Here is a 144,179-nt window from a genome sequence, read left to right as displayed (position 1 = left end):
GGCTGAGGCGGGAGAATGGCGTGAACCCGGGAGGCGGAGCTTGTAGTGAGCAGAAATCGCGCCACTGCACTCCAGCCTGGGCGACAGAGCGAGACTCCGTCTTGCCACTCCCCTCCCCCAGACTCTAAAAGAAACGACCCCACCAACAGGAGGTTGGCACCACACTCCTTTCAGCTTAAGGAAAGGGAAAGCTACTGTCTTGGTAAGAGGCTCTGACTTCCTGGTTACTGTCAGCAAGAACTGAGTTTGGAATTCAAGATAAACTAAGCTTTTCAGTCTTTTTCCAATGGCAATTTCAATACATCTGTTTTCCCTAAATAGCTCATCTTTAATTCCTCTGTTTAGTTCTCATAACATCCAAGAAAATCTTCCCATTCATATATAAAGATTCCTATTTTAGGAAAAGAGCCTTAAGTTCTAAGTTGACGTGGTTCTCGTCACATAAATCATCGCAAGTCCAAGGAGCAAGAGATCAACCAGAGTGCCTAAGAAGCATGGTTTGGTTGCTCCTTTCTCTTATCGTTTGAGAGTATTTTCTGTAAATGTACTTCCAAGTAAGACTTGGGTTTTCCGCTGGCCGTGCTTCACATTAAACTACAGGAGTTGGGGAGTTCCAGCCCTGCCTGAGGGGAGCGGCATTCATAAACAGGTGTGTGCTTAATTCAAATTGGACAGGGTCAAAGATTCTTCTTTTTCCTTTAAACTTAAAAAAATTGTTATAGACTCATAAGAAGTTGTAAAAATAGTACAAAGAGTCCTGTGCGCCTCCATCCAGCTTTGTCAAATGGTGACCTGCAATGTAGTACAATATCAAAACCAGGAATTGGCACTGGTGTATTGGTGCTAGACTACAGACTTACTTAGTTTTCACTGTTCTATAAATGGAACCATACGGTTGTAATCTTTTCAGACTGGCTTTTTTTTTTTTTTTTTTTTTTTTTTTTTTTTTTTTTTTTTTTACTTAGCATAATACCCTTGAGACGCAGCCAGGTTGTTGCATGTATCAGTAATTGATTTCTTTTTATTGTGGAGCAGTATTCTATTGCATGGATGCACTACAGTTTATTCAACCACTCACCCATTGAAGGATATTTGGGTTGTTTCCAGTATTTTTCTAGCCTGAATAAAACTGCTATGAATATTCATCTATAGGCTTTTGTGTGAACATAATTTTTCATTTCTCTGGAATAAATACCCAAGAGTGTGATTGCTGAATCGTATGGTAAAGACTGCAAAAAATTATTCTCCAGGGCGGCTGTGCTGTTTTACATTCACACCAGCAATGTATGAGAGACTGTTTCTCCATGTGCCTGCCATTATTTGACATTACCATTATTGTTTACTTTAGCTGTTCTAATAAGTGGGTAGTGATATCGCATTGTGATTTTTAATTATGATATTGAATGTCTTTTCAGGTGCTTATTTTTTTTTGCGTGCTTTTTTGTTTTAAATTCCATGCATTTCCTTTAGTTCTTTCTTTCATTTATTTCCCTCCTCTTCCTCCTTGCCTCCTGTTTCTCTTCTTCCCTTTTCTTCTTTCTCTTCCTCATCTTCTTCTTCCTCTTCTTCTCAGTAAACTTACTGAAGTACAATATATAGAAAATCATAAGTGTACAGTTCGAGAAATTTCTCACAGAGTAAACATACCTATTAACTAGCAACCACATTAAAAAGCAGAACATTTCTGTCACCCAGAAGTCCCCCACCCAAGGTAACCACTATTTTGACTAGATTCTAGAGATTTGCTTTGCCTATTTTTGAACTTCATGTAAATGGAATCATTCAGTATATGTACACTCTTTTGTGTCTGGTTTCTTTTACTCATAAGATTCATCAAATATTTTTAAATAATCTCTAAGACTGACTGACTGCCAATTTTAGGCAGCAAACACCATGAGGATGCTCTCCCAGGTGTGTTGTAAAGTCAAAGATAAGAGTGTAATACCACTCTCAGCTCCTTGCTCACTTGAGCCTAATGTCAGCAATCAAGGCAACAATAGTTCTGAGGCTTGATAAACACCAAACACCAAATACTGTGTGGGATGATGATGATCATGGTGCTTATAAGTATATGCTGAAATGCAACAACTGAACCAATCCCCTACTCTGTATAGTTTCTCCTTGGTCCATCTTTTTTTTTTTTTGAGAAGGAGTTTTGCTTTTTGTCCCAGGCTGGAGTGTAGTGGCGCAATCTTGGCTCACTGCAATCTCTACCTTCCGGGTGCAAGCGATTCTCCTACCTTGACCTCCTGAGTAGCTGGGATTACAGGCAGATGCCACCACACCCAGCTAATTTTTGTTTTTAGTAGACATGGCATTTTGCCATGTTGGCCAGGCTGGTCTCAACTGCTGACCTCAGGTGATCAGCTTGCCTTGGCCTCCCAAAGTGCTGGGATTACAGGCGTGAACCACCACGCCCACCCTTGGTTCATCTTTTGAAGGGAGGAAGAGCTGTTTTTAGGGATCACTTTGGTGATGGGGAAGCAGACATGATCAAGAAGACTAATGAACTTGAACAGGGATGGTTACATGCTGTTTCCCCAAGGTGAATGAACCACCACCATCAGCTTTTCAGTATCTCAAGAAGTGACATTTCTGAAATCATTTGCGTGACGATAGAGGCCAGTTGTCCTGCCTGTTCCACCCTCTGCTTTTTCTCATTAGTAGCAGGGCTGCTGCAAGTTGCAGTCTGAAAACTTTTGTTTACAAGTGAGAGTGTATCAAGGGACACTTTGACGTGAGTTCTCACAGATGATAAAATTATTCTTTGTTCCAGAAAAGACAAAGTGGCACATCTGAGGTAGTCAAGATTAGTTCTCGAAGAGATAAAATTAGTATCTCTAACTTTAATCCTTTCCTGTCTGCAGTCGATTCCGTTCCTTCTGCAGTTATCTTGTCATAGTGATATTGGGATTCAGACGTCCCCACCCTGAGTATGATGCCATTAACATGAACAGTGTGCTGTGTGCTAATATAAGGCTGCTAGATGTTGTAGACAGCACCCTCTTACCATGAGATCTCTGGTATCATTCCGTTTTACAGAAGAGAAGCTGACACTGAGAAGATTACACATTTTCTCAACAACACAGCTGGTCAGTGGGCAGAGCAAGGGCTTGAACCCAGGACTGACACTGAGACCCCTGCTTTGCGCACAGCACCCTAGCACTCCCAGAAGGGTGGGTGGCTGAGGTGAATCTTCAGTATTCTCTTCTGGTTCCAGATGTTCAGCTGTAGAATGTTCTATGGTGGGTCAAAGAAAGCTGTCATCAAGAAATTATCTAACTCACCTTAGTCTTGTCTTTACCTATGTGTGACTTGCTTATGCAAATATCCAAGTTAGAATGCTGATATTTACTAGATGTAACAACTAGCTTGTTGCTGAAAGTCAGAAAATTGAGATCCTTACTATCATATCCACAGATCAGATGATTGTTAAACATAGGAAGGGGGAGCCACTTACTGGCTGTGATATTGTTCAGGTTTCTTATTTTCTCTGCCCCTCATTATTTTCATCTGTTAAGTAGAGATCATTGTAGTATTTGGTATTTGCATATAATCCACATGAAGCACTTATGTAAAGGAAAGTGCCTTGCATACAGCAAGTGCTCAATTACTGTTACCACCACCACCATCATTGTCATTGCCCGGAGGATGTGGATGGGGATGTGGAGGTAACGGAGTGGTGCTAGTGTAGGCTGAAGCCAGGTCTCTGGGCTGAGATACCTCTGTAGTTGGCAGCTGCCTTTCCTAAGGATATGCTAGTGGTTGAATTTTAGATTTGAAATGCACTTTAGCAATCATCCAGACTGTTTTAAAGAAGAACTCTGATGCAGAGGGAATTTATTTAGGAGACTTGCTTAATCCTTGCACCATTTTAAATGAGCAGTTTTTATGTGAAGAAGATTCAGATTTGGAGTGAAATGTTAATCTTCATTTTGAAAATATTCACCAATTATCATTTTTCATGTCTTTCTCTTTACTTTGGAATAGAATAACACATTATATAATAACACACAACAGAATAACCAAGGGGACCAGGGCTGTGCTAACAGTTTCATCCGACCAAAACCAAATTTCGTCTTAACATTCTACTGGCTGCCTTCAACAATGACCCTTCTCATTCCCTGATGTCTGGCTGAGATCATGTTCTTGGTGGATTCCAGCTCCAAGAAAGGTGATTGGTCGGTTCCTTCTGCGTCACCCTTGTCTCTGGCTGTAGCTTTGACATAAATTCCATGTACACAATATGTAAACCAGCCGTATGGGCACCATCTGACACGAGTCTTTCTCCCCTGTTAACTCTTTAGGACAAGCTGAAACTTATCTGCTTACCTCTGCCCCCTTTAGTCTCTATTATGGCTCCTCTGTTTAAATCTTGGAATTTCCAAGGTAATGACCAAGTGTGTGGGGGTAGCGGGGTGGGAGGGGAGAGGGATGATTGGCACTTGTTACATTACTCTGGATTCACATATTAATTCTGACATAATAATTCCTGAGTGGAAGGTGCTTTATACTAACGGATTAAATCAGTACTTTGCCAGAACATAGGACCTCTGCCCATATATGGGCGTTGGTCATCTGGCCTGCATTTTAGGGACTGTCCTGATTTCTAATGTTATATATTGTTGTTCTTCCGTATGCCTGGAGTTTAGTTAAAAATATATATGGTTGAATCCCTAGACTTGTAGGGCATTTGGGACTATAGTCATGTATGTTTGTGGTTGTTGACATTTACTATTCAGTATCTGTTCCTTGTTCTATTGTTAAAAACATCCTGGACTGGGCATGGTGGCTCATGCCTGTAATCCCAGCACTCTAGGAGGCCAAGGGAGCAGATCACCTGAGGTCAGGAGTTCGAGACCAGCCTGGCCAACATGGTGAAACCCTGCCTCTACTAAAAATACAAACAATTAGCTGTGCATGGTAGCTCATGCTTGTAGTCCCAGCTACTTGGGAGGCTGAGACACGAGAATCACTTGAACCCGGGAGGTGGAGGTTGCAGTGAGCCAAGATCTTGCCACTGCACTCCAGCTCGGGTGACAGAGTGAGACTCTGTCTCAGAAAACAAAACAAAACAAACTCATTCTGGTTTTTCTTTAGCGCTATCATCCTTCCCCAGCTCTCTATCCATGTGCTGATGTCACCTCTGGTAACAGTTGGGCACATGAGCTGGATCTGGCCAATCACAGCATTTCATCCCTTTCACCACAGGGATTGACTCAGGGGTGAATACATAATGCATCAGGATAGACTGTAGAGCACCTAGGACTTCTGCTTGAGATACAGGTAAGAAAACACTCTCTCTTCCCACTGGACTTGAAACTATGAGGTTAGGAACCTGGAGATTCTTGCAGTCAGTGTGCTCCCATGAAAAAAGAGCCAGCCTGAGAAAAAAGTGAATCTGGAAGGCAGAGCCAAGAGAGGGGCAGAAAGGGAGTCCTCTGAGCTGCGCTTTCAGCCATGTCTGTAGTCTGCCTTCCCCTGGGAGTCTTCAGGTTCAAGAGACAATACATTTTGCTTCTTTGTGTCACTTAAGCCTATTTGAGTAAAGTCTCTTTACTGATACAGGATGATTGCTAGGTTGATTTTGCATTCCCTGTGGAAAGTTCTTGTTTTTTTTTTTTTTTTTTTTTTGAGATGGAGTCTAGCTCTGTCCCCAGGAGGAGTGCAATGGTGCCATCTCGGCTCACTGCAACCTCCGTCTTCTGGGTTCAAGTGATTCTCCTGCCTCAGCCTACCAAGTAGCTGGGACTACAGGCACGTGCCACCATGACCAGTTAATTTTTTGTATTTTTAGTAGAGACAGGGTTTCCCCATTTTAGCCAGGATGGTCTCGATCTCCTGACCTCGTGGTCTGCCCGCCTCGGCCTCCCAAAGTGCTGGGATTACAGGCATGAGCCACTGAGCCTGGTCAGTTGCTCTTTTAGAGAAGAGAGAGGGAACCTAAGAAACCTCTAGTCTGTGAACACTTTGCCTAGACACAGACTAGAGAGCACCTGGCATGGGCAGTGGAGACAGACCAGCAGAACTCAGAATTAAAGTCTGTCCAGAAGTATCATGAGAATGTATGGATTCAAATCAAGATTTGTCACTTTTAAGCATTTGTGATCATTAATTTAAAGTATTTTGTAAGTCTGCAAAGTGTCCTCAGGTTAAGAAAACAAGCCGTGTATTAATAGCTGGAACTTGGGAAGGTTACTCATTTATTTGACCCTCAGTTTTTTCATCTGTAAAATGACATATCTCAAAGGATCATTAAAGGAGATGATTTATATAAACATTCAGAATAGGATGTCAAGTACATCCTCAATAAATAGAAACTATTGCTATTAATAATGCTTTAAATTTTTCCTTTTCGGATTGAGTGATAATGGATCATTTCACATCTTTGAGTCAGAATTAGAGTCAAATGTAAACTAGAAGCTCCAACTCTCTAGAAAGAGGATTCTGGATTTTTGAAACGTTCCTTAGATTCACAGATTTGTTTTCTAGCTCTTCTAAGTTGATAGGCAAAGGGAAACCTCAATACTGGTTGTTTCTTAGCCTCAGTGAGGGGCCAGGTTATCCAATGGTGTTTCCCTTGCTCAGTTAAGTTGTCAGTGACAGACCATCTCCTGATGGAAGGAAGGGGTCAGGCCACGTTTTGCCTTTTGGTCACAAATGAAAAAAAAAACCCCAACACAACGCAAATCAAAAAGCCTAATCCAGACTAACCCTCATTTAGTACCACGTGCCTGGCAGTATGCTAAACACTCTTGTGGACTGTCTTGTCTCTATCACAACTCCAGAAGGTGGGAACTCTTACCATCATTTTACAGAAGAGAAAACTTGGGTCAGAAAGAAAGAACTTGGTGAAGGACACCCGCTGGTAAATGGTGGCTGCTGGTTTGAATCCAGCGCCTGTTCTTGTAGCCACTGTGCACACTGCCGTCCCCCTCCCTGTGCACACTCAAATCTAGCAGGATTCAAGTCCTAAGCCCCTGCTCGAGGCCCCTGTGCTCACAGTAGTCCACTGAAAGTCTGAGCTCATCAGGAGACCTAGTTTCCAGGAGTCAGCACTCCCAGAATCACTCACAAGACTGACAGTGGGATTTTCCAGGGCCAAGCTACAGAGGATGGGACAGAACTGAATCACTCTGAGGAAAAGGGATGTTGTTCGTGGGAAGAATTGTTATATTTTCATTATTTCTGCTTGTTGCTCTGCAAATTTGGAGAAGATGTCTCATTAGGAAGGACAATTGCTTCTGTCTGATGAACCACTTAATAATTGATTTGATTACATGTAGTTAATATGAGAACCACACGGGAGCAAAAGGTAATTACTCTATTTTATGGTAATGCTCAAAGAGGAAACTCAGTATGTTTACCTGAAACAAATGACTTATTTTATGTAAATTTTGTATTGATAACATGCCTTGTACAACAGTGAATTAAAGACAGTGGTAATAAATATCTTCTATCACCCCAGGGATTCCTGAAACTTTCCTTATCACCTTGACAGTTATTATCTGAGATCTGTGTTGTTGTTGTCAAATGTTGTCACTGTCTTGGCTTGTCTCCTTGAGATTTGTGTGTGTGTGCGTGACTTGGTGACTATAGAAATTAATGAAAGATATGGGCAGAGACTGAAACAGTACTGAGCAAATGAATACTAATGATCCTCATCACAGATCAACCAGCACATGATTGCTGAGAGTCAGGGCCACCACACTGCACAACATCAAGAGCTCCATTTGCTCTGTATTCAAATACACAAGGTTCCATAGTCACCTGGGCTGTGCTAGACTATGGAGAGGGAAGGGCTGAAAAGTGATTGAGGTGAATTTGTCTTGCTTCTTGACTGCCCAGCATCCACTTACTCGATTTAAAATAGCCTCCAGGCCGGGCGCGGTGGCTCAAGCCTGTAATCCCAGCACTTTGGGAGGCCGAGACAGGCGGATCACGAGGTCACAAGATCAAGACCATCCTGGCTAACACGGTGAAACCCCGTCTCACTAAAAAAAAATACAAAAAACTAGTTGGGCAAGGTGGCGGTAGTCCCCGCTACTCGGGAGGCTGAGGCAGGAGAATGGCGTGAACCCAGGAGGCGGAGCTTGCAGTGAGCTGAGATCCGGCCACTGCACTCCAGCCTGGGCGACAGAGTGAGACTCCATCTCAAAATAAATAAATAAATAAAATAAAATAAAATAAAATAAAATAAAATAGCCTCCAGCCTTCTCAGGGAATCTATGCTTCTACTCCCGAGGCAGGGGGTTCCAGTGGAGCTGATTTCCAGCCCTAAGGGTGGCATGTGACCCACGTTTGAGCAATCAAAGCTTCACATTCCCTTGACTGCAGTGACTGGGTCAGAGACAGATAATGACAAGCCACCAGGACTTCATCCTCTTTTGCTGAGACTGCTGAGATGAGTCTACTTGACACAGCGACTTCTCAGCCAGAGTACAAGGCTGGCCTGCTTCTCAGAAGTCCCTGAGCTTTGGGATGCAGGTGTAAAATGATACTGATTCAATCAGGTCTCAAGCTGGGAAGGAACATATACCATGGCAGGAATACAAGTTTACGGTGAGCTGGAGGCACAGATTTCTCCATAATAAATAAGCATTGTGTAGGAGGGATCAGTGTTAAGAGCAGAAGGGTGTTAGGGAGGGGCAGCTGGGGGGTTTGAGGAGTCTGGATCTGAACTCTGCTGGAAGATTACAAGATGCGGGATGTGACGAGTCTCCAAAGTTGCGATACGCTCCTCTAAGCTTTCAATATCGCTGTAGTGAAGAGCCTTGGCTGCACCCTCCTTCCTTTAGCCAGCTGCATGTTGCACACTGAAGAATTTAGCCATTGCTCTTTCTCCAGTCCTCTCTGCTTTAAAGCATCTTGGTTATTGTTTTTTCCTTCTCCCATCTTTTCTCCCACCATCAAGGTGAGACTTCACTTCATCTCTGGCAGTGTTTAAAAGAAATTTCCATTCAGCACAACTCTTTGAATCCTTTGGAGGAGAGTTATCAAAGAAATGTAGTAGGAAAATTAACTCCGTGGCAGACATTTGGCAATTTATTTTTTTTTCCCTTGTAGTTTGGCAGCCTGTTCTGATGAGTCCATGTGTGTGAATAAGCGACAGCTAGGACTCAAGGAATTGTATTTCTATTGTCTCAGTCATAACTTATCTCCCATTGTGTTGACTCCTCCCTGTATTTTTTGCCTTACATACTGCCTGCAGCTTCTGAGTAACTCTGCTGAGGGACTAAATATCTTACTTAGCTCTATTCATCACTCCTTTGTTCAAGCTGAACTAACAGCAACAACAACAAACAAATCCCAAAACACCCGGATGGTTATTAGGTATAACATGCCACCATTTATGGGGCTGAGTTTTAGAACATCCCCCGTTGCGAAGGACTCAGGAATGATGGGGAGTGTAATTGAGGGATTTCCATTTATGTCATTCCGAGGAAGGTGCGTTTCCTCAGACTCAGTCTGGCTTTTCTCCTCTTACTGAGTGCTTACTGCAGCCTTTGCAAGTGATTCATTGGTCTGTATATCATCTAATTGCTTCAGTGCCATGATAAATCAATTTAAGAAGCGATTGAAGCGTTCAGCATAACAAGTCTTCCCATAAACCAGATATGTGGGCTCTGGTGGCAAATCGGAGAGCAGAGACAGGCACCGGAGGGTGCCCTCAGCACGGAGACAGGAGCCCACTGCTGGTAGTTTGGTATGGGAAAGTGTTCCTTGGGAAGCCCGTCAGGACAACAGCGGGAGAAGCTGCTGCTCCCGGCTAACTTTGCCTCATCGTAACAGCGAGATCTGTAGATACTAGCTCTGCCTTTGGTCAGAAGAAAGTCTCTGAATTCTTAGAAGGAAAAACAGAGAGGGGGAAATAGAAACAACAAAAGTTCTCTATTTCCTCGGGAATGGTAGAGCCTAGCCTTAAAGACGCTATTGTTTCTGTGGCTCTTTACTCCCTCTTGCGGCCCTATGGTGCCAGCGGTTTTTTTGTTTTGTTTTGTTTTGTTTAAATCACAGACCATGTTTGCATAAATCCGTTGTTTAACATGAGAATATAATCAGTTTGGATGTAATGATCTAAGGACACAAAGAAAAGAGGGTCTATGTGCATCTGGACACACTTCTCAGAGAGTTAAAGAATTCGGTTGTAAAAAGTCGTAAATTAGCACGTAGATCCATAGCTCCCGCCAATATGTAGGTTCACAAACACCTTTTTCACCAAATGTTGGGCTAGTATAGGGATTATACGACTTGGGAAGGAAAGAAAGCAAAAGAATTTTACTCTTTTACTTTAGCTGAGGGTAAATAATATAAAATTTCCCTACAAAAATTAAAACGTAGGATCTGAATTCATACATTCATACATACATTTCAGCGATGTAATGTATGTTTGTAATATTTTTGGAATTGTTTTACTTATTGCCTACTGTATTCTCTGTAACGTGCTCTCCTCTGCAGCACAGACAGGAGTGGGACAAATGACAATTTAGTTTTTGAAAACTTGAATAGGATGGGCAACTCCCCAAGAAAATGTACCAGAAATAGATTCTATTTTCCAAGGAAAATGAGCTGGCAGCAATTTTTAAAGTGCTATGCATTGCTTTAGGATTATTCTCAATAGGGCCAAGTACATCTGCAACGTGGCTTAAAGTTTTCAGTACTTTGGCAAATTATGCGACATTAAAACAAGAATACTATACTCTTTTCACAGGTACGGACTCTGTACAGGGCATTGTTTAACCGGCCTGGCTGCTTGGGCATGGCCAAGGTGCTGTAAACATTTGTCTCTCCTGGTGTGGTGGGCAGCCTCTACAATTGTCCCCACGATTTTTCCCTCTTGGTATCCATGCCCTTGTACAATCTCTCCCCTTTGACCATGGGGTGGACTTATCGACTTGCTTCAAATGAAGACAATATTGCAAAAGTCATGGGATATCACTTCCTTTGGTTACAAAATGACTATGGCTTGCCAAAAATGGAAGCAACCAAGATGTCCTTCTACTGATGTGGCACATCCACACAATGGATCATTATTCAACAATGAAAAAAAAAAGAGCTCCATCTTCACTGTTAAAATTGACAGTATGGTGGGTCATAAAGCCAGTTTCCCTATATTTAAAAGGCTTGAAATCAGAATATATTCTTTGATGATAATGCATTATGCTCAAAATCATTAACAAAAAGATTACTAGGAAATTTCCTTGTTTGATACTAAGAAGCAAACTTGTAAATAATTCACACATCAAGAAAGAAATGTTAGAAGCTGGAAACCATCATTCTCAGCTGTCACGGGAAGTCAGGGACCCCGAACAGAGGGACTGGCTGGAGCTGCGGCAGAAGAACATAAATTGTGAAAATTTCATGGACATTTATCAGTTCCCAAATAATACTTTTATAATTTCTTATGCTATCTTACTTTAATCTCTTAATCCTGTCATCTTCGTAAGCTGAGGATGTGTGTCACCTCAGGGCCACTGTGATAATTGTGTTAACTGTACAAACTTATTGTGAAATGTGTGTTTGAACAATATGAAATCAGTGCACCTTGAAAAAGAACAGAATAACAGGAATTTTTAGGGAACAAGGGAAGACAGTCATAAGGTCTGACTGCCTGCAGGGTCAGGCAAAAAGAGCCATGTTTTTCTTCTTGCAGAGAGCCTATAAATGGACTTGCAAGTAGGGAAGATATCACTAAATTCTTTTCCTAGCAAGGAATGTTAATATTAATACCCTGGGAAAGGAATGCTTTCCTGGGGGGAGATCTATAAATGGCCGCTCTGGGAATGTCTGTCTTATGTGGTTGAGATAAGGACTGAGATACACCCCGGTCTCTTGCAGTACCCTCAGACTTACTAGGGTGGGGAAAAACCCTTCACTGGTAAATTTATGGTCAGATCAGTTCTCTGCTCTCGAACCCTGTTTTCTATTAAGATGTTTATCAAGACAATACATGCACCACTGAATATAGACCCTTATCAGTAGTTCTGCTTTTGCTCTTTGCCTTGTGATCTTTGTTCTGCCTTTTGCCCTTTGAAGCATGTTGTTACACCCCCTTCCCTTTTGAAACCCTTACTGTTGTTACACCCCCTTCCCTTTTGTTGTTACACCCCCTTCCCTTTTGAAACCCTTAATAAAAATCTTGCTGGTTTGAGGCTCATATGGGCATCACAATCCTACCAATATGTGATGTCACCCCCGGTGGCCCAGCTGTAAAATTCCTCTCTTCATACTCTTTCTCTTTATTTCTCAGCCAGCCAACACTTATGGAAAATAGAACCTACACTGAAATATTGGGGGCGGGTTCCCCCAATACTCAGCAAACTATCACAAGGACAGAAAACCAAACACCGCATATGCTTACTCATAGGTGGGAATTAAACAATGAGATCATTTGGACATAGGAGGGGAACATCACACACTGGGGCCTGTTCAGGGGTAGGGAACTGGGGGAGGGATAGCATTAGGAGAAATACCTAATGTAAATGATGAGTTGATGGGTGCAGCAAACAAACATGGCACATGTATACCTATGCATCAAACCTGCATGTTGTGCATATGTACCCTAGAACTTAAAGTATAATAATAATTAAATAAAAACTACCGAAGGGGGAAAAAAAAGAAGTTAGAAAACATTTTAAACTGGAAAACTTCAAAGTTTTCTTTGAAAACCAGGAAGGCATGATAGAAGGAAAGGAGAAGCAAGGTTGTGGATTGTAATGGTGGATCACAGAGTCTAAGCAAGAGGAGAAAGTAAGACAGAAAAGGGTCTGGGTATTAGGAGAGCCAATGGAGTCAATGCACTTCCATGAAAAGGCATGGAAGAAACTGAAATTCATATTACTAAGTGAAGAAAGCCCATCTGAAAAAGGCAACATAGTGTAAGATTTTAACTATATGACATTCTGGAAAGGAAAACCTATGGATAAAATAAAAAGATCAATGGTTGTCAGATACTAGGGGAGAGTATGTCACCCCTAGGGAGAGGGAGGAATGAATAGGTAAAGAAGAATTTTAGGACAATGAAAAATTTTGTGTGATATTATAATGATGGATATATGTCATTACACATTTGTCCCTAATGTATACCACGGACTTTGAGTGATAATGACATGTCAGTGTAGGTTCACTGATTGTAACAAATGTACCCCTCTGGAAGGGATGTTGATAGTGGGAGAGTTTGTGTGTGTGGTGAGGGGGACAGAGTGTATATGGGAACTCTGCACTTTCTGCTCAATTTTGCTATGAACCTAAAACTGCTCTAAAACATAAAGTCTATTTTTTTTTTTAAGATAGTGGCTTCTTTTGGGGGCAGTCTTCTCTTGTTCTCTCATTTGTTCACTCTGAATTGCCAGTTGCATGCTGTGAGTGGCTTTATGGAGTGTCCAGGTGGCAAGGAACTGATGTCCCCAGCCAACAGCCAGAAAAGACCTGCGGTCTGCCTATTGCCACAGAAGTGAACTCAGAGTGGGTCCTCCCCCAGATGAGACTTGAAATGATTGCAGTTGAAGTGGACACCTTGATTGCCTTGTGAGACACATTTTGAGAGACTGCAAGCTTTAGGTATCTGGCTAAGCTATGCACAGATTTCCCACCCACATAAACTGAGATAATAAAGAAATGTTTGTGATTTCAGTGTCTAGGTTTTGAAGTAATTTGTTAAAGAGCAATAATAACTAATATACCTGTGAAGCCACCTCTCATATCCAAATGTTGAAGAGATTCTTTAAAACTGAGAATTAGATGAGAAGGACTAAACTCATAGTTTATACTATGAGCTCTATGCATAATTAGGCATAAATATATCCAATCATCTATGAATATAAAGTTATAATCACTGTGGTGTCCTAGAAGAAACTCTCCCTCCTTATGAAGGAAATTAACCTTTATTGAGCAGTTAGTATTTACTAGGCACTTAAATTATGTCTTTCAGAAGGGGATTAGAGTAGGTAAATAATTTATACATGTTTATATAGATAGGGAAGGTGTTGAAATTCAAACTGAGGTGTGACTTTTAAGTAAAAGTAACTTGTATCACTCATTCCAGAACTTTTTTTGCTTTTTCTGATTCTATATTCTCTGCTAATCTATGTTAAATACTTAGGCCCCTCCCATGGTCTACATTGGACTGGCTACTGCTTTGAATCCAAGTTGCTAACACTAACTTCAAAGAGTTGTCATGCTGTCTATTTACAATTGTAAAAAGCTAGTTGCAGTGAAAATGTATTGTCTGTGCAAAACAGTAGTCCATTTTTTTTTTTTTTGAGGAATTTCTCCATGTTTTTTGTGGGAGCTGACAGTCTTAGGTCTTGCCCTAAAGAATTAGCTTATGACTCAGCATTGGCTTGTCAAGACACTCCTTGGCCATAGTGATTGCATTCCAGTGAAACACCAAACAGACAATTTCTCCAGAATTTAAAAAAGTAAACCTGCTAAGGTCCTCATGTTCCTCGGGAGGGTGTAGATAGTTTCCTGGGGTCTGGTCTTCTATAGTATGAAGTGGATGACAGGACAATAGCAAACCTTCAAATGTATATAAAGCAAAAAAAGGAAAGAATGACAGGAGATTTAGAAAAACCCTGAATCATATGGGTTATTTTAAACATATTTCTGTTAGTAGCTGATAGTACAAGCAGATAAAATATCCGTAAGGATATAGAAGACTTGAACACTATGATCTGCAAACTTGACCTAATGACCACATATGGAACCCTGAGCCCCAAACTGAAAATACACATTCTTTTCAAGTATACATGGAATCCCAGTTAAAATTGACAGTTTGATGGATCATAAAGCCAGCTTCCCTATATTTAAAAGGCTTGAAATCAGGGAATGTTTTTTGATAATAATGCATTAAGTTCAAAATCATTGACAAAAAGATTACTAGGAAATTTCCTTGTTTGATATTAAGAAGATAATTTGTAAATAACTCATGCATCAAGAAAGAAAGGTTAGAAGTTAGAAAACATTTTAAACTGGAAAACTGCAAAGTTTTCTAGGAAAGCATGATAGAAGGAAAAGAGAAGCAAGGTTGTAGATTGTAATGGTGGATCATAGAGTCTAAGCAAGACAGGAAAGTAAGACAGAAAAGGGCCTGGGTATGCACTGGAGGTCATGGTGCTGGAGACTTCTGCAGTGGGAGCACTTGTGCTAGAAAGGCAGGACATTCGGACAGGAGATTTCAGAAGTGGTAAGGTTCTTGGTAATGAACACATTCGCGGTGTGAGTATGGGTGAGAGTTCTAGCCGTTGTTTAAATTTAAAAAGTCACTGGAGGCCGGGCGCGGTGGCTCAAGCCTGTAATCCCAACACTTTGGGAGGCCGAGACGGGCGGATCACGAGGTCAGGACATCGAGACCATCCTGGCTAACACAGTGAAACCCCGTCTCTACTAAAAATCCGGCCACTGCACTCCAGCCTGGGCGACAGCGCGACACTCCCTCTCAAAAAAAAAAAAAAAAAAAAAAAAAAAAAAAAAAAAGTAACTGGAAATGAGAGCATTAACTCGGATACAGGTATTGGATGGGTCCAATTCAGTGGATCCATTGCACATGGATTCTGAAGTCTCCAAGCAGAATAAAAGGAGTTGAGGTGGAGAACAAGACAGCAGGAAATAAACTAAGTGATAAAAGAAGGGTTATGAACAGGAAGTTGGAAGACTGAACATAATGAAATTGTGAAAGTGGGTGGTAAATCCCAAGTGGCTTCAGTGTCAAAGGAATAGGTGAATGAGGTCAGCCAGTTTTACTCCTAATGCACATTTCATCGGGTACATTCTATAAAGACATAAAATGCTGGCAGTAGCTCAACTTTACACTGAAAGTGTTTTTCATAGTTTATACAACGCACAGATCATCCATGACTTTCCAGTTAGAGAAACCAGCTAAGTTCTTATTCCTGAATTGCAATTTCTCGGCCTCAGCATGCAGCTTTACTTAGCATGCTTCTCCTCAGGACTCCCAACTTCTCTGCTTCCTAAGCTGATTGGCTCATTATGCAATACACATGGCTGCTTGTGGTTTCTCTAAGGGAGATACACATCATACAACTCAGGCTACGCAAGCTGCACAATATTGCATTTTCTTTAGCATGCTGCATCTGCTTGTAATTGAGTAGATTTTATGCTATGCAATACATGGTATTTTAAGGAGCATAACTTGTTGTTTTAAAAATTATTCATTTGTATAATTACACAAGTACATTTTCATGTGGAAAAAAAAAAGATAAAGTCGAAGTCTCTTTGAACACATCTCCAGAACTAACCACTGTTATCAGTTGGTATGCCTCTCCCTGGGCTTTTCTCTATGCACATACATTCTTACAAGTATATGTAATGAAATTTGTAGTTTTACATATCAGATTATTTTACTCCCTGGCTTTTCAAGGGCTTTCCATTATAATTAGAAGAAAATCCATACTCGTAACTGTTGCCTACAAGGCTCCACCAATCCGGTCCTTGTCCACTTCTTTGACCTCCTCATGGACCAGGAAGTCAAGGTGTTTTCCCCACAGAGCTTTTGTGTGTGCTGTTCATTCTGCCCAGAAGGCTCTGTCCTAATCCTTGCTTGACTGGTTCCTTGTTGGCATTCAGGTCTCAGCTCAAAATTCACTTCCTTGTAAGCCTTTCCAAGATACCTTCTGTAGATTTGTACCTCCCCTGCCTGCCTCTGCTTCCAGTCTCTTTTGAATCGAATTATCCTGTTTTAGGCAAAAATCACCGGGGTTTGAATTCTCACTTCACTATATGCTAGCGGTTATTTAACCTTTTTGTGCAAGGGTTTCTCATCTGAAAATGAGGATAATTATAACATCTACTTTTTAGGTTGTTATGAAACCAGATAAGTTAATATTTGTAAAATACTAAGAAAATGCCTAGAAAATGACATCTGTTAAATTAATAAACATTTTCCCTTAGCACTTGCAATCATCTGGAATTATTTATTTGTCAACTCTCTTTTCTGTCTAGAATGTAAGATCTATAAATGCAGGGACCTTGTCTATTTTGTTTGTAGCACTAACAACAGTGCCTGACCCATAGCAGCTTTGATATGGTTTGACTGTGTGCCCACCCAAATCTCATCTTGAATTGTAGCTCCCATAATTTCCACATGTCGTGGAAGCGACCTGGTGGGAGATAACTGAATCACAGGAGCAGTTTCCCGCATACTGTTCTCCTGGTAGTGAATAAGTCTTATGAGATCTGATGGTTTTATAAATGGAATTTTCCATGAACAAACTCTCTCTTGCCTGCCGATTTGTAAGACATGATTTTGCTTTTCATTCACCTTCTGCCATGATTGTGAGGCCTCCCCAGCCATGTGGAACTGTGAGTCAATTAAACCTCTTTCCTTTATAATTACCCCATCTTAGGTATGTCTTTATTTAGCAGCATGAGAACAGACTAATACGGTAATGGGTACCAGTAGAGTGGGGCACTGCTGTAAAGATACCCGAAGATGTGGAAGTGGCTTTGGAACTGGGTAACAGGCATAGATAGAAACAGTTTGGAGGGCTCAGAGGAAGACAGAAAAATGTAGGAAAGTTTGGAATTTCCTGGTGACTTGTTGAATGACTGACCAAAATGATGATAATGATGTAAACAATGAAATCCAGGCTGAGGTGGTCTTAGATGAAGATGAGGAACTTGTTGGGAGCTAGAGCAAAGGTCACTCTTGTTATGCTTTAGCAAAGAGACTGGTGGCATTTCTCAGCCCTAGAAATCTGTGGAACTTTGAACTTGAGAGAGATGATCTGAAATTGGAACTTATGATTAAAAAGAGAAGCAGAGCATATAAGTTTGGAAAATTTGCAGCCTGACAATGCGATAGAAAAGAAAAACCCATTTTCTGAGAAGAAATTCAAGCCAGCTGCAAAATTTGCATAAGAAATGAGGAACCAAATGTTCATCACCAAGAGAATGAGGAAAATGTCTCCAGAGCACGTCAGAGGTCTTCACAGCAACCTCTCTCACCAGAGACCTGGAGGTCTAGGAGGAAATACTGGTTTTGTGGGCCAGGCCCAGGCTCCCTCTGCTGTATGCAGTCTAGGGGCTTCATACCCTGCACCCCAGTCACTCTAGCCATGGCTAAAAGGGGCCAAAGAATAGCTTAGGCCATGGCTTCAGAAGGTGTAAGCACTAGGCCTTGGCAGCTTACACATGGTGTTGAGCCTGGGGGTGCACAGAAGTCAAGAATTGAGGTTTGGGAACCTCTGCCTAGATTTCAGAAGATGTATGGAAACTCCTGAATGTCCAGACAAAGTTTGCTGCAGGGGCCGGGCCTCCATGGATGGATAACCTCTGCTAGAGCAGTGCAGAAGAGAAATGTGGGGTTGAGGCCCCCACACAGAGCCCCGACCAGGGCACTGCCTAGTGGAGCTGTGAGAAGAGGGCCACCGTCTTCCAGACCTCAGAATGGTAAATCCACTGACACCTTGTACTGTGTGCCTGGAAAAGCCACAGACACTCAATGCCAGCCCCTGAAAGCAGCCAGGAGTGGGGCTTTATCCTGCAAAGCCGGGACAGAGCTGCCCAAGACCATAGGAACCCACCTCTTTCATCAGCATGACCTGAATGTGAGACATGGAGTCAAAGGAGATCATTTTGGAGCTTTCAGATTTGACTGCCCCTCTGGATTTTGGACTTGCAAGGGTTCTGTGGCTCCTTTGTTTCAGCTGATTTCTCCAATTTGGAACAGGTTTATTTTCCCAATCCCTGTACCCCAATTGTATCTGGGAAGTAACTAACTTGCTTTTGATTTTACAGGCTCACAGGCAAAAGGGACTTGCCTTGTCTCAGATGAGATTTTGGACTGTGGACTTTTTAGTTAATGCTGAAATGAGTTAAGACTTTGGGGGACTGTTGGGAAGGCAGGATTGTTTTTTGTTCTTCTGAGATGGAGTCTCACTCTGTCACCCAGGCTGGAGTGCAGTGACACAATCTCGGCTCACTGCAATCTCCTCCTCCCAGGTTCAAACAATTCTCCTGCCTCAGTCTGCTGAGTAGCGGGGACTACAGGCATGTGCCACCATGCCTGGCTAATTTTTGTATTTTTAATAGAGGCAGGGTTTCACCATCTTGGCCAGGCTGGTCTAAAACTCCTGTCCTCAGGTGATCCACCTGCCTTGGCCTCCCAAAGAGCAGGGATTACAGGTGTGAGCCACCACACCTGGCCAGCATGATTGGTTTTGAAATGTAAGGGTGTGAAATTTGGGAGGGGCCAGGGGTGAAATGATATGGTTTGGCTGTGTCCCCATCCAAATCTCATGTTGAACTGTAGCTTCCATGATTCCCATGTGTCATGGGAGGGACCCGGTGGGAGGTAACTGAATCATGGGGGCGGTTTCCCCCATACTGTTCTCGTGGTAGTGAATAAGTCTCACAAAATCCGATGGTTTTATAAATGGGAGTTCCCTTGCACAAGTTCTCTCTTGCCTGACGACATGTAAAATGTGACTTTGCTTCTCATTTGCCTTCTACCATGATCATAAGGCCTTCCCAGTCATGTGGAACCAAGAGTCAATTAAACCTCTGTCCTTTACAATTACCCAGTCTTGGGTATGTCTTTATTAGCAACATGAGAACAGACTACTACAAGCCCTTAATAAATAAAGGCTGAATGTATGCATGTTCAAACCTTACCTCCTGCATAAGGATCTGTGTGCCCAAGAAGTAAGCTTAAAATGGAAAACATGGCACTGCTTTTATTAAAAGCACCACTTTTTAAAAATGTGGAAATAGTTACTCATTTATTTTTATTTTACTTTAAGTTCTGGGATACATGTGCAGGACACGCAGGTTGGTTACATAGGTATACGTGTGCCATGGTGGTTTGCTGCACCTATCAACCTGTTATCTAGGTTTTAGGCCCCACATGCATTAGGTATTTGTCCTAATGCTTTCCCTCCCTTTGCCCCCCATGCCCTGACAGGCTCCGGTGTGTGATGTTCCCCTCTCTGTGTCCATGTGTTCTCATTGTTCAGCTCCCACTTATAAGTGAGAATATGCCGTGAAAGCATCCCTTTTATACACTGGTCACCACTGGATGCTATCACCGTATCTTGTGCTGTCACACTAGAGTGAATGCTAGCTCCTCTTGCACCTCCAAAGTAGGATGAACTCAACTGCAATTCTCTCACATGTCTTACTTTTCCAAAGAGCACAGGATGCATAAGACCAGTGTAGCAGCAGCCACACACCTACAATACTTAGAAAACATGAGCAGCAGTCATCACAAGCAAAAATGATATTTCCCAGATCCCAGCACAATTTAGATCTATATTGCAGTTGCCAGCCAAGTGACTTAGGATAATTTGCAGAATGGAGAAAAGAGAAAAACTTGTTTGAGCTTGTCAGGTTGCTTGCCAGGTTACTGGTGATACTGTGCCAGTTGACCAGGGTCTGTGAGCCTAAACTCAATTGGGAAATATCTTGTGTAATGAGACTAGTTGTGCTTCTATGTACTCCTTTTTTTTTTTTTTTTTGATGGAGTCTTGCTCTGTCACCCAGGCTGGAATGCAGTGGCGTGATCTCGGCTCACTGCAAGCTCCGCCTCCTGGTGAAGAAAAAAAAAAAAAAGAAAAAGAAAAAAAGAAAGAATGGATAACTAAATATCCCATATTAAATACATTATAATAACATTTCAAAGATAAAATTATAAAATGTTCCAGAGATAAAATTGCTCAGTAGAGATGAATAACTCTCAGATTATTATCAGATATTTCTATAGCAACACTATAAAGGTAAGGAAACAATAAAAAATGTTCAAAAATTTTTTAAAAAGAATGTGATATGGTAGATTCTTGTTCTAAAATAAATTAACTGGTTGTTTAAAGAAAGGGATGTTTGCAACACGTCAGAAAGTTGAGGCATGTCGAGGAATTGTCTGTGAAAGTCGTGAAAAAAATGTTATAAAAGAGAATTTATGCAAGAAATGTTGTATAATTTAAAGGTAATTAGGCCTCCTGAGTGTAAAACTGTTAAAGAAACACTTTATGTGCAAGGTGTATGAGAAAAGTAAAATATACTTTTGGTAAAAGGATTATAAAGTGGCATAAGAATGTGGATTTTTACCTACATTAAAAGGTTAAAAAATATTTCGTTTTAAAGGTTTAAGCAAGTTTTAAAACATTAATTGTAAAGGAAATTCTGTATATAAATATATTAGCTAAAGTTAAAGGGGTATCATGCAGTTTTTCTGTGAACTGGACATTAAAATAAAAGCACAATGGGTTTTTCTTAAAACACTAACTGATCTTTAACAAAATTATAAAAGGTTAAAAAGAGTCTATGGAAATCTTACTTTACGGTCAGACATTAAAATTTGATAAATATGTCTACAGGGTTTTATTAAAATCAAGTTTAACATTAATAACACACTAATATAAAGATAAATTTTAGCTTATCTGGTATAAAATCATACAGGAAGCATTGTCAAATGTAAAATGGTGTTTGGCTTTCTTTGGTCTAAAAACTAACAAAAATAGGTGCTAAAGGAAATTTCTCAGCAAGGAGGCACTAAGGAGTATAAAGTCCACTGCTGGTGTTCCCAAATTTAAAACAAAAGATCAGTTTCTCAGAAATTATATACTTGGTTTATCTTCCACTTTCCTTTCCCTCAAAACTAAATGTCTTTTAGCACAGGTACCGCCCCTAGAATTTCCAGTAAACCAGCACCAGCGTGGGGATCATGTTCTCATCAAAGGGTGGAAAGAAGGAAAACTCGAGTCAGCCTGGGAAGGACCCTACCTTGTGCTGCTAACCACCGAGACTGCTGTTCATACTGCAGAAGGGGGATGGACACATCACACCCGAGTCAAATAAGCGCCATTATCGTCAGAATCATGGGCCATTGTTCCTGGATCAAGCCCTACCAAATTAAAGCGAAGAAAAGCTTAATCTATCTATCTTTTCCTTTCCTTTCCGAACCCAGTGCCTATATCCATTACTACTCCTACCACTAGCAACTCTAACCCCACTTTAAAGCGTTTCTATGGTTTAGGAGCAGAGGTCACTGGAAAGGATCTTATCGGTTTCTTTAAGATGTGCTTTGTTCTCCCTCCTCCACCTCCTACAACTGCCCCTTTCCCAAACCTATGAAATCAAACTATGCCTCGCCTCATGCCAAATGACAAAAGCAAGGTCTCAGTAGTAGGAATAGGAGACCCAAGGCAAACCATAGCCATTGAAAGAGGGTATAAAGATGTCAATGACTGGTTAAAATGGATTAAATATTCCATTCGCACTTTAAACAAAAGCGACTGTTACGCTTGTGCGCACAACAGGCCAGAGGCCCAGGTTATTCCCTTTCCACTGGGATGGTCCTCAAATCAAGTGGACACGGAGTACATGGTAGCTCTTTTACAAGATTCTACCACCTGGAATAACAAATTGTGCCAAACTCTTTCTCTGCTATTTCCTGAAGTTCAACACCCTGTGGGTCAGCCCCTGAGGGGCATCCAGCCTCCATCTTCCAAAACCAATTTTACCTCATGTCTCCAATGACAAGGGGAAAAATTTGGCATTCCCTGGAGACTTAACAGGATGCAGTGAAGTCAGGTACTTCCAAGAGCTGACCCATCAGTCTGCCCTTATTCATCCCTGAGTGGTTGCATGGTGGTATTATGGAGGACCTTTACTGGATACTCTGCCAAATAATTAGAGCAGTACTTATGGTCTAGTTCAATTGGCCATCCCTTTTACTCTGGTATTTCATCAACCGGAGGAAGGAAAAATAAGACATTGTAAAGTGAGAGAGGTCCCTTATGGGTCTTTCAACTCTCACGCTTATTTAGACGCAATTGGAGTCCCACGGGGAATACCAGATCAATTTAAAGCCCCAAATCAAATAGCTGCAGGATTTGAGTCAATATTTTGGTGGGTGACAATTAATAAAAATGTAGGTTGGATAAACTACATTTATTACAATCAACAGTGACTTAATAACTACCCTAGAGTTGCTGTTAAAGGAATAGCTCAGCAATTAGGGGCTACTAATTGGGATGACTTGGGAAAATAGCATAGCCTGAAAGATATTAGCAGAAAGAGGAGGAGTTTGTGTCATGATTAAAACTCAATGTTGTACCTTCATCCCAAACAACACCGCCCCTAATGGAAGTATAACAAAGGCATTGCAAGGTCTGACGCTCTGTCCAATGAGTTAGCCAGCAACTAGAGGTAAATGACTCCTTTACAGGATGGCTAGAAAAGTGGTTCGGTAAATGGAAAGGAATAATAGCCTCAATTCTTACTTCCCTTGCAGCCATAATGGGTGTACTTATTCTTGTTGGGTCCTGTGTCATACCATGCATCTGTGAGTTGGTGCAGAGGTTCATAGAAATGGCACTTACTAAATCCTCCCTTAACTATCCTCCAGCTTATCCAGAGAAGCTTCTTCTTTTGGAAAGTCAACAGAACAACTAAGCCAAGACATGTTAAAGAAGTTTGAAGAGAAAGAGCCATAAGGAAATGCAAGAGGAGGGGTTGCTAGATATAAGTTCTAAATTTCTTTTAAAAGAATCGATATATCAATGTGTTCAATTCTTTGCCTTCTACTTTTAAACTTAACTTCCTCGTAAAGCAGCCTTTTCCGATTACCTGCTCCACCCTCTCTCATTCTGATTACCTGCTCATTCTCCACCCTGACTCATTCTGATTTCCTCCCTGCCATAACCATTTTTCCTGCCAAACCACTCACCCCATCACTCTTTTTAAATTAGCCAATCGGAATTAGTTTAGCCTGTGTAGACTAACCCTAGTCAATAGGGGAACAACACAGCAGCAGGGACCACGTGTGTCAGGGATAAGAACCCCTTCCCCTCCCCGTCCAGGTGTGCGCTCACCATTGCTCCATCTGTGAGAGTGCAACCTTCTATAGAAGTAAACTGCCTTGTTGAGAAGAAAAAAGAAAAATTTATATTCAAGTGCTATTTCTTTTGTGGCACCGAAATGTATTTGTAACAGAAACCAAGCTGTCAGAGCTCTAGAACCATAGCTGTCTGCTAGACATCTCTAACCATAGTTTCACTTCCCCTTCCCAGATGCAGTTCGTCTAAAATTGGAGCCATAACCCCTCCAAAGTTGCTCTTTCTCCACTTTTTATTTTGATGAACGGCCCATCATAATCTAGATTCTGAAATCAAAAATATGGGACTATTTCAGTTACTCTTTCCTCATATCTACATCTAATTAATCAAAAAGACTAGTTCTGAAGCAGGAAATTTTCCTGACCCCTTCACGGGTGGGGGCAGGAACTGGAGTGCACAGGATCTAGAACTAGCTGGCTGCTTTGGTTATGGCAGGGGTGGACTCCACTCATTGTGTTCCGCTGCATTCCACCCCTCACAGGAGGGGGAGCACAGGTGAGTGGGTTCAGGAGCTGGGGCCAGCGCATGCAGGACCAAAATTCTGTGTGGCCCTTGGCAGTGTCTAGAGGGGTACCTGAGGCCCCTGAAGCCCCAGAGGCTGTGTGTTACAGTGCTCTTTTAGCTTTGCCATCCACTGACAGCTTAAATGTTAAACAACTCAGTGGGCCCTTTGTTTTTTGGTGTGAGGCATTTGCTCTCTGCCAGTGAGGGCAGAGGGTCAGTGTGACAGCCTTTAGTGTCGTACCTGTGGCACTCGAGCTCTTGTTTGGCATCCAGGAAAAATCAGGTCACAGGAACAAATTGAAAAATGGTGAATGCAGAGGATTTTATTGCTGACGAGAGGGGCTCTCGGTGGGAAGGGGAGCTGAAAAGGGGATGGAGTGAGAAGGTGATCTTCCCCAGGAGCAATGCCATCAAGCCATACCTCTGAAGTCAAGCTGTTTCTTCTCTTCTCTCCTCTCTGCCAGTGGAACCTGGGGTTTTTATGGGCACAGGATGGGGGGCAGGCGGACCATAGGTGTTTTTGGAAAAGGCAACATTCAAGAGGGAAAACAGGGATGCATGTTCTCACTTTGGGCCATTGTTCCAGGCTTGAGGGTGGAGCCCTTGCTGGGGACCTGCCGTCTTCTGCCCAGAATTTCCCTGCCTTCTGTCCATGTCAGTTCCATTTTCATATATAGTATATCTCAATATTTCTTCTTCAACATTTCCTCTGCCTTACTCCTGGCCTCCATAATTTCCCCCAAATCTTTTCTATGTTCTCCTTGCCCACCTCCAATTATCAGGGGAACTTGCCCGCAATATTTCAACATAGTTCTTTCTATTTTCCATAAGTGTCGGCTGGCTGAGAAATAAAGAGAAAGAGTACAAAGAGAGGAATTTTACAGCTGGGCCGCTGGGGGTGACATCACATATCAGTAGGACCATGATGCCCACATGAGCCTCAAACCAGCAAGTTTTTTTTAAGGGTTTCAAAAGGGGAGGCGGTGTAAGAACAGAGACTAGGTACAAAGATCACATACTTCAAAAGGCAAAAAGCAGAACAAAGATCATATGCTTCTGAGGTAACAGGAGAAAGGGCAAAAGCAGAACTCCTGATAAGGGTCTATGTTCAGCAGTGCATGTATTGTCTTGATAAACATCTTAAACAACAGAAAACAGGGTTCAAGAGCAGAGAACTGGTCTGACCACAAATTTACCAGGGCAGAGCTTTTCCCCACCCTAGTAAGCCTGAGGGTACTGCAGGAGAACAGGGCATATCTGAGTCCTTATCTCAACTGCATAAGATAGACATTCCCAGAGCGGCAGTTTATAGACCTCCCCCCAGGAATGCATTCCTTTCCCAGGGTATTAATATTAATATTCCTTGCTGGGAAAAGAATTTAGTGATATCTTCCCTACTTGCACATCCATTTATAGGCTCTCTGCAAGAAGAAAAACATGGCTCTTTTTGCCTGACCCTGCAGGCAGTCAGACCTTATGGTTGTCTTCCCTTGTTCCCTAAGAATCACTGTTATTCTGTTCTTTTTCAAAGCGCACTGATTTCATATTGTTAAAACACACGTTTTACAATAAATTTTATAGTTAACACAACTATCACAGTGGTCCTGAGGTGACGTACATTTTCAGCTTATGAAGATAACAGGATTAAGAGATTAAAGACAGGCATAAGAAATTATAAAAGCATTATTTGGGAACTGATAAATGTCCATGAAATCTTCCCAATTTATGTTCCTCTGCTGCGGCTCAAAGCTGGTCCCTCAGTTCAGGGTCCCTGACTTCCCACAACATCCAATCAATCCTCCATAATGGGCAAAGTGATCTTTCCATAATGTAAATGTGTTCTGACCACTCTCTGGAGTAATCCTACTTAAAACCATTTTCAGTACAAAATTCAAATATCTGAACATGATCTTGCTGGCTTTGTTTACTTTTGCAGCTTCACCCTCTTTCTCCCCAAACCTAGCTGGTGTTTGTGCTGCCTGTAATGTCTTTCTTTCTTTGTAGGGGTCACCACTTTAGGTCTTGCTTCACCTCCTTCAGAAAGATTTTCCTCTTTCTCCCCCGCGGGGATAGGGCCTGTTTGACACCATTAGCGCACTTACACACATTTGTCACAAGTCTCAGGCTGCACCGTTATTCAAAGTTTACCATCTGACTCTGAGTAGCTTGAGGACCCTATCAAAACTTAGTAGATGCTGAATAAATGTTGCATGAACTATGACTGTTCTCAACATACAAATGCAAGATCATTTAGGAACACTTGTCAAACTGTTTTTGTCCCTTGAGATTCTATTTTGAGAGGTAAGCAGTAGGGGTCCAGGACTCTGCATTTTGACAGTTCCCTGATGTTTGCATGTAAGAAGTGCAGAGATTATTACACTGATAAATCTTTACCACCGCTCAGGGGGACTTTCCTTCCAGGGGATATTGTGTCTGGAATTGGTGGCTTCTTGGTCTCATGACTTCAAGAATGAAGTCACGGACCCTCGCGGTGTTACAGTTCTTAAAGATGGTGTGTCTGGAGTTTGTTCCTTCTGATGTTCAGACGTGTTTGGAGTTTCTTCCTTCTGGTGGCTTCGTGGTCTCGCTGGCTTCAGGAGTGAAGCAGCAGACCTTTGCTGTGAATGTTACAGCTCTTAAGGCAGCGCGTGTGGAGTTGTTCATTCCTCCCAGTGGGTTCCTGGTCTCGCTGGCCTCAGGAGTGAAGCTGCAGACCTTCGCAGTGCCTGTTACAGCTCATAAAAGCAATGTGGACCCAGGGTGAGCAGCATCAAGAATTATTGCAAAGAGGGAAAGAACAAAGCTTCCATTGCTAGAAGAGGAGGACCCTAGCAGGTTGCCACTGGCAGCTCTGGCAGCCTGCTTTTATTCCCTTAGCCGACCTCACCCACATCCTGCCGATTGGTCCATTTTACAGAGAGCTGATTGGTCTATTTTACAGAGAGCTGATTGGTCCATTTTGACACAGTGCTGATTGGTGTGTTTACAATCGGTGAGCCAGACACAGAGTGCTGATTGCTGCGTTTACAATCCTTTAGCTAGACACATCCTACTAGACAGAAAAGTTCTCCAAGTCCCCACTAGGTTAGCTAGATACAGAGTATGGATCGGTGTATTTACAAAACCTTGAGCTAGATACAGAGTACTGATTGGTTTGTTTATAAACCTTGAGCTAGACACAGAGTGCTGATTGGTGTATTTACAATCCCTTGGCTAGGCATAAAGGTTCTCCAAGTCCCCACTAGACCCAGGAGCCCAGCTGGCTTCACCTAGTGGATCCTGCACCACAGCCGCAGCAGGAGCTGCAGGCCAGTCCCAAGGCATGAGCCAGCACTCCTCAGCCCTTGGGCGGTTGATGGGACCTGGCGCCGGAGCAGAGGGCGGCGCTCATCGGGGAGGCTTGGGCTGCGCAGGAGCCCACGGTTGGGGCATGGCGGGCTGCCGCCCCCAGCCCTGCCCCGCGGGGAGGCAGTTGAGGCCGGGCAAGAATTCGAGGGCGGGCACTACTGGGGGACCTGGCGCACCGTCTGCATCTGCTGACCCAGGTGCTAAGCCCCTCACTGCTGGCGGGGCCCGCGGCGCCAGCTGGCCGCTCTGAGTGCGGGACCCCGCTGAGCCCACGCCCACCCGAAACTCGCGCTGGCCCGAGAGCTCTGCGGGCAGCTCCGGTTCCGCCCGCGCCTCTCCCTCCACACCTCCCACCAAGCAGAGGAAGCCGACTCCGGCCTCGGCCAGCCCAGAGAGGGACTGCCACAGTGCCGTGGGGGGCTGAAGTGCTCCCCATGCGCCGCTAGAGTGGACGCCGAGGCCGAGGGGGCGCCGAGAGCGAGGGCTGCTAGCATGTTGTCACCTCTCACTATCTCTGGAAGCCCCTCAAGGAGAGGGGCCGCAGGCTGTTTCTCTAGGTCAGCAGCTAAACTCAGAAAACGTTTACTGAGTGAATGATGAAACGATACGTGAATAGGTGAATGCAGGGTGTCGGAGTCAACTATTCTTTTACACAGGTCCTAGCAGCTCCCATTGCTTCCAACCGCAGAAATGGTCCTTTCAAGCCCAGACTCTTTGGCAGGTCCTTCCAGCTATTGGAGTCACTCTGAACTACATTTCCCAGGATTCCAAGGGAGCCGCGCGCACTGCGCCCGTCTTCCTCCCAGAAATTGGCAAGTCACTGACCCTCGTCCCGCCCCCACCATTCCCCGCCTCCTCCTGTCCCGCAGTCCGGCCCGGCCGCTCTGCTTGTGCTTGTGTGTTTGTGTCGCTGCAGGCCTTATTCATGGGCTCACCGCTGAGATTCGACGGGCGGGTAGTACTTGTCACCGGCGCGGGGGCAGGTGAGCTTGCGAAGGTTGGAGGTGGCACGCCTTGCTCTCGCGCTGCTGGCCGCCCTTTTCGGGCCGGTATATGCGCGCAGCCGCAGCTGAGGTCACGCAACTGAGGTGGTGGGGTGGGGGAATGGCTCTTCTTGAGGCACCGAATCTGTTGAGGAAAGAGCCAGAAACACCTGGTCTGTCAGGCAGTTACAGCCCGCTTCTCCCCAGCACCCCAGTGTGGGCTTCCCAAGGTCCTAACTGAGGGGAGAGGCCAGGCTGGGCTGCTGGTTGCAAAACTGGGTGAAAGTTCTCCCTGACGCTTATCTGTGGGCATCGATTGTTAGTCTTCCTGCAAATAACTCTCTTAGCTCTTTACCTAGTGTTTTAAAGGACTGAAAAGCCGCGAGGGGCGGGGGCTGGAATTCGCCCCCTGAAGCGCAGAGCTGTCAGCTCCTGAAAAGTCATTCAGTCGTTCACTGTTTGTTTCCCTCTGTCGTCCGCTTTTAAGTTCGTGAGAGGGCCTTCTTTAAGGAGGGCGTCTGATAAGAGCCCTCCCCGTTGGACTTTGTATGCTTAGCAAGTCACAAACTGTACTCGAAATCCACTGAAGTCTTGGCAGAGGTTGTAATCTCAAATGCGCACAGGGGTCAGGCGTATGATGGAGAAAGAAAATGGGAGTTGGATGGGCACATTGAGGAACTGGAGAGCGGAGACTTCCGAAGTGGCCCAGCCAGTGGGAAAGTTGCCTGTATTTCAGGAGCGGCAAAATGGAAAATTGTTATGTGAAATAACCCCATTTTTTAAAGTACAAAAAATTAAAACAAACCATACCAACATAGATGCTGTGCAGTGAGATTTTACCCTAGTTTCTCACTAGTGGGTGACCTCTGTAACCTCCAAGTGCAGGGATCTTGACATTATGCACCTTTGATTCTCCACTGGTAGTAGCGTATACCTGGAAAGGCCCTAATGCATGAATTATTTGAGTTATATATTAAACGTTACAAACTGTGGAATTCTGTCAGTTAATTCCTATGTACTTTCATGTCTGTATTGATAAAGTGGATTCTTATGCTGCCTTTCAGAAAATGCTTTTAGTATTGATTAGTAGCCAAGTATTTTATACCCATAGCTGTCTGGTTATATCTGCATGGGCATGTATTTGCGTGTACCCGTACCTTCTAAATGTTTTTAGGAAAACATTTTGTTTACACTTTGGTTTTGATGTAAATAATGTGCTTTACAACACTTGGTGTTTTAAATCTTTTTTGACAGTTCTTGGATAATTTTCATGCAGGAGGTCCAGAGATTACATTCTAAGTAAAGTTTTTACTGTTGCTAAGGAGACTTTCATTTTCAGGGGCTATATCTGAAAATTATTCAAGGATAGGGACCGCTTCCTTTGACACTGTTAGCATACTTACACATGGTATGCAGTACATTTTACACGAGGACTCAGGACACTTACACATGCACACACATCTGTATTTAAAACCAGTTCATGATACAGTGTGTAGTACAGGCAGTGCATCCTGAAATTTATTTTCTATTCTGTTTTATTTATAAATTTTAGTTGCAACCCACAAAATTGATTTTGTGAAACAATGAGTTGTGACTAGACAGTTATGAACTTTGCACCTTACCTGCTGTTCGTAAACTGGTTAAATTTTCTCTTATTCATTCAGAGTGGATTAATTTTTTTTTTTTTTTCCAGAGGAAAAAGTCTTACTCTGTACCCAGGCTGGAATGCAGTGACCTGTTCATGGTTCACTGTAACCTTGAACTCCTGGGCTCAAGTGATCTTTTTACGTTGGCTTCCAAAATAACTAGGACTATACGTGTGTGCCACCATGCCCAGCTAATTTTTAAATGTTTTCAAGAGATGGAGTCTCTCTTTGTTGCCCAGGCTGGTCTCTCAAACTCCTGGCCTCAAGCGATCCTTCTGCTTGTATTAAATTCTAAAATAAGTTATTTGGTGAAATTTTCTAGATTTGGAAAACTGTGTTTTCTTTTTGTTTTTGTTTGAGAGGGAGTCTTGCTCTGTTGCTGTGGCTGGAGTACAGTGTCATGATCTTGGCTGACTGCAGCCTCTGCCTTCTGGGTTCAAGCAATTCTCCTACCTCAGCCTCCCAAGTAGCTGGGGGTACAGGTCCATGCCACCACGCCTGGCTGATTTTTGTGATTTTAGTAGAGACGGAGTTTCACCATGTTGGCCAGACTGGTCTTGAACTCCAGACCTCAAATGATCCGCCCACCTCTGTCTCACAAAGTGTTGGGATTACAGGTGTGAGTCACCGCTCCTGGCCTTGGGTTGTTTTTGGAAGGGACTGATAATTTATGCATCTCAGTTTATTTGTATACTTATTGATTAATTTATGCTAAATGTAAATTGTTAATTACATTTGTTCATTTGTCAATGAAATTTATCAATTATCTTAAAATGTAAAAAATATACACATATTAAAAAATGTAAACAATACAGAAAAACAGTCCAGAAGTAAGCCTTCCACTCCTTGTTGCTAGCCACATAGTTCTGTTCTCCAGAGGTACCACTAACTGCCAGTTTCTAATGTAATTTTCCCGAGATGCTCTACGCCTATAAAACTTTTCTCTTGGCCAGGGGCAGTGGCTCACACCTGTAATCCCAGCACTTTGGGAGGCCGAGGTGGGCAGATCACGAGGTCAAGAGATCGAGACCATCCTGGCCAACATGGTGAAACCCTATCTCTACTAAAAATACAAACATTAGCTGGACATGGTGGCGTATGCCTGTAGTACCAGCTACTCGCGAGGCTGAGGCAGGAGAATCTCTTGAACTTGGGAGGCAGAGGTTGCAGTGAGCCGAGATCACGTCACTACACTCCAGCCTGGGCAACAGAATGAGACTGCATCTCAAAAAAAGAGCAAAAACAAAACTTTCTCTCTCTCGCTGTATATATGTATTATTTCTTTTTGGATATATAAATTTATACCTTATAGCTTTGAGTCAGAATTAAATATTTTTTGTGTTTGATGACTGTGTAGTCAAGGTTCATTGTAGGATGCAGAAACCACTAGATATTTTCAGCAGTGAAGGATTCAATACAGGTAATTAGGTTTTAGGCAGGTCTTCTTAGAATGACTTCTGAAACAATAGGAATTTGATCCATTAGAGGAGGCAATGCCTCTAAGGCTGTCATTGGAGCTGTGCCACAGCCCAAGTAGCACTGGCACTAGGGACCTGAAGTATGGAAGCTGCCATCCAGGGATTAGGGAGCTGAATGAAGAAGTTGCCGCTATAGTCAGTTTCTGAATACCTAGGAACTTTCAAGAAAATTAGCTTCTTAACAACAACAGCCGGAACTCCCAGTAAGGTGGCCTCTGTCTCACTTCCACCTTCTAAATTTTATGCAGTTGCATCAGATGGTGGAACCCAACTCACAGCATCCTAGCAGCTAAGTAGAATGCTAGGAAATGGTAGTAGAATAGGTGGAAAAATATAGTTTTAAGCTTTCTAACCTCTGCAAGCAGAAGAGAGTGGATAGGTTGAGAATGTCAGTGATAGGATAGCTTGAGAATATCATTAAAACTTAATTAATTGTTCTCCAATTTCTTTAAATGGGGATTGGGTTGAGTGGACCAAAAAAATTATGCTGACATTTCTTCAACTTTCTGATTATTTTGTTTTTGATTAGGATTGGGCCGAGCCTATGCCCTGGCTTTTGCAGAAAGAGGAGCATTAGTTGTTGGTAAGTTGGTGTGTCTTTCTTTTTAATCCATAGCTGATAACTGAAATACAATCTTCACAAGCTATCTTTGTCTTTCTATCAAATAATTTTTCAAGGTTGAATTTTATTATTTTTACTTTTGCCAGAAGGTTTTTACCCCAACTAAGGCTGTCTTTTTAACTTACTTTTAAAAGTGAACCAGTTTCACAGAATTCCCAACTTAACAGAATTGATAACGAAGGGCTGGGGGTGGGCATGGTGGCTTGTGGCTATAACTCCAGCGACTTGGGAGACTGAGGCGGGAGTATCGCTTGAGACCAGGAGTTCGAGGCTGCAGAGAACTATGATTATACCATTGCACTCCAATCTGGGTAATGACGCAAAGCCCTGTTTCTCACAGAAAAGGGTGGGGACAAGCATTTATTGTATAAAAGGAAATTCTTGACTTTAGTAAATTGCAGGCTGTAATTTTTTGAGACAGGAGGTTCATCTACTAGTGTGAGATCAAAAGAGAGCCCCTGTAAGTGTATTGATAAAAGTAAGAAATAACTGAGTTTTGAGAACTGAAAGTTTGGAGTCAAGGAATCTGAAATATGGGTTTCTTGTTTCTTTCATCAAAACTTTTCAACTGGAAGCTTTTTATAAAGATTTAATTGAGGGGGCGGTTACATGAGTTTTTGTTAAGTGGTGGAGGGGTCAGATGGAAGATACTGTATTGAAGTATCCCAAAGGTGGGAGGTTTTAGTAATCAACATGGTTTGTACTGACCTAATGTGCTTGACAGTTGGTGTGGACACAGAAATGAATTTGTCCACAACTGAGCCTTTGTGGGGAATAACTAAATGAGTGCTAAGTGCAAGGGTATATGTAGGACCCACTACTTATTAGCATATTTCCTGGGATAAAATTGTAGGCCCACAATGAGCTTCTAATTTCAGCTTTCTGACATCTTACGAGGCAATGCAGAGAGACGAATTTTCATCAGTTTGTTCAGGGAGACACATATAACAAAAGAGTAAGCAAGCAACCAGATTTTCTAAACAAGACCTAAGCAGAGCACTTAAGATACTTTTCTCCTTCCTTGTGGATGTGTAGCTTATCTTTATGGAAGGAACACTGACACTTTGGATGTTCCTTGTTGAAGATCATAGCCACTATCTGCTAATCTAATCTGCTTCTTATGGCAGGGATGGATTTTGACATTGTATTGTTTGGACAGCGGGTGTATATTTCAGGCCCACTTTGTCATATTTTCCCAAGAATAGCTCATGTTGAGGCCTAAAGACACATGCTGTTACTGTTTTTAATTTTCCTTCTCTTTTTATGTCGCTATTTAGTTCTTAATATTTTTACCTTGTACGTTTTTATTTATTTACATCTTTTCTGCTCAGTTCCATAACGGCAAGGAGCTTGCTTTATCTTTTGTATCTACTAAAGGACCTAGAATATTGCTTTGTGCAAGGAAGGTACTTTATTCATTGGTTCTTTTATTGTTGATATACTTTTTGGGGGAAGGGCTGGTGTGTTTGAGATTGGTTGAATACATTTCTTGCTTTTTTTTGTTCTTGACTAAAAAACTTAGTTTATAAACCTGTTTTATAAAAAATTGTATTGCAGTGTGTTCCTGTGCATCAGTTTTCCTTTATTTTCCTGTTCCCTCTGAATTTCTTAAATTGTTTAAGAGTGTTTGAATTCTAAGAAAAAATTAAACAGAGATGCTGTGTCTGTCTATTCTGTCATTGCATTATTATAGTAGAGATGATAATTGTGTCAAGTCCTGATAAAAGTCCAAGAATATAGAAGAAAAATTTTCCTAAACTTGAATGAAGAGCCAGATTTAGTTTAGTATTAAAGAGAATTCAGTCTATGTAGAAGTGCAGAAATTTTGACTGATGTTTTCTATTCCTTTTTAAAGTCTGTGTCTTACCTGTTAGCCTTTTTATGTGTATACCATAGACACCCTGTTTCCAAGTTGCATCACACTCATTTTTTTTCTTTTTTGTTTTTTGAGATGGAGTCTCACTCTGGTGCCCAGGCTGGAGTGCAGTGGCTTGATCTCGGCTCACTGCAACCCCTGCCTCCCAGGTTCAAGCAGTTCTCTGCCTCAGCCTCCCAAGTAGCTGGGATTACAGGTAGCTGCCACCATGCCTGGCTAATTTATTTATTTATTTATTTATTTTTAAGTAGAGATGTGGTTTCACCATCTTGACCAGGCTGGTCTTGAACTCCTGACCTCTTTTTAGAAATGGCGTGTCTTTTCTACTCACATTTCATCGGCCAAAGGAAATCACTTTTCTAAGCCGGAAGTTAGGGGCATCATTTAAGATAGTCTCCAATTTTGGGTTAATATGATTGCTATGTTTTATATTCTATTATATAAAGCTTATGGATTATTTAAATTTGGTGTAAGAACTGCTAAGCCTTAGGCTGATACTGTAAAAAGGGACATTTGCTTTTGTGTAAATTACATCTTTCAGGAAATGCTTGTGCATATCTTAAGCAGGATATTGGGAATTCAGTAGTTTTGAGGTTTCCTCAGTAGGTGAACTGTATCTTGTTCTCTGAATAGTAAGTTTTATTTTGAGGACATAAACACGAGAAAGACTGACAAAAAGGAGCAAAAAGAACTCCTTAGGAAAAGAAAGGGAGTTCTACTCTTGAACTGAAGTAACATCTTTGGGTAAATTAAATTACAGTCTTTTAAAGTAAGATTGACATGACTTTTCCGTGCTGCAGTTATGTAATAATGGTAAAGCTGAGTCTTAACTTCCTGTGGGCTGATGCTAGAGCCAGTGTTTTTAACCACTATGGGATCTTGACAACTGGAAGGTGAACTTTAGTGGGCAAGGTGCATTGCCTTTGAAGTCAGGACAAGCTTTAAATCCTGGCTCTGCTGCCTAATTATATGACCTCTCTGTTTGTAGCTGTCTTACCTAACTTCCAGGATTGTGGTGAGGGTAAATGACAAAAAATTAAAGGCTTTCGGAAAGGGAAGAGAAAGGAACCAATATCAGTCCCTGCTTACCATATATGGGTCACTCTGCTCAAGAACTGGATATATCAAAGTGAACCTGAGGTCTTGTTGACTCAAGGCACATCCCAGCCCCCTCATACATGTTTCTCCTAGATGCTTAAAGAAAAAGCTCTGTGTCTCAGTCTATTTTCTGTTGCTTATCACAGAACACTTAAAACTGGGTAATGTATTTTTAAAAAGGAATTTATTTCTTACAGTTATGTAGGCTGAGTAGTTCAGTGTTGAGGGGCTACATCTGCTGAGGAGGGCCTCCTTTCTGGTGGGGACTCTGTACAGAGTCCCGAGATGGCACAGGGCATCACATGGCAAGGGGCTGAGTGTGCTGGCTCTGGTCTCTTTTCCTCTTCTTATAAAGCTACTTGTTACTCCCATGATAACCTTTTAATTCATTAGCTGATTAATCCATTAGTCCATGAATGGATTAATGCATTTGTAAGTGCAGAGCCCTCACAATTCAATCATCTTTTAAAGGCCCCACATCTCAATACTGCCACATCAGGGATTAAATTTCAACATGAGTTTTGGAGGGGATAAATATTTAAACCATAGCAGGCTGCTTTGGGCACTGATGACTCTCTGCAAGGGTAAGTATAGTATTTAGTGATCAAGAATATATACCGATTGAATAAGTTAAACTGATATATCATACCGGGAGAAAGATCATAAGAAGGCACATGTGAATTCCAGCTTATAATAAATGAACCATACATAAAATACCCACATTTCCCTTAGATATCTGCATGACTATCACCAACCTGGATTATGGGGGAAAACCTTTGAATAAATTTAGAGTAGCTCTTAGCTATTTGTCATTTTAAGAACTAGAGTAGTTCTTAGCAATTTGTTATTTTGTCATTTGCCAGTTTTAAAAAAAGTAATAAAGTTAGTAGACTTAACATCAAATAGATTCATTTATTCATCTAACCAGTATTTATTAAGTGTCTATTATGTAGCAAACACTGTTCTAGATGCTGGAGGAATATAGTGGGAATAAAACAGGGTCCCTACTTTCATGGTGCATATATTCTAGTGGGGGGCAGTGGAGGGACAGAGAATCAGCAAATACATATGTAAAAATATAATAGATAAAGGTAGGTGCTATGGAGAAAAAAAAATGAGTTAAAGGAACAGAAAATGCTGAAGTGTTTTAAGGAGAGACTGCAGGAAGTGAAGGAGTGCGCTTTGAAGACATCTGCTGCCTAAGCATCCCTGGCAGTGGAAGCAGCTGAAGCCAGGTTACTGAGGCCAGAGTAGGCATGGTATATTTTAGGGTTAGGAAGGGGGCCAGTGTGGTTGTAGTGAGCAAGGTCATAAGGGAGACAAAAGTGAGAGATGAGGGCAGAGGGGTCCTAGAAGGCCAGATCACATAGGACCTTTAATTTAGAGTAAGGACTGACTTTTACCCTGAGATGGGGAGCCATTAGAGGTTATGAATAAAAGAGGAACGTGACCTGATTTAAGGGTGAAATAGATCATTCTCATTGCTGTTTGGAGACTAGATTGTAGGGGAACACGAGTGGAAGTGGAGAAGAAAGATGGGCACATTGGGATTTATTAACTATTAATTCATTTGTATATTCTTTGTTATTTTCCATAAAAAGAGAAGAAGCAGACCAGTTGGAGGCTTTTGCGTAATCCACATAAGAGACCGTGGTGGTTTAGACAATGTGATGGGGATGGAGGTGGTGCAAATGAGTTAAATTCTGGATATATTTTGAAGAAAGCTATGACAGAATTTTTTGATGGTTTGTATGTGGATTATAAGGGAAAGAGAAGTCAAGATGGTTCCAAGATTTTTGAGTCATACATCTGGAAGGATAGAGTGTGTGTTTACTGAGACAGGAAAGACTGAAGGAGGAAGAGATTGGCACAGTGGAGACAATCCTATTAGACCTTCAGATGGCGATATTAAGTAGGCAGTGGGATATAGGACACTGTAGTTGAGGGGACAGGTTGAGGCTAGACAGAGAAATCTGAATATTCTCTGTTTATAGATGTTATTTAAAGCTAGGAGATTGGATCAGATTATTTGGGTAGTGAGTACAAATAAACAGGAAAAGAGGTTGAAGGACCGAACTCTGAATGACCCAGTCTTTCATTTTCAGTTTTCTTCTCCCATTAAGGATACATTTGATGCCTTACTGTTGAGGCAAAGTCAATTAAAGGGAACTCAATTTAAGATACTGCTCTCTAAACTACCATCATATTTTGGAGTTTTTCAAATATTTGGATACAGTTATGGCCATTCTGGAAAAGGTTCCTGATGAACTAAGGTGATTGTATCTTTCTACCAAAAGTGAAAACAGTGTGACAGTCCTGTGTTTTCCCATTTTCTTGGCTGTCAGGAAACTGAAGAGTAAACCTGACATTGTCCTCAACTAGAGTAACTACCTTTAGCTTACGCTTTTAGTATGCTTGTCTTTCCCTGACATAACATGTTGTTTAATTTTTCCCATCTTTAATAGTCCTATTGCACATTCAGTTTTAATTAAATCAGTTCAAATAGTTTTGATAGCAGTCAGGACATAAGCATAGTACAGGAATGAAAACCTCGGACCCACAGTTCTAAAATCCATGAAATAATTCTTTTTTTTTTTTTCTCTGAGATAGAGTCTTGGTCTTGTCACCCAGGCTGGAGTGCAAAGGCGTGATCTCGGCTCACTGCAACCTCCGCCTCTTGGGTTCAAGTGATTCTTCTGCCTCAGCCTCCCAAGTAGCTGGGATTACAGGCACCCGCCACCACACCTGGCTAATTTTTTCTATTTTTAGTAGAGACAGGGTTTCACCATGTTCACCAGGCTGGTCTCGAACTCCTGACCTCAGGTGATCCACCCACCTCGGCCTCCCAAAGTGCTGGGATTACAGGTGTGAGCTACCACGTACTGTCTTGATGAAATAATTCTTGATGCTATTGTCTGCCATAGGAAACCTTATCAAAATGGGAGGAAATACATCAAGCATAGAAAATAGGAGGCTGGGTGTGGTAGCTCATGCCTGTATTCCCAGTGCTTTGTGAGGCTGATGCAGGAGGAATGCTTGAGGCCAAGAGTTTGAGGATAGTCTGGGCAACATTGTGAGTCCCCATCTCTCCAAAAAAAAAGAAAAAAAAAAAAAAAGAAAAAAGAGAGAAAGACAGAAAATGGGAATGTATGGAAGGGCATCCAAGAAATGGTTAATAGCAGGTAGCTAGGTATCTCTGGGAGAGAGTAGAGCAAGGGCAAGGGGTGAAAAAGGACTTCTTGAATATACATGGCTTGAATTTCTTTAAAAGTATATGTATAAGGTAAACCCTCCAAAAAGGAAATACGTTTCTAATATAATATTACCTTCTCATCCTTAAATATACTTCTTGGATTAATCAGTACAAAGGATGTCACAGTTAGTACATATAAAAACTATCCCAGTTTTGTAGAATTGGAAGCAACATTTTACTTTGGAAATAAAATAGTTTATATATATGTCATTGTTAATAGATTCAACTTTGTTGGTGACAGATCCTTGGATTGAGTGTCTCTCTATATGAACATGAATATGCGTAAATGTTATTATAAAGCACTCTTCAAATATAAAGCTTTGTAACATTGTTACTCTTGGTAATAATGGTAAGTGGTAAGTTAGAAATTGGTGTATAAACCATTTCCCACGTTGATCTACAGCAAAAAGAAGGAACTCTGTGGTAAATTAAAGCATTAAAATGAGGCAAGGCTATGAGATCTCTTTAAAGTTGTGCTGTGGATAATAGGAAAATCCACTGCGGATTATGAGCAAGGGGCTGACATAGTATAAAGGCCTCCCATAGTATAAATGGACAGCAACTGCAGTAATCTAGGAATGAGATTATAGAATAGGGAAGAAATGGAGATAGCTAATTTCTCAAAAGAACTGGCAAATTCTCACTGCATAAACTATCTAAGAGTCCAAAGCACCCAGCACAGTGCTGGATACAGAATGGGAACCCAGTAAATATTTGAAGAATCCTAATGAAATTGATGACAAGATCTGATGACTCAGTGGCATGTGCTTTTCAGAAATGGGAGAAGAGAAAGAGTGCCTGGGACAAGTCTCACCCAGCAGAGAAGTGACAGAAGTGGGTGGGGGGCAGTACGAGGAAGATGATGTTTGGTTTGGTTTGCTTTTGTGTGTGTGTGTGTCTGTGTGCAAAGTATAAGATATATTCCCTTGGCTAGTTTAGCAGCCCTGATATCAGGAGACTCAAAGCTTATTTCTTGCTATAGTCTTTGGAGCCAATAGTCAGAGAAAGCTAGGGTCAAGGACAGAGAGAAAGAACAAGAAAACCTGCTTCTAAGAATAAAGACCTGTGTAGCAAATACAATTATTATGGACAAATCTAGACTTCTTAATCTAGTTTCTACAAAACACTGAAAAGCAATGTGCATAATACTCATCAAGTAATATTAATGCTCAGATATGAACTTTATTTTTCTTTCAGCATTTCAGTAAAGGAATTTATGATTTGTATCATATGTAACAAAGAATGAACATCTTTTATAAATAAAGGACATTTACAAATCTATAAGAAAGACAAGTATCTCAAATAAAATGTGAACTAAACAGGCAAAACAATAATAAATACAAATATAAGCCCATGAAATAAAATATTACTTTACTAGTACTCAAAAAAATGTAAACTAAAATAATGAGCTACAAATTATAATCATTTAATTGTCAGACTGAAGGCAACGATAATAACCAATGTTGTGAGAATGTGGGATAACAGGCATTCTCACAAACACGTGGTTCTATTTTCAGGCTATCGAAGCCTGATAATTTGGTACCTTGTACTTAGTTATCTATTTACCTACTTATAGAATACTTTTTATCGGATCTAAGTGTGTTTTAGAATTCCTTGGATCCTGGCTGGGTGCAGTAATCCCAACACTTTGGGAGGCTGAGGCAGGAGGATTGCTTGAGGCCAAGAGTTCAAGACCAGCCTGGGCAACATAGCAAGACCCGCTGTCTTTGCCAAAAAAAAAATAAAAATAAAAATAAAAAAGCCAGGTGTAGTGGTGCATGCCTGTAGTCCTAGCTACTCAGGAGGCTGAGGCAGGAGGATGGTTTGAGCCTGGGAGTTTGAGACTTTAGTGAGCTATCATTGTGCCACTGCATTCAGCGTGGGTGACAGTGACACCCTGACTCAAGAAAAACAGAAAGGATTTCCCAATATACTTACATTCCCAATATAGCATGTATTTGATAAAATTTTGGGAATGCTTTTTAGGAAAAATCTTCTGTAGTTAATAGACTGTCTGAGTCACTGATTTATTTAAAATGACAGAAATGAGGAATGAGGAAAAGCTTTATGTTAAAAAAAGCTCTTCAGGGTTATGAACTGGATTTTATATGGAAAATGTGCAAATGTATCACACTTTGGAACATTTTGATCATTTCAGCTGAAAAGACTTGACCCTTGACTATCATAGTCTTACCATTTTTTGCTACCTATATGAAAGCTATTTGTTTGAGTCAGGTGGTTCGTTTATCTTTTCCTTCATATCCACAAAAAATGTGATTTTTTTTTAACTTAGTGGAAATAATGATCTTTTTAGGGTAAAAGAAACTTGCTTAAAGCATTAGAGGAGCAGAATGATATTATTGTAGGTCCAGTTTCTAGTGTAAATTTTGCCATTTCTTACAGACTTAGAGGGACCTGTGGTAAGAGAATCTTTTCCAAACTGTTTTCTTATCTGTGAAAGTAGGAACAGTTGTTACTGCCAGCCTCTTAAAAAGCTACCTGGAGATTAAATGCATCAATATACATAGTGGTTTTATTGAAACGTGAAGTACACACATATCGGTATAAGTTGTTATTATTACTACTAGAATTTTAGCCATACATTTAACTGGTAACAGTGTCACATGTTATGGATACAATTCTCTTTGTATATAATTGCAAAACGTATTTTTAATGTTCTTTCTATAGCTAAGCTTTTCAACATGTAACCAATGATTTTCTTTTCTTACTGTCTTTGACACATAATAATTATACATATTTATAGGGTACAGTGTGATATTTTGATACCTTTATACAGTGTGTAATGATCAAATCAGTAATTAGCATATCCATCACCTCAAACATTTGTCCTTTGTTTGCATTGGGAACATTCAGAATCCTTTCTTCTAGATATTTGAAAATATAGTATAAATTATTGTTGGCCATAATCACCCTAGAGTACTATACACTAGTAGAACTTATTCCTTCTATTTAGTTGTAATTTTGTATTAGTTAATCAATCTCTTCCTATTCCTCTCTTCCCTGCTACCCTTCCCAGCCTTCAGTAACCAGTATTATACTCTGTACTTCTGTGAGATCAACTTATTTAGCTTCCACATATGAGTGAAAACATGCTGTATTTATCTTCCTGTGCCTGGCTTATTTTACTTAACATAATGTCCTCCAGGCTCATCTATGTTGCTGAAAATGACAGGATTTCATTTTTTTTTAAATGGCCAAATAATATTCCATTATGTATTGTGTGCCACATTTTCTTTATCCATTCTTAATGAATGCTTAGGCAGGTTCCATATCTTGACTATTGTGAATAGTGCTGCAGTAAACCTGGGAATGCAGATATCTCTTTGACATACTGATTTCCTTTCCTTTGGTTTATATATAAACAGCAATGGGATTAATTCATATAGTAGTTCTGTTTTTAGTTTTTTTGAATAACCTCCATACTGTTTTCCATAATGGCTATACTAATTTACATTTCCACCAATAATATATGAGAGTTTCATTTTCTCCACGTTCTTGTCATCCTTTGTTGTTATTATTATTTTTTTGCCTTTTTGGTAGTAGCCATTCTAACTTGAAATGATCTCATTGTGGTTTTGATTTGCATTTTCCTGATGATTAGTCATGTTGAGCATTTTTTCATATACTTCTTGGCCATTTATACGTCTTTTCTTTTTTTTTAAAGACGGAGTCTCACTCTGTTGCCCAGGCTGGAGTGCAGTGATGTGATCTTGGCTCACTGCAACCTCTGCCTCCCGGGTTCAAGCGATTCTCCTGCTTCAGCCTCCTGAGTAGCTGGGACTATAGGCACCTGCCACCACACCCAGCTATTTTTTTTTTTTTTGTATTTTTAGTAGAGAGGGGGTTTCACCATGTTGGCCAGGCTGGTCTCAAACTCCTCACCTCAAATGATCCGCCTGCCTCGGCCTCCCAAAGTGCTGGGATTACAGGCATGAGCCACCATGCTTGGCCATTGAGAAGTGCCTATTCAGTTCATTTGCCATTTTAAAAATATACTGTTTATTTATTATTTATTTATTAGGATTATTTATTTTTTATTTTTGGTGTTGAGTTTTTATGTATTTTGGATATTAATCTCTTGTTGGATGAATAGTTTGCAAATATTTTCTCCCATTCTACAAGTTGGTTTTTTTTTGTTGTGCAGAAGCTTTTCAGTTTGATCTAGTCCCATTTGTTTATTTTTGCTTTCGTTGCCTATGCTTCTGAGGTCTCATTTACAAAATCTTTGCTGAAACCAACGTCCTGAAGTGTTTCCCTCATGTTTTCTTCTAGTAGTTTCATAGTTTCAAGTCTTATGTTTAGCTTTTTAATAACTTTTGTGTTGATTTTTATATATGATGAGAGATAGGGGTCTAGTTTCATTCTTCTGCATATGGATATCCAGTTTTCCCAGCACCATTTATTGAAGACTGTCCTTTCTCCCATGTATGTTCTTTGCACCTATGTAGAAAATCATTTGGGTTTAAATGTGTGGATTTATTTCTGTGTTATCTATTCTGTTCCATTGTTCTGTGTATCTATTTTTATGTCACTATCATTGCTGTTTTGGTAGCTATAGCTTTATAGTATATATTGAAGTCAAGTAATGTGATACTTTCAGGTTTTTTTCTTTTTGCTCAGTATTGCTTTGGTTATTTGGGATCTTTTGTGGTTTCATGTGAATTTTAGGATTTTTTTTTTTGATTTCTTTGAAGAATGTCACTGGTTCACTGGTTGTCTAGTGACTAGGAACAACAGCAAAAAGAGAATGCCACTGGCATTTTGATGGAGATTGCATTGAGCCTGTAGATCACTTTGGGTGGTATGGCCATCTTAACAGTACTAAATTCTTCCAATCCATGAATGTGGGATGTCTTTCCATTTTTTGTGTCCTCTTCCCATTTCTTTCATCAGTGTTTTATAGTTTTATTGTAGAGATCTTTTGCCTCAATGGTTGATTTATTTCGAGGTATTTTATTATTTTTTTTCTGGTGATTGTAAATGGGATTGCTTTCTGGTTTCTTTTTCAGCTAGTTTGTTATTGGTTGATATGGTATGGATGTTTTTCTCCTCCAAATCACGTTGAAATGTGATTGACTTAACACCAACCCGTTGGTGATAAGTGAGTTCTTACTCAGTTCATGTGAGATCTGGTTGTTTAAAACAGTCTGGGACCTCCTTCTCCCTCTTGCTCCCACTCTTGCCATGTGATGCACTTGCTCCTCCTTTGCCTTTTGCCATGACTGGAGGCTTCTTGAGGGCCTTACCAGGAGCAGATGCTGGAGCCCTGCCTGTACAGCCTGCAGAATTATGCTCCAATTAACCTCTTTTCTTTATAAATTACCCAGCCTCTGGTAATTCGTATATATAACAATGCAGAAGTGGCCTGACACATTGGTGTATAGAAATGCTACTGATTTTTGTATGTTGATTTTGTATTTTGCAACTTTACTGAAGTCATTTATCAGTTCTAAGAGTTTTTTGGTGGAGTCTTTAGATTTTTCTCTATATAGGATTGTGTCATCTGTAAACAGGAACAGTTTGATATCCTTCTTTTTAATTTGGATGCCCTTTCTTTCTTTCTCTTGCCTAATCACCCTGGCTAGTACTTTCAGCACTATGTTGAATAAGAGTGGTGAAAGTGGGCATTTTTATTTTGTTCCAGTTTTTAGAGGAAAAGCTTTCAGCTGTTCCCTATTGAGTACGATGTTAGCTGCAGGTTTGTCATATATTACTTATTGTATTGAGGTACATTCCTTCTGTACCTAATTTGTTGAGGGTTTTTATCGTGAAGGAATATTGAATGTTATCAAATGCTTTTTCTGTGTCTCTCGAGATGATCAGATGGTTTTTTCTCCTTTATTTTGTTGATGTGATATATCACATTTATTGATATGCATACATGTAACCATCATTACATCTCTGGCTAAATTTCACTTGATTATGATATATAATCTAATTAGATTCAGTTTGCTAGTATTTTGTTTAGGATTTTTGTGACTGTGTTCATCGGGGATATTGGACTTCAGTTTTCTTTTTTTTGCTGTTTTGTTCTTGTCTGGTTTGGGTATCAGCGTAATGCCCGCCTCATAGAATGAGTTTGGAAGAAATCTGTTCCACCCCCTTCAATTTTTTGAAATAGTTTGAGAGGAATTTGTATTAGGTATTCTTTAAGTGTTTGGTAAAATTCAGCAGTGAAGCTGTCTTGATACTGCTCTTTTCTTTCCTGGAAGAGTTTTTGTACCTGCTTCAATCTTGTTCCTTGTTATTGACCTGTTCAGATTTTCTAATTCTTCTGAGTTGAATCTTGGTTATAGGTCATATGTCTACGTCCAGTTTTCCTCTAGTTTGTTGGCATAGAGTTGTTCACAGTAGTCTTTAACGATCTTTTTTATTTCTGTGGTATCAGTTGTAAATGTATTTTTTTCATTTCTGATTTTATTTGTTTGTGTCTTCTCTTTTTTCTTAGTCTAGCTAATGAATTGTCAGTTTTGTTTATCTTTTCAAAAACCAACTTTTTGTTTCAGTGACCTTCTGTATTTTTTTTTAGGCCGAATTTTGTTTATTTCTTCTCTGATCTTTATTCCTTCTATCTACTGATTTTGGATTTGATTTGTTCTTGCTTTTGTACTTCTTTGAGATGCATTTTTAGATTATTTGAATTCTTTCTATTTTTCCAGTGTAGGTGTTTATTGCTATAGACTTTCCTCTTAGTACTGCTTTTGCTATATTTCATGGGCTTTGGTAGGTTGTGGTTTTATTTTCAGTTGTTTCAAGAAATGTTTAAATTTTCTTCTTAATTTCTTTGCTATCCATTGGTTATTCAGGAATATGTTGTTTAGTTTGCATGTATTTGTACTGTGTCCAAAGTTCTTGTTATTGATTTGTAGTTTTATTTCATTGTGGTTAGAAAACCAAAATCATATCAAATACAAAATTTATTAAGACTTATTTTGTAGCCTAACTTATGGTCTGACATGGAGAATGTTCCATGCGCTGATGTGTGTCTGCAGCTGTTGGATCCGATGTTCTATTAACTTCTGTTAGGATCATTTCATTTCTGGAGCAGTGGTCTTTTTGGTCCATTTTGTTTATAGAGCAGTTTATTAACTTCTGTTAGGGCAATTTCATTTCTAGAGCAGTGGTCTTTTTGGTCCATTTTGTTTATAGAGCAGTTTAAGTCCAAAGTTTATTTGTTAGTTTTCTTTCTTGATGAAATTCCCAGTGCCATGAGTGGGGTATTGAAGTCCCCAACTATTATATTGAAGTCTATCTTTCTCATTAGATCTGGTAGCATTTGCTTTATATATCTGGGTGTTCCAGTGTTGGGTGCATATATATTTACAACTGTTATGTCCTCTTGTTGAAATGATACCTTTATCTTTGTATAATGACCTTGTTTTTTCTCTTTGCACTGTTTTTGACTAAAAGTCTATTATATCTGATGTATATAGTTGACTCTTGAACAACATAGGTTTGAATTGTGCAGGTTCACTTATACATTTATATCTTAAAAACCACATATCACTAGAAAACACAATATTCATAGGATGTGAAATTTGCATGTATGGAGGGCCTACTTTTTGTATACATAGGTTTCACAGGGCCAACTTCAGGACTTGAGTATGCACAGATTTTGGTGCACATGGAGTGTCCTGAAACAAATGCCTTGTATATGCTGAGTTGTGAATGTAGTTATCCTGCTTATTTTTGGTTTCTATTCATGTAGAATATCTTTTTCTATCCTTTCGTTTTCAGTCTATGTGTGTCTTTACGGGTAAAGTGAGTTTCTTGTAGGTAGCATATAGTTGAGTATTTTAAAAAATCTATCCAGCCAATCTCTATCTTTTAACTGGGAAATTTAATTCATTTATATTCAAGATAAATAGGTAAGAACTTCTGTCATTTTGTTAATTGTTTTTTCTTTTTTTTTAAAATTGTTCTTTGTTCCTTTCTTTATCTTTTATTGTCTATCTCTTCAGTTTGGTGTTTTTTTTGTAGTGATAAAATTGGATTCTTTTCTCTTTCTCATTTGTGTATCTGCTCTGCCAGTGAGTTTTAAGCTTTCATATGTTTTCATGATGGTAGTTCATCCTTTCACTTCCAGATGTAGGACTCCCATAAGCATTTCTTGTAAGACTAGTCTAGTGGTGATAAATTCTCTCAGTTTTTTCTTGTCTGGGAAAGACTTTGTTTCTCCTTTATTTCAGAAGGATAGCTTGCTGGAGTTGTATTCTTGGCTGGCAGGTTTTTTTTTTTCTTTCAGCATTTTTGAATGTTATCATTCCATTCTCTCCTGGCTTATAATGTTTCTGCAGATAAATCTGCTTTTAGTCTAATAGGGATTCCCTTATAAATGACTTGATGCTTTTTTCTTGCTGTTTTTAATATTCTCTTTTTGTCTTTGACTTTTGACAGTTTTACGAGAATGTGCTTTGGAGAGGACATTTTTGGGTTGAATACATTTGAAGACCATTGAGTTTCCTGGATGTGGATGTCCATCTTTCTTTCAGGACTTGGGGAGTTTTCAGCTAAAATGTTTTCTATGCCCAACTTCACTCCTTCTGTAACTCTCAATATGTAAAAATTTGTTTACTTAATGGTGTCCCATTAGTACCATAGGTTTCTTCATTCTTTATGATGTTTTTCTCTTTCCTTTTTTTTTTTTTTTTGATCTGACTAGGTTATTTCAAAAGACCTGACTTTGAGTTTAAATACTCTTTCTTTTGCTTGATATAGTCTGTTGTTGAAGCTTTCAATTGTATTTTTAAATTTCATTCATTGAATTCTTATTTTTTATTTTTTCTTTTTCCTATCAGATGGGCAATGTGCTTGTTTCAGGACAAAGTTTGAGGGAGGCACATCTTACACATAAGTGTGAACATTCAATCATCACACTTTATTCATTGATTTCTTAGGATCTGTTTTTTTTTAAATGATATATATATCTTTTTGTTGAATTTCTCATTTAGATCATTAATTGTTTTTCTGATTTTCTTGTATTATCTATTTATATTTTCTTGTATCTCACTGAATTTCCTTAAGATATCATTTTGAATTACCTTTCAGGCATTTTGTAGATTTTCTTCTATTTAAGTTTGTCACTGGAGAGTTGTGTTTCTTTGGAGGTGTCATGTTTCCTTATTTTTCCATGTTTCTTTTTTTTTTTTTAAACTTAAAAAAATTGTTTAAATAAAGTTATCTATTTATTTTTTTAAATTTATTCACCTGGAGACAGGGTCTCACTCTGTTGCCCAGGCTGGAGTATAGTGGTGCTATCTCAGCTCACTGCAACCTCTGCCTCCCGGTTCAAGTGATTCTTCTGCCTCAGCCTCCTTAGTAGTTGGGACTACAGGTGCCCACCACCACACCTGGCTAATTTTTGTTATTTTTGGTAGAAATGCGGTTTCATCATGTTGGCCATACTGGTCTCGAACTCTTGACCTAAAGTGATCCACCTACCTCAGCCTCCCAAAGTGCTGGGATTGCAGGCGTGAGCCACCTCACCTGGCCTGTTTTTCCATATTTCTTTTGTTCCTACATTGATATTTGTGTGTCTAGTAGAACAGTCGTATCTTCCACTTTTATGAAGTAACTTTTGTAGGGAAAGACTTTTTTCTCTATATATCAGTTGGGTTGGGTGTTTGGTTTAGCTTCTGGTTGGGCACAGAAGTATAATTGCCTTGTGATTTTTTTTGGCTGTAATCAACATCAGCAATGTCTGTATGTGCCTCAGTGGCCTTGACTTTGGTGTTTGTGGAGACAGTGGCACGGTTTTGCTGGGAAGAGGGATTGCCAGATGGGTTAGTTCTCAGTCCTTGGTGAGTGAGCATGGTGCTTGGTAGGTCCTCCATAGGAGGGAGAACGGTTGCTGGTGGTGTCAGTTGTCTTGGTCCATATGGGGCACATGTGGCACATGGTTGCTCTCTACTGCTAGATAGATCATGGTTGCTTGAGGCGATAGATGCTGGCCAGGCTAATTCTCAGTCTCTGGGGAATGCATATGTCAGCCTTCTCTTCCTGGTGGCAGTGTCCCCATTGTACTTGAATATTTGTTTTTGTTTTTGGAGTGTAGAGTGCTACATGGACTGAGGTCATAGTGATACCACTGAAACTAGCTGGGGTTATGATCCTGCAGTCTTCTGTGTGGACACGGTGTGATGATGACAGATGGCACCCCTAGGATGTGGAGATGTTTGGGTTATTGGCCTCCAGGTCAGAATGCACACCAGCAGTGGTTCCATTCCTAAAATGGGGCATACTGTAACAGCTTGGGTCTCATGGGATGGGGAGGACTCAGCTTGTGTTCCTTTTCAGGAGCAATTCAGCTGTCTATACTCCAGGAAGGTCCCTATACTGAGCTCAGGGTCTGTGAGAACTGTGGAACTCTTCCGTAGCTAAGATTGCAGGTATTTGTGATGGTAATGGTGACTCTTAGGTGTCTCCCACTTAACCTTTTGCCCACAATAGGAAGTCCCTCTCAGCTCTAAGCTGATTACATCTGGAGGCTTCATTTCCCCCTCTAAGCTGCCATGCCAAGTTTCTATGCCTCAGAAGGTTTTTGTCACTTCCTTGCTGAATTGTCATGTTCTCCCTTAGACATTCTACCTGAAGTGCTGTTATTTGTTGTTTTGGTCCTTCTTTGCAGAGGAGATAAGGATTGGGCACCTCTAGTTGGCCATCTTGATGACGTCTAACCAGTGTTTTTCTAGTTAAGATTTTAATTTCTGTGATTTTGCTCTGGGGATAGCTGAATGGGTCACTGTCAATTTAGTGGTCTCTAATGTGGAGATTTGTTTGAGATAAATTTACCCCAATATTATTTAACTGCCCATGATTGAGCTCAATAAATTATTTATCCAACTTTCAGTGCTTGCCTGCCTGGTTGCGCTTTGTAAAATTTCCACTTGGGGGTAGTGTTTCATTGCACAATCAAACAATGCTTTCTTCACTTAAGTATCACATATTCTAACTTGCTTTTGAACTTTCTTGTGCTTAAAAAGGGTCATAAAAGACTGTTAGCCGTCTTAAAATCTTGATTTTTTTAACTGATTGTTTCCTGTCATTTGAATAATTGCATTGAAATGAACAGTTAATAAGAATTCAGTCTTTTGAGAATCCTAACACTTTTTTCCATCTGTTAAGGGGTAATATAAGCCTCTTTCTATTATTTTTGTGTCTTTGTAACATTTTTATTTGCAATAAGATATCGTATTATACTGTCAGAAAAAAATCTCAGTCCGCATTTTGAAAAACTCATTTCCTGTTTTCAAAAAGTTAAGTGAAAATATATATGCCTTAGCTGATTTTAGGCATTGGCTTTTTCTCCATATTATCCCATTACCTATTTATCCAATTCCACTGTCAACCCTCATTCCAGTTTTAAAAAGAGCAATTTTTCAGAAGAAAAAAAAAATCTTGTTTCAAAAAAATTTTGTTAATCATAGCTATTACATTTTCATGTATACCATTCTGCTATTTATTAATTAGTAACTTTTTTATTGATATAGTTTTCAAAATCTCTGCAGTAACCCTATGGAGAAGATCATTTCACAATGCAGATTCTTTGTTTCAAATAATTCTCTTAAGTTCTGTTTTTCCAAGTTATTTTCAAATAATTCTCTTAAGTTCTGTTTTTCCAAGTTATTTGGCATTTATCTATGGATCTTTTTATTAGTTTTTGCATGTTATTTTGTACATTTTTTCATAAATTATTGTGTAAATTAACTTTGTTATTTGTTCTTATTTGATTATGTTGGCTTGGATATATGCTTTATGCTAAAATCTGTATATTACTGTCGCCGTCACATACTTAACTTTCAATAAATAATAAACTCTGAGGGCAAACACCATTCTTACACATTTAGGTGTTCCTCTGTAGATTTTCTTGCAAGTAGTAAATTCTCAATGTTTGTAAATATATACTTGGATATAGGGAGATGTTATATGGTAAGTGTGATCAGGTGTTAAAAATATGAACATGGAGTTATGGTATAAATTAGTGACTAAACATGTACTGGGTCTGTATGTAATTTTTGACTTCTTTTGATAAATAGTTTTTATTTCTTTCATTTTAGACACTGTGTATGTTGTAAAAACTTAAAATACTATTTTTTAATATTTTAAGCTCATGCCTGTTGCTTTTAAAATCACCATTCTTATACATAAAGACTTTCTTATGGAGAAGATATTTCAACATTGTATGCTTAATCTTTAAAAACTTTTTTATTGTGGTAGGAATACTTACGAGATCTATCCTCTTCACAAGGTTTTAAGTGTCCAATATAGTATTGTTATAGGTATGTTGTATAGCCAATCTCTAGAACTTATTTATCTTGCATGATTGAAACTTTTTTTTTTTTTTTTCTGAAGACAGAGTTTCCACTCTGCTGTCCAGGCTGGGGTGCCGTGGCGTGATCTCAGCTCACTGCAACCTTTGCCTTCTGGGTTCAAGCGATTCTTCTGCCTCAGCCTCCTGAGTAGCTGGGATTGCAGGTGTGCGTCATCACGCCCAGCTAATTTTTGTATTTTTAGTAGAGACGGGGTTTCACCATGTTGGCCAGGTTGGTCTTGAACTCCTGACCTCAGGTGATCCCCCCACCTCAGCCTCCCAAAGTGTTGGGATTACACGCATGAGCCACCACACCCATCCCAATGTAATTGAAACTTTATACCCATTGGTTAGCAACTCTCCATTTCCAGCATCTCCCTAGTTCCTGGCAACCATCATTCTATTTTCTGATTCTATGAGTTTTCATATTTTAGATACCCCACATAAGTGGAATCATGCCAGTATTTGTCCTTTTGTGACTCACTTATTTCTTTTAACATAGTGTCTTCAGAATTCATATTATCACATATTGCAGTATTTTATTCTTTTTAAATGCAGAATACTATTCCATTGCATGTATATACCCCATTTTCTTTATTCATTCATCTATCCATGGACATTTAGGTTGTTTCCACATCTTAGCTATTGTGAATTGTGTTGCAGTGGAATTGGAGTGGTAATATCCTTTGATATTTGAAGAGAATTTCAAGTTAGTTTTTCTTCTGATTTCAGTTGTTTTGGATAAAGACGTGGAAGTAGGATTGATCGATTTTATAGTAGTTTTGTTTTCCTGTGTATTTAATCTTAAAGTGATTTTCACGTTTTTTCTTTTCTTTTGCTGAAAAGTGGGTTGAATCTTTTTTTTTTTTTTTAATTTTCTTCCCTGCTCCTTTTTTTTTTTTTCTGGATAGGATCTTGCTCTGTTGCCCAGGCTGGAGTGCAGTGGCATGATCATAGCTCACTGTAGCATTGATTTCCCAGGTTCAAGCAATCCTCCCACCTCAGCCTCCCAAGTAGCTGGGACTACAGCTACACGCCATAATGCCCACTAATTATTTTGGTTTTTAGTAGAGATGAAATCTTGCTATGTTGCCCAGGCTGGTGGTCTTGGATGCCTAAGCTCAAGCAGTCCTCCCACCTTAGCCTTCCAAAGTGCTGGATATAGGTATAAACCACCATGCCCAGGCTTTTTTACTTTTTGAAAGAGGAAAAACATTGCATAGTTAAAAATGTTGTGAGAAGAACCCGTGTTTAAATATTTTTACTGTTTCTTTATGTCTGTATTCAAAAATGAAGAGGAATGTTTTGAAAATGCCTGTGGTGTGTTTAGTAAGATGGGATAGGGTAGGAAGGAATTGGGCAGATGATTGAAGAGAAATGCTAGTAATTAGAATTTCATTTTCAACACACGCACGCACACACACACACACACACACACACACACACACACATTGAAAGTCTAGAATAATTAATTGTTGTTTGTCTGTTTTTGCATTACAGTGAATGATTTGGGAGGGGACTTCAAAGGAGTTGGTAAAGGCTCCTTAGCTGCTGATAAGGTTGTTGAAGAAATAAGAAGGAGAGGTGGAAAAGCAGTGGCCAGCTATGGTATGGTATTTGAGAGAACTATGCTATTTATTTTCCTTCAACTAATGCTGTTTGCCACATTAATAATCTTTGAGCAAATATGTCAGTATTCCAGTGTAATTATGATTTTCTAAGTCTGCCAAAATTCTCTGACTACATATTTTATATATGGGAAAATTTTTAACACTTTTGATGTAGACTATTTCATGATTCTAACCTTTGTTCTGTTGTTTACTATTTTTCTTAGTGAGCACATACAATAATTACAATTCTTAGTGAGCACATACAATAATTAGTAAATTATTGTAGATATGGATATGTTCTTCTAAGTTCTGTTGGGTGAATAGTATCTGTCGTATACTCTGACCCACATTATTTAGAAGTCCTTTGGAAGGGAGGTTGCTGAAATTTCATACAAATTTTCTTTTTTTTTTTTTCAATAAGCATACTTTTAATAAAAATATTGTGTTATTTGTAAACTATTATGTACATATATAGTAAAATAATCAAATAATTGAGTATGTTAATATTGTTAAAAATTGAGATTTTTAGCATACAAAAAAGAGACAAATATAAAATTAAAGAAGTTGAGTAAAAGTTATACAATCTAAATTTGGATATACCAATATGAAATCTTAATGTATTTTTACCCTTAAAAAAAAATTTCCTAGTTCTGTCCACCAAAAGGTATCGAAGCAATGAGCAACCCCATCTCTTTCATTTCCCTCAGATTCAGTGGAAGAAGGAGAGAAGGTTGTGAAGACAGCACTGGATGCTTTTGGAAGAATAGGTGATGTTTCTTTGTGTTATGGCTCTTATAGAGCAACTTCTACCTTCCTAATAAAATATTTTTAAGTTGACTTTTATTTACTAAACAGATACCTCTTTCCTCATAATCACATTTTAAAATTTGATTTATAAGTCAATTATTTTACTTATTTCATAAAGGGCTTCATCGAGGTGGCAATTTTATGGCTATAGTGTTGAGTTTGTTTTTTTGCACCTTAAGTACTTTAAAAACTTACAAGCATTTACTCAGTGCCCTTTTTAAAATAATTCAGTTAAACCTCAAAGATGTTTATAAGATAAAAAATAAGCCAATATTTTGACAATAGAGGACCCAGTGGATTCTTTTGGATAATTATAATAATTTGGATTAAAATGATCCAATATCTTGCAAATTACTTAAGATGATTTCTCTGTAATAAAAATCTTAATTTTTAAGAAGAATTTGAAATAAATTGTTTATTCTGTTATTTCTCTAGCTAATCTTCCCAGTTTAGTCCCACATACTCTTAATAGATTATTTAACTGCTAGATGGAGACATCACAGAAGATAAACCCAACATGTTTACAATCTGAAAAACATTACTTATTCTTAATTGAATGTGCTCTCCCCTTTTTTGTTTGGTGTGTCACATTTATTTTTCTTATTATGTTTGATGGAACTCATAAGAAACATGTTCACATATCATCTGACAGGGATAGAAACCACAAAAATATGAAATCATAGGGTGAAAATAGCCACAAGAGGGCCGAACCTTAAAACGTAATTATTTTCTTTCATAGTGAGAAAATAATTATGTAACAAGATAAGGCATCAGTTTGTAACTCTAATGGTTTTCTTTTTGGGCCTTTTACTTTTGAGTGGCAAGGGAAAAAATCTAACTTTAACTTGCTAAGTGAATTCTGAGGTTAAGTGTAGAATGGCTTATGATTCTGATTCCTTAGAACCTAAGAGTTGTACAGTAGCTAATTCTATAAATAAGTGGATAGAATTTTGATAGAGAGGTGGGAAAATTTATAGATATTCGTTTGAGAGGAAGGTATTTGATATAATGTGATACTTAGGCTTTTGTGAGTCAATTTTTTTGATGTAGGTATAGACTTTTGTTTTAATAGCACTCTTTACCTATTATATTTACTTTTTCATGGTTAAAAAAGCCAGTTTTGAGAGAAATGTGAGTTGTAAGCAAATGCAAACTACTATGCTTGCTTTTATATGTGACTGGGATCTTTTTATATTGTAGATGTTGTGGTCAACAATGCTGGGTGAGTATTTCTTTTTCATTTTTAGTGATGTGCATATAATTTTTTTAAAAATGTAACTTTCCTCTTCTTACCCTATACAACATTGATTTTCTAGAATTCTGAGGGATCGTTCCTTTGCTAGGATAAGTGATGAAGACTGGGGTAAGTTGATTTTAATATGTCTCTGTGGAACATACTTATCCATTTAGCCTTTTTAATATTTGATAAATTTATATATTTAAGGAAAAACCTGCTTCTACCTACTTTTGCTGCTAGTATATATGATGAGTAAACTGTGTACTGAAAACAATAAATAGTTAGAAGTAGCCTCTTTTAGAAAACATTTAATACGTTTAAAAAATGTTAAATCACTTGTTTAGAAGTTGTCTAAAAGGATTTTATTTCTTCAGGTTTCCCTCTCCCCTTTTTTTTCTCCTTAAGAGGTTGTCAGCATTTTCTAGCTGTATTAACTCTAACAGCCTTTAATGTGCTTATCCAGCTCTGTGAATCTTTCTCAAGAGCAGGAGCAGGATATGTAAGGGAGTCTAGTGTACTAAAAATGATGGCGATCTTAGAACAGGTTAGGACAAAACCTGGATATAATTTTGAAGCTTCTAGTAAATAGGAAAGTTTTCCATTCTGTCTGAATTGGAAAGATTGAGTTTAGATAATGAAAAAAATCACAGTTAAGAGTTTTTTTTTTTTTTTTTTTTTCTTTTGCTCTTCTTTGTCCTTACTTCCATTGGCCATCAGAACTAAAATGAAGAGTGGTGGCTGAGACAGTGGGAGGCATGGCAACTGAGGTGAAACAGTTGTATCATTGTTTATAGAATGTGTTTTGGGGGAATATTGCCTGACTGGTCTTTTGAAAGAAGAATTAATATCTTTGATTTACAATTAAGCTAAGAAGAGCTTTTAGTTTCTGCTTCCTTTGTAACAACTGGGATAAAAAAGAAGCTAAGAAAGATAGGATGTGCTGGTAAAGGGGGCCTATGTTGGTGCTTTTCTTGGTGCTGCGATGGGACTGAGGTATTTCCTTCTCTGATACCATCCTACTAAGCCCACTACTCCTGACTACCCTTCTCTCTTTCTTTTTTTTTAGTTCCTTTTTTCACTCTTACATTCTTCTTCTAATATCCACAGGAAAACATTTGTTTTAACAAAATTAAGAATGCTTAAAAAATGTGACAGTTAAAATCTAGAGTTGTCTGTCTGAATGTTTTGTAAGTGCTTCATTAGATCGAAATCTGTGAAAACAGGCCTCTTTCACGAACTCATTTGCAAACAGTAACAGTAGGGATCTAGTGAGTATTTTGTAAATATTTCTTAATGAACTATGTGGTTTATGATTATGCTTTAACTGATGTTAGTGTTGAGTGCCAGTTATATTTGTAAAAATCTTGGATTTTATATTAGCAAATTTTTATATAAAGTAGGCATAAATTAAGGTCATAGCATTATATTTGGATGTATATAGGTGTTCCATTAATTTTACAAATTATGAGGAAAGCTGTTGTAGTTCTAGGTGTGAACTATCGATTAGTAGCATAACTGAAACAAAGGCAAAATACTCATTGGCGTGCGACAGTAGGTGATTTTATACATCAGGTATAAAATGAACATCTTTGTATAAATACAATATTGCTTATGTTGATTCTCAGACATAGTTATCTAAGTTTTTACAAAATATTCAATAAAAATAATTTATTGTTTTAGATATAATCCACAGAGTTCATTTGCGGGGCTCATTCCAAGTGACACGGGCAGCATGGGATCACATGAAGAAACAGAAATATGGAAGGTAGAGTTGCATGTGGTTGTCAAGGGGGATTGAAGATGTTGTGTCTGGGGGTTCTTGTGTACAGGGAAAGATTATGTGAAGTGTTGTGAAATGATTTATGATATTGAGGAAAACATCTTTAGATATGGCTTTTAACATATGGTTTTGACACATACCCTCATTAAATTGGTATCACTTAGTCACAGATTGGCTGAGCTGGACAGCTTTATATTTATTTTTTACCTCTTTTTGTTATTAAAGATTTTCTTGCTGTTCTCTGGCAACTTTTATTTTATTTTGAGACATGGTTTCATTCTTGCCCAGGCTGGAGTACAGTGGCATGAACCTGGCTCACTGCAGCCTTACCTCCTGGACTCAAGCAGTCCTCCCACTTTAGCCTCCCAAGTAGCTGGGACTGCAGGTATGTGCCACCACACCTGGCTAATTTTTTAATCTTTTGGTAGAGATGGCATCTCATTTTGTTGCCCAGGCTGGTCTCAAACTCTTGGGCCCAAGTGATCTTCCTGCCTTAGTTTCTGGCATTTTAGAAGGTAGTACACACATTGAAGATTCGGCTATACCTTATTCTGTAACCTGAATATTATTTCATGTCTTCCCAACTGGGGAGAGATTAATGGCTATTTCCTGCTGACTGGTACTAGTCAGACATGAGTTAGTCTTTATCAACTGTTTAAGAACTGTATGACCTCTCATGATTGCTCCTAGATAAGTAACTCATTGTGGCAGTGCTAGTACGCTTAATCCATGTTCTCTTTTGCACTCTAGTGTTGAGGTCATTCCTCTTAATTTAGGGCTCATACATACCTAATAGAAGCAAATTGCTTGTGATGCCTGTTTTTGTTGGAGATTTCTAGTTTATCCTGGTCCTAACAGTTTCTGAGAATAGATGACATGATTTATTTTACTTAGCCTAAGTAGAGTTAGTGAGGTTGGGTCAGATTTTGAGATGATTGTTTTAACGAGGCATTTAATATTATTCAGAAAGGGAGAGAGGCAAAGTGATGAGGACTGAAAAATTGGAACTGTTTGATTTAATATTTCTTGCTAAAATTTTAACTTGTATGTTACTAGGTTATTTCGTGGTTATAAATATTTATTGTTGTTTTTGATAGATAATGAATATACATTCTTACATTTAAGTGTAAGTGTAAGTGTAAGATCATTTGGTTCTGGCCAGAAAATCTTTTTTTTTTTTGAGGCGGAGTCTCGCTCTGTCGCCCAGGCGGGAGTGCAGTGGCCAGATCTCAGCTCACTGCAAGCTCCACCTCCCGGGTTTATGCCATTCTCCTGCCTCAGCCTCCGGAGTAGCTGGGACTACAGGCGCCCGCCACCTCGCCCGGCTAGTTTTTTGTATTTTTTAGTAGAGACGGGGTTTCACCGTGTTAGCCAGGATGGTCTCGATCTCCTGACCTCATGATCCGCCCGTCTCGGCCTCCCAAAGTGCTGGGATTACAGGCTTGAGCCACCGCGCCCGGCCCAGAAAATCTTTTTAAAACAGTTAAATCTTGTAGTTGAATTTTGAGAGATTACTTATATATTAATATTATTTTAGATACATGAATCATGATCGTAAGAAGCTAATGACAGTATACATAGTTGCTTTTGATAGGTGCAATAGTACCAAAACAGAATTATTAGAGTTGCAATGTTATCAAATTATGGAAAAGATGATATTGAGAGATTGATTTTCTTTTTAGAATTATTATGACTTCATCAGCTTCAGGAATATATGGCAACTTTGGCCAGGCAAATTATAGTGCTGCAAAGTTGGGTCTTCTGGGCCTTGCAAATTCTCTTGCAATTGAAGGCAGAAAAAGCAACATTCATTGTAACACCATTGCTCCTAATGCTGGATCACGGATGACTCAGACAGTTATGCCTGAAGGTTAGTAAGCAAGCTTATATTTTTCAGTGCTGTTACTTACAAATCTATGTGGAGTGAGCTTTGCAAAAGTATTTAATTTTCTGAATACTTAAAAATTATTTTTTTTTCAATTTCGAAAGCATTATGTGTAAATTGTGTTCATTGTGGAAAATTTAGAAAAGCACAAAGGAAAAAGTAAAAAATGACCCATAATTCTACCACATTGATAAAAACTTTCATTCTTTTTCTCTGTATAGATAGTCTTTTTTTTTACGGACTGGGGTAATATTCTTCCTGTTTCATAATAATTGTTGTAAAAATAGATTATTTTTTAGAGCAGTTCTAGATTTACAGAAAAATTGTACAGAGAATTCTTATATACTTTATCTCCCACAGTTTTCCCTGCTATTAACATCTTTGGTCAGAGTGGTATATTTATTACAATTGATGAACCAGTATAGAACCATTATGATAAGCTAAAGTTAATCGTTTACACTGGGATTCACCCTTTGTGTTGTACAATTGTATGGGTTTTCACAAATGCATAAAGTTATGTATCCACTGTTATAGTGTCATACAGAACAGTTTTACTTACCTAAAAATCCCCTGTGTTTCACCTGTTTCTCTCTCCCCTTTTCTTCCTGAATTCTCAAGGATTGAAGCTCACTTCTTTTTATCGTTCAGTAATATTCCATGGTATAAATGTACTACAGTGTTTTTTATTCATACACCTATTGAGGGAGATCTCGATTGCTTCCAGTTTTTGGCACTTATTAATAAAGCTGCCATAAACATTCATGTGCAGGTTTTTGTGTAGACATAAGTTTTTAAGTCATTTGGGCACATATCATGGAGTGTGATTGCTGGATGCTATGATGATAAGACTAGGTTTAGCTTTGTAAGAAATTGCTGAACTGTCTTCCAAAATGATTGTATCATTTTGCATTCCCACCACCAATTAATGAGAGTTCTTGTTGCTCCACATCCTCGCCAGCATTTTTTATTGTCAGTACTTTGGATTTTAGGTTTTCTAATAGATATGTAGTGATATCTTATTGTTTTAATTTGCACTTACCTAGTGACGTATGGTATTGAGCATTTTTTTCCTGTGCTTATTTGGCATTTATTTGTCTTTTTTGTTGAGACGTCTATTCACATCTTTCACTCATTTTTAAATTGGATTGTTTGTTTTCTTGAATGTTAAGGGTTCTTTGTATATTTTAGAAACAAGTCCTTTATCAGATACCTGTTTTAGAAATTTTTTTTTCAGTCTGTGGCTTGTCTTTCTATTCTCTTAATCTCCTTTACTTTTGAAGGATAAGTTCATTGGATACAGAATTCTAGGTTGGTGGCTTTTTTCTTTCAACATTTTAAATACAGGCGTATCTTGGAGATGTTGCAGGTTTGGTTGTAGATCACCACAATAAAGCTAAGATTGCAATAAAACAAGTCATATAAATGTTTTGGTTTCTCAGTGCATGTAAAAATTATATTTACAGTATACTGTAGTTTATTAAATGTGCAAGAGCATTATGTGTAGATCTAAACTATATACATGCCTTAATTAAAAACCACTTTATTGTTAAATGCCAATATGGATAAATGAAGCGAGCACATGCTGTTGGAAAAATGACGCTGATAGACTTGCTTCATGTAGAGTTGCCACAAACCTTCAGTTTGTGAAAAACGCAATATTTGCATAGCACAATAAAGTGGAATATAATACAATGAGATGTACCTGTATTTCACATCAGTTTCCTCTTGGTTACATGGTTTCAGAAAGGAAGTGTGACATAATTCTTATCCTTATTCCTCTATAGGTAAGGCGTTTTTTTCCCCTCTGGCTTCTTGCAAGATTTTCTCCTTATCTTTGGTTTTCTGCAGTTTGCGTATGATGTGTTTAGGTGGAGATTTTTGATATTTATGCTGCCTGGTATCCTCTGAGATTCCTGTCATTAATTTTGGAAAATTCTCAGCCATCATTCCTTCAAATATTTTTTCTGCTTATTCTCTTTTTCCTCTTCTCGGGTTCTCATTGTATGCAAGTTATATCTTTTGTAATTGTCCCACAGTTCTTAGATCTTTATTCTGTTCCATTTTTCTCATTCTTTTTTTGCGTTTCCATTCAGGAAGTTTGTATTGACATATCTTCAAGCTCACTGATTCTTTCTTCATTTCTTGTACAATGGTTTTGATTTCTAGTATTTTCTTTTGATTCTTTTTTAGAGTTTTATCTCTCAGCTTAAAGTAACCATCTGTTCTTGTGTATTATTCACTTTTTCCATTAGAGCCCTAAGCATAGTAATCATAGTTATTTTAAATTCCTTGTCTGGTAATCTCCAAATCTCTGCCATATGAATCAGGTTCTAATGTTTGTCTCTTTAGCCTATGCTTTTTCTTGCCTTTTAACATGGGTTGCAATTTTTTTGTTGAAAGTAAAAAATAATGCTATTGAGTAATAGCAAGTGAGATTAATACGCCTTTAGTGTGAGGTTTTATGTTTATCTCGTTAGAAGTTAGGCCGTGTTTATTATTTACTATAGCTATGGGTATCAGAGGCTTCTGCTTCCTCTCTGTTCTTGTTTTTTTATACTCCGTTGTCTTTGAGTTTCCTTAGAAACTCTTTGTTAAATAGAGTTTGTATCTTGAAGCTCTCACTTGTAATTGCTATTATACTGGAGCCCTGTTGATGGAATGGAAAGGTATTGGGGAGGGGAAGTGTTGTGTACTCTTATTATTAAATCTCCATTTTTTTTAGTGGGTCAGAGTCCTGGTTTGGTACCTTCAGAAGAGTTTTTTAGCCTTTTTTTCTTCTCTTTCCCTTATTTGAGATGGGAAAGCTAGAGAAGTTCCAATTGTCTAATCACTCTTCCCCTAGGTCAGACAAGGCTCTACTAAAGTAGTGTCTCATGAGCAGGCCTTAAGTAGAACAGAATACTCTGGGCATATTTCAAAATGGTTTCTTTCCCCTTTTCTTCTCCAAAGCATGAGGGGATTTTTCTCTGATCTTCACTATGTGGTGGGAAATTTTGGAGGTAAAACTTATAGAAGTATTGGAGTCCCCTCCTAAGTTTGGGTCCTCCTAAGATGAAACAAGTCCACATTCAGCCTCTAGCAATTTATCAGTTACTGTTTAAGTGTTCTAACTGCTTGGGCTCTGGAGGCTTCTGTTCCCAGTAAGCTGGGTTTTCTGCGTTTGCCTGTGTCTCCAGTTTTCCCGATGGTGATTTGCCCTGTGACCTGAATTCTCTGGTGCCGATAAGCAGAGTTGTTGATTTTTAGCTTGTTAAGCTTTTATCTTGGTTTGAGGATGGAAGTAACAACTTCCAAGCTCTTTTTATGTTGGAGTGCAGACTGGAAGTCTAATTATTATTATCTTTTCTTTTCCCATGTCATGAACATTTTCCCATTTAATAAAATAGTGCAGGGTATCTTTTAATGGTTGCATTATATTTTACCTTATTCATGTTCCATAATTTAAAAAAATGCTTTTTATGGTCATAGTTTCTTTGTGTTAAAAAAGACTTTTTTGTGTAGCTTTCTAATATACATAAGAGTAAAGAAAGTTAAGAACCATTTGTACCCATTATTCAGCTTCAGCAAATGGTCAACAGCCAATTTTGTTTCATTTTTTGATCACCTTCTCCTTTTTCTTCTGCAGTATTTCAAAGTAAATCCTAGACATTGTATTTCACCTAATGAACACTTGGAAATGAATATCTAACAGATGTGGACACGTAACCACAATGCCATTATCATAACCAAACAAAATAACTTGCTAATATCCCCTAATACCAAATTCATATTAAAATGTTCTAGTTTTCTTGAAAGAGATACTTTTAGAGTTGGTTTATTCCGCTAAGGATCCAAACAAGGTCCACAGGCATTTTTGTTGTTATAGTTCTTAAGTTTCCTTTAACACATAATAGTTCATCTTCCCTTTTTTAAAAAAAGTCAAGCTGGACAGGGTGGTTTGTACCTGTAGTCACAGCTACTTGGAAGGCTGAGGTGAAAGGATTCTTGAGCCCAGGAATTTGAGGCTGCAGTGAACTATGGTTGCACCACTGCGCTCCCGCCTGGGTAATGGACTGAGACCCTGCCTTAAAAAGAAAAAAAGCTGTTTGTTTGTTCAAGAATCTAGTTCTTTTGTTCTATAGACTATTCTTCATTCTTGATTTGGGTTGTCTTTGCACCTTTGTGGAAAATCAATCGAATACTTACCCCTGGGTCTATTTCTGGCTTCTCTGTTCTATTCCATTGATCTGTGCGCCTGTCCTTTCAGCAATATCAGGATGTTTTGATTATTCTAGTTTTATATTAAGTCTTGGAATGAGATAGTGTAAGTCTTTCAACTTTCTTTAAAAATTTAAATGGATAATTGAGAGCCTACCTTTCTTTACATATATATATATATATTAGTTGACTATGGAGAACTGTAGTTTTTGGTACTCTTGGTTTTTATATATTTCTGAAAAGATTTACATAATACTTTAAAAGTAGCTTCTGTGAAATGGTACAAAATAATTGATGGAATTATTTTAAAATTAGCTACTCGATGGAACGCAAATACTTACAGTACCATTTATTTTCCATATTTGAACTAACATTCATTTTAGAACTTGGGATTTGTAATACTACAGCAGTACTTTGCAGCCTTTGCCAAGAGCTGTGTCTAACCAATTTTCTTTAGTGTAGAATACCTATTTGGACCTGAGGTCTAATTTTTTTCCTGTTTCCTTGAGAGCAGAGCCATTTTTAAAGCCTCGTATTCTTTAAAAACTCTTTATGTTCTCATGGTCGTGTCAAAGGAAGTCTTGTTAAAGAATCATGTTATGTGAAAGATATACACTTTATTGGTTTCCTTTTAAGTATGATACTATATAGGCACAAAACAGTGTAGGTTATAGATACAAGAAGTAAAGCATAAAAATGTATCGAATATTCATGAACTCACTTCTCAACCCAAGAATTGGAATATTGCCAATAACTTGCATCTAACTTTGTACCTTCTTTCTACCCCCCGCTTCATATCAAGAGACAAACCACTAGTTAGAATTTGTGCTGATCATCCCTTTGTTAGATTTCTACCTTTAGTCACTTTTTGCTGTGGGTTCTAGACTCTTTGGGAAGCAGTACATTTTCAAGAAAGTACTTAAAACTTTAGGTTTTAAATTTGTTTTTCTTTGGGAATATGCTGCCATTTATTTGAACAGATCTGGACCACTGAACCGTTAAGTAAATGTTTAATCCTTTATGCCTACCATGCTGTAGTAAAAGAAGTTTAGAAAATAAAGTCTACTTTAGACAAATGACTTAATCTTTCTGGATCTGTTTTCTCTTCCACAAAGTAAGAGAGTTATAGATCATTTTAAAATTTCCTTTAATTTTGGGACTATTGTTTCTAGTCCTATAATTCCATTATTTTTATTCTGCTTTTTTCTTACTCTTTTATAGTTTAGAATATCTGAAAATTTATTTTGACCCGAAGCTTTTCTTCTCCTCCTCTAAAATATTTCCTTATGGGCAATTAAAGGAATTATTTGTTGTTAAAGAACCAGATATTATGAGTAATGTGTGGAGACATTTTTGCTATTTCATTTCCCCTTTGAAATATACTTGATACATGAAAAATAATGTGTATAACTTACATGTTTCTTACATGAAATAAAATAAAACCCTATAATGAGTATCCAGGAACTAACTTTCCAAGCTGTTTTAGTTATTTCCTGCTGTGTAGTAAACTACTCTAAAACTTAGTGGATTAAAACAGCAAACATTTATTATCTCACTCAATTTCTGGGGTCACTAGGAATTTTAGCCTAACTAGGAGGTTCTGCTTCTAGGTCTTTAATGAGGTTTTAATGAAGATGTTTGCTGGCACTGTAGTCATTTGAAAACTTGGCTTGGAGGATTTACTTCCAAGATCATTTGTGCACATGGTAGTTGCCAAGAGGCCTCTGTTCCTTCCTACCTGTTGTTAGGAGGCCTCAGTTTCTCACCATGTGGCCTTTTCCATAGGCCTGCTTTTGACATGGTAGCTGGCTTTCCCCAGAGCTAAAGATTTGAAAGAGAGGGCCACCAAGACAGAAGCTGCAGTGTCTTTTATAACCTATTTCAGAAGAGATATACCACCACGTTTGTCCTATCCTGTTGATCACACAGACTAGCCTTGGTACACTGTGAAAAAGGACTACAACAAGGGATAAATCAAAGGACATGGGAGTCATTGAAGATCATCTTTTTTTTTTTTTTTTGTGATGGAGTCTCGCTCTGTCACCCAGGCTGGAGTGCAGTGGCGCAATCTCGGCTCACTGCAAGCTCCGCCTCCCGGGTTCACGCCATTCTCCGGCCTCAGCCTCCGGAGTAGCTGGGACTACAGGCGCCCGCCACTGCGCCCGGCTAATTTTTTCTATTTTTAGTAGAGACGGGGTTTCACCATGGTCTCGATCTCCTGACCTTGTGATCTGCCCACCTCGGCCTCCCAAAGTGCTGGGATTACAGGCGTGAGCCACTGCGCCCGGCCTGAAGATCATCTTGATGACATGCTGTCATGCGGCCCCCCAACTGGAGCATTTCCATAACTTGTGTCTATTTTTGTTACCTTTTTACCTCACCCCATTTCCTCCCCCAAGAGGTAATCACTTAAAGAGACTATTCATTCCCTTACCTTTAATTTTGTTTTTAATAAAAATTACATGAACAAACACTTTATTTTTTGGTTTTCATGTTTTTGATCTTTATGACATTTGTCATTTAAAAAAAATTTTGAGAATTGTACTTTGTCTTTCCATGCAATTTTAGGGCTCTAAGATTTATATATAGCTGTAGCTCATTCAATTTTATTGCTGCAAGACTATTATGTGAATTTATTTAATTCTTATTAATGAACATATGTGTTACTTTTTAATTAATTTGCTTTCTTGTACGTGTGTTCTGGATAACAAGAACAATAACTTTTCTTGGATATGTACTTTGAAGTAAAATTGTTGAGTCAGGAAGGGTACAAATGCTAATTCATAGTTTTCTTTATAATATATTTTAAATTCCAACATTTCTCTTCCATTGTAGTTTAAATCTGTTTCTTTAACTTTTTCTCATAGTAGCTTTCCTTCATGATTTCTAATTACTAGCTCTTTACCTGATCTTATTCTGTGTTTGTTCTGTGTTCTGAATTGGCAATGTTTTCTTCAGAGAGGATCTGTCTTTGCTACTGCTGGTTACCAGGAGGCATAGCCAATTTTGGTCTGCTTCAGTCTTCCTTAAAAGTTGAAGTTCAGTGTAGAACAGTTTAGGTTTAGGACCCCATCTTGATGCTGGCCTACCTCTGAGTACCTAGGTATCAGTACTGTTATTTGTATCATTCTCAGGCACTAGGGACTCTTTTCTTTTTTTTTTTTTTTTTTCTGGTTGGAGGATACCTTTTTTTATCTCAGTAATGCTTTAAAAGGATCTCATTTCTGGAAGCAGAAGCATTCCTCAAGAGTACTTGGCTCACTGTAATGCTAGATATCCTGACACCTAGTATTGTGGAAGAAACACTGGGTTAAGTAAGTAAACATTTCTATTTTTGATTTCATATAACTTTGTATCTTAATAGCTATGGAACTTCTCTGATCTTTTATTTACTCTCTTGAGGTTGGTTTTTTATTTATAAAACTGAGTTTAGTAGATGCTGGCTAACCTAGGAGTTTGAGAATGAACTGGAGAAAGCAAGAATATTTGCTTATATTATTAGTGATAATACATAAAATAAACTGCAAGACAGACATATTTTTTTCTGTGTGCCTTATGTTCTTTTCTTTTTTCTCACCTAAGGTAATAGATACTCTGTTGCATTTTATAGATATGCTTATTTTGTATTCAGTTTGAAGTTAGTCAACTCAAATATCCAAATCCCTGTACATAAATATCCTTTAGCATTCAGTTTTGCCAATAGATATATGGGAAATGTGAGCAATGTTATGTATTGAGATGAATGGGTATTTAAGTTAATAATTTATTTCATTGTACAATTTGAGATGGCTGGAGTCTTCCTTTCGTTTTTTCCTTATGCATATGATGAAAAATGGAAAACAGGGTGCCATTGGAATGCTTGTGTACTTTGAGAGCTTTTAGAGGCTATAACGTGAAGAATTTTTGCAACTACTTTTTAATTTACAGGGACTATATACACCATCTTTTTTACTTTAACACATTAATACAAAATTGTATTTTGTCATTTCACAATTTTTGCCTTTATTTGACCTTTTAGATAAAATTCTATGGTATTTAAGGTATTGTAAGATACAAATTGTATCTCATTTGAGCCTTGGAACAGCTTGGTGGAATAGCAAGTGGAAGTATTTAAATTACTAGCTTATTAATGAAGATAGAGGCCTAGGGAAGTTGAATGATGGACTCACGTTCTTAAGTTGCTTGCATAGCAGGTTCAGTACTAGAATCCAACTCTTCATGTTCTTCATGTAGCACCTTTCTGCTTCACCAAGCTACTCACAGAAAGAGTGCAATGGGAAAGAGAAGTTGGTTAAGGACTACGAAAGTAAAGTTAGATAGGAGGAATAAATTCTAGTATTTGATAGTACAATAGAGAAATTATAGTTAACTTTAATTTATTGTGTATTTCAAAATAGCTAGAAGAGAAGATTTGTAATGTTCTTAACCCAAAGACAAGATAAATGTTTGAGTTGATGGATATACCAGTTACCCTGATTTGGTCATTACACATTATATAAGGCATCATAATATCACATGTACCTTCAGAATATGTATAACTAGTATATTTTAGTTTTTAAAAAGTCAAAAAAGTAACGTATGCAATGGGAAAGTAGTTTTTATACTTTGTGCCCTCATCAGTGATATCTGCAAGGTCTATTTCAATCATTATCTGCCTTCCCTGGTGGTCTAGTGGTTAGGATTCAGCACTCTCAATCATTTTCTGCCACTATAGTGGTCTAGGCTGTTTTGTGGTTTTCTAGATTCTTGTTAATAGCTGGGAGAATAGAATAATTTTGGGAATGAATGGTACCCAAGTTTCTCATGTTAAATACAGTTTTGCTCACCAATCTTTGTCTAGGCAGTTCTAACTTTTCTTCTTGTGAGCAGTGTTGATATGTTACTCATCTTGGAAAGGTGTGTCTGATACTTACAGTTTTAGAAGCTTGAGAGCCCTTTAGAAATGGCTTAGTTGAGATTTAAAAAAGTTCTTCCCAAAGCCTTAAATGTTAAACTAGTTATGTACATACTAATTTTGTTCTTATTTTAAAGGTCTCTGAATTACCTATAATTTTATAAGTAAGAAATTATTAGAAAGTAAAATGATTGATAAGATTATGTGTATATTCTTTATTTCAGATCTTGTGGAAGCTCTGAAGCCAGAGTATGTGGCACCGCTTGTCCTTTGGCTTTGTCACGAGAGTTGTGAGGAGAATGGTGGCTTGTTTGAGGTATTTGCACCTTCCTGTTTTCTCTTATTAGTTTTCTCCAGTTGCTTATATTTGTAAAAATCTGCACCAGTGGACATCACTTATATATTTTTAAATATTGTGTCTATGTTATAATTAAAAGTGGTGACTAATACTCATTTTTTGGAAAGTAATAGCAACTTTATAAATTCTGTTTTTACTTAGTTCTACATTTGTAACATTCCTACCAAATGGAAATGTGGCTGGTTTGATGTGTTCAGTCAAAATGTGGGAAATTTCATTATTTAAGAAGCTGAGTGATAAAGTGGAAAGATGAAGCTTGGAGTTTAGAGTTAACCAGGCCAGATTTTGAATTCTTATTCTGGGAATTGCTGATTTGACCTTCCTGAGCTTTAGTTTTCTGGGGTTCCTTGTGATAACTACAAGTCATATTTTAAACCCTTGGCATAGGGCCTAATACATAGCACCACCCACCAATTTTAATTATCAGAATAGCAGGAATTTAATCTTGTGTGATAGGTCAATAAATATAACATTGTTTATTTTTACATAAAAAGTAAACTTTTCTATTTTTCTTTATTTCAAAGCTTTAAATGTTTATTATAAAAATAATTATCTGCACTTAATCCCATCATGCAGTGAGATCCATTGTTCACTGTTTGATGAAATTTGGCTCAATGTAAAGTGAGGGATATATTAGCTTATTTCATTTGAATGAAAAGCTGATGGGTAAGTTAAGGAAAAAAAAACAGTCTACATATCTCTAAGCAGAGATATGCACCTCCACTTTCCTAATCAGACTCATTGAATGTGAATTGTGGCATATTAGAAGTAGAAAGAACTTTACAACTCTATTTTATGGAAGAGGAAAATTTAATAATATCAAGGCATCTGTAATCCAAAATTTTGCCTGCTGTTCTTTTACCTCATTAAGGAATTTTTAAAAACTATTTATCTTTTACAAGTATGTTTATTACTAACTTTGTGAAGAAAAATAGTATGTGCTGTTTGTGAAAATTTCAAATATATAAGAACATGTAAAAAATAAAATAAAAATTGCCTATATTATCACTGTCCAGAGAGAACTAGTATTAATATTTTTATGTATTTCCTTCCAGTCTTTTATTAGATATGTGTTTTAATTTTTATTTTTTTTGAGATGGGGTCTCGCTCCATTGCCCAGGCTGAAGTGCAGTGGCGTGATCTTGCTTCACTGCAGCCTCCGCCTCCTGGATTCAAGTGATTCTCCTGCCTCAGCCTCCTAAGTATTTGGGATTATAGGCACCCACCACCAAGCTCAGCTAATTTTTAAATTTTTAGTAGAGACGGGGTTACCATATTGGTCAGGCTGGTCTCGAACTCCTGATCTCAAATGATCTGCCCACCTTGGCCTCCCAAAGTCCTGGGATTACAGGCGTGAGCTACCGCGCTCGGCCTAGACAGGCGTTTTATACACCCAAACACACAGACAATTAGGATCATGCTGCAGATGAAGTTTTGTTATGTTGCTGTTTTCGTTTACTATGTTGTGAACATTTTTAGTGAGGAGCATTTGGCATGCATGATTGATAAAATATGCTACGAGATGTGCATAACATCCTGACTTAAACCTTGAGAGTAAATTCCCACTTTTTGAAGTTCTGATAGATATCTAGAGTGGCAGATACAAATATTTTTGGCTCAGGCGGAGCAATCCTTTTTAGCACCTGAGAGGAGCTTATAACTTATTACTTCACTTCCAAAATACAGTAAAAAGTGGTGGTTATTTTGCCTGATATCAAAACCACTGCTGATTTGTCTACTGTAACTATATCAAGGCTGACTGGTTGTATCATAAAAGATGTAAGCATATTAATATAGAGGCAAAGGGTGATGAGAAGCCACACCCTTGAACTTAGAGCCACTAAGATGTCTGCTGATACATTTCTTCTATCTTATGCATGTGACATTTTTGTGGTAAGTTTGGGCACACTGTAGTTGTGGTGTTTGAAGTCATGACAAACAGATTTTCTTTACATCAGACTTTTTTTTTTTTTTTTTTTTAGGATTTTTCTTGAATGACCTCTAGAAAAAATTATAGAAGTGAAAAATTGATCTTCCTGGGTAGCAGTTATTATTTGGTCATTTGTCTTATCTGTGCATACAGATGTTTCATTAAAATGAGTATATGTAGTTCACTAAGTCAAATACTCTTTTTATTTGGCTTTGGTTTTCTTTGTAATTCAGTAGGTCCTTCAAGAGGGACATTTATTTTGATCTCATGATATGCTAGGCAGTGTTCTATTTGTATTGTTTGCTTCATGGTAACCATATGAAATATGTACTGTCATTTTTATTTTACATTTGAGGAAACTTGGATTTAGGTAGGTCACATAATTTGGCCAGGGTAGTCAGTAGACAAATTTGTGTCAAGTCTTGGTCTCTGACATCAGATTCATTCTTTTCTATTACATGCATTTCTACTTCATTGTGCTGTTTTATGTTTGTGCTCTGATAACATGAACAGTGCAAAGTCATGGAGACCGGTGGACTTTTATAGAGCTGTATTATTTTCATCTCCCGTCACCTTGAATTGTAATAGTAAAGGAGCTGACTTTTTTTTAATTAAAAAAAAATTATATTAGTGATTTCACATTAGATGGTATAATGTTTCCCCCCTCTTTTTGGTAGGTTGGAGCAGGATGGATTGGAAAATGTAAGTCTCTCTCAGTTTTTGGTTTGTATAGATTATTTCCTTCTTTAAACCTACATATCTAGTTGAGGTAGGTAAGATTTTTGTCAAATGCCTAACCATTGGATATAGTGCTTGCATATTCAAACTTAAACATTGCTATAGCAGCAGATATTTTTAAACATTGTGATTGTGCTTTAGGTCTGTGGCCCTTTGAAGACCCTATCTATTCTTCCTGTAGGCAGTCCTTATTCAGGACTTGTCCTGTCTTATTCAGAACTGGCTATTCCTTCAGACAGCATATACTGATAATCATCCTCCCATGTCTTTGACTTCCCACATGCTTGTTCTTGCTGTTTCAGCAGAGAAATGAGTGGGAGGGAAAGCTGTTTTGGAAAAAGATGGGTTGAGCCTATTCTAGAGCAGCAGGCAAGTTCTCCAATTTTCCCATGTAATTATTTTCTTCCATGAAGTAGGAGATGTCAAGGGGAGTGAGGAATCACATTGGACAACTTTCTGGGACAGAAATTGCAACTGATCTATGGGAATTATTCCGCTTTAGCCCAATAGTAAATTTACTTGGCTTCAACCCTCTCCTACCCCATCTCTCAAACCTTGTGAACTCCAAATTTGAGAACTGCTTTATGGCATTAAAAAAATTGTGAAAATGTCTGTGTTTCAACTTACATTTAGTTGGCTATGGGTATCAAAATTAATCCAATTAACTGAATCATTTAAAAGGTTGCTATCTCTGGAGGGCATTGCTATAGTAGTATAATATTTTTAGAATTAATGATCATTTTCTCTGTTAAAGTGGCTTATATTCTTGAAGCATTTTTGAGTGTCTTATTACATTCGTTTAAAAAAGGAATATAAGGTTTTACAGTAAAAGCTATATCTGGCACTTTATCAATAGGAAAGCTCTAGACACAGGCATTTCTGTTATTCCCAAAGGCAAATCTTCAGTTTAACAATCATCAATGTCTGACTATTATGTTTAAATAAGGTTATTAGTTATTTATTCCTCTGGTTTTTAAAAAGAAAACAATGTTAAAAATTCTCCTTATGCAGCAGTAATGGTTTTTATGAATCTGTGCGTTCTAACTGACTTCTTGTGGAAATAGAGGTAGAGCAAAGAGAAGGTAAGGGAGAATTATTTGGGGCCACCTGTTACACTAATTTTTTGTTAACTGAAGTCTTTGACCTATTATTTACTATTAGTCTTCAGTTTGCTAACTCAGCAAAGCTCTATTCAGTTATCTTCATTTTGTAAACAAGAAGAATGAAGTATATTACTTGGGGGATCTGTGGTCGTAAAGTCAGTCTTTTGATGTGATTATTATATAATTAAACCTTTTCACATACAGCATAACATTCTACCTTTAGTACTGTCTAGCATAGTTAGAGAAATTTTTCCCTTCAGCTTCAAATTTATCTTTAAATTGACCTTATCCGAATGCATTTGTTAGGAAAATTTCATTTTAAGGGTTATAGTCAAACTCTTTAGGAGTTAGAATCCCTTTTTTTCTGAATTTCCGTTCTCTTAAAAAATGAAAGGGTTCTTATGCATCCTACTTTCTGTGTCTCAACTACATGCTCAGTATGTTAGTTTTGTTTCTATAACCAGTACGCTGGGAGAGGACTCTTGGAGCTATTGTAAGACAAAAGAATCACCCAATGACTCCTGAGGCAGTGAAGGCTAACTGGAAGAAGATCTGTGACTTTGAGAATGCCAGCAAGCCTCAGAGTATCCAAGGTAAAGAGAGTCCCCATCAGTTAGCTCTGGTTGGCGAATCAGGGGCAGCAAGCATTTTCTTCTCTTATGGAATTGTCTTCTATGTTAACTGTAGTGCTAAGGCACTTGAATCATCTATAGCATATTTTCTGCTCTAGTAGGTATTAAAACTCTTCTTATTTAAGATATTTATGTTATTTCTCACTGTCAATTTTTCAGCTTTATTATTATCCTGTTTTTTGGGTTTATGTGTGATTGGGGGATGGATGGCATAAAATGTTTACTCATTTGTACTGAATGCACTGACTTCTGCGCTGGTGGTTGATTTCAGAGTCTTCCATTATCTACCCATATACTCCCAATCTTACCATATTTTTCTTTCTTTCTTTCTCAAAAAGATTAAGCCTTTTTATTTTTTAGGCTCAGCTCTTTTCTGTTTGGGGCATAAATGTGGCTTTGTTTCAGCGCTTTGTCTTTGCTCCTGTTTCTCTGCTTTTCTAACATACTACTTCTACCTTTTATCTCCTCTGCTAATCTTAATGCTTCTTTAGAAAAACTCAAGCCCCAGATGTTCAACAAAACCTGCCCAGTTAGTCTAGGGTATATTGATCTTTCTGTTAGCTGAACTCCTAGCACTTGAGCATCTAATTATAACTGTTCTCCGCTTCTTTTGTTTCATGCATGTGTGGTTTCTTAATTGCCTGGTAAGTTCCTTTGAGGCAGAGACTGTATCTTGTATGTACTTCTTGTATATATTTGGTGTTAGCATAGTGCTGAACTCATAGAAGGGACTTAATAATTGCTTATTAACTTGAATTATTTAATCTCCTATAATATGCCACAGAAATAGATAACCAAATAAAAGTCAGATTATTTTTTTCTAGTGTAACTCACATATGCATGTAATATATGAAATTTGAAATATTTTTCTGAAAAGATCATGAGTCAGGGTCATTTTATTTAAAAAAACCTTTTTTTTCTCATAGTGATATAATATTTAAAGTTTGATAGAAGAATATATTTGAAAAATGACTACTCTGTTTTTTTTTCTCCTTATTGATACTTTCCTACCTACTGGAATACTTATTGAAATTTTCATTATACTTATTCTCAATCAGATGATAACATGATTGTTATGTCATAAATGGTAACATTTTTGTATTTTATATTTAGACATTTGAGAAATTTATTCTATGAATAACAGTCATTTATCCATGAAAACAAATGAAAGAAAAGTATAGTAAAAGCTTTCCTATGATATCTATCTCAAAAAGTATTTCTGCCTCAAAAGTGTTAAACTTATTAAAAAGCCAACTAATTGAATTATTATAACTAATTATAAGTAAAAAGATACCTCTATCTGAAGCACAACTTAAAAAAATGATCTTTTTGATAAGAATTGAAGTTCCAGAGCATCTCTTCTTGTATTTTTATTTTACAGATGATGGAATTAAATCCCAGAAAAACGAAACTAGCCACTGTTTGAGCCAAGAAGTAATTCAAGTTGTCTATTTCTAAAAGGAGGCACCTTTCAAATAAATAGCCTTCCCTCTAGGTAGCAATATGAATGGAATGGTAGGGGGAAGATTAATAGGCAAGAAACCGCTCTACTGCTGTCATCAGGAATGGCAGATATCTCTGGTCTTCTCAGACTCTGTAGTTTGGTTATTTATTTTTTTTAGGATGGAATCTCATTCTTTCTCCCAGGCTGGAGAGCAGTGGTGTGATCTCGGCTCACTACAACCTCTGCCTCTTGGGTTCAAGCAATTCTCCCACCTCAGCCTCGCAAGTAGCTGGGATTATAGGCGTGTGCCACCATGCCTGGCTAATTTTTGTAAAATTTCACCATGTTGGCCAGGCTGGTCTTGAACTCTTGACCTCAAGTGATCTGCCAGCCTTGGCCTCTCAAAGTCCTGAGATTACAGGGGTGAGCCACTGTGCCCGGCCTTGGTTATGGTTTTGTCTGAGTTCAGAAGGAAGCCCATGTCGCTTAAGTTTGTTAGAAAGGTCCCAGGGCCTTCAGAATATCTTATGGTATGTGGATGCCCCATGAGCCTCCTTTGTTAACCTTTTAGACCCACAGAACAGCCGCTTTTGATCCCTGTCTGGAGTCATTGGTTTTGATGATGATTTTCTCTGGAAGAATTTTTGGTACTATCTTCAGAGCTATTACTTGTACAGAGAACTGGTACCGGGGGTGAAGAGGTAATCTCAGTATTCTTTCATTTTGGGAAGAATGGAAATCAGTTGAGAAGAGGAATCAGTGATCTCTCCAGACAAATTGCATGTCTATAGACAAGTATTTCTCTTTAAAGGTTGTAAAATAGCTTAAAGACTTTGGAAAGCCCTAGAGCCCCCTTAGAATCAGATAACCAGGGAAGGATATGCTAGACAATGCCTTGTATTTCATTGAAGATGTCCATTTATGTTTGGTCAATTTCAGTCTTTCGCAGTTTTTTTCCTTCAATAGTCTAACATCATATATTCAGTTCATGAGTGGCAATGGAGGCTCTGTAGCAGGTTTGCTGAATGTTATAGGAATAATTATGTAGCATATTGTAGCTTTTCTTAGTCACATCTTTAACAAAGCTTTATTTTTTTGTTTTTCATTTTTAATTTTAGAATCAACTGGCAGTATAATTGAAGTTCTAAGTAAAATAGATTCAGAAGGAGTTTCAGCAAATCATACTAGTCATGCAACGTCTACAGCAACATCAGGATTTGTAAGTGGGAAAAAAGCCTAAAGCCTTTGCCTTATCTGGAGACTTTCCCCTCCCTTCCTCCCTCCCTGCTTTTTTCCTCTCCCACTTCTTTCTTTTTTCTTTTGGACGCAGTTACTTTCTTTCAGTCACTAATAATGGAGAGAAGCAGTGGCAGAGATAATTTAAAATAGAGGATTTATTCAGAAATCATTTATGATTGACTTTATAGCATACAGCCTGATTTCAACATACAGAGAATTCAGGACAGTTGAGCCACATGAAGAGATGGCTCAGGATGAATTCTAACACTGTCCAGAGTACTTTATTCGTCTTTTTAATTTCTCCTTTTCCCTCTCTTAGATTTCTCTGGACTGTATACCATATATTTCTTTTCCCTAGTGGGAAAGGAGATCAGAGCGATTGGGTATCAGTCTCCAAGGTTTTACCTAGTAGCTGAGTGGGGCTTGGAGAATGGAGGCAACCCACTCAGCTTCTTCTCCTGGTTAGAAACAGCTGCTGAAAGCTTATCATGAACTTTTCAGAGGGATACTCCTTAGTTACATATAATTTTTGGTAGGCTTCATCAGGGGGTGTGACAAATCAAGTTAGCTGCCTGAGTGGTGCGTTAGCCAACCTCATTTTCACACTCTGCAATGCTGTTTGGAAATTGACTCAGGGAGGTACTGGATAGAAGAGGAAAAAAGGGATTATCTCAACTGTCGATAAAATGACTGGTGGCTAAACTGATATCTAGTCCTGATATCTATGCCTGCCTGGACTGTCTTCCATATACATTTCTCATTCTACCCATTTATAGCTCTTTATCTCTTTAAGGATAACTTTAAATTGACTTTAGGTAGATTTGAGTTGTATGGGAATATGTATTTGGGAGGGGAGACTATGACACCATGACTCCTGGAGGTTTTATGCTCCCAGGTTCTTTGTTGTGTTTTTTACCCCTTTGCCTAACACACACAAGGCTTTAAACCTCTATGTTGAAAGTGAAGTGCCTATAATCAGCAACATTTTGTTTGAAATGTAAATAATTTTGCAACTTTTTTCACATACAAAAATTATTTTCTAAGCTATTTATTGCTAAATGAGTGATAAAACTGTATATAAAATATGTACTAAATATTGATAGAATTTGAACATAAGCTCAAATATTAAACTTTTACTTTTTCAGTACAGTTAGATTTCTGTATCTAACTGTATGACAAGTATTATTTTTTTTCTTGACCATCAATAATCCTACTTTAGTAACATTTTCTAACTCTTTAGAAAAGGATATCTGTCTAGTTTAGTGCTCTTTTGGGTCCATTTCTTTTAAGGGAAGCATCAATATAGTATTTTAGAACTATTTCAACATGGCTGCAAGTAAAATGCTTCCCATTGTGTCAGAAATTCGAGAACGATTGTGATTATAGCTCATGTGAAATTTGCCTATTTACTGTTCCTGTTTGTATCCTTTCTTAAAAAAAAAACTGTACCGGATAAATAGGAGGAAATTATTTGCCATATTAGATTCTGGTGTTTTGTAACCTATAGTAGGCATTGTGATAAAGAAAATTAAAATTCTAATTTTAAGCCTGAGAATATAGTCAGTATATAAATGTGATTTTTCCTTAAAATAAGGGTTGGCAGACCTTTTTGATGAAGGGCCATATAGTAAATATTTTAGGCTTTGTGGGCTGCACAGTGCTTGTGTTCTATTACATATTCTTTCTGTTTTTCTTATTTTTAGTCAACTTATATAAACCATTTTAGCTCTTAGTGCTTGTTTGCTGACTTCTACTTTTGAATAAAAATGATTGAAAAATTGGACATTATTCTTTTATAACCCAATATGTACTTCACTTATTAACTACGTGTATTATCACTAAGTAGAAAAAGACAATATCCAGTTAGACAAAGGATATTCCTGGGAAGGAAATTCAAGTTAAATTTTATTTTATTTTAAAACATTATGAGGGGCCGGGCGCAGTGGCTCACGCCTGTAATCCCAGCACTTTGGGAGGCCAAGGCGGGTGGATCACGAGGTCAGGAGTTCCAGACCAGCCTGGCCAACATGGTGAAACCCCGTCTCAACTAAAAATATAAAAAAAATTTAACCGGGTGTGGTGGCATGGGCCTGTAGTCCCAGCTACTTGGGAGGCTGAGGCAGGATACTCGCTTGAACCCGAGAGGCAGAGGTTGCAGTGAGCCAAGATCTCTCCACTGCACTCCAGCCTGGGCGACAGAGCGAGACTCCGTCTCAAAACAGACAAACAAACCAAAACCATTATGAGGCAATCAAGTTTACATTCATTAAGCAGCGTTTTACTCATCTGTTTACAGCGAATTTTATACATTATATCTTATGAGCTAAAAATTCATTTTTTTTTAGATTTTTGGGTAACTAATAATTGCTGAATAAGAGCCAGGAAAGTTGAGTATGAGGTATACTGTCTGTTAGCAAGAAGCAAGCAATTAAAAAGTTCTTAATTGTAAAGAAGTCCTTTTCTACAGATTACCTAATTAGTTTCTATTTAAAAAATCAAATATAATTGCAATAATTATGCTCCATCAAATTCACTGACATTGTATTCGCATCTATTCAAAAACAAAACTAGGTATGTAAGAAGTTAATAGTTCTGAAAAGTTATCAATGAAATAAATTACTTTTTAAAACTGTCCTGTAGGCTGGAGCTATTGGCCAGAAACTCCCTCCGTTTTCTTATGCTTATACGGAACTAGAAGCTATTATGTATGCCCTTGGAGTGGGAGCATCAATCAAGGATCCAAAAGATTTGAAATTTGTTTATGAAGGAAGTTCTGATTTCTCCTGTTTGCCCACCTTCGGAGTTATCATAGGTCAGAAGTCTCTAATGGGTGGAGGATTAGCAGAAATTCCTGGGCTTTCAATCAACTTTGCAAAGGTATGCCTAATAAGAAACCTTTATTTTGCTTTTCTATTTCTGTAAATATTATTTATAAATGTCATACCTTATATGTATATGTGTGAAGTGTGCATATATATATTTATATAATTATTTATAGTGGTTAGTTTAGCATATCTTTTGATTTTTCTTTTTAAGAAAAAGGGGAGAGTTTGTTGAAAATGCCAGCAAAAAGAAGAAAATAGTAAGTACGTGTAGTCCTATAACCCTGGCATAATGTTATTTATCCTCTCTCTGCCATTTACTTGACAAATAACATCTCTAGGCTTCAGTTTCCTTATCTATAAAATGGATATGATAATTCTTACCTCATGACATTGGTGAAGAAGCAAGCCAGGGAGGAGGACTATGTAAGGCAAATAGCACATACTTGGTTTGTTTTTGGAACAGTAATAGGGCCAGCATAGCTATAGAGTGAGCAAGGGGCCAATGGTAGGAGAAGGCCATGGAGTAATTGTAAAGATTTCAGCATATACTTTGATGAACATGGGAAGCCATTTGTCAGTCTGAGCTGAGTAGTTACATGATCTGGGTATGTTCACACATTGAGTCAAGCTTGCTATTGTTGGAGAATAGGTTATAGGGGAGCCAAGCATGAAAGCAGAGAAACCACTTAAGAGTCTATTATAGTAATCCAAGTAAAAGTGCTGCATATGAGGGTTAGAAAAGAGGAGTCAAGGATGAAGATGTTTGTTCTGGATAACTGGAATGATATATATACACACACATATATGGGTGCATATATATACCTTGTATATAATTATACATTACACATATCTGAATGTAATGTATAATTATGTGTAGCATATTTAATATGTATAGTAGTTACATATGGCATTTTGTGTAATTTATACATACACATTTATTTTAAGGTGGGGTTGATCAGGAGTTGGTTTTAAATATGTTTGAGGTGCCTGTTACACATTTAAGTAGAAATGTAAGAATGGACAGTTGAATATATATGAGTCTAGAGTTCAGGGAGGGGTCTAACTGGGTCCTTAGCATTTAGGTGATGTTTAAAGACTGGAGATTAGATGAAGTCACCTAATGTGTGAGAGTAAGTGGAGAAAAGGCCTGAGTTTAGAGGCCCTGCAATGTTGAGAGGGTGAAGAGATGCAGAGGAACTAGCAAAAAGAGACTGAACAGGAATGGTTGATGAGGTGTGAACTAGCAAAAAGAGACTGAACAGGAATGGTTGATGAGGTGTGGGGGGTATCAGGAGAATGGGGTATTTGAGAAGCCAAATGAATAAAGTGTGTCAAGAAAGAGGAGTGAACAATGGTGAGAAGTTCTTTGAGATAGGGTATATTTTATTTCTTGGAGTAAGATTCAGGTCATGAGCCTGGTAATAATTTTTGAATCATGGGGCTGTGAGCTGGTATCTGTAACTTTGACTGATTGGAGAACCTATTTACTGGTGGATCAGTTAGTCCATTGCTGCTCTAAGTTGATGGCCACTTATTTTATTAGAGTGTTTCATGAAGTTGGGAGGAAGACAAGAAATATGTGCTGGGCAGTTTGCTGTTTCATTCACACTCCCATGGTTAGTTGCTGTATACTTTGAACAGTGTAAATGCAAAAAGTTAAAACAAATGTTTCAAAATTCCCCCTAACAATTGGAAATTGTAAATGGTGTTCATACATCTTGGAAGTTGAATCCTAGTCTTCTTACTTTGAGTTTTTCAGGCTGTGTGACACAGTAAGGCCGACCTTCATTTGTCTTCTCATCAACCTCCTCCTCTTCTTTCTCTTCCTCTTCCTCTTCCTCTTCCTCTTCTTCTTCCTCTTCTTCTTCTCCTTCTCCTCCTTCTCCCCCTCCTCCTCCCCCTCCCCCTCCCCCTCCTCCCCCCTCCTCCGTCCTTCTTTTCTTCTTCTTCTTTGTTCTTCTTCATTCTGAGGAAGACTGGAAAACTAGCCCTCTGCAGTGAAAGTGGGGTCATTTGAGTGTATGCTTCAGGTTTTGGTTTTCCTGTCCTGTTGTTTTCCTACATACCTTGGTGCATTCTTTGTTTGATACATTGAGGTTAAGTGGCTATTAAGTTACACAGTATCCTTAGTATCTACTCTTTGTAGATAATTTACAAAGTATTACAAGAAAGGGATATTCACATTGACAGTGCTTTCATTTTGAACGTGGTTGTAAGGTTTTTCTTTGTGTTTAGTTGTGTCATTTGTATTTGGTATATGTGACCTGAAATTACTAGCACTGGCCCATTTGTTCATTCTTATTCAATGAATATTTATTGGATGGCCGCTGTGTTCCAGGCACTGTTATAAGTTCTGGGAATACAGCCTAGTTTATTGTCTCTTGGCAAATAATATGTAATTAACAGTCAACAAGACTTTATGAATGCCAAGAAAGAACACAAATATATCTTCTCTGCTCCAGAAGAGCTGACTGTCTTGAGATTGGGGGATTGATTATTTTTGAATCACACGATTAAGAAGAAGAAGACAAACGGACATAGATAACTTGGGAAGAAATGTGAACCTGTGGACAGTAAAGTGTCACTGGCGAGTAGCAGTATCCACAGGCAGAACCTGTGGAGCAAGAAAGTTTGCTAATGAAATTTTGTTTACCCTAACTTAGGTTCTTCATGGAGAGCAATACTTAGAGTTATATAAACCACTTCCCAGAGCAGGTGAGTTATTGATATACCAATTCCATAATACCATACTTTTATTTCCTGATTAACCTTCTAAATAACATCAGTGTGTTAAACTGGTATAGAGTGATCTAATAAAACATATCACAAATTATTATGCGCATGTGAGCCATTAGAGTAGATTGATGTTAACTAGTACCTGTTTTGGTCACCTTAAGCTTTGTCCTTTAAGTCTTAAAAATTTATTTCATAATTTATCTCTGTTGATGTATATGTTATTAACAACTGAAAGGAATATTCGTGTGTGTGCTCCAAACTTAGTGATTGTGTATAATCTGTTATGGTTCTTAGGAGTGTTGTTCTTTTCTCAGGTATTTATACTGATTTTCATAAAGCAAACAATGTTAAAAGATACAGAATTTCTTGTAATTCATTTTTTTTTCTATTTTGTTTTGGAGAAAATAAAAACAAGTCTGCTTTAATAATCATTTTTACTTTTCTCAATAATATCTTGTTTAGTAAATCTCTTTATAAATTTGATATATTTATTTCTCTATTTTGATGTTTGAATGTTGTCTAATTATATTCTGGTCATATAAGGTGGTAGAATACAAAAAGGAATGTTTTGTTAATATTTGTCATTTCACATTATACAATGTAGAAGTCAGCAAGTAGCTAGAATCCTACTTGAATATTTTTCTTAAACCTTTTTATTTTTCTAAAAAAATTATGAGATTTTTATTGCTTGAAGCTGCATAGCTTTATTTCAGTGTAAGCGTTATAGCGTAAGTTTTCAAAACAGCTCTTTTTATGTGAAACAGTACACTGTGGTGATTGTGCATTGATTGTGCATTGATTGTGCATTGATCTGCTAGATATCCAGTATTTGTAAGGCACAGTATTAGGTAGTAGGTAATTTTCTAACCTGGCAGTATATAAAAATCACCTGAGTTATTACATTATATTACCTGTTAATTTAAAATGTAGATTCTCAATCCCAACCTTGGAAATTTTGTGTGTGTGTGTGTGTGTGTGTATGTGTGTGTATGTATGTGGTGAGGTGGTGGTGTTGGTGACAGTGACTAGGGTTTCATATGTAACCAGCCCTATGGATCTACTTGGAAACCATTGTTATAGGGGAAGTAGAAATGTGTAAGATAGGTTTCTGCTATTAGGGATTTTAAAATACGAAAAGAGAGATTAGATGTGTACTCCAGAGTGTTTATAACTGCACAGTGATGTGAATAGGAAGGTGTAGAGAATAACTTTTTAATTTTTTAACTCCTTAGCCTCAAGTTATATTTCTCATGAATTATTTTTTCTCAGTAGAGCCTGTGCATTTTCTTTAAGTAGTTTTAAAATTTACTAGTAAATGTGAATGTTTAAAATATGATATGCTTGTGGTTTGGAACCTTTTAAACTGCAGAAAACCAAGGTCACGACTACTGTTTATAATCTACTACTGTTTATAAAACACACCAATTGATGAGGGCATAGAGTGTCAAGCATCAGGAGACTGATAGCAACATCTCTTAATGGCTCATTTGTTGGCTATAGTGGTAGTGTCATAGGCTGACTTACCCTCATCATGTTAAAAATAACCACTAGAAGGAGTGAAGGAAACCTCACAGCAGTACTTTCTTTTCTGTCTGTTTTTTTTTTTTTAAATAAAACTTTTTTATTTTAAAAAGTAATTTTAAGTTTCATTTTAGATTTAGGAGGTACCTGTGCAGATTTGTTACATGGGTGTATTGTGTGATGCTGAGGTTTGGGATATGAAAGATCCCATCACTCAGGTAGTGAGCATAGTACCTAACAGGTAGTTTTTCAGGTCTTGCTTTCCCTATTCTAGTAGTTCCCGTTGTTTGTTGTTCCCATCTTTATGTCCACATGTACCCAGAGTTCAGTCCCATTTATAAGTGAAAACGTGGTATTTGGTTTTTTGTTCCTGCATTAATTTGCTTAGGATAACGATGTCCAGCTGCATCCATGTTGCTGCGGATCACATGATTTTGTTCTTTTTCATGGCTGTGTAGTATTCCATGGTATCTATGTACCACATTTTCTTTATCCATTTCACCATTGATGGGCACCTAGATTGATTCCCTGTCTTTACTATTGTGAATAGTGCTGCAGTGAGCATATGAGTGCATGTGTCTTTTTGGTGGAATGATTTCTTTTCCTTTGGGTATATAGCTAGTAATGAGATTGCTGGGTCAAATGATAGTTCTGTTTTAAGTTCTTTGAGAAATCTCCAGACTGCTTTTCATGGTAGCTGAACTAATTTACATTCTCTCCAATAGTGTGTAAATGTTCTCTTCTATCTGCAGCCTCACCAGCATCTGTTATTTTTTTGACTTTTTAGTAATAGCCGTTCTGACTGATGTGAGATGGTGTCTCATTGTGATTTTGATTTGCATTTCTCTGATGATTAGTGTTGTGAAGCATTTTTTTTTGTTTGTTGACCACTTGTGTGTCTTCTTTTGAGAAGTGTCTGTTCATGTCCTTTGCCCATTTCTTAATGAGATTGTTTGTTTTCTGCTTGTTGAACTACATTCCTCATAGATTCTAGATATTAGACCTCTGTTGGATACATAGTTTGAGAGTATTTTCTCTCATTATTTAGGTTGTCTGTTTACTCTGTTCATGGTTTAATTAGGTCCTACTTGTTAATGTTTGTTTTGGTTGTAATTGCTTTTGAGGACTTAGCCATAAATTATTTCCTAAGGCTGATGTCCAGAATGGTATTTCCTAGGTTTTATTCTAGAATTTTAATACTTTGAGGTCTTACATCTAAATATTTAATCCATCTTGAGTTAATTTTTGTATATGATGGAAGGTGGGAGTCTAATTTCATTTTTCTGCATATGGCTAGCCAGTTATCTCAGCACCGTTTATTGAATAGGGAGTACTTTCCCCATTCCCTATATTTGTCAACTTTGTCAAAGATCAGATGGTTGTAGGTGTGTGGATTTACTTCTGGGTTCTCTGTTCTTTTCCACTGGACTTTTCTTGTACCAGTGCCATGCTGTTTTGGTTTACTGTAGTTTTATAGTATAGTTTCAAGTCAGGTAATGTGATACCTCCAGCTTTGTTTTTTTTTTACTTAGGATTGCTTTGACTATTCTGGCTCTTTCTGGTACCATATGAATTTTAGAATAATTTTTTCTAATTCTGTAAAAAATGACATTGGTAGTTTCATAGGAACAGCATCAAATCCGCAGATTGCTTTGAATAGTACGACCATTTTAACAATATTGATTCTTCCAACCCATGAGTATGGAATGTTTTTCCACTTGTTTGTGTTATCTGTGATTTCTTTCAGCAGTGTTTTATAGTTCTCCTGTAGAGATCTTTCACCGCCTTGGTTAGATGTATTCCTAGTTATTTTATTTTTTTTGTGGCTATTGTAAATGAGATTGCATTCTTGATTTGGCTCTCAGCTTGAATATTATTGGTGTATGGAAATGCTACTCTTTTTTTTGTTCATTGATTTTGTATCCTGAAACTTTTACTTAACTCATTATGAGTTCTAGGAGCCTTTTGGTAGATGGAGTCTTTAGTGTTTTCTAGGTATAGAATCATATCATTGGTGAAGAGAGATAATTTGACTTCTTTTCCTATTTGGATGTCTTAAAAAAAATTTTTTTTTTCTTGCCTCATTGCTCTGGGTAGGACTTACAGTACTGTGTTGAATAGAAATTTAAGAAAAAATGGGGTAAATGGTATTGGTTGTATGTTCAACAAATGTTTGTTGAATAACAGGGTCAAAAGAGACCAAGAGGGATCCTTGACATTGCCAATGGTTATTTAAAAAAATCTAATGTATGAAATATTGATGTTTGAAATTTAGTGATTCAGGTATTCTGACTGCTTTTAATGTTGAATTATTTTTTCTAGTGAGTTCAGGAACATTATTATTATTTTTATTATACTTTAAGTTCTGGGGTACATGTGCACAACGTGCAGTTTTGTTAAACAGGTATACACGTGCCATGGTGGGGTTTGCTGCACCCATCAACGCGTCACTTGTATTAGGTATTTCTCCTAATGTTATCCCTCCCCTTCCTCTCACCCCTTGACAGACCCCAATGTGTGATGCTCCCCTCCCTGTGTCCATGTGACTCATGGTTCAGCTCCCACTTACGAGTGAGAACATGTGGTGTTCAGTTTTCTGATCTTGTGATAGTTTGCTGAGAATGATGGTTTCCAGCTTCATCCATGACCCTGCAAAGGACATGAACTCATTCTTTTTTATGGCTGCGTAGTATTCCATGGTGTATATGTGCCACATTTTCTTTATCCAGTCTATTATTGATGGACATTTGGATTGATTCGAAGTCTTTGCTATTGTGAATAGTGCCACAATAAATATACGTGTGCATGTGTCTTTATAGCAGCATGATTTATAATCCTTTGGGTATATACCCAGTAATGGGTTTGCTGGGTCAAATGGTATTTCTAGTTCTAGATCCTTGAGGAATCGCCACACTGTCTTCCACAGTGGTTGAACTAATTTACACTCCTACCAACAGTGTAAAAGTGTTCCTATTTCTCTACATCCTCTCCAACATCTGTTGTTCAGGAACATTATTTCAAAACATAGTTTTTAGTTTTGCTGAGCTTACAGTGGAAATGCTATTAAATTCTTTCACATTTTACTATAGTAATCTTTGGTTTTTAAGACACTGTATTTCTTTTACTTTTCTTTCTAGGAAAATTAAAATGTGAAGCAGTTGTTGCTGATGTCCTAGATAAAGGATCCGGTGTAGTGATTATTATGGATGGTAATTTATTTACAGTTCTTATAATATTATTAGATTGATAGGCTTTGTGTATGACATAATACTTCACCATAGAAGTTGATTAATAAGTTAGTATTTGTTTTCCAATTTGTAAGAAAACAAGATAAGCATTTTTAAACTCTTTAAGAAAAATGAAGAAGGAGGGGAATTTCTGGGCTCAGGCTGGGAAGGATGAGGCATTTCATTGGATTTAAAACAACATAACCAAAACACAAGGGTGAGAAATGTGGCTTGTATTGATAATGTAGGGAATTAAGCTTGCTGGAGTATGTTTTTGGCAGGAAGGAATATTAGATAGTCCTTACTTGACAGTTAGACTGTATTTTAGGTATTCTTTAATGCGTTAGCTATTTGGACCTTGGAACATATTTGACCACTGAATTATTCTTATAAATGGTAGTTAGGCTCCTAGACTTATGCTTTTATAAGTTTCTAGACTTGAACTTACGATGTGGTTTAAACACCACAGCCACATTTTATTTGCAGTGGGGAAAAAGGATTATAGTAGTTTAGTAAATGTTGAAATACTAGTAATTAAACATAAGGTAAAGATATGATGCTTAAAATTTGTAAGTTTTAAAAATTAAATTTTAAAAATTAAATTTAGATTTATAAATTTAAAATTTACAAGTTTTAAAGTTTAAGAACAAAAAAGTAGATATTTGTTGTCAGTAATTTTGGAAGCTAAGAACAGTATAAAGTTTGACATTATTTAATATTTGGAATACAAGTTTATAATTTTTGTTGTAAATACGTAGGAGGTTATACTGTATATGCTGTTTTGGAACTTACTTTATTTTTGCTTAATAATCAATTGAGAACATTTTTGATGCTCTCTTAAATACTATGTATGTTTTTTATCTTCTCCTTTTTCTCTTCCTTTCTCTTCTCTTTTTAGGTTTTCATACTTGTCATTCCAGATGTTGGCCAACACTTGGCTACTATACTCCCAGTTCTCTTTTAGTCTTCTCACCATTGTACCAAATGTAATATACCAAAAAAAAAAAAAAAGTCCTGCAGAAACCTTGCTTTAATCTTTACTGTTCTCTCTTGATCTGTTCCATTTATTGAAATAGAACTTGGTAATGGCCCTTAGTATATTAGAATTTGTAGACAAAGTAGAGGTGAAATTAGTTATTCAATTGCCTGTGTGATAAAAATAAAAATCTTATATGAAATACATTGACATGCCTTTCCTTATTTTTGGTTATAATTAGATTTTTCTTTAGTATGCAATTTAAAATCATATTTCTACGTTGACTGAGCTAGATATGAAGCAGATAATAATCTGTCCCTAGTAAGTTAGTAAATAGAGGGACAGCTGTCTTATTCATTACTTGCTTACTTGCTCACTCACATCATTTATTCACTGATTTATTAATTAATAAACACTTATTAGGTGCCCTTTTTTCTGCACAGGAACTATTCTAGTTGATGGGAAAATAAAGAGTGAGCAGGACAGCCATGATCCTGCCCTCATGTGGCTTATACCTTCATTCCCACTTATTTCCTCTCCATGCTCTTGACTGCTTTGGCAGAATGTTTGTAAGTTCGAGTGTGGTTAAGTACAGGTAGTGGGATTATTTGAAATGTTTAAGGTGGAAATAACTGGAATCTGAATAGCAGTTGGAGAGCCTTAAGAGAAGTGAAAGAACTGCTATTTCATAGTTAAGAAAGGATTTTTGAAGCTCCTCTTCTCTCTGCCTTTCAGAGTCTGGTATGAATGGATTAAAATGAATGCTTTGTAATCCAAACTTGGACACCTGTACATGTTAGAACTCTTTCAGTAATTGGATTTTGTTTTTGAAACCTTGACAGGAATTGTTGAACCTATCTTGGTTAACTAGTTATGTCTTTTGGTAGTAACTTCTTTTATTTTTTCTTTTATTTACTTTTCAGTCTATTCTTATTCTGAGAAGGAACTTATATGCCACAATCAGTTCTCTCTCTTTCTCGTTGGCTCTGGAGGGTTTGGTGGAAAACGGACATCAGACAAAGTCAAGGTAAGCTATGGCTTTATAAGCAAAATATATGTGTAGTTAAGGATTCTTATCTATACAATTGAGACTTGAACAGCATGAGTTTGAACTGCATGAGCCCCCTTATAGGCAAATTTTCTTATATATCTGCCACCCCTGGCACAGCAAGACCAACCCCTCTTCTTCCTCCTCCTCCTCCTCAGCCTACCCAATGTGAAGATGATGAGGATGAAGACCTTTATGATGATCTGCTTCCACTTACTGAATAGTAAATATTCTTTCATTTTTTTATGATTTTCATGACATTTTCTTTTTCCTAGCTTATTATTATTATTTTTTTTCGCAGAGACAAGTGAACATTTATTTCTATGCCCTTCTTTCTATGTGTATGTCAAGTCTTTTTCGAAACAAGGCCCCAGGAAACTCCAGATTCAGTTATGTCCCTGGGCTTGGTCGACGGCTGCAGGAGTCCTAGGGAGCCTTGTACGAATGCTAGAGTTACTCATTTACCAGCATTAAACCCTGGGATAGACGATGCAGCAAAGCAGGACGCCTTCCTCCATGGATGTGCTGATTTCAGATGAGGCAGCAGCCATTTTCCTAGCTTATTTTATTGTAATAATACAGAATGTAATAATATAACACAAAATATGTGTCAATTGATGGTTTATGTTATTGGACTCAAAAGTTATACGTGAATTTTTGACTGCATAGTCAGTGCTCCCAAGCCCTACATTGTTTAAGGGTCAACTGTATATTGATCTTATATTACCATATATGTAATCTTACAGTGTAGAGACTTGGTAACAGTACTTTGAATTAGAGTGCATTCCTTGAATTCGAAGTGCTGTTCGTGTTTATGTATTCTATATACAACATATTTTATACATAGAAAAGCCTTGCTGAGTTAAGTATAATGTATCTGAAATAATTGTGGGAATATTTGTTATATTCTTGTACAATCTTTGCAGATACCAAAAGTTTTTAGAAAAATTGAATACAAGTGATCCTTATATGGATTAAAACCTTCATTTATTAACGGACCTAAGTATTTCTCTTATGCAAGATAATTCTGGTTATTCTTTTGTTCTCAGATTCTAAAAACATTTTTTCCTAACATTATTTAATAATTTGGATTTCACATTAATCTGGCTTTACCTTTAAATTATTTGTGGCAATAAGATTATACTGTAGTGAATATTCTTCTGTAGTAAATAAAATATTATTTAAAGCAGTATTGGGAAAAGACTTCTGGAATGGTGGCATAAGAAGCTCCTTGAACTAACTTGTCAGTGAAACAACGATGACTTGTAAAAAGTTATTTTAAAACACAGCTATTTAATGTCTCTGGAAATTGTCCCAAGGGTATAGAGCAAGCAAAGAAACATTTATTCAAAAAAATCTATTATATTTTGGTAAGAATAGTGAGACTGTGTGGCATTTGAGCCACAACCCCTCCCTTTGTTCTTCCTCTCCTGGCTGAGCATGACAGAAACTGTACCCCAGGCGTTCGCAGCCAAGAATGTAGGAGCCCTCTGCCGTGCTGTCTTCCCAGGAGGGGCAGGCTATTAACTTTTCTTATCCTTCTCACTAGCTCTGAATTGCAGATGCTCTATTTCAGGTAAAAGTGACTGACTTGTGAGACTCTATTTCTCCATCCAGCCCCTACTTACAGAGTGGAAACTTTACCCTACCTGTGGCAGGCTAAGAATACTGGGGCCCTGACTGCACTTGCCCCTAGCTTTCTCGTAGCATGGAGGTGATGTGCCTAAGTTGATTCTGGTGATGGTTGGACAGCTCTGCAAATACACTGAAAATCACTGGATTTTACATTTTAAATGGGCGAATTATATGTGTATTGAGTCAGTAAAGCTGTTTGAAAAATTAATATTGATCAATACTATATGAAAATAATGTCCTGGGCCAACATTAAAAAAAGAAAATTGTGCTCACTTATTGCTTGGATGTGAAAAAATTACCTGGACAGGTATTAACTGAGTATTATTTATGTGAGGTTGTATCTGTTCACTGGTAGCAAATTATGAGTTGTTAAGAACCCTAAGGCAAGTTATGCACTGCACAAACATATGCAGTGGCATTGTCTGAATGAAAAACTTGGAAATGTTATATTCACTCTTAAAACTTGTAAGCTTTTAGTGAAGATGTTATTTTAGAAAGGGTAAAATAATACAAATCTGAGGCTGTATTAGATGAAGTAAATATAACATGCTATTTGTTTTTCCTTTTTAACTATATGTTTTTTCTTTTTTGAGATGGAGTCTCGCTGTATCGCCTAGCCTGGAGTGCAGTGGTGCGATCTCAGCTCACTGCAACCTCTGCCTCCCGGGCTCAAGTGATCCTCCTGCCTCAGTCTCCCAAGTAGCTGGGATTACAGGCACCCACCACCATGCCTGGCTAATTTTTGTGTTTTTAGTAGAGATGGGGTTTCACCATGTTGGCCAGGCTGGTCTCGAACTCCTCACCTCAGGTGTCCTATCCACCTTGGGCTCCCTGTATGTTCTTTTTAATATTGGGCAATAATGAATTATTGTAGACCAGAAAATAATCTAAACTAGATACCATTCTCTGAGCACTTTTCACAAGTATCACTTGTTGCTTTGAGAAAAAAATCAGAGATGATGTCAAGTCATGGTGAAGCCCTGTGCCATAAACGAGTTTCTAGTCTGTCAACAGTAAAACTACCATGGCAGCACTGTCCATCTTCCATGCCCTTTGTGTACATGGCATACAATGGATTTCGTGGAATAAAGGGTACTCAACATTTTTTAATTTTTAATTTTCATTTATTTATTTTTAATCAGGCAGCCCTCAGAATCAAGACAGGTTCAGAGAACTCTTGGTACTCAGAAATTTTAAAAGACTGCTCAGTACCTATAGATTGAAGTCAGGTCCTCCAAAACCTAGTAGAATGCATTGAAAATAAATATATAAATAAAACCTGCGAAATACACTGGATATAGCTGAAGCAAAGGAGTGTAATTCATGCAAGGATTTTTGAAAAACAGCAGGCTGCCTTTTGTTTGTTTTTAGAAGCAGCAACTTCCCCCATGATCTTTTTTTATGTTTTGGGTGTAGGGGGTTTGTGAGGATAAGTTTGGGAATATATCTAAGCGTGGCATTTTAGTAATGAAAAATCACTAATTTCTTAACTCTTTAAAAGGACAAAAACTTTATTGTGGAAAATTTACCTAATTGAGAATAAATGAATAATAAAATTTTGCCTCTGTTATAAATTATTGAAAAGTAGATATTAGCTACTTGAATTTTTTATGTTTACTTTGGTTTAAATCAACCATAAACTGGCATTCAGATACTTACGTTGTAGATGTTGCAAACTTTTCATCAAAGAGGAGTTTTAAGTGTTGAGGGATCATAGTAATTCAAATATTTTTGGTAACTGACTCTTGTTAAGATGGCAAATTAAAATATGCAAGGATTTAAAAGACCAGTTTTAAAGACTGAATCAATTTAGATGTGAATTGTATGTCTAATTCTTGTAGTTGTTTTTGTCTTTTACATAGGGAAAAACTGTCCTTAACTTTTTCTCCATTGTGGCCTGGAGGACGAATCTGATTACATAATTCTTTACATTTAAAAAGGTCATTTCAGGCAAATCATAGTGTAGATGAAGCTAGGAGTTATGAAATTTTAAATATCATTATTTCCTGAACATGAATTTTTTTTAAAGCTCTTTTATCCAATTTGCAGAGTTTATTGTATTGAAACATGGTTGTGTATCAAATGTTAGTTTGGTTAAAGAGAATAATGATAATTTGCATTTAAGATTTAACATGTAATGTCTTAATTTTAGGTGGCTGTAGCCATACCTAATAGACCTCCTGATGCTGTACTTACAGATACCACTTCTCTTAATCAGGTAAGATTGTATTTTTGAAAAATGATAAATCCATCTGGTTGATGACACTTGTTAATTTGTAACTCTGATACTGTATAACATTATGCATCTAAAAAGTAGGGCCTGTTCAACATAATAAACATAAAGACATGTTTCCTGTGATTGCAAGTTATTTTTTGTAAATTTTTAGTTATTAATGTTTTCCCACTAGATACCAAAATAAAATATAAAATGGTTTTTTATTAGTCCATTTAAAAAGCATTGTATGTTGTTGGTAATGGAGTGCTTTCTTTGGAGAGGCTGCCCACTTTAAGAGTGAAGAATTTCATAAAGCCTCAGAGTAAGTGCAGGATAAAAAATAGTTAAAAGGCAAGTATTAGTCATCCTTTCCTCTTTGGGAAAGAAAGCATTGCCACACTGCTTGGAAATAGATTATTTTATACCAAGTTTAAAGGACAGGCAAATAAAGCATCTTAGAAGCAGTAGGTGATTTAATCTTTTTTGTTTGACATAAAAAATTTGTTTTCTGGTGAAGGAGATAAAATGTCCTGTCAGTTCACAAATTCTATGAGCATAGAAAAATTTAAGAAGCAAAAAGCAACCATAAAAGTGAGAAAAGTAAGTTTATTTTTGAGAGACTTCAAGATTCTTCTCTAAGATGGCCAGCAGAGTAACCATGCAGATATAGCATAAAATCCTTAAACCTCTGGAGTAATGCAGTGTGTGAGCATGTAATAACAACAAATTGTTCATAAAGTTCACTTAAAATTTTCTTTGGTTGTATTTTAGAGGAGAACAACACACTGTGGGGCCTACCGGAGGGTAGAGGGTAGGAGGAGGGAGAGGATCAGGAAACATAACTAATGGGTAGTAGGTTTAATACCTGGGTAATTAAATAATATGCACAACAAACCCCCATGACACACAGTTACCTGTGTAAGAATCCTGCACATGTACTCCTGAACTTGAAAGTTAAAAAAATATTTTTGGTATGTTTGCTATGAAAACTTCGCAGGACTTATGTTTCCTAGCAAATAGAAATGTAATCTCATGAGCCAGAGAGAATTAAAGTTGGTGCATATGTAATTTTTTTCTGAACCATATAATCAGGTGATGGAGGGAACATTCCTTTATTCTTGCCTTTAAATATTTTTTCCATCCATTACGGTTTCTTATCAATTTCTTAAGAATGCAGTCATATTTATGTTTACATAAGGCTTAATTAAGAAACTAATTCTGTTAGAGTACTAAAAAACAGAAAAGGCTCATGGTTTCATGGTTTAGAAAACCCAAGAAATACCTCTTTATTATACTGAAGTAAAAAATGTATCTGCTGTAAATAAAAGCTGAATAGTTTCCAAGGTTTGAATTTCTGCACACAGTAAGTAGAGGGGTTTTCTTTCTTTTTCTTTTCCAGATGACTAAAACTTTTTGTTAGTTTTAAGGTAGGTTTTAATATTTTGCTGCATGATAAAAGACAGTTTTTAAATCAACAATATTTTTTGTGTAAATAATGGGCACTCATCATTTGCAGAGGTTCTTGGCCATTTTGTATTGTATGATAATTAGAAAATATGATGAAAGCTATATACCAGTTCCCTGAAAAATATTTTGCATAAAACTTTGTTGTAAATTTCAGGGAATTTGTGGGACATCTGAAATTGGATCCATGCTATAAGAAATACAAGTCACTTAGAAGAGATGTCATCTATTGTCAAGGAATGGAAGGAACACTTGGATACCCAAGATGTAGATGTCTGAAATAACTAGGGTACCTATTCCAAGCAATGAATGTTTAAATACAAGGCTTTGATTTGCGGTATAAGTGTAACAGACATTCAGAGAAGGGATACTCATTAGGGAATGACATATAGAAGGGTTCAGTAGTAAAAATGGGACTTCGCTGAGATGGTATATGGGTTGTTCTCTCTCCGGATATGTAGGGCTTGCAGTGTGTTGAGAAGTAATGATGGAGTGTAAGAGAGGAGAAGAGCATGACATGTGTATAAGGGGTAAGAATTAGAGCATTCACATTGGAGACTAGTGTAGGATGATTGCGCATGGGCAGATCTTTAAGAGAAATGGAAATGAGGGAAAATTATGCCATTATACATAAACTTTATGTTAGGTATTTATATTAACTTAGTAACTTTTCAATCATTAAGAAAACTGGCAACTATATATTTTTAACTCTACCAGTATCACTTCTGGAATGTCTGTTTATAATGTCTTCAGGAGAGTTTCTTCATCTTCAAACTAGTATGGCAGACCTGCACAGTGGCTCACACCTTAAATCCCAGCACTTTGGGAGGTTGATGTGGGAGAATTGCTTGGCCTCAGGAGTTTGAGACCAGCCTGGGTAACACAGCAAAACCTTGTCTCCACTAAAAGTAATAATAATAACAAATTAGCCGAGCATGGTGGCGTATGCCTATTGTCCCAGCTACTCAGGAGGCTGAGGTGGAGGATCACTTGAGCCTGGAAAATCGAGGCTGCAGTGAGTTATGATTGCACCATTGCACTCCAGCTTGTGTAACAGAGCAAGACCCTGTCTCAAAACAAAGCATAACAAAACAAATGAGTATGACAATACAAGTGTACTTTGTAGTTTTTGATAATTATTAATAGACAATTCCACTGCAATAATCTAGAAAGACCAAACAATAAGTAAATATCAGATGTCAGGCTTTGTATTTGAGAAAAATGAGAACAAATATCTATAGTTTCCCCAGATACATATCTTATACTAAACATATCCTATTAAGTAAAGTTAATATTTGGCATATCAGTGCTAGTGTCCAGTAAAATGTAATTCTTTATTACAATTACTGTCATCTTGAACTGAAAACAGACCTAGGCTCAAAAACAGGTCTTCCAGTGGGAGATCTTTGCAGATTTAGAACACCCCTTTGTGGGGCTACAAAGCTGTTAGAAAGATCATGGATGCTGGTTGGACCATCTGAGTCACTTGCACATAACTGCCAGAAAGTGCTTACTATCTGATGGGATCATCTGAAGTGAACTGCTGATCAACTCTGTATTTTAGATGCAGAGACTGATTGCATTCCAGATGCTGCAAATACCAAGTCATATCTCCTAGAGTGTTCTTTCTCTCTTATTTTTATTTGGACCTTTAGGACCATAAAGAACTCATGTAAAGTCATTAAGAATCAAAGCAACACAAGCATTCATCTCATCTAGAAGAGTCCCAGCATTTAATTTAGTTTCACTAGAATATTATCATAATTTTTTATAATTCTGCTTCTACTAAACGATCACAGTATGAGACACCAATTGTCAACTTTTAAAAGAAAAAACTTCTTGTACATCCTCTGGTCTCAGAATCTGAGAGAGCTATTGCTGACAGCCATGTTCTAGGTCCCACTCGCGGCTCCAGAAGACTCCTTTGAACTTTCTGTCTAGGCTGCCACAGTACCCATCGTCTTTAGTTTCCAGTATGTGTCACCTTCACTTCACTGATTGTGGGTGAAAGTTTGAGATAAATCATTGGGAATCAAAAACAAACCATTGAGAAAGCAAAAAAATTACCATACATTTATAACTACTACCCGTTTTTTTTTTTTTTTTTTTTTTTTGACAATGATGTATTATTTTCCAAGACTCTGGGCTGACTGGGTGATCTTTCTGCTACAAATGTTGTAGCTGCTTTTAGATGGCAGCTGGGCAGGGCTTCTGCTACAAATGGTGTGTCTGCTTTTAGATGGCAGCTGGGCAGGGCTTCTGCTACAAATGGTGTATCTGCTTTTAGATGGCAGCTGGGCAGGGCTGGAAGGTTCCAAGATGGCTTCTTTTGTATATCCCGGGTTTTAGTGCTAGCTATTGCGTGGGGTGCTTCGAATCTTCCCCACATGGCCTCTTTCTTCATGTGGTGTATCATCTTCCAGGACCTTTATTTATGGCCCCAGTGAGACCCCCATTTAGATTTCTGGAGTTATTTTTCTGTGTAACTTCCTCCCCTTCAGTACACACAAATTCAGCTGCATCATACTTTCAGAATTGTAATCTATATTTGTAACTCAATGAAACCACTTTGCTGTGTTCGAGATTTCTGAATTGCATTCTGGGAACTGCTGTCAGAAGGAAGCGGTACAGTTGTAGAGCTCATCTTGTTTGTTTCTTTTCTGTGAAGAATTGTAGTCCTGCATTGCCTTCTGTCCAATGTCTAGGAACAGTGGTAACCCCCACCCTTTTCTTTATAATTTTTCTAGTTGTTTATGGTGGAAGAATAAGTCCTTTCCATGTCCTATATTATGGCCAGAAGCAAAAGTCGTATATGCCTTTTTTAAAGCCCTTAGTGCCTCATTTTCCCATTTAATCCATGACTGTCTAGTTTTTTAGTTTTTATTGCTGTCCCTTGGCTTCATTTGTTTCTTGTATAACAGTCGAAAGAGCTTATTTTACTTTCTTTTTCCCCTCTTATTGTTCCCATTTTGGGGGATGCATTATTTTTATTGTTTAGAGCATTTAACATTTATATATTATTTCCACTTTTCTGCATCTTTTAGTTTTATGTTTGCAATTGAATATGTCAACCCTTTTGCCAAAGCTTCTTAGTAAGCTCTTAGTTGGATGGAACTCCTTCTGTGGAAGCTACCCCAAGAAGGGCTCAAGTGTATAGTGTTGCCTTGGTTTCTGTTTATTTAAGACTATTTACCCTAGATACGTGAAGGGACAGCTTTGTTGGATATAAAACCTTATTTCTTAAAAATAGTGCATCATTGTTGTCTTACTTTGTATGTTGCCTTTGAAAAGTCAGATGCCAATCTAATTATCTTCCCCTGTAAGTTACTTGATCTTTACTCTGAGGCCTTCAAGATTATTTTTGTCTTTTAAGTCTAATGGTTTTGCTGGGATATGTCTCAGTCTTGCATGTTGCAGGTCAGTCTTCTTTATATACTGGTGGGCTTTTTAAATATGTATATTCACGTCTTTTAGTTTTATAGTATTAAAATTTTAAATATTAGTTCTCTTTCATTATTTTTCTTTCTTTGGATACTCCATTTGTATGTACATTGGATCTTTTTATGTCTTTGAACTACTTTTCTTCTGTTCTTTTTTAGTTCCTTCTTGATCTCATTTTCATTCTCATGGTTCATTTCCATCCTTTCTGCCATCCCCTTATTTCATTTTTATTTGAATGTGTTCTCCTTTGGGTACCTTATAATTTAGTCTTCATTTCTTATATGATTTTGATTTTTTCTTTCGATTTCTTTCTTGAATGTAATAATTACTTATTTATTTCTTCATGTATGTCATCTATTTATTTTCTTAGGTTTTGGATTTTGGATTCAGAGTGTGTGTTTCACGTCCCCAAATGCGTGAGTGTTTTGTTATAGTTTTCTTCTGTTTGGTAGTTTGTTTATTTCGGGGGTGGTGGTGGTGGAATTCATTTGCTAAAGGTTTTGTTTTGCATTTTCAGTTTTAGTTTTATGGTAGCATTGTATAGATGAAGAATATTTACCTCTGTGCGTTTTGTGGTTTGGGTTAGTTTCCAAGATTCTTAGTTCAAAATTGCCCTTTCTCTCTGTGTAGCAAAATGCAGTTTCTTTAGTGGGTGGCTTTAAAGAAGGGGCACTGTGGGGAGGTGTTTTATTTAAAAAAATAAAAATAAATTATCTTGCAGGATCATTAATTTCCTCTCTTGCTTCTTTTTTCCTTCACCATCCAGTTTCCAAAGGGGATATCTTGGTTTTATATTCTCCCAGAAAGTGATACCTTTCTGGGACTGCCACTGGAAGGCTGGTGTACTATTAATTCTTTTCACTGTAGTCAGTGCTCTAATCTTCCAGCATTCATTTCAGTATTTTTGCTCTTAAGATGGATTTATCTGGGAGTGATTTTCCTTTTCCCTCTTCCATGCACTGCTTTTGCACCCCCCAGCCCTGCCACTTTGCAGTAGCTTTCAGAGGGTGCTCAAAAGTTAGCAGTGATAGAAAAGTGGTGTTTATTTTAAGACTTACTGGAATTTGAGGTTTGCAGTGTTCTCTGTCTTATAGTTACACTGTAGGCTTGAGATTTGTGTAGTTTTATTTGTTCTCGTTATTTGTATATATTTTTTGGAGGATATGAGGACTTAGAAAGCACTAGTTTCCGAGCCTATTTATTTAGCATTTAATTTAACTTAATGGTACAATTTTAAAAAATCAAATTAAGAAATAGTTTACTTGTATACAGATTATCCTCCCACCTACTTTTAATATGCAATATAATATATAGCTATTTGTCTTTTTCTTACTTTTTGGTGGTTGTTATTTATAATGACATTTCTAGGCAGAAATGAAACAAAACAAGAAACTTTTAGCTTTCCTTCTGAAATATGCCTTTTCTTCAAAATATGTAGAAGATAAGCTTTGGCAGTGGTCATTATTAATTGAACAGTGCTTATTTTGTGTTGTGATTGAATGGGTCAAACATCCAGTCAGTTGGCTTTTGTCATTTCTCATAATAAGCCTTTTTTGTCTTTGTTTAACTAACTCTGTTATCTATAGAAAGCAATGCCATCATTGAAATAATGTGAGATATTTCATATTAATATGATTTCTTTAGAACACTGTTTTCATTTATAGGAATGATATATGTGGGATAAAAATACTAGTACTAATCTTAGAAACTTGGTTGTTTATATTGTTGCTATAATCTTTAAAAAATAACTAACATTTATTGAGGTATTATGTATCAAATATAATACCTTGTAAGCTTTATCCCACCTTTTTCCAACTACTCTGTGAGAGTAAGTTCTGTTAGCCTCTAAATGTTTCTAAATGAGAAATTGAGGCTTAGAGTGGTAAAGAAACTTGCCCATTAATGGTAGAGCTGGCTTTGAATTGAGATCTGCCTGGTACCAAATCCCATGATCTAGCATGTGTTTGACAATTTCCTGTCACAATTTCAGGCCCTGAAATGTGTCTTTCTTTCATTTGTATGCAACATCATGATATATATTTGCTAACATTTTATTGCATAAAGTGCTTTTTAAAAATTATCGTTTACTTCCTTAGCATCTCTTATAGGATCTTGCAAGTCACCAGTATTCAATAATGGTTTATTTGATTTCATTATATTAAGAAGACTTGTAAAAGAAAGAATATTGAGTCATTGAGAAAGTGAATAATCTATAGAACCATTATATGGAGTGTTGGGGAAGGAAAAGAGCTTATTGGATTTATGCAAAGCATATTAAAAAGAAAATCATGTTTTCTTATGAATTACAGAGTATTTTCTATAAATAAAACTTGTTAAAAATAATCAATAATTTAAAAGTAATAAAAGATCAGTAATTTAAAAAATATATGGCTAGTCTTTACACAACATTTCAGTAGTCTTTGGAAAACAGCACAGCAATTAATGAGAAAGGGAAGAAGTCTTGAGGCTGACCTAGAAGGGTCAAGTTTACAGATATATTAAATACACTTACTATTAGCTGTTGGGTGAATTTCTTCCTTTCAGTGCTGGTAAGTGCTTTATAACTTGGAAGAATGTACCATTTAAATGCCAGAAAGTATGGTGACTTTTTCCCTATTGTTATCCAGGCCACACTGCTAATCCTACCTTATCTAAGTAAACCAGTGATGTGGATATCTGGACTGAGCAGAACTTTTATCATAATAGCAAGCTATCAGTTCAGTCAGTTTTCTTGCAGGGTGAGCTAATGTTCAGGATTTAGTGTACCAGCAGAATGAAAGTTAGAAGTTTTTGATGTTTCTATGTCTAATATGGTCTTAGAAGCTTCCATTTAAAACACCCCAGTAAGAAAGTTGGCATAAATTTTGCTTGCTTAGAACAGACTATAAACATTTACCTTATCTGTGTATAAATGGGAGTAGACTGATTGACTTCTTTTTGTGAATATCTCCTTAGGCAGTAGTAACAGTGTTTTACCCATATATAATTCTTGGCTTCCCTTTCTACATTTTTTTCCCTCCCACTGATTTTAGTGGCAAGTGTTACAAAAACATTTCATTATATGTAATCTTTATTGTTACAAATAATTATTTTTAATATCAGAGCCTCAGGTACATTATGATACAGTGCTTATACCAATAACCAGCCATGTTTCCTATTTTTCATCTAATATATTTTAACAAAACACTGAGTTCTTGTTATGTTTATGCTTTCTCCACAGGCTGCTTTGTACCGCCTCAGTGGAGACTGGAATCCCTTACACATTGATCCTAACTTTGCTAGTCTAGCAGGTGAGCTGCCGATAATATGTATCAATGAAAAATATTAGCTATTTGATATTTAATTAACTAAATAATGTAATGACACTACTACTTATGACTGGTAGTTTGAGTAACATTTTAAAAATGTTATTTATTACATTTATGCAAAGGATATGGAAAGGTAGGAAATGTGTTCAGAAAATAGTGCACTTGAAATTCAGATTATGGTGGATGGAAGTTCCTGCTAGTGCGAGGTCTAGGATAGGACCATGAGGGTGGGTGTCATGAGGTCTTTGGAGAGAAAGCAAGGAACTGAAAGGTAGGGAAGGATCATCTACCTATGTGGATATTGAGAGTACCCTGGATGATTTCATGGTTACAACCAAAACTAAACAAAACAATTGTGTTTCCAGATCTCTCACATTCTTTTCCTGTTTTTTTTTTTGTTGTTGTTTTTCTTTCTTTATTTTATAATTTCCTCCCAGGAAATACTCTTTAAAAAATATCTACTGTGTTTCTTAAAATAGATGGTATAATTCATGCTACTGCAGTCTAAAGACATTTTTAAAGTCCTGAATTAATTATACTTGATTTTTAAACTTTAAAGGAACATGTATCTAACTCAGTGTTCTCTCTTTCCTAGGTTTTGACAAGCCCATATTACATGGATTATGTACATTTGGATTTTCTGCCAGGCGTATTTTACAGCAGTTTGCAGATAATGATGTGTCAAGATTCAAGGCAATTAAGGTAAATGTATATTATTATGTAATTTGAATATTACTTCCTTTTTCTATCTTTAGAGAAGAAAAGGGGTTTTACTGATTTAACTTAAAATAGATACTGTACTACAGCAATGTACATTTTTATTATTTCATTGACCTGGCAATCAGCACATTTTCTTTTTGTAGCTATAAATAGCTCTGTTGCACATGCACCAGGAAGGATACACAGCTGCAATTTTAACATCAACTGGGTTGCTTTATAAATTAATTAGGTGCATATATATATATATATATATATATATATATATATATATGTATCAATACATATGCCTTGAAAACTCAAGGTTTGCTTTTTTTTTAAACTGTTTTATCATTTTCCTTAATTTAATTAAAAATGTTAAGTGGCTGATTAAGTCCAATAAACATACATCTACAGCAATATAATGACTGTTTGTTGTTTTAACTCTGTACTTTTTAGTTGATTTCAAATTTTTATCCATTATAAGTAACAAAATATCCATGCTCACATTATTTTTGTGTAAGTTTAAGCCAAAAGATGTATGCTTAAAAAAGTTTAAGGCATTGTCAAATAGCTCCGAAAGCTTTTAATTTATTCTCCATGCAGCAGTGCATTGCCTTTGAGAGCACTGATTACTCTCATGCTTTTCGTTTTATTACAACTATTTTTTATTATCCAGTAGTATATACACAGAGAAAATAATACAGACAATTATGAAATAAAAAGTGGAATTATTTTGCCCTATATACTCACCCCAGGCCTCATTCCTCAGACTTAATTTGTACCACTTTTAACTATTTAAGTTGTTCTGAGGTACCTATATAACTTTACTTAATATGATTCTGGTTTTATTTCTTGATTTGTCAAGATAAAAAACACTATTTTTTGATTCCATACTTTGAAAGATAAAGAATCGGCTTACTTATGCTAGTTACATCTTTATTTTACTAATTTTTTCATATTATATTTAGGTCTTTTATGTTTTTGAAATATCTTTAAACCTCAAGTTTTTTTTTTCTTTTGTGCTCTCTAATTTGCTTTCCAATTTTTTTCTCCTACAAGTAAAAGAGTTTCCTTTTAAAACATTTTTAACCCCACAACTCTTTTTTAAAGGCTCGTTTTGCAAAACCAGTATATCCAGGACAAACTCTACAAACTGAGATGTGGAAGGAAGGAAACAGAATTCATTTTCAAACCAAGGTATGAATTTTACTTTGCCACCCTTCTCACATGCTTTGTCTTTGTGTTCCATCTTATCATTTTTTTTTTGGTTAGTACTATGGATAGAAAATTTCTTTTTGTAACTTTTAATTAAAAATAAGATCTTGTCTGGGATTTTCAAAGTTTTTATTTATCAAGCAACACTTTTTTAAAAAAGAAAAAAGAAGTGTTTTGCACCTTGTGTTTTATTTTCTCTTTTATTTTCAACTAAATTGGTACCTATCTGTGTAGCAGTGGCCCAGATATTCTGAAAACCCAACCAACCATGTCTTTTTGGCTCAACTAGTCAATCAAGTCATTGTCAAAATATCATCTTAAAAAATTTAAAAGCATGACTCAGACAGATAGACAGTGAAAACATGACAGAAATCTATTTGACTCATTAATGAAGGATCTTGCAATATGATAAAATATGTTCAAAAGACAGTTAAAACAACATGCTTATATGGTCCAATAAGAAAGTCATTCTAAAATAATTTTGCAGAGTTAGAGACAAAATTAGTTAATATCCTGCAGAACAATAAAATCTTACCCTTTTTGATTTTTCTGTGGACAGAAATCATATGCATCTTAATTACACAAAAATCCACAAATTAACAAGTACATCACAGAGTCTGGGCCTAGCAAATAGTAAATGACAAGCCAAATAAAGGTGTACCTCCCTATAGAGTGAGGTTATTTTGGATTGAGGCTGTTAGCAATGCTCCAGTAAAATACTAAAAGGACATGCAATCATTGTTTTATTTGCAAGTTATTGAAAGACAGTTTTTGTTAACACAGTTGACCAGGGTAATACTTTTTGGCTTGATCATTTCATGCTATATAGAGCATATTAAACAACTCCAATGATAATGGTAATAGCTTTCATTTATTGAGAACCTATAAACTGGCAACAGTATTTTCTTTAATATGCATAATAAATCTGCATGTAAATATAAGAAAATCTAGGTTCCTAAGAAAATCTAATCTAGGAAAATCTAATCTAGGTGTCCTAAATAACTTGCTCATGGTCATACAGCAAGTGGTTGAGCTGGGATAGAAACCAGATCAGCATGGCTTCAAAGCTTTGATTCCAGGCCCCAAAGGTCTTTTTTGTATCGTGTTTTCTTTCACAAATAGATAACTCTGCAAAATTCTTCTTACATGGTTGCCTTACTCCTAATTCCTTTCTGTTGGTTGCAGTATCATTTTCCTGCTTAATCTGTACATATTGTTTATTTTACTTTTCAAATTCTTCCTGTCCTTTAGGCTTAAGGTCAAGCTCCACTTTGCTCTTAGAGACAGGCTCTTACTATTTCCCACTTTCCTACCCATACATACACTCAAATTAGTGTTCTCTGTAAGCCTTTGCAGCTAATATCTGTGCCACATATTTTGGAGCCCTCACATTTTCTAGTTTGTTTTGTATGAGTAAGTTTTGCTTTTTGATTGAGATTATGAACTCTAAAAGTGTTAAGGACCATGCCTATATTACAGGTTTTTATTTTCCTGCAATTCTGGTGATGAATAGTATGTAAATAATTTTATGGATACAAACTTGAAGGGCTAAGAAATGATTAAATGTCTAAATATAAAGTATTCTTGCCATTTTGTTAAATCCTAAGCATGCTGTTTTATCTTTTCAGCATATTTGCTATGTTTTTCTTCAGTGATTATAGATATTCTTTTTCTATTAGTTTCAGGACTCCTTCTCTCCCTTCCTCCTCTTCTCACTTTCTCTCTCCGTTCTTCCATTCCTCCTTTACTTTCTATTCTTAAGATATAAGAAACATTTTAAACCAGTGTTTTAAAATGATTTGTTTGACTTGGTAACAATAAAGTAATTTACTAAAGTGCATTTTGTGAATTAATTATCTCTTTCCATGCTTTTCAATGTATGTAATTTGAAGTAAAGAGAACAAATTACTTGAAAGATCTTTTTTCCTCCAAAATATGATGAGATGTAAAGAGAATGATTTTCTTGATTGTTAAAAATCAAAGTTTTAATAAATGCTACCTTAAACTTTAAACATATCCTATACATTTGTAGCAGTACCACAATTTTTATGAAAGAATAGCCATTGGAATAATTTGAAATGAGGGACTAGGAATTAAAATTTGAATTCCTTTAATGACCATTTTGATAAAAGCCTATTTAGGCATTTAACTTATGCTGTGTACACTTCCTCTTGAAATAAGACCTGGAATTACTATTTAAAAAACACTATTATGGTTTGTTCCTAGCCATTTTTATTCTATATTAGCAGAACAAATGTACTCTGAGTACCCCTGCCTCATATGACTATTGTGCTATGCCTTTTACTATTTATAAGGATTCAGCATGGACTGAATTCTATTTATAAGAGTTCATCCCCTGATCCCCACTTCCCCCTAAAAAAATGCCCGAAATACCAAGGCCCAGTCTCTATCAGCGTATTTACATTGGAATTTTGGGGGATGGGACCTCACAAGGTTTTTTTTTTCCCTAAGGGCTCCAGTTGATTATAAAGCCAGGGTTAGTAACAGTTGTATGAAATCAGAAAGCCTTTGTGTTTATTCATCTTGACATTTACTTTATCAGCCTTTTATTTTATCTGGATTATTATATTCTTTCTCATATGAGGAAAAAATATAAATTTTAGACTTTGTACTGTTTCACAGTGAAATTACACTTCCATTGTAATCAGAATAAATCTTTTTTTTTCTTCTCCTCCTGAGGTCCAAGAAACTGGAGACATTGTCATTTCAAATGCATATGTGGACCTTGCACCAACATCTGATACTTCAGCTAAGACACCCTCTGAGGTAGGTTATGAAGATTAGTATCCAAGCCACTTCCTCATTTCGGAATTTCAGTTAAGGTGACTTTAAGAATGGTTAGGCTACTTTAGAAAATTAACAACCATGAAACTATTCTTAATTCTTGAAGTGAAAGACATTAATTTCAAAACCACTTGGAATAGAATAAATACTCTGGCAATTTATAAACTGTAAAAAACTTGTTTTGCAGAATACTGGGATATCTTTCAAGAGAATGTAATTTTCTAGTTTTAGAGTAAATAAATCAGTTGTTTAATCAGAATCTTAAGCAAACGGCGTTTTGGAGAAAAATAGATTAAAAAGTTGAATATCCTGTACCTTTTTCTTGATTTAAAGATTTATATAAAGCTTTGTATGCAAATATATAAACCAATAGTGTGTGTAATTTATTAAAGCATTGTATTCTTTATTAGCATGCTGAGACTTTTGATAAAAATGTTTATTTCTGAAATATTAGCTTTGTAATGTTGAGGTTTTGATCCCCATGATCTTTAATTGTCTGTTATAAACCACATAACTGACTGAAAATTAAAATTCCTTAAGAATAGGCTAAGAAAAACAAAAAAAATTTAGACTGGGCTCAGTGCCTCATGTCTGTAATCCCAGCCCTTTGGGAGGCTGAAGTGGTTAGATCACCTGCGGTCAGGAGTTAAATACCAGCCTGGCCAACATGGTGAAACTCCATCTCTACTGAAAATACAAAAATTAGCCAGGCTTGGTGGCCGGCTCCTGTAATTCCAGCTACTCAAGAAGCTGAGGCAGGAGAATCAATTAAACCTTGGAGGTGGAGGTTGCCGTGAGCTGAGATTATGCTACTGCACTCTAGCCTGGGCAATGAGTCTGTCTCAAAAAAAAGAAAACACAAAAAAACCCCCCAAAACTTAGGAAGTCTTAGAGCCGTAAAGAAATTCAGACTTCATGTAATTTAGTCCCATTTTATAAATAAAAAAATGAGACCATAAAGTTGATTAATTTGATCAGGATCTTTCTGAAGTTAGCTAAACATAGGTTGTCCAGTTCCTATTTTTCTTTTAAAATATTATTTCTGAATTCTAATAAAAGTAAAATCCTCTTATTAAGAGTACCGAGGCTCTCAGTGATGTATATAAATATAAAGAAAGTATGAAAGACACATTGTATGAATAAAACTGACATGTACAGAGTTTTAAAAAGTCATTTTTTTGCACATATATTTTATAATCACTTTTCTCCTTGAGTTATTTTTACAGAACTTTTAAAATTAATTTTTTTGTTGTTGTTAGGGTGGGAAGCTTCAGAGTACGCTCGTATTTGAGGAAATAGGACGCCGCCTAAAGGATGTTGGGCCTGAAGTGGTGAAGAAAGTAAATGCTGTATTTGAGTGGCATATAACGAAAGGCGGAAATATTGGGGCTAAGTGGAGTAAGTTATAGCCCTGATTTTATAATATTCTTAATTTTTAGTAAATAAAAAGTATCTTTTTAACAAAGACCTTTGAAGGTGGGTAAATCTTACATTTTTAGGTAAGTTTTTTTTTCTTTTCCCGTGGGAATGAATAGGTTTGGGAATGTCCAAAGGGGTGTGTGTGTGTGTGTGTGTGTGTGTGTGTGTGTGAGATGTAGGGAATCAATTGAAATGAAAATACCTGTTTTAAGATTTCATTATAACCCTTGAAAGTAGTTTAAACAGTCCTCTTGGCTATATGCATCTTTATCAAATTCATCAAGTCAAAATGAAATACTTTTAAGTCATGATGTTTGACAGTTATAAAGTTATTTTCTTCATACCAAAACAATAATTTGGATTATCTTAATTATCAATATAAAATCACTGTTTTCTAGATACATACAGATTGTAGTCAAAGGTGTTTGTTTATCTAGTCTAGGGAAATTATCTATTAGAGTGCCATGTACCCAGTATAAAACATCTTGCTGCAGAGAGAAAGCAGTCATATTTCTTTTCACTGTTGTGGAGGTCCAAGGGGACCCTGGTACCATTTTGTGAAGAAAGATAAATTAGAGGATAAAAAGAATAAAGAAAAAATATTCTATCAGATCTTTTGCATCTGCCGTGTAACTCACATCCTTAATCATGGCACAAACTTTTATTTATAGAATATTCTGACCTCACCTTTATTTTCCTAGAGATTCTTCAATTAGGTTGAAAAGATGAAAAAGGATAGGAGGTAGAAGACTAAGTCCCTAAATTCCCTTTCAACAGAGTCTGTTGCTTGTCACAGTTATCTTACTGTATTATGGTCATTTATAATTGTATGTTTTCTCTCATTTGACTTTGGACTTAACCCTGAGAAATGGCTGCAGTTTGTTTATGTCTAGCTTCTAGTATGGTCAATAACACATAATAACTAGCCTGACTCTGTATTTGTTGAATGAGTGTTAAAAGCCATGTAGAAAGCATAGTTTTAGAAAATAGTATGGCTGCCTTTTTAAAAAAGGTTCTGAAACTGATGCTTTCCCTTTTATTAAAATAATGCATTTATTGTATGGATAGTGATGTTTATTTTTTATATAGTATGAGTGAAATGTGTAAGTATAATATGATACCAATGAGATATTTCATAAGTAACTAACATTTTTTATAGTATTTATTGCTATTAATTTCTAGACCCAGCCAGGAGTTGTTGTAGTAAACCCTTTGAATCCTATTTTATTGTTCTAAGCAACAGTAAAAATTCAGAGAAAATGACAGATGATGTAAAGGCATAAGGAAGATAAAGAATCAGAGGATTTATGTGGCCTACAGAATAGTCTGCTCCTGAAAATTAAAACATAGGTACTCTTATCTGAAACTCCAGAAACCAGAAAGCTCTAAAAATGAACAGGTTTTTTCTCATGATTCACTGATGGTGAAGCCTGACTTGAACTTACATGATGCTATCGATTGTCTTTAACTCACCTAGTGTGAGTTAGACAAGTATAGAAGTAATATACTTGTTTATAGATTGTTGCACTGTTGGGGGCCATTTGTAATATGGAATACATGTTTTATGTATTATATTTCCTTCCTAAAGTCTGATTCCAAATTCCAAAACACATCAGCCTGAAGCAGTTCATTCAGATAAGGAATTGTGGACCTGTACATGTATATAAATAATTCTTGTAGAAAACAAGTGTCAAGAGACATGGAAAAGGGTGCTCTCTGCTTTCAGAGAATGGGAGGATTGGTTCATTCAGTGAACATTTGAGTATTTATGTGCCAAGTTCTCTACTAGGTGGAGACTACAAATATGAATAGATAGGATGCCTTTTTTTTTTTTAAATCCATAGGAATAATTATTTAGAGGCAGTGTGTCAGGAAAGCTGAAATACTGGAGTTGAGGAAACAAAGGTTGTTGCACTGCAGAGTGAAAGGAAGGAAGACCTCAATTAAGGAAATGGTAATAATGAAGAGGAGAGGGCCTATATAGAACTATTGCTAAGATTGAATTGGCTAACTTAGCTACTGATTATGTCTAAAAAACAAGAGGAATGAGAAAGAGTCAAAACTGATGCCGTGGTTTTGAGCCTGTGTGCTTGAGGATGTTGGCTGCATTACTAGAAGTATGAAACAGGTAGAGGAGGAAGGTTTGGGAGAGAAGAAGATAAATTGTGGTACCCACACTGTACCTGGACTAGATTGTGCAGACTGTGGGTCTGGAATTTAGGAGTAACTTCATAGCTGGAGGCAGAGAGTTGGAAAGCATATTTGAGGAATTAGTAGTTGGAACGAAGAACGTTAACTTCATGCACCACCTTGCTTCATGACGTGGGAAGAAAATGGAAGGAAAATGTTTGTTGGTTCTGCTGTTCCTGTTCATTTTATGGAATAATGGTTCTAACATCTCCATTTGTCTGTAAACAAAATGAATGTCTTAGAATTTGGCCCACAGGTTTTAAATATGCAATTTATTGGTATTCTAGGCACAGACAATCCTATACTTTCAAATAGAAATCTATTGTTTGAATGTATCCAATACCTGTAAAATAATATTACTGAAACTTTTTGCAAAGATTTATTTCCATGTGCTGAATACAATGTTGCTGAGCAAAATCTGTTTTGTTTTCTTTAGGATGATACATTTAAGCTGGTTGGCTTTGAGCAGTTTGGTGGTTTTCCTCCTGAATTTAAATTTGGTTTCCTTTCACATGTTTGTAATCATTTCCATTATAGGAACATAAGAGGAATTTACATTTAGATAGCAAGATGGTACAAATACTATGGATTTTTGTTTGAATATTATTTGTTAAATAATAAAATGAGCCGAGTTTTAAAAGATATGTACTATAATTAATTGTGTAAAGTCTGCATATCTAGACAAAATCCAAGCCTCCATTATGTACTTTATGTGTACTGTATGACGATGTGACTGGATGAGGATGTTCTTTGACTCTTAGAGGTTATCTATTTTGAATCTTAGACATTTGCCACAATATGTAAGAATTTACAGAGGTTTGGGAATGGGCGTTCTTTTGATACCAGAATAATTAATTCTTGAGGATACCATGTGATCATTAAAACCTCTGAGCTCCTGGGTTGGTGCTCATCTTCTAGCAGTCAAACCAGATTGCCGCTTAGGATTCTCAACTTGGATATGAAATAAATCTCAAGCGTGTTGGTTCCAAACATTGGATTTGGATTGAAATGAGTGTGTCATGCATTTATAGAAAAGTCTTGAAAGATTTTCATTGAAAAGAAATATGCTTTCCAGTTAGGAATGGGGGCCTGTTGGAGGCGTATCTGCCTCAGGGGTCACTATTCCCAAAGCAACAGTGGCTGCTGCTTCTCTTACCAGCAGCAGCTCCTGACTGCATGCTCATGTACATTTATCTTCAAAAGTACACACAGATGCAAAAAATCATTTAAAACAATTTTGACTTTCCATCTTCTATGTGTTATTCTTCTTAACATCATTTTGTAATTTTTTTGTTTGAAACAATTTCAGAATTATAGAAAAGTTGCAAAAATAGTAGAGAACTTTTGTCTTTCATCCAGTTTCCTCAAATTGTTAAAATTTGTATCCCATCTTCTTTACTACTTTTTTCTGTCATATGTGTTTTTTTCTTCTGAAGCATTTAAGAGTAACTTGCAGACATGATGTCCTTTTATGCCTAAGAGACTATTCTACTGGCATTTTTTAAGAACAAAGACATTCTCTCATCTATTCACACAACAAAGATCAATATCAGGAGATTAACATTGATGCAGTATATTAGCTAATCTACAGATCTGGTTAATATTTCAACAATTGTCCCAATAATGTCCTTTATTGCAAAACAATAATAATTATTATTCATTATTAAAATGAAGAAAGAAAAAGAATTGATCAGGGTCCAATCTGAGATTATACATTACATTTGATTCTTAGGTCTCTAGTCTGCTTTAATCTGGATGAGTTCCTCAGTCTTTGCTTTTCCTGATTTTGAGATATTTGAAGACTGGAGACCAATTACTTTATAGCATGCTTCTTGGTTTGTTTTTAGTTGATGCTTTTTTCATGATTAGTTTTAGTTTATGAACTTTTGGCAGAAATAACACAAAACTAGTATGCTCTTGGTGTGATTTTTTAAAAATCTTAATTTTTAACCTGAGTTTTTTTTCTTTGTTACTATTAATATATATTATATATATATATATTTTGGGGGGGTTACACATCCTTCTTTCATGTGCTTTTCCATTTACAAATAACTCCTAAGTATTTTCTCTTCAAGGAAGTATAGGGGATACAAAGACAAAACAATGTTTATGCCAGCAAAGACCTTCTAATATTAAGGGAAGGTGGCATAAACAAAAACACTTCCTTCTTTCTCTTGTAGTAGCCCTTTGTGATTTGTAAAGTATACATCCTAATAGGATCCTCAGGGGTCTCCGAGTTTTCAGATGCCATATTCTCATCTGTTATCTCACCCCTCCCTCATTGAATGCTGTAAAGTGTGACTGAAATTGTTATGGATGCTTTCAGAAGCTTAGTTATTACATAAATACAGAGCTAAAAATCAACAATAAGTTGCCTATAATGAATTCTGCCACTAAGAGAAAATGAATACTATTTCTTCACTTCTGCAATAAGTTTAGCTGGGATCTTATAAGTGTCTATAAACTCAAGGTGATGGTGGTGGTTGCAGACCATGACTTGAGCCACTACAGAACTGGAAGTTCCACTTCTTTATCTCGAATTTCTATATTCTTGTATTTCTATATTTTGCTTTTTTCTAAATGACAGATAATGTATAATCAAGAGAATAAGTGTAGAATAAGTGCCACATTAATGTGGAAGCTACAGAAATGTCTGCATTTTACTTGGTTTATTTTACCCTCATTTTGTGGAGAGAAAAAGATACACATTGGTTTCTTCCTATTTTCCCCAGCTATTGACCTGAAGAGTGGTTCTGGAAAAGTGTACCAAGGCCCTGCAAAAGGTGCTGCTGATACAACAATCATACTTTCAGATGAAGATTTCATGGAGGTGGTCCTGGGCAAGCTTGACCCTCAGAAGGTAATGTTCTCAAATGTTCATTTATTCATTGTTTTATTGTTTCCTCTTTGACAATTGCAGTTTTTAAGCTGACTCCCAAGTTCTGATTAATAAGCCAGGTTTCTTACAACTCTGAAGATGACATAGTTGCTACTGATATTCTGGTTGACAGGTCATATATTTCTTTTTTAATGGAGTTTCAGCTGACACTTTTTAAGACTGAACCCACATCTACATTTTTAAATATGTTCTGTTATGTGTTCAAAGGTGAAAAACCATATATTAGTAGATATTACATAAAATTATACATTCCCAATATATAAGATTAAGAAATCATTGAATATTGGAACTAGAAGGGTATTTTAACATAATAGCCAATGTCTTACTTAGGGTGAATCTTACAAGCATTTCAGTGGAAAATCATGATTAAATCAAGAGTGCCTTCTGTGACCATTATTTAGTTAATATTATTCTGAAACTTTTGGCCAATCCACAAATATACAAAATTAAAGTAATTGATGTGGCAATTAGAATGGAGGAGAAAAATTTGTTATTTTCCATTTGTGATTATGCAGCTAGAAATCCCAAGGGAACTAACTTATTGATTCTTAGAATGAAGCAGTTCAAACAAATGGCTGAGTGCAGTTATTTAAGAATAGCTTTCACATAGGAGTAATTGGAATAAGTGAGGAAATATACGACTTTCCTGTATAGAAAGACTAAAAGGAATTATAAAGTAGTATAGTAGGTAAAAAGTAGTCTTTGGCATCAGATAAAATCTAAATTTGAATCTTGGTTCTGACATCTATAGCCTGAATTTTCTTATTTGTAAAATGAGTTTCATAATTACAATGTTTACAAAGGCTTGTTATAAGAACTAAACCCAATAATATGTATGAACAGCTTAGTATAGTGCTTCGCAATGCAGTAAACCCTCTGTTAATTTCTTTCCAGGAATTTATTTAGTACCTACTCTGATTCAGATTCTAGGTATTGGCTGAATTAAGACAAAACCCTACTATATGGAGCTTCCTTTTAGTGTACTAATGCAAAAGAAATAAAATTTCAAGTTAGGGAAGAATAAGGCTGAGTACAGTGTTAAAGCAATGACTGGCAAACTTTTTCTGTAAACGGTTACATAGTAAATATTTCAGGCTTTGTGGGCAAGATGGTCTCTGTTGCAGCTCTTCAGCTTTGCCATTGTAGCCTTAAAGTAGCCATGCAGAATATGTAAACAATGGAGTGTGACTGTGTTCCAATAAAACTTTACAGAAACACACAGCCGACTAGATCTGGTTCTCCAGCTGTTGTTTGCCAACCCTTGAGTTGGACTGTGACAGGACAGGGGAACTATTTTAAATTGGGTTTTTAAAAATACCTTCTGGGGGGTTTCTAAGGTACCTGAAATGCCTAATAGAGACTTGAACAGAGTATCAGAATGAGTCATCAGGCTAAGGAAACAACTAGTACAAAGGCCTGCAGGCGAGGAACTTGGCTCCACTTGGTCTTCTCTGAGCTCCATAGTGATGGAACCACCCCTCTACTTGACCACTCAGATGGGAAACTTAGTGGCATATCAAACTTTCTGTGACCAAAATAGAACTTGTGATTTATTTTTCTCCCCCAGTCTCTTCCTTCTTCATCAGTGGCACCATCATCTATTTACCCAAATTAATAAGCCCAGAAATGTAAAAATTATCTTAGATTCCTTCTGCCCTTCTGTATCATTTTCATCCTTACTTCTGTCTGATCTTTTTCCAAAATATATCTTGAATTCATCTTCTCTTCCTCTCTAGGGATATCACCGTGATACCAGCCTCTGTCATCTCTCACCTGTCTTACTTCTTCCAGTCTTGTCTCTCCCATTCAGTCTGTTGTTCTCCACCCAGGAGCCAGAGTAATCCTTTAAAAATGTAAATCAGATTAGATTATTTATGTTAGTCATTTCTACTACTTTCATTAATTACTGGTTCATATTTATCATCGCACTTGATAAAAATCTCCAAGATTCCCTTTTGCATGCATATAAAATCCAAACGAGCTGTTACCGTGTCGTGTATGATGTTTCTTTCCCTTGCTCCTTTTTCCGGCTTCATCCCATGCCACTTGCCTCGTCACCTATAATGCTAATTCTAGTTATTTTGTTGTTATTTTGTCTTTCCTCAGTTTCTTCCCATCAGCTTTTCCTCCTTCAATGTCTATGCATTTGCCTTTCTGGAATTTCTCCCCCTAGCTGTTTGCATGGCTGGCTCCATTTCATCCAAAGTAGTTTCTTCCTGTTACATTCTGATAGCAACCTGTTTTCTCCTTCACTGCATTTATAATAGGCTTTAATTATTTGTTTACATTTTACTTTTTGACTCCCCTAGTTTAATGTTAGCTCTGTGCGAACAGGGACAGATATTCAGCCTAGCCTAGAATATTGCCTAGTATACTGTAGACATTCAGTTAATACTCAGGTAGATTAAAGAAAATATAGAAGTAAGGAATGAAAGCTCAGTATCAGTAGTTTAGGCTATATAGAAATTAGAAACTTCTGCATGTCAAACTCTATAGTATATTTCCATAAATCTAGGGAAAAAAATAAAATGATGATACATAGTATAATTCCAAAAATTCTGGAAAGCACTACAATCTCAATAGAAAAAGTGGACAAAAGTCCATCAATGATAGACTGGATTAAGAAAATGTGGCACATATACACCATGGACTACTATGCAGCCATAAAAAAGGATGAGTTCATGTCCTTTGTAGGGACATGGATGCAGCTAGAAACCATCATTCTGAGCACACTATTCAAGGAGAGAAGACCAAACCCTGCATGTTCTCATTCATAGGTGGGAATTGAACAATGAGAACACTTGGACACAGGGTGGGGAGTATCACACACCAGGGCCTGTCTTGGGGTATAGGGAGGCGGGAGGGATGGCATTAGGAGATATACCTAATGTAAATGACGAGTTAATGGGTGCAGCACACCAACATGGCACATGTATACATACGTAACAAACCTGCATATTGTGCACACGTACCATAGAACTTAAAGTATAATAATAATAAAAAGAAAAAGTGAACAAAAGGTATGGAACAGTAATTAATGAAATAAATAGAAATGACTAACTTACAAAAGAAAAAAAATTTTTCCCAGTATCCAAAAATACAAATTAAAGCATGTTATTTTTGCCTCATGTTTTCAAAGTGTAATAAAATAGTATTTTTAAGGTTAGGATAAGATAATTTACATGCAGCTGGAAGGAATATAAAGTTGGTATAGGCCAGGCACAATGTCTGGTGCCTGTAGTTCCAGCACTTTGGGAGGCCAAGGCAGGAGGATTGATTGAGTCCAGGAGTTTGAGCCTGGGCAACACAGTGAGATCCTGTCTCTACCAAAAAAAAAAAAAAAAAAAAATTAGCCTGGTGTGGTGGCACACACCTGTGGTCCCAGCTACTTGAGAGTCTGAGGTGGGAGGATCACTTGAGCCCAGGAGGTTTAGGCTGCAGTGAGCATGATCATGCAGCTGTAGCCTGGGTGACAGAGCAAGACCCTGTCTAAATCAATTAATTAATAGTTGGTATAGCTTTTCTGGAAAGCACAGTGCTTCCAGACCTTCTTCCTTGATGGCAGTTTGTAGTCTACTACTTTTTGCATTGCACTCCTAGGCCAAACCATATACCTGACAGTTTCATTTATGAAGTAGTTCAAAACAATTAGTTTTTTGTGTTCAACCAGTATGACTGTATTTTCCTTCCAAATTAACAGTATTCCAAAGTGCCCCTGAGAGAGTTTGCTGTGATGTCCGGTGCATGGCAGTGCAGAGTTTGGAAACTGGCAATATGGACGTATCGTTAAGAGCTTTAAGAAATAAGAAAATAGATAGGAGGAAAGATTTATGTACAAAATTCTTCTGCTCAAAAATGTTCAAAATTGATATTTTTACTTCAAGTAATTAGGTATTCCTGTTTTAGGTTGTAAATCTCTTTCAGAGTTTAGTACGTAGCAGGCAGGCCTAAGTACTGACTCCTTCCCTGCACGAGTTGCAGACCATGGTTTTATTTGTTTGTTTTTTGTAACTGCGTAGTGAAAGAAATCGTAGTTTTGAAATTCTGGTCTCCTGTTTGAATGCATTTCACTGTGACTGAATGAGCTCTCTCTTACTATTTCTGGAATAAAAAGTTGTTGCCTTTTCTCCAGTTCACGAGGGTTTGCTTCTGAGACTAAGTGGTGCTAGTTAATAAGTATTGTTAACAAGCATTGCTGAGCAAAGAACACCTGAGTTTAAGCCCTGGCTCTACTTCTTGCTGGCTCTGTAGACTTGAGCAGGTTATTTAATAAGCGCTCTGAAATTTAGTTTCTCATCTGTCAGCCGGGGTAAGAACTGCTGATGTGCCCACTTCAAGTTGACAGCTGTGATTCTTAAGTGAGATTATATTTGTGGAGTTGCTTTGTAATGCTAAGTGTGTATAGGTATCACTCTATTTTTTCCATTTAGCTGGAAATCTAGAGGCTTTTTCACTTCATATTTTATGTAAGCTATAAAAACTATGATTGATTATTTTTATTTTTCCGATAGGGAATTTGTACTGAAGGAGAACTTAAGGAACTTGCACCAGTTTCTGTATCAGTTTAGATACAGAACTGCTACAGGAACCCTTCGTTTTTTAACACACAAGCTTTTGCTTGGTAATAATCATGAATTAATACTCTCTTACTACGTCAAACTAAACTACGCACTGTACCATTATTTTATTTAACGCACACAATAGAGTTGTGTTATTTACGTACTGTTGTTATGCGTTTTATGGATGAGGAGATTGATGCTCAGAGAGGCCACATATCTAAGCATTTTCTCAAGTTCACCTTGCTATTAAGGGGCAGAGCCTGGAATTTAACTCAGGCATTCTGATGCTACAGCCGTGATCTGTTGCCATTGTGTTATATTCTCTAATTTGTCATTTCGTGGCTTTCTAGTTCATGAAACTCTAGTAAATATTTTAAATCTCCTTTTAAAAGTTCTGAATTGAATATTTTTATTAGAAATACAGTGTAGCCTTTTATTAATATGGTCTCAAATTCACTTGTAAAAACCTAAAGTAAAGCCAGAAACGTAGGTTGAAACAGAACTCCCAGATCAGTGAGTTCACATAAATTATTGTATAGTTTTCTAAAATACACAGGAGTCATTTTTTCTTTTTTAGATATCTAAAGAGTATGTACTATCTATAGTTATTAAATTGTCATTGCTAAATAAAAGTTGCCTTTGTTGTCCAGAATTATTAACTCAATTGTATTTGGCCTGAATAATGATCTTAAAAAAAAAAGAAATAAACTATAACATGGTAACAGTTGGCACTCTTTTTCCCTCCTCTCCTTGCAGGCATTCTTTAGTGGCAGACTGAAGGCCAGAGGGAACATCATGCTGAGCCAGAAACTTCAGATGATTCTTAAAGACTATGCCAAGCTCTGAAGGGCACACTACACTATTAATAAAAATGGGATAATTAAATACTCTCTTCACGCAAATATGCTTGATTGTTCTGCAAAAGTGATTAGAGCTAAGATGCAGGGGAAATTGCTTAACATTTTCAGATATCAGATAACTGCAGATTTTCATTTTCTACTAATTTTTCATGTATCATTATTTTTACAAGGAACTATATATAAGCTAGCACATAATTATCCTCCTGTTCTTAGATCTGTATCTTCACAGTAAAAAAATTTCACCTAAGTCCAATTTCCTTAGAATTTGCGATAGCATTGGTAAGTTGAAAGGAAAATTAAATCAATAAAATCCTTTGATACCTTTTTTTTTGTGATTTTCTATTTTTTTATTTATTGATACCCCAGTTTTTATGTGAATTTCCATATATGCACTCATTTTTCACACTTTGTTCTGATAGTATTCTGTTTTAAAGCAAGAGAAAAGTCTTTGTGCTCCCAAATAGTTTTCTTTCTTCTCCCCTGCCCTTTGCTGGAAATTCTTTACTACATATAATGTTTATAAATCTACCAAGTATAGCTTTCTCGAATAATCAGCAGTCTCAAATCAAAAAGATGGTCACTAGCAAGTACTGCCACGTCACTGTTTTCCTCAGCATTTAGCTCTGATGAAGTGTGCTGGGAGATGCTCTTTGGATAAGTTGGCTGCAGAGGTGACCAGCAGCAAGTGGGATGCTAAGGTCAGGGATGGAATAAATTTCAGTCATATAACACAGCTGAGGAGAATATGTGTGGGTGGCTAGTACGGGCTGAGTTTCCCAGGAAGCCGACTTTGAGATGGAGATTCATGTGCAGGAAGTTGATTTGGGAGGTGCTTTTAGGAGCCGTACCTGCCAGGAGAAGCAAAGGAAGCAGAGCTGGGCGGACGGAGACATTAGGCTGTGGTTGCAGTTACCATAAGGCCTGGACTGATCTTTTGGGCAGCTCTGAAGCTGGCATGGCCATTCAGAATTGTCCTGAGGCAGCTAGTCATTGCTTATGACCTGCCCTGCAGTGGGGCCATGACCTTGATCAAAGCGGCAGAGCAACTCCTGGAGTTGGCTTGCCCAGCAGTTGGGGGAATATGTCCTTTTTTTTTTTTTTTTTAAACTTTTAAGTTCAGGGGTACATGTGCAGGATGTGCTGGTTTGTTACACAGGTAAACATGTGACATGGTGGTTTGCTGCACAGCTCATACCGTCACCTAGATATTAAGCCCAGCATCCATTAGCTGTTCTTCCTGAGGCACTCCCTCCTTCCACCTTCACCCCCACAACAGGCCCCAGTGTGAGTTGTTCCCCACCATGTGTCCATGTGTTCTCATCATTCAGCTCCCTCTTATAAGTGAAAACATGCAGTGTTTGGTTTTCTGTTCCTGCATTAGTTTGCTAAGGATGATGACCTCCAGCTCCATCCATGTCCCTGCAAAGGATATGATCTCATTCTTTTTTAAGGCTGCAAAGTATTCCATTGTATATAGCTACCACGTTTTCTTTATCCAGTCTATCATTGACGGGCATTTGGGTTGATTCCATGTCTTTGTTATTGTGAATAGTGCTGCCGTGAACATTTGTATGCATGGACCTTTATAACAGAATGATTTATGTTCCTTTGGGTAAATACCCAGTAATGGGATTGCTGGGTCAAATGGTATTTCTGCCTCTAAGTCTTTAAGGAATTGGCACACTGTCTTCCACTGTGGTTGAATTAATTTACAGTCCCCCCAATAGTGTAAAAGCGTTCTTATTTATTCACAGCCTTGCCAGCATCTATTGTTTCTTGACTTTTTAGTAATTGCCATTCTGACTGGCATGAGATGGTATCTCATTGTGATTTTGATTTGCATTTCTCTAATGATCAGTGATGTTGAACTTTTTTTCATGTTTCTTGGCCACATGTATGTCTTCTTTTGAGAAGTGTCTGTTCATGTCCTTTGCCCACTTTTTAATAGCGTTTTTTTCCTGTACATTTGTTTAGGTTCCTTGTAGACTCTGGATATTAGACCTTTGTCAGATGGATAGATTGCAAAAATTTTCTCCCATTCTGTAGATTGTCTGTTCACTCTGATGATAGTTTCTTTTGCTGTGCAGATGCTCTTTAGTTTAATTAGATCCCATTTGCCAATTTTTGCTTTTGTTGCAATTGCTTTTGGCATTTTTGTCAAGAAATCTTTGCCCTTGCCTATGCCCTGAATGGTATTGCCTAGATTTTCTTCTAGGGTTTATAGTTTCGGGTTTTTACATTTAAGTCTTCAACCCATCTTGAGTTAGTTTTTGTGTGAGGTGTAAGAAAGGGGTCCAGTTTTAGTTTTCTGCATGTGGCTAACCAGCACTTGCAGCATCATTTATTAAGCCTATTAGAGAATCTTTTTTCCATTGCTTGTTTTTGTCAAGTTTGATAAAGATCAGATGGTTGTAGGTGTGCAGTCTTATTTCTGAGTTCTCTATTTAGTTACATTGCTCGGTATGTCTGTTTTGTACCAGCATCATGCTGAGGAATATGTCTTTCAATCCTGAACGGGGCTTTGTAGAACTCAGCACACTTTATTTGAGGAAACAAGAATGTAAATTCAGGGATCGGGGAGGTTTCAGAAATTTCGAATTGTGATACTTAGAACAGTGATGGAACAGTAGAAGACTGTTGCTGATTTTAATGAGTGAACAGGATAAGTAGAAGGCATAGAAAGAAATTATATTTTTGGCAATTATGCCTTTGTCTCATGAACTGTATGGTATTTTCATATTTAATTCAGAGTGATCTGTTGTTATGCCAATTTAATTAAAAAGACCAATGGCAGTATTTTTAATGTTGGTCTATTGTACTAAATAGTTGTTTCTGTTGAGCTTGGGAAAGCTTTAGTGTCCAATAGAAACAACATATTAAAATTAATGCCACTGTATATTAATGAAAGTGTTGATTATATACCCTAGATACCTAAAACTTAAGGAAGTTATGTTTTAATTTTCTTATAGATCTCTGTCAATATTAATGGTCAGAGAACTACTCATATCCAGATTTGGCAACTTATTAGTCATGCTCTTTAACCCTTCTGTAATATTTAATATTGTCAAATGCCCCATCCCCCTTAATTCTTCTTACCTTTCAGTGAGAAATATAGTAACTTCTTAATGAACCTGCTAATCTGACTTCTACTTGTCTCTTTTGTGATTTCCTTTGACTACCAGTGAAGTTCATTTCGAGAGGCAGTTCCCCAGGTTTTTACTGGGATCTTATTCACATGGGCTCCCCTCCCTGAGCACATCCCCAAATTCCAGACTCAGGAGGAAGGCAGGTGTTTAGCCTAAACCACATTGTTTGTACAAACATGGCACAGAGAGCCACTCAGTGAGGGAATGGTGAGCTTCCCAAAATTTAATTTCCCAGATACCAGCCAGGGGTCAACCTCAGAAGCATATCTTTCTAAGGGCAGCAGGCTCAAGGTCTGCTTTGTTAGCTCTTTTTCTACACTGATAGGATCAGCCCCAACCAAGCCACATGGCCTAAGAGCAAATCGGGTGTGATAGCAGGAAATTTGGAGGTCTGGAAAGCCAAATCCCAAATATCCACCCCACAGGTTCCTTAGCTCTCTTAATTTGCTTCTTTACCTTAACATCAGGTAAACTATATAGCCCTAAGCCTTCCAAGTGTCACCTGTGTGAGACTGAGCTCAATCGATCCTAGTAGAATAATCTCTGACTTCTCATAGAACTTTGCGTATATTTTAAAGCAAACAATAAGAAAGTTGATTTTTTTTTCCATTGGGAATAAATAGATTTGAATAGTATTACCCCAGCATTTTAACTTTGCCTGATAGGTCAACAAATAAAGCAGAAAAACTATGATAATCCAGTTCCACTGAGAAATTCTGAAGTTCAGAAACTTCAAAAGCTGACAGTTATGGAAAGTGATTTTCTGAAGAGAAGAACATTTTAGGTCAATGTGGACTAAGCTATTTTTATGAGGGGAGAGGAGAGAAAATAACCTATTTTTACAATGCATAAATAGGCAAAATACAGAAATTGCAAGCCTTAGCTAAAAATGAGTCTAGATTTATATTACATGTATACATAGTATATTAGCTGAAGTTGCCCAATTAAGTGATTTCTAGACATCAGGGTTAACATAGCTTAAAAAAAAAAGATACCTGAGATTGCCGAGTGTTGAGGCACTAAAATTCAAAATTTAGCCATATAAGATGTGTTTGTAGCTTCATTCAAATCCATCTTTGAAGAAGCTTGGTTATATAACTTTTAAGCCCACAGCTCACAAGAATGGAAAAATAGTCAAGTAGAAAGAACCATGTGTTGTTGCAGGGAGCACTGGCTGGGGGGAGTTTTTGTAGGAAGCATGGAAGAAGTCATAAAATTAACCCAGAAACCAGACTAAGAAGTATCATTTGAAGTGAGGTTGAACAGCTCTATACACCTTAATCTCTTGAAGTTACAGGAGTGCCAGTAAAGAACAATGATGGGTTAAATCAGGGGTCAGCATATATTTTCTGTAAAGGGCCACACAGTAAAGATTTTAGGCTTGATGGGCCACATTTGGTCTCTAGCGTATTTCTTTTAAAAAAAACCAAAAAAACCCCTAAAATTGAAAAAGTCATTTTTCAATTTTTTTTGGTACAGTTTGCTAGCTGGACAAAAAACAGGCTAGAAACTGGATTTGGTCTGCAGCGTGGGACCTGGATATAGGTGCTGAGAGCCACTGGCTTAGAACACAAAATTTTTGGCTGTCATCTTGATTTTTTTAAAAAAATTATTATTTTTTTAATTTTTGTAAATTATTTTATTCCATGATGATTTAGAGGGACTATCTTCAAAACCAGTGCAAATATTTCATAAATAATATCTGGCCATTTTCTCACCAATTGAGTAATTTGTTCCACAATAAGCCACCTCACATCTTTCAGCAAGAAATACATTAAATTTAAATAGTAAAGACATTACATAATGGATAAGGACACAATTAAAATTTGCTTTAAATATTTCTTTTGGGGAGAAGACACCACACTTCCACTCAATGAATAGAAACATTTTTACAGTCCAGAGGTCTTTTATTTTTTTTAACACCTACTATGCCATGAATTCATAGGGAATAGGTTCCAGCAACTCAGGCTCTTTCCCATCGGTTCTCACATAGTGTGCTTTGCTGGGTGGAGCAGGCTGGCACTTCAGTTGAACCCAGGTACCATTCTCTTTGGCTTCTTTCTTTTTCTGATTATTTTCCTTCATGTGTTTCAGGAAGCTATCTTGGCTCTTAGAGTGCTTAATGTGTTCAATACGCATATTAATTCTCTTGGCAAGAATCTTGCCCTTAAGTTGTTTGTTTACAATAAGGCCAACAGCATGCCAGGTAATACTGTAGACTCTTCCAGTTTTGCCATGATAGCACTTGTGGGGCATTCTGTTTTGAACAGTACCCATTCCCTTGATGTCTACAATGTCACCTTTCTTATAGATTTGCATATACGTGGCCAAAGGAAAAACTCTTGTTTTCTAAAAGGCTTAGAGAACATATATCAGGTGCCTCTCCTCTTTGCCTTTGTGTCCATCATTTTGGTGAATTAGTGGAAGATGGTGGTTCCGGCCGAAAGAACTGTTAGGATATATAAATAGACATGTACTAAAATCAGAGTCAGGGAGTGTACTGAGTGATCCAAGCATGCTGGAAAGCCTGAGTCAGGAATGGTGTTCAGGGACCCTAGCATACTGACACATGAGGTTGTGTTCTAACTCATGTATTTATTAATATTCTAACACTCTATTACATGATTCCTCTTTTCTTATCTTTCTTGTGAGGTTTTTGCCATCAAAAAAGATAATACAATCTTTTTTGGCCATAGGGCTTTTTTCGCAGAGGGCTAGTCCCACTACTAGTTCCTTCATGTATTTATTATTCATCAAAACCTTTGCTGTCCATCAGGTACCATCTTTCTTCCAGCTGCTGAACAGTGTCCATGGTGGGTGTTGGAAGGTGTGTGGAGTGAGCAGAGCAGGGTCCAGCATGGGAAACATGCTGTGCCCTCTTACATGATGTTATAAGGAAAGAATAAAAGGGCAATGGTGTGACAAGAATGTGGCTGTGTTCTCAGATGCTTCAGGATCTTTCCTGTGTGGACTCTGTCCCTGGATATGGTGCCTACCTTAGGGAGCTAGAGGCTGGGAAGAGGTCCAGCAGTCACCTGCATCTGCTGCTGTTCTGTGTGGACACTTCGATCCTGATAGTTATTATACAGTTATTTCTTATTTAATTAGGAGGCAAATACTTCAGTTTCATAGTAGACATGTTTGTGATCTCAAATATATAACCAACTAAAACACAATTGTTGGCCAAAATTTAAAAAAATCACTCCAGAAATGTGTAGCATGATACAATTCATGTAGAATTTTAAAAACATTATACTTTCTATGGCTATATTTACCTGCAGTAAAGGGATAAAGCGTGAACTGGAGAGGATCCACACTTACTTCATGAGAGTAGTTGCTTCTGGTGAATGAACTTGTAGAAGTTATCAAAGATGATTTCAGTGTATCTGTAAGGTTTCATTTTCTTCATCTAAACTATATTCATTAATTGTTCTTTGATTTTATTTCTTACATTTCCTTTATTCCTGTTTCATTTGGAATCTTTGTCCCTCTGTATCGTATAGACAGAAACCCTCTGTATCATAATAATTTGATTATTTTTACTTCATTATCTATCACTTTAATAATGGTCAACAGGGGCCTGGCAGGGGACCTGAGGTAACTCCCACCCTTCACCCTGATAAAACCTCAGCACATCTAACTGAGAGCTCCCCCAGCCGCTTTCATCAAGCCTGGGACCTCTGCCAACCATTGGGTATTACATCTACACACCTGCCTTAGTTATTACTACCAGTGCCTACCCAAGGACACCTCCCCTAATTGGCCTAAAGCCTGAATCATCAATTCAGAAAATAAAATACTGGGGAAAAAGTAAATACATAAATAAACTGTATACTTTGAGATAATGAGATAAGCTTCAAGAGATCTCTGCCATTCCAACCCTATAGGAGACAGTGAACTTGCCCATGCAGTAAGTATATAACTGCTACAACTAGTGTCTGGGAAAGCCAGTGCACAAGACTCTCTGTAACTAAGGAATTCATACAGAGTGTTCACTCTTAAAAGCACAAAGAATCAAATTAGGCTAAAATAAACTATAAGCATTAAAGTCATATGCTTAAAAAAACACAGTCCAGTCAAAAATAAATTCAAGAACAATTTGAAGAAATAGTCTACCCAAATGAGAAGGAACCAGAAAAGTAAATCTGGTAATATGACAAAACAGGGTTCTATAACACCCCCCAAAATATCACAGTAGCTCCCCAGCAATGGATCCAAATCAAGAACAAATCTCTGAAATGCCAGATAAAGAATTCGGAAGGTTGATTATTAAGCTACTCAAGGAGGTACCAGAAAAAGTTGAAAACAAGCATAAAGAAATAAAAAAAAATCCAGGATATGAATGGAAAAGTTTCCAGAGAACTAGATATCATAAAGAAAAACAATCAGAACTTCTGGAAATGAAAGACACTCTTAAGAATATACAAAATGCAGTAGAAAGTTTCAAAAATAGACTAGAACAAGTAGAAGAAGGAACGTCAGAGCTTGAAAACAAGGCTTTTGAATTAACCCAGTCACCCAAAGAAAAAAGAATTTTAAAATATGAACAAAGTCTCCAAGAAATATGGGATTATGTAAAATGGCCAAACCTAAGAAAATATTGGTATTTCTGAGGGAGAAGAGAAGTCTAGAAGTTTGGAAAACTAATTTGAGGGAATAATTAAGGAAAACATACTTGGCCTTGCTAGAGATCTAGTTATGCAAATACAAAAAGCTCAAAGAACACCTGGGAAATTCACTGGAAAAAAAATCACCAAAGTACATAGTCATCAGGTTATCGAAAGTTAAGACAAAGAATTTTAACAATTGTGAGACAAAAGCGTCAGATAACCTATACTGGAAAACCTGTCAGAATGACAACAGATTTCTCAGCAGAAACCTTATAAGCCAGAAGGGATTGGGGTCTTGTCTTTAGCCTCATTAAACAAAATAATTTTTGTCAAGAATTTTGTATCCAGCAAAACTAAGCTTCATAAATGAACAGAGGTAAAGTCTTTTTCAGACAAATGATGAGAGAATTTGCCACTATCAAACCTGCATTACAAGAAATGCTAAAAGAAGTTCTAAATCTTGAAACAAAAGCTTGAGATACACCAAAATAGAACCTCCTGAAAGCATAAATGTTATAGGGCCTGTAAAACAATAACACAATTAAAAAAACAAAGTATTTAGGTAATAAGTAACAGGATGAATAGACTAGCACCTCACATCTCAATATTAACATTGAATGTAAATGGCCTAAATCCTCCACTTAAAAGATACAAAATGGCAGAATGGATAAAAAATCAAGAACCAAATATCTGCTGTCTTTAAGAGACTCATCTAACACATAAGAACTCACATAAACATAAGGTAAATGGGTGGAAAAAGCTATCTCATGCAAACGAAAACCAAAAGTGAGCAGGAGTAGCTATTGTTATATCAGACAAAACAGACTTTAAAGCAATAACAGTAAAAAAAGACAAAGAAAAATATTATATAATGATAAAAGGATTAGTCCAACAGGAAGATACTACAATCCTAAATTTATATCCTAACACAAGAGCTCCCAGATTTATAAAACAATTATTACTAGACCTAAGAAATGAGATAGAAAGCAAGACAGTAAGAGTGGGGACCAATATTCCACTGACAGCACTAGACAGCTCTTCAAGACAGAAAGTCAACAAAGAAACAGTGGACTTAATTTATACCCTAGAACAAGTGGACTTAACAGATATCTACAGAACATTCTACCCAACAACTGCAGAATATACATTCTTCTAATCATCACATGGAACATTCTGCAAGAGAGACTATAAGACAGACCACAAAAGTCTCAATGAATTTAAGAAAATCGAAATTATACCAAGCACCCTCTCAGACCACCGTGGAATAAAACTGGAAATCAACTCCAAAAAGAACCCTCAAAACTGTACAAATAAATGAAAATTAAATAGTCTGCTCTTGATTGATTCTTGGGTTAACAATGAAATCAAGATGGAAATTTAAAAATTCTTTGAAATCAATCGTAATAGTGACACAACTTATCAACTTATGTCCTCTGGGACATAGCAGAAGCAATGCCAAGAGGAAAGTTCATAGCATTAAATTCCTACATCAAAAACTATGAAAGAACACAAATTGACAACATACTGTCACACCCCAAGAAACTGGAGAATCAAGAACTAACTAAACCCAAAACCCAGCAGAAGAAAAGAAACAACAAAGATCAGAGCAGAACTAAATGAAATTGAAACAAACAAAATACAGAAGATGAATGAAACAATAAACTGGTTCTTTGAAAAGATAAACAAAACTGATGTACCATTAGCAAGATTACCTGAGAAAAAAATGAGAGAAGATCCAAATAAGCTCAATTAGAGTGAAACTTGGGATACTACAACCAATACCACAGAAATACAAAAGATCATTCAAGGGTATTGCAAACACCTTTATGTGCACAAACTAGAAAACCTAGAGGAGATGGATGAACTTCTGGAAATATACAACCCTCCTAGACTAAACCAGGAAGAAATAGAAACTCTAAACAGACCAATAACAAGTAGTGAAATTGAAACAGTAATTTTAAAAATTGCCAACAAAAAAATTCCAGGACCAGATGGATTGACAGCTGAATTCTATCAAACATTTAAAAAAGAATTGTTACCTATCCTACTGAAACTATTTCAAAAGATGTAAATTAGAGAATCCTCCCTAAATCATTCTATGAAGCCAATATCACACTAATATCAAAACCAGGAAGACATAACAAAGAAAGAAAACTACAGACCCGTATCCCCAATGAACATAGATGCAAAAATTCTCAACAAAATACTAGCTAACCAAATTAAACTGCATATCAAAAATATAATATATCATGATGAAGTGGGTTTCATACCAGGGATACAGGGATGGTTTAACATAGGCAAGTCAATAAATATGATACATCACATAAACAGAACTAAAACCAAAGAAACATATGATCATCTCAGTAGATGTGGAAAAAGCATTAGATAAAATCCAGCATCCCTTTATGATAAAAACCCTCAACGAAATAGGCATGGAAAGGACTTACCTCAAAGTGATAAAAACCATCTATGACAAACTGATAGCCAACATCATACTGAATGGGGAAAAGTTGAAAGCATTATCCCTGAGAACTGGAACAAGACAAAGATGCCCACTCTCACCACTTCTATTCAACATGGTACTGGAAGTCCTGGCCTGAGCAATCAGACAAGAGAAAGAAATAAAGGGCATCCAAATTGGAAAAGAGGAAGTCAAATTGTTACTGTTTGCTGATGATATGATCATATACCTAGAAACCCTTAAAGACTCATCTGAAAAGCTCCTAGATCTGATAAATGAATTCAATAAAGTCTCAGGATACAAAATCAATGTAAACAAATCAGTAGCACTGCTATACATCAACAATGACAAAGCTGAGAATCAAATCAAGAACTCAATCTCTTTTACAACAGCTACCAAAAAAAAAAAAAAAAAAAAACCACTTAGGAATACACTTAACCAAGGAGGTGAAAGATCTCTACAAGGAAAATGACAAAACACTGCTGAAAGAAATCATACATGACAAAAACAAATAGAAACACACTCTATGCTCATGAATGGGAATTATCAATACTGTGAAAATGACCATATTGCCCAAAGAAATCTACAGATTCAATGCAATCCCCGTCAAAATACCATCATCATTCTTTACAGAACTAGAAAAAACAATCCTAAAATTCATATGGAACCAAAAAAGAGCCCACATAGCCAAAACAATACTACACAAAAAGAACAAATCTGGAGACATCACATTACCTGACTTCAAATTATACTACAAGGCTATAGTTACCAAAACAGCATGATACTGGTATAAAAATAGGCACATACACCAATGGAACAGAATAGAGAACACAGAAATAAAGCCAAATACTTACAGCCAACTGATCTTTGAAAAAGTTTACAAAAATGTAAGTTAGGGAAAGGACACCCTATTCAATAAATGGTGCTGGGAAAACTGGCAAGCCACATGTAGAATAATGAAACTGGATCTTCATCTCTCACCTTTTACAAAAATCAACTCAAGATGGATCAAAGACTTAATCCAAGACCTGAAACCATAAAAATTCTATAAGATAACATTGGGAAAACTCTTGCAGTTATTGGCTTAGGCAATTAATTCACGACTAAGACCCCAAAAGCAAATGTAACAAAAATAAAAATAAATAAATGGGACATAATTAAACTAAAAAGCTTCTGCACAGTAAAAGAAATAATTAGCAGAGTAAATAGACAACCCATAGAGTGGGAACAAATCTTCACAAACTATGCATCCAACAGTGGGCTAATATCCAGAATCTACATGGAACTCAAACTAATCAGCAAGGAAAAAAAAAACCAAATAATCCCATCATAAAGTGGGCTAAAGACATGAATAGAGAATTCTTAAAATCAGATATACAAATGGACAACAAACATGAAAAAAATTCTCAACAGCACAAATTATTAGAGAAATGCAAATTAAAACCACAATGAGATACCACCTTACTTCTGCAAGAATAGCCGTAATTAAAAAGTCTAAAAACAATAAATGTTGGTGTGGATGTGGTGAAAAGGGAACACTTTTACTCTGCTGGGGGGAATGTATATTAGTACAACCACTGTGGAAAACAGTATGGAGAGTCCTTGAAGGACAAAAAGTAGAAATACCATTTGATCCAGCAATCCCACCAGTGAATATCTACTCAGAGGAAAAGAAGTCATTATATTAAAAAGAGACATGCACATGCATGTTTATAGCAGCACAATTTGCAATTGCAAACATATGGAACCAACCTAAGTCCTCAACAAATAATGGGTAGATAAAGAAAATATAGTGCATATACATGGTTGAATACTATTCAGTCATAAAAGGGAATGAAATAATGTCTTTTGCAGCAACTTGGGTGGAGCTGGAGGCCATTATTCCCAGTGAAGTAACTCAGGAATAGAAAATCAAATATCATATGTTCTCACTTATAAGTGGGAGCTAAACTATGAGGATGCAAAGGCATAAGAATGATATAATGGACTTTGGAGACTTGGAGGGGAAGATTGAGAGGTGGGTGAGGGATAAAAGACTCACCCATAGAGTTACCTGGTTATCCATGTAACCAAAAACCACCTATATTCCAAAACTATTGAAATAAAAATAACAATTAATAAAAAAAAAAAAAAAAAAAGAAATGGCCAGCAGGGAGAACACAGAAAAGGTGAGTTGAATTAGGAAGAAGCTACATACTCCAAGGACAGTTGAAGGCCTCTTCTTCCTTTCTGTTCCAGCTATTCATCTATTCCTCCAAATAGTCCTTCCGTATCTTTTCTATTTGGCTCTTGTGAAAGTTGATAATATGAATTGTGTCATTCTTGTCATAGCCAACTAAATATGAGTCAAGAGGGCAGGCGGGAAAAGCACTTGAGGCACAGAGCACCTGCTCCGAGAACTGAATTTTTCACAAACCCAGCTGCTGAAACAGCTTGCTGTAACCCAAAGACCAGTTTTACCTTGTAGCTGCTGAAATGACTGGGTGTGACTCTAAGACTAGTTGTACCTACACCGTCACTCACCAGTCAGAGCTTGCCAGCTTTCAAAAGCTTCTCCAGTGCTGATGAGATTTCTTTCAAAGCAGTACACAACATTGATCTTTCTAATAAAACTCCCAATCTTCTCTTGTTCTTTGGACATTCTGAAGACTGCCTGGTCTGTGTATACCCTGAATTGCAATTCTGTGATTCCCAAATAAAATATTAAATTTAGAGATTTGTCTCTGCTTTCATTTTAATTTTGGCACTCTTGAAAAAACCATAAAGCATCCAGGGACAATAGCAGTTCTTGTCTGTAATCATATATATAAATTCTAAGATGCTCAGTGTTTCACATTCTAACATCTCTGAAATTAGTTTGTATCTTACAATTGATGATTCTTAGGTGCAGTGAGCCATGATAGAAGATAGCCCTGTACAATGGGGTAGCTACTGCTTCTCCTGCACACTGATGGCTCCATGTTTATATAACTCCAGCTAAACCTCGGTCCCGATCACTATTCCCTACCCTGCAATTCCCCTAGATACCTCAGGTGTTTCAAAAATAGAACACATCCACAACTGAAAGCACACCTTTTCCCTCTCACCCACAGCTGCCTGTAGGCCACAGGGTACTCTTTTGTGTTACAAATGTATGCTCCCCCTGAAACAGAGCCTTGTGAAAATTAGAAAAGGTTGTCCCACTCCCACAGTCATGCAGTTAAAATGGCACAGCACCTGACGTGGCCCTGCTCCTTCCTGCCCACCCTTATGCATTCCCTAGATCAGTGAGTGGCCCCAGCCCCAGCATCTACTCGATTTTCCAACTGGTGGCTCAGATATCATCTTGGATCTTTCCTTTTCATCCCGATCAACATTTATGAACCACTACATTCTATTATAGCAAATACTGCTGTAGACATTTCACTTCTGAATTGTTTTCTTAGATTAAAACATTTAGGAATAGAATTGTTGGAGACCAAGTGTTTTTATGTTTATGAATGGTGAGTTCTGTCATAAAATAAAAGTAACACCCTATACAAATCAAAGCCTATTGATCAGGCATTCTTTCTTTCCCAGGTTTATTGTGTTGTGTCCAAGTAGGAAAAGGCAGTAAGACTTAGACCTCTGATTCAAATGAGGTGGCTATGGGAGTAACTGAGACAAAAAGTAAGCACATTAATTCTGTGTGCAGATGATGGACCAGGAGGAGGAGACTCCTGCTTCTGATTGGGGATGGACACTATCAGAATATTCTGTCCTGCTCACAGAATATGTTATAAGGAGATGGGTAGTTCTCTGTGTTAAAATGACTTGAATCTTTGGCCCTTTTGAACAATCAACTGAAGTTGGGGCTCACTGACAACCAAACCTCAGCCCAAAGCAAGTCACCCTCATGTCCCAAGGGAGGACACCAGAACAGTGACAGTATTTCACCTTGGAGCCCAGATTGGCATATTAGAGGTGATTGGTACTGCTACTTTCTGGCCCACTGCACACTATAAAATAGTCTTCTCTTCTTTTTCCTACGACTGGTTAAGATTACACAGTTTGACTGGCACATGGGGGCAGGCCAGGACAGACTGAAACAAACCATTTTCTCTCATGCTTTACCTTGAAGCTTAATTAGTTGGCTATACCAGAAATATGTGCTCCATGTGGCTATACTGATTCTCAAATAGCAGTTTTCAGCACCACCAATGGCTAGTACTGATTGAATGAGTATTTACTGAACTAAGGTGTACAGGCCCTGGTGATTTAGACATAAATAAGGAAGAGAGAGTATCTGCTTTTAAGCAGCTGATTACATTGAATGAGTGAATTCAACTTTATTGTTGTATCTTAAAGATTATGATCATTTAAAGACATTTTTACTAATTAGCAGACATTTGGTGGTTTCTCAGGTTTAAGTTGAATTTTTAAATTGTTTAGAGAATAAATTCTTTTCCAAGAGTTGTTTAAGAAATGTGCATTTCTCCACATGTGAATTATCAGTTTCTATTCTTACTGTTGGTAATTTTAAAAATTCCCATCTGGCAAATGGCAGTGAAACTCTGAGAAGTTAAATGAGCTTTTCCAGGTCACAGTGGGAGTATCAGAGTTAGAGTATCAGAGTTAGACCAAGAAACAAGGTCACCTGCCTCCTAGTTTGTGTTGATTCTGCTAAGCATTCTAAGCGATACCTCTAAACGTATCTTTTCAGCCTCATTTTAAAGGATAATATGCTTTATCTTAAAAACTCTCCTTAAGGTGAATGTGCTGTGAAGAGTGCTGTCTCTAAAAGCTAGCTGTACTTTCACTCCATAGTTCTGGAATTACAGAACATTATCTAACTGAAGGTGAAATAGGAGAGGGCTAGGTATTGTATTTCTTGGTATTTGTGGTATTCTTGGACCAAAGAAATCCCTTTATCTTTGACATTTTAAACTTTTGACTTTCCTCGCAGAATTGAAAATGTGCCCCTAGCTTATACTTTGTTAGCTCCTTTCTTTATGTATTAAGGTTCCATTCCTTAAGTGTCTTTTTACAACACCTCAGAGACTCATCTCTTCTAGACCTAGAAGAGATGTAAAAGACCCCCCCCCTTTTACACTCCATATGCAAACCAATATACTTTGTATTTTTACTGATAAAATCTTGTAGTTGGTGTATTTGTCAGGGTTCTCCAGAGGGATAGAACTAACAGGAGAGATGTATATGTAAAGGGGTATTATTAAGGAGTATTGATTTACACGATCACAAGGTGAAGTCCCACAATAGGCTGTCTCTCAGCTGAGGACCAAGGAAGCCAGTCTAAGTCCTGAAACCTCTTAAGTAGGGAAGCCCACAGTGCAGCCTTCAGTCTGTGGTCAAAGGCCTGAGAGCCCCTGGCAAATCTTCGGTGTAAATCCAAGAGTCTAAAAACGGAAGAACTTGGACTCTGATGTTCAAGGGCAGGAAGCATCCAGCATGGGAGAAAGATGAAGGCCAGAAGACTCAGCAAGTCAAGTCCTTCCACATTCTTCTGCCTGCTTTTATCCTAGCAGAGCTGGCAGCTGATTAGATGGTGCCCACCCAGACTGAGGGTGGTTCTGCCTCTCCCAGTCACTGACTCGAATGTTATTCTCCTTTGGCAACACCCTCACAGACACACCCAGGAACAATACTTTGCATCTTTCAATCCAATCAAGTTGACAGTCAATATTAACCATCACAGTTGGCAAAGATAAATTGTCTCTTGAATTAAATTAAATCTATAACTATTTTAAAGAATAGTAGTTACAGGTCTGAGACATAGGCTATTTACTCTGATTTCTATACAATAGATTATCAATATTTTCTTTGTGGATCTTAAAAGTGAAATAATTACCACTATAAACACACAGAATTGCTGTAGAATTATGACTTTATCATTCAGCCATTTAAAAAAAATCAGTTTTCAAATCTCCAAATTAAATTAATTAAAATGTTTAGTTGCTTTTCATTTTATAAATTCAATGATAATTAGTCTAATCACTTATTCAACAATTAAACTACAACAGAAATGAATTATTCAGAGTTTCATATTCTTTGTAAAAGCATGAATTTTCTAAGTTCACTTCAACTCAACAGAAAATCAGCTCAAAATGCAGGAAAGCAAATGAAGACATGAAAAGTTCTGATGATCAATGAGGCCTGTTTTCATGCTTAATTTCACTTTTATATGTCAAAGAATGGGTTTCATCATGATATTTCACTCCAAGGAGAGCATTAATTTCTCATTATAAAGATATCTGATATAATAATGTATTGACATAATTAATTGGTAGAGTTAATATAAAGAGATTGTCCATTGCTAAAATGGACTAATGAATGTCTCAACTCAAGAACACATGCAGACAGCTAGGAATAGCTCTCTAGTTCTGTGAGCCACCTTACCTGCTCAGGCTTATATATATTCCCTTTCTCGCTTGAAAGGATAAGAAGTCCATTTGCTGAAAGCGAAGTCCATTTGCTGCTGGCAACTTGCCATGAGAACTGGGAAAGTCACTCTCCAGGCTTGCTTCCTAGCTGTTAATTTAAGAGCTTGGACTAAGCCATGGCTAGAATGTCTTCTGGTTTCAAGATTTTAGGAGTCCATAAGCATTAGAGTTTCAGCCTTGCTTTGAAATAAAGTATTTTACTTTATCAAGTAAGAATTACACTGTATATGTATACCTATTGAAAAGCAAGCGATGAAAAGAAGAAAATGGTATGATTAACATGTTAACAGTATTGGTGGGGCAAAGGTGGTGGAAACCCAGGTTTTCTAGCCCTCCTGGTCACCTCTAATTTAATATTTAAATCAAAAGAACTTGCTTGAGTCCTTATTCTGCTTACATGAGAAATTAAAGCCCTGACTTCTGATTTCATTGAGTTATTAGTCTCTCATCTCACCTCATTCAGCTATTCCCTTCTTTCATCATTGCATTGAATCCAAATGTGGAATAGCATTCTTTTTCATTGATATTTTCCACCAAACCACAAATGTAAGGTAATTATATGTACTAGACCATTACTGAAGTGTTGGGCTCAACATACAGCTAAGCTTAGCAGGCTGCTTGCACTTTAATTCTTTGGAAGTGCTTGGCCAATCCCACTACTGAAAAGTCACAAACCAGAGACCCCTCTCACATCTGCCCTCCTCATCTCCCATACCTCCAGAAGCTCCCAGCGTCTCTCACTTTATTGTACATAACCGTTTAGCTCTGTTTCTCAATCGGGCCATCAGAGTGTTTCTTTTCACAGCTGATGATGGTGTTAACATGTAGATAACTAAACAAAGACGTTTCCATATGAGGAATTCTGCCTCTCTTGGTTACATGTTTTTTTTCCTTATAAGCAAAGTGGGAGGGCAAGGTAGGAAAGAGTGAGCAGGAGACATGCAGGTGGCTTGGAAAGAAGGAGGCCAAGAAAGGGAAATATTGTCCTTGAGTTGCCCACCACTGGCAGCATCCTGTGTTGAGGGTTTTACAAATATTATCCCAGTCAATCATCTCAATAATATGATCTACCTATGAAGTAGGTTATGTAATTGTCCCTCATTATAAAGATGAGGACACAGGTTTGGAGAGGTTAACTTGTTCAAGATCATATTGCTATTAAGGGGCAGACCTGAGATCTGAATATAGGCAATCTTTTTGCTTAATCACTGTAAAATGCTGCTTTGTCTATTATGCCAGTGTGGCACATATGTTATTGCATTTTATTCCCGTAAGCTATGTGCAATATTCATCATTTTTTTCTGAAAAGGAAACTTTTCCAAAGTCACACACAAAGTAAGGATGTAATGGCACCAGGAGTCAAACCCAGCTCGCTCAACTCCAAAGTCTATGTGGCATGATAGGCTTTCCACTGAAAATATTAATGTACCTATACTTTTACTTGAGTTTAACAAGCAGAATTTATAATAATTTTATTAAAAATTTTGCAAGGTTTTATAATTAATATCACATATTTGATGCTTAAGAACATTAAGTTTACAGTGTAAACAATAGAAAGAAAAGGAGAAGGAATGCTTCGAAGAAGATGAAAGAAAGCACCTTTAGATAGTAAAGATACCACTAGGCAAGAAATACAAATGGTTGGGATTGCGAGGTACTAGTATTCTAATTTCAGGATTTTAAACCCATGGATTCTGGTAGGAAACATATTACTGTGTGCTTTAACTTGATGAAAATTAACTGGCAAGTATGAAAACATACATTGTTGTCATTTTAAATGTTGCAACTAAAATACAGAGTTTTTACTGTCTTTTGACATTAGAATGTGCACAGAAACATTTTACACATAAAAATTACAGAAAAGGGTGACAGGCAATTTGAGTCTGTTCTTAAAGAGTAGCCCACCAGAGAAACGAAAAGAATTTAGAACCAATAGACTCAAATGCATCGGGGCCATCCCAGTGAATGCTTGAGTCCCTTGTTTTGAAGTACCTGGCATGTGTGTGTGCAGCCTCTGCTTGGTCCCCTCTGTGGACGCAGAACTCTGTTTTGTCTTAGGAAAGTAGGCTGTTGTGAGTATTAGAAAATTCAGTGCAGTGGTCAAATGTGTTTCCTGATATATTCTGTTGATTTTGGGTTTTGCTTAATGAGACAGGGGAGAATAAATTTATCCTGCTCTGTAGTGTTGGTTTAAATCCTTCTTTTTTTGAAATGTGGTCTTGCTCTGTTGTCCAGGCTGGAGTGCAGTGACACAATCACAGCTCACTGTAGTCTTTAACTCCTGGGCCCAAGTGATCCTTCTGCCTCAGCCTCCTGAGTTGCTGGGATTACAGGCTGAGACACCGTATCTGGTTCCTAAATCCTTTTCAAAAGGGAGGGAATGTGGTCAAATAGAAATGATGTTAGACTTGGGTCTCAGGGCCAGTTGTACGATACCTGAGGATCTGTTCTCTTGGCTGTTCTCTTTGCCCATCTCTTGGGGTTGCTTTAAGAGTCAAATGAGAATAAATATGAAAGTGTCTTAATAATAGCAGCTGATAGCTGTTCTTTGTGGTATATAAAATTAGTGCAGATAATGCTCTAAATATAAGCAGATAAGTCTAGAGTTCAGTAATTCAGAAACTTTAATTACACAAGAATTGTCAAGACATGGACACTGTGGGTATAAGTTTGTCTGTGTGGGGATGGGGGTGGGTTCTGGTTGTCAAAGGTCTGACACCAGAAGAGGGAACACATGCTCCAATCTACCTGCAGATGGGCCAATCCTTCTCGTGGGTGATGCTCCCAGGCGAGGCTCTCTGTCCTTAGCCTGATTCCCTTAAGCGTTGTCGTCCTGATCTGATTCCAGCAGGTGGATTGTGACTATAGGACTCTGCCTGGTTTTGTCCACCTTTTCCGCAGTGAGACTTTAATCCCCACATGAGGGTGAAGGGCCTGACCTACAGAGCAGATTTCGGAGACTCAACCAACATCTGCCTACCTCCTGCCATTGGTGGCTTAGTTTTCTTAATACTACGTTCTGCTTTTGGATGGGATTCACCTAATACCAAACCATTTTCTAAACAATGCTTCAGGTTTTTAAACTTCTGAGATTCTATGTCTTAGACCACTGGTCCTCAAAATATATAGTCCCTGAATCAGTAGTATCATCATCCCCTGGGAACTTGTTAGAAAGGCAAGTTTTGGGGCCCCAGTCCAGATCTACTGAATCAGAAAGTCTGAGGATAGAGTCCAGAAGTCTGTATTTTAACAAGCCCTTCAGGGGATTCCAATGCTGATTAAGGTTTGAGAACTCTGTCTTGAACTGTCTGATCGCCCTCTGTGCCGGCAATTTAGGCCACATCACCTCCTCCTTCTCCCTGTCCTAGTCACAGAGAAGGGTTTCTGCTTGGTGTCAGCTTGCACTGCCTTTCTACCAGCCTGTTGTTAAAATTCATCGAAAGGACCACCACTGTATCTATATATAAATAGTCTAGGTTAACAACAACAAAAAAGAATCATAAAAAGAAAAGTAAATAGCCTAGGTTAAGAGTACCGCAGGGGCATGTTGACCCACATATTTTGATGCTATAAGTTACAGATGTCCATCCTGATCTGAATTAACTGGGCACTTTTATTGCAATGACAAATAACATACAGTTCTTTCAAAAATGAAAGAAATGCCACTGAAGATGTTGGACTTGGGGTGACGGGGCACAAAGGGCGGGAAGTCAGTTAGGATAATAGCCCATTTCACACGTAGGATAACTTTCCTGTACTTTCTTCTTTTCTCCTCTTCATTTTCCTTCTTGTGTTTTCCTTTCTTCTCACAGGAACAGATGAGTAGTCTGCCAGTGTTATTAGCCAATGAAAAAAAAGAGAACATTACCTTATTTATAGACTTTGGGCGTTAATATCCAGAGGTTTAAATGTGAAAGCTAAGGTGGGGCTTCATGAGTTCTACTTAATTTCCTCAGGAATAACAAAGTGGGAGCTACAATACGTCTTTGTTTAGCTGCTATGGTTTTCATTAAATTTAATTAAGTCTCCCAGAAGCTTTAAATTTAGGCAACTTCAAAATACAGGTGGCTTCTGTTAAATGTAATTATATTCACTTTATAGCTGCCATGGTTTGGGAAAGCTGAGCCGTCAGACTTCAAATCTTTAATGAGTTCACCAGTGCTTTGGTTTCAGAATCCATTTCCAAGCAAAGCTCTGATTTCCCTCCCTCCCTCCCTTCCCTTCTTCTTCCTCTCCCTTCCTCCTCCCTCCTTTTCCTTCTCCCCCCTTTCCTCCCTCCCTTCCTTCTTTTCTCCCTCCTTCCTTCCTTTCCCTTTTGCAGAAGGCTGAGGCTAATATGAATCTAGCGAAAGCTTACAACCTCACTAATGAATTGAGGTCAACACTTCAGAGGTTAGTTTTCCCAGAGGTATTCTAAGCCAGTCTGGTTGACCAGCAGGGCAGGTGTATGAGGCAGGCAGGGGTCCTTGAGTTCAGTAGATTATCTGTCCAAAGAACCAAGGGGCCACAAGTCTGGCAGGGATGAGAACAAATGTCTGGCACTACCTTAACGGCAACCACCACTGCCAGAGTGGACGGGGACTTACATGCACGGAGCTCCCCCTCACCTTCTGTTTAATCCCTTTTCCTTTGATCCAAGTACATCCTTTTGATTTTTAGATTTGGAAAGGAGTTATTGCTAGTTTCTTGTGAAGTTAGTACGATAACATTGCAGAAAGCCTCTGATCAATGTTTCCCCAATGACAAATTGAGTCACAAAAAGTAACTTGCTCAAGGTCACACAAAATAGAATCTCAGTTTTCTGAACCCCCATCTATGTGCAGTCCTGCAAATTGAGGTGGGCTTAGGGAGTAGGAGGAGGAGGATGAGGAGTTATTAAAGAGGGATCCAACATTTTCATATGACAACAGTCCCTCCTCAGAGATCCCAGAACAATTGGATTTTCTGTAAGTGTGCTGAAGTTTCATCTCAGCATTTCTCTCACTCACCTAAGAGCATATTACATCATTGTAAAGGCAATGAGAGAAGGTTGTCATAAGTTTGATGAAGTTCAAATATTTTTGTATTCTTGATATCAACTACATTTCCCTGTGTCTGAACGTAGATTATCTAAGTCAATGCAATTTATTTGCAGGTAAACAATTTTCTTTTACAGTTGCAAGCAGATTTCTGTACTACTTTTGTACACTTTATTTAATTCCAACTATAATCTGGCACACGTTTAGTGACATGCATAATTGTTATTGTGAATTGCGGTCATTGGGGAAAAATGGCAAGGAGTTGAATAAACTGGTTAAATTGGTGGTATTTCTATACAGCTAAGCAAATCAAATGTTTAAGTTTTGTTTCTCTTTGATATTTGTTCAGTATCTATAATCAGCATTACTATAATTGATTTTTTCAATATTATCAATTTTTCTTTTATTCATACAAAATAAAAACATTTCTCTCCAATTCAGGATTGCATATGGACTAGGTATTGATGGTATCAAGGAATTTTATTAAGTATAGTAATACAATTCTATTTTATTTTGGTGTTCTAATTATGTAAAAAAAATCCTCGTGTTATATAAATGCACACTGAATTATATAGCATCGAAGTGATATGATAGTTGTTTATACTACTCTCTCTACTTTTGTGCATATTTGAACATTTTCATAATAAAAAGTTAGCCCCTCATATATGTGCATGCTGTAATGCAGAGCATGGATCGAATCCATGCATATATGAAGGTCCAGTCATGGCCCTTGTATTCAAGATGGCAGTCAGTGCTGGCTCTTCCATAGCCCCTTCTTAGGGCTGTTCTGCTCAGGTTCTTTTTTTGTTTTTTTTCTTTTATGCAGAATAATTCTTAGGTTCCCATCACCCAGGCTCTTGATATCTACAATTTAACACTCAGTTCTCTTCCATAACACCGTGACTTCCAGGACATAGCATATTTAGGTAAAAGGCCCTGCTGTGGCCTTAGACCTAAGCTACGTTTTCCAATTCTGTTTACCAGAGCCCCTCATTTAGGGAAATCACTTGGCATTTGTGTCACCTAGCAAAGGCCATTGACAGAGTGACCTAGGGAAGCCTGAGAAATGCCAGCGCTACTTCCCGGTTTTTGTGACAACCAGAATGACCCCCAGATGTCCAAATTGGCCCAGGCCCCAGGCATGTGGGTAGCTAGTTCTGGGGTGGGTAGGACCGAGAGGATGGGAAAGAAGGAGCAGTCTCTGCACTCAGACTGAGCCTTTGTGAAAGCTGGGATCCTCATGCTGGGGAAGGAAGGGTTCCAGTCCCTCAAGCTGTGTGTATGGCATGCCAGTTTCCCCTGGCTCATGCCTTCCACCCACCGTTTCCCCCTCCATCTCCAGAAAATCATTAAGTGCTCCCTGCACATTTTCCCTTCATCTACTTGCTGGTGGGTAAAATGCCTGTAAGGAGAGAACACATTTTAATCTGCAATCATTGATGAACTATATAAAAGCAAACACTAGTTGAAACGAAGCATCGGAATTCCTTTGCCCTGAAGGCTAATCAGTCCTCAAGTATTTAGTGGTGATATCAGAGCTTCTCCTAAAGATAGGGAAAGAAGGCGGTGGGGATGGTTTGTGGATTTTCTTCTAGAAAGCAGAAGAGGCTGCTCTGACTCGCTCTCCTCTGTGGACTCAAAAAGATGGTTCTCACTTCTCTGGCCCTTTTTGCCTAAGGCAAGGAAGACCTGAGGGGAAGCCCGAGGTGTGCTTTTGAAGCACGGAGGATCCTTGCTACATTTGGCCTATGGAAATAAATGTTATTGCTTTGGAGTATGACATTTTCGTTTCTCCAAATGCGACTGGGGAGGGGGTCTCAGAGCTCTGGAGAAGGCAAGTGTAAATTAGGAAGGCCGGCACATGTTCTCTTTGTACTTAGGTGCTAGGATGGTCACCTCGTTTTGATATTGTAACAATTGAGTTTTTCTCTCTGGTTGTGTTATATAGAGACTGAGGTTGCATACATAAAACAGCTGAGCCATGATTCCTAATACGGGTGCTTATGTTTTTAAATCCTTGCTCTTTGCCATAAATTAACTGTAATTGTTAATGTGCTTTGATATTGTCTTAAGCTGTGCTTGTTGTGAGAAGATAATTCAGAAAGAATTTTTAAAATTTTAAAATTTCTATAGCTTTGGGGATACAAGTGGTTTTTGGTTACATGGATGAATTCTATAGTGGTGAATTCTGAGATTTTAGTGCACCCATCATCCAAGCAATGTATGCTGTATCCAATATGTAGTCTTTTATCCCTTAGTGCCCACCCCACATCCCCATGCTGAGTCCCCAAAGTCTATTATATTACTCTGTATGTCTTTGCTTCCTCACAGCTTAGCTCCCACTTAGAAGTGAGAACATAAGGTATTTGATTTTCCATTCCTGAGTTACTTCACTTAGAATAATGGCCTCCAACTCCATCCAAGTTGCTGCAAAAGACATTAATTCATTCCTTTTCATGGCTGAATAGCATTCCATGGTGTTATATACCACATTTTCTTTATCCACATGTTGACTGCTGGACACTTAAGTTGTTTTCATATCTTTGCAATTGCAAATTGTGCTGCTATAAACATGAGTGTGAATGTGTCTTTTTATGTAATGACTTCTTTTCCTTTGGGTAGATACCCCCAGTAGTGGGATTGCTGGGTTGAATGGTAGATCTACTTTTAGTTCCAGAAAGGATTTTTTTTTTTTTAAATTAAGATTACCCATGACTACTAACTGAGTTATCTTACATACGGTATTAGACACAAGGTAATCAGCCCATAATTTTCCTTCATGACCAAAATAATAGTGCCTCGTACAAAATGTCCTTTGTGCCAAGGACTGTAACAGAGCCTAAGCTATATTTTAAGTGTACTTGTAAAAGGCTTGAAATGAGAAGGGATAAATTAAGTTGACTATAAAGGGGACATGAGTCTCAGCCACATTATGCTTACTCCTGTCCTTCTGCAGTCCCTATTTCAGACATGAATTCATTGAGGACATGTTGTACCCCTCTGAATTGTTCACAAGCTATTAAAGTATTTGCAGTGGTGAAAGGTAATATCAGACACTTCCCCTCTCTATGATTTTGGAGATGTTTTAAGATGTGCAGGGACTTACTGAATTGCTAATTAGTGTTGAACTCTTAAAAGGCTTGTGCTACAGAGGAATCATGACCCGGTGAGCAGTTTTATCTGCCTTTAGAAAGCATGATTATATTTTTCTTCACTAGGCTTTCATCTGAGTCAGAAATCATGCAACAATAATATTGTGATACTGAGACAAGGGCAGCAATAGTCCAGTAGGGAAGCAGGGGGAATCTGGAAAATTCTGCAAATCCAGGCAAGGGAGCAGGATCTGGAATCCAGAAGGCCGGGGAATCAGTAGCAGTGACTTTAACAAGTGATCATGAAATCTATGACCTCTAGATTTGGCACAGACTGCAAATGGGTTCTTGAAGGTTTTAGCTATTTAGAAGGACTTTGTGGACACAGAACCAGCAGCATCATTATCTAGGCACTAGTTATAAATGCAAGTTCTTTTGCCAAGATCAGAACTACTGAATTAGCAGTCTGTTTTATGTGTCCAGGTGATTCTGATGCTTGCCCAAGTTTAGGAGATGCTAGTGTACATTCCTTCAGTGGATCCCAGCAAAAGGAATCTAGCCCTGGGATTTCCAGAACTCTTGGTGAGTGGTGAAGATTAGAGCTTGGTTTCTAAGCCCTAGGTAGTGAATGAGTGAATAGAAGGTTGAGTTTTGGTGGCTGAAGCTGGCCACAAATCCAACAACAAAATTTCTTTTTGTAAAAATCTGGGAGATATTTTTCCTCTTCAGTATGAAATATTCCTGAACCTAAGAAAGAAAGTACTGGCTTAAGAAGGAAAGGGGAAAGAGAGATTCTGGGAAACACCAAGACACAGACCTGACTAATGGTTATCAAGTTGACAATATGAAAAGGGAATTTATTCAATGAGAGTAAATACAATTTTGTATCAAAATGAAGCACATAAAATTAAATATGGATAATGATTACCATCAAATTGTTGAATTTCAGTAGAGGTAGTTTCCATTAGTAGAAATCACATTTTTATCTCCATACCAGCTCATAGACAACATTAATGATAGAAAAGAGTAATGGGATTTTTAGTCATTTACCCTTGAATCAGTTATATTACAGGTCCATGGCTGGGAATCTGATGGCACAAGGATTAAATATGAAACCCCTCTTGCATACCATTATACACGTAATGTTGTTCTTCACATTCAGGCTGATTCATTTGGTAATGTAAGGAATTCCAACTGGAGTATGGACTTTTACAAATGTTTTCCTTCATCGGTGAAACCAGCATTTATTAAGTGGCTGTGATGTGGGTAATGGGTAAGAATGTTCTCTCCCTTTCTCCAAGGAAAAATTCATGTGAACAATAGTAAGCTATTTGACTACAGGTTTACATAGGAATAAAAAGGATACAAAAGTAAAGGCAAACAAACAAGAAAACCTGACCTCAAGACAAACTCTAAGCTTTTGAAAATGAGAGCTTTTTTGTATGAAGGAGAAACCATATCTAAAACTAAAAATATCACTTTGTAGATGGTTTGCCTTTGGGATATGGGGCACTTAATTTTCTAAAATGACTTTTTTCCTTCTATGTATATTAAATGCTGGACTAATTATTCCTTCTGGAGCATCCTTTTAGGCTGAATTGATTCCCTATCATGACTGCTCTGAAATAGTGAACACACAAATTGCTTTTTAGAAGGCTGGATATAATATCAGACACGGACTAAGAAAGGATTCCTCAATTCTTCATATGTCCACTTTATGACTTATTCTTCTCATCATGTGCTTTAGAAATTAAACATAAATCAGATTTTCATGTCATTTTTATAAATAATAGTCTTTGAATCTTTTAAAATAAAATACATGCTTTCTGCTACTAGATGTCTAGAAAAAAAATGGAGTAATGTTTCTTCCTTGGAGCTCTAGTAAAGATTCTTTTATGTTAATGTTCTTTTTAACAAATGAAGCTTCAGGGTAAAAGTCCATTCAGCAACACCAATAGGAAATAAATGACAAGCAACAAACCATAATTAGAAATGTAGTCAGAAAACAAGGCTAGATCTTAATTGAGATCTGGTTTTTAACCTTGTAGAACATAAACACACACATATATATTTACCATGTATAGTTATATCTATATCCATCCATATCCATATTCCTCTCTCTACATATATATATACACACACATACATATATAGTTATATATACATACACACACACACACGTGTACATATATAGTTATCCGACTAGGTAAAGTTACCTTTACCTTTTCCCATAGCAGGCCAAAATATTTGTGCTTTACAGTATGGGATCAAAACCTTCATTATATTTAAGCAATGAGAATATAACAGATTTAGACACTGGAAGGCAGGAAGTGGGATAAAAATTAAAATGAAGGGAAGAGGGTCTAATATTTCAACAATAAGCCAAGTGTTTCTATATATTATATGATCTTCAAGGCAATGCTTTAGGGATAATATCTTCATTTTATAGATGAAGTATAGAGGGATCAAGAATATCCTCAAGATCATGGACTAAAAATGGGGATTTATTGAAGAAATCTGTAGCAAAGGCACGTCTTTGGCATCGGGACAACAAAATCCAGGGAATGCCAGAGCACTAATGGGGTGAATAGTTGATAAAAATATTTCAGCGCTGACCTGTGCCTTTGGTCATGTATCGCTCTGATTTCTGACCCTCCAGACTCGCAGGGCTGATGAATACGATCTCAGGAGATTGCCTCCTCCTGATGTGCTGTGCTTCCCTAAGAGTTTTCACATAACAATCTTGTCTGGAGGAGTTGCTCAGCTGTGCTTCTATGGGACCTGGGATTCTTCTCTGGACCTCATCAAATTCCCTCTCTTTAAATTCATTGTTATCCAAATACAAAAGTGTGATAAAAGCATTTTCAGGCATACAAGTCCTCAGATGGTTTGCCATTGTGAACGTGTACATTGAAAACATTTGGGGAGGAAATATTCAAGTGAGAAGAAAGACACATTCAGCATATGGTGCAAGAGATCAAGAGGAAAGTAATAAAATAGCTTGGTGAAATGTATATGTCTTACAAAAGATATGGGAGGAAAAGAAAGAGAAAAAGTATATTTGTAACAATCCAGATTAAAATTCTAGGTAATAACAACATAATAAATGGTGGGCATTGGAAAACAAAAGGAGACGAGTACTTGTCTTGTGAAGGGGATGGTGTAGCTTTTGATAACTTTAATAAATTGGTAGGTTTAAATAATGTGTAAATGATGAATCTTAGGTTAAGTGCATTCACTATAAGAAGAAAGGTAGGGCCAGGAGTGGTGGCTCATGCCTGTAATCCCAGCACTTTGGGAGGCTGAGGCGGGCGGATCGCCTGAGGTCAAGAGTTTGAGACCAGCCTGGCCAATGTGGCAAAACCCCATCTCTACTAAAAGTACAAAAATTAGCCATAATGGTGGTGGGCACCTGTAATTCCAGCTACTCGGGAGGCTGAGGCCAGGAGAATCGCTTGAACCTGAGAGGCGGAGGTTGCAGTGAGCTGATATGGCACCACTGCACTCCAACCTGGGCAACAGTGTGAGACTCCGGCTCAA

General features: G+C 37.3%; 1 protein-coding gene, 1 non-coding gene and 1 pseudogene across 2 annotated transcripts; 1 reads left to right on the top strand and 2 right to left on the bottom strand.

Annotated features, from left to right (window-relative positions):
* Positions 1-28,539: 28,539 nt before the first annotated feature.
* Positions 28,540-116,218, top strand: HSD17B4 (hydroxysteroid 17-beta dehydrogenase 4). Its single transcript, XM_008014219.3, has 24 exons — positions 28,540-28,693; positions 32,347-32,400; positions 52,498-52,605; positions 53,315-53,374; positions 54,615-54,636; positions 54,731-54,777; positions 56,332-56,416; positions 58,114-58,301; positions 67,632-67,723; positions 70,373-70,397; positions 72,001-72,129; positions 74,731-74,831; positions 77,492-77,728; positions 80,340-80,391; positions 85,071-85,142; positions 87,060-87,163; positions 90,972-91,037; positions 99,160-99,229; positions 99,843-99,949; positions 101,057-101,143; positions 103,862-103,948; positions 105,226-105,364; positions 110,308-110,435; positions 115,790-116,218. The coding sequence occupies exons 1-24, from the start codon at positions 28,636-28,638 to the stop codon at positions 115,877-115,879; spliced, it is 2,208 nt and encodes a 735-aa protein (XP_008012410.1). The 5' UTR covers positions 28,540-28,635; the 3' UTR covers positions 115,880-116,218.
* On the bottom strand, positions 47,480-47,587 carry LOC119618420 (small nucleolar RNA U13). The gene has a single exon (XR_005234729.2). It is a non-coding gene; the product is annotated as a small nucleolar RNA U13 (small nucleolar RNA).
* Positions 116,219-120,965: 4,747 nt separating the features above from the next.
* LOC119627947 (large ribosomal subunit protein eL21-like) lies at positions 120,966-121,531 on the bottom strand (annotated as a pseudogene).
* Between the last annotated feature and the right edge of the window lie 22,648 nt (positions 121,532-144,179).

The sequence above is a fragment of the Chlorocebus sabaeus genome, chromosome 23 (genome assembly GCF_047675955.1).
Source record: "Chlorocebus sabaeus isolate Y175 chromosome 23, mChlSab1.0.hap1, whole genome shotgun sequence".
In the NCBI taxonomy this organism is placed as follows: domain Eukaryota; kingdom Metazoa; phylum Chordata; class Mammalia; order Primates; family Cercopithecidae; genus Chlorocebus; species Chlorocebus sabaeus.
This window is presented reverse-complemented; position numbering and strand designations above follow the sequence as displayed.

Coding starts and splice junctions, on each gene's coding strand:
- HSD17B4 (XM_008014219.3), top strand. CDS start 28,636: ATGGGCTCACCGCTGAGATTCGACGGGCGGGTAGTACTTGTCACCGGC. Junction 54,637..54,730: donor GTTGTGGTCAACAATGCTGG/GTGAGTATTTCT, acceptor TTGATTTTCTAG/AATTCTGAGGGATCGTTCCT. Junction 103,949..105,225: donor CAGCTAAGACACCCTCTGAG/GTAGGTTATGAA, acceptor TGTTGTTGTTAG/GGTGGGAAGCTTCAGAGTAC.